The sequence below is a fragment of the Trachypithecus francoisi genome, unplaced genomic scaffold (genome assembly GCF_009764315.1).
Source record: "Trachypithecus francoisi isolate TF-2019V2 unplaced genomic scaffold, Tfra_2.0 Lachesis_group17, whole genome shotgun sequence".
Lineage (NCBI taxonomy): Eukaryota > Metazoa > Chordata > Mammalia > Primates > Cercopithecidae > Trachypithecus > Trachypithecus francoisi.
In genome coordinates this window covers 103,437,614-103,581,792 of record NW_022681462.1, presented here as the reverse complement: position 1 = coordinate 103,581,792, position 144,179 = coordinate 103,437,614, and the positions used below count along the sequence as shown (strand labels likewise).

The 144,179-nt window shown below is 37.9% G+C and overlaps 1 long non-coding RNA gene across 2 annotated transcripts; it reads right to left on the bottom strand.

The window, feature by feature from the left end:
• Positions 1-81,192: 81,192 nt before the first annotated feature.
• On the bottom strand, positions 81,193-135,104 carry LOC117063046. 2 transcript variants are annotated; one of them, XR_004428694.1, is made up of 6 exons: positions 134,986-135,104; positions 104,095-104,183; positions 95,991-96,059; positions 90,598-90,661; positions 85,745-85,982; positions 81,193-81,611 (listed from the first exon to the last, which is right to left on the bottom strand). It is a non-coding gene; the product is annotated as an uncharacterized LOC117063046 (long non-coding RNA). The 2 variants fall into 2 exon arrangements; XR_004428693.1 differs by lacking the exon at positions 90,598-90,661.
• Positions 135,105-144,179: the final 9,075 nt, after the last annotated feature.

Here is a 144,179-nt window from a genome sequence, read left to right as displayed (position 1 = left end):
ATACCTGTTACTTATAATTGCATTGTAGTTTCATCTTCTACTTCCTTGTTGATCTCTATCTAGTTATTTAATCTACAAGTGAAAGTGAAGTATGGAAATCTCCAATATTATTGTTGACTCATCTATTTCAACTTTTTATTCTGTCAGTTTTAAATACATGTTTAGATTTTTTTTGTTGAAGTACATAATATAATTTTTAATTGTTATACATATTATATATGTTTATAATTGTTTTGTCTTTCTAATAAATTAACTACTTTATTCGTTGTCACTGTAAGATGGTCTATTTTATTCAGGAAAATTTTTTTACTTAAAAGTCTATTTCGTCTGGTATCAGTACAGCCACTCCATCTTTCTTGTGGTTTACTGATTGATTGCATACCATATATTTCTCCAACCCACTTTCAATCTATTTGTGTTTTTGAATCTAAAGAACATTTCCTTTAGACAGCATATAATTGGATAATTTTTAATTCAGTCTGACGATCTCTATCTTGTGATTATTTATTCCACTCACATTTAATATTATTCTGAATATAGTTTGCTTTATGTTTGTCGTTTTATATCTTCTGTCCATGTGTTTATTTGTTCCTCTATTACTCCATTATACCTTTGTTTTGTATTAAGTGAATCTTTTCTAATAAAACATTTACATTTGTTAACAAACATTGTTGCTGTATTTATTTAAACATTGGTTGTAGTTATTCTATGGCTTACAACACACATCATATCTTATCCAAAAAGCTTCATTTATACTAGCTTAATCCAAATAAAATACTACTGCTGTATAGCTCTGTTATATTTCCCTTTCTTGTGGTATTATTGTTATGCATATTGCATCTATTAATGTTATAAACCCAGAAATGCATTATTAGAATTATTGCATTGCTATCTTAAGATTTTCTCCTACCATGCTTTGTAAAGTTATTGGCAAATATATTACACAAATATTTCATTTCTATATGTTATATGCCCATCAACATATTGTATATGTGTTATTTTATACAGTTGCTTTTTAAAATATCTTAAGAAGGGAAAATATGAATACATATTGTCTCTTATAATTTCATAATTACCTTTACTAGTAATTTTGGTTTGTGTGGATTCAGATTACTGTATGGGTCACTTGTCTGAAGAACTTTTTTTTTTTTTTTGGGGACGGAGTCTCGCTCTGTCACCTGGGCTGGAGTGCAGTGGCCGGATCTTAGCTCACTGCAAGCTCTGCCTCCTGGGTTTACGCCATTCTCCTGCCTCAGCCTCCCAAGTAGCTGGGACTACAGGTGCCCGCCACCTCGCCCAGCTAGTTTTTTTTTTTTTGTATTTTTTAGTAGAGACGGGGTTTCACTGTGTTAGCCAGGATGGTCTTGATCTCCTGACCTCGTGTCCTGCCCGTCTCGGCCTCCCAAAGTGCTGGGATTACAGGCTTGAGCCACCGCGCCCGGCCTGAAGAACTTTCTTTAGCATTTCTTGTAAGGTGGGTTACCAGAAACAAACTCTCTCAGTTTTTGTTTATCTGGGAGTGTTTTTATTTCACACGCATTTAGAAAAATAGCTCTGCTGGATCTTTGTTTAAAACCTTTTTGTTTGTTTTATTTTTAAATTTTCCTTTGAGGCCTTTGAATTCCATGTATTATCTCACTGCCTGTTGGCCTCCATTATTTCTGCTGAGAAGTCAGCTGTTAATCTTATATTGGGATTGCCTTGAAAATCACTGTTTATTTTCCTGATGCCTTGTTTTGTTGTGATACTTAGTTCTATTGTATAATCTCTATTGCTTTATTTTCAAGTTCACTAATTCCTTCATCTGACAGTTTAAACCTACTGTTCAGGCCCTCTGGAGAATGTTTTTGGTTTGTTGTTACACGTTTCAACTCCAAAATTTCCAGTTTCTTTTTTTCTTAATGTAACTTTTATCTCTTTATTGATTTTCTCTATTTGGTGTGATATTGTATTTATACCTTAAATTATTTCATTTATCATGCATGCCTTTGGATTTTGAACATAATTCTTATGGCTCTTTTGAAATTATTTTCTATTAAACCTGACATCTGGTCACTCTCACAGAAATTTGTGGTTGCCTACATTGTTACCAGTGTATAGGATATACTTTACTGTTTCTTTGCATGCCTTGTACTTTGTTGTTATTGTTGGAAACCACACATTTTAAACACCATATTGTAGCAGCTCCAGGTATTTGTCTCACCATCAAATATATATCCAAGACTTGCTGTTGTTATTTACTTGTTTTTCCTTTTTCCTTTTGAATAGTGACTAGCTGAATTATTTTAGTGAAGTGTATTTCCTTCCTCACAGTTATTATCCTTTGTTGTTGCTCCTCCAAAATGATGATATTTGGGATATCTCCACCCTTACCCTTTGATGACAATAGCTTTGATGAGGATATCTTCCAGTCTTTACCTGACCAAATCCAGCTGACAGACTTCACTAATGCCAACTTATTGCTTATTGTCTTCTACATTGTTCTGGGCATGAATTTTGCTACAAACTACTTCAATCAAGTTATGACTCTTTTGATGGATTCCCTTCTGTGGTCAGTGTTTAATGTTTGTTCTGACACCAGAAAGACTCCATCTAGCTGTGTTATTTTCCAGTACCTAGGCAAATGAACTGTCCTGAAGTCTAGCTGTATCTCTAGTAGATCCATGAGTCTCTTCACAATTGACTTTTCACTACAACCTCTCTTTTTCTTAAGGGAACCCTTAAGCTTGAACTTCTCAATGCTCTGTTTCAAGAGAAGACAGTTACTTTGGGAAGAGATTAGGAGCTATCTACTCTTTAGCTTGCTTCCCCACCTCCTCCCAACCTCCAAGTAAGAACTCAGAAGGTGGAATTAGGGACAACAGCGAGCTTATGTCTAGTGATTCCAGTTCTAGCGCATGAGAGTTTAATGGAAGGAGCAGAGGCAGTAGCATGGACCTTTTAGTTTGCCTCTTCCATCATAGACCTACAGGTAAGGGAATGTCTATTAAGGAACCAGTATTATACCCATGGTAAAGTCATTGTTTCATGACTAGAAACTGGATGAGAGAATGAAGCTCTTATCTCTTGACTGCCCTTGCCCAAGGCTAAGACACAACAAAGCATAGCTATAAGTCTAATGAAAACTGCCATGTCCTACTCCTAAATAGAAGAAAGCCTTCCATCTAAGAGCGGGAGTAGGGGAGAGAGGAGGGAGCCCTGCATTCTTGGCTGCAATAGGCTAGAGTTGACTCTGCCTTGCAAAGCTAGAAAGTAGAGGGAGAGGGATGTCTTGGTTCAAATACCATAGACTCTTGCTGTCTTACCAAGTTTTTTGTAGGTTTTCTTGAATAGATATTTCTTCATTGGATGTTTTTCTTAAGACTATTTCCAGAACCTTTGAATGGTGGTATTAAAAAAAAATGTGGCAAGACTCAGGGGCTCATGTCTGTAATCCCAGCACTTTTGGATGCTGAGGAAGGAGGATTAATTGAACCCAGGAGATTGAGACCAGCCCTGGGCAGTACAGTAAGACCTCGTCTCTACAGAAAATTTAAAAATTAGCCAAGCATAGTGGCACAGTGCCTGTAGTCCCAGCTACTCCAGAGGCTGAGGTGAGAGGATTGCTTGAGTCTAAAAGTTGGTAGCTGCAGTGTGTCAAGATTGCACCACTGCAGTCCAGCCTGAGCAACAGAGAAAGACCCTGTCTGAAAATAATAACAATAGTAATGATAATAATTTTTTGTAGTTTTTCAGGGGAGATGGTCAAGGGAGATCATCCTGTTGCTGCACTAGAAGTTGATGTCCTGGCAATTATTTCCTGGAGGGCCCAAGTGACACATCCCTCCACCATTGCTTTTTTTCATGTGGGCTTTGAGAAACAACACTGAACACATATTTGCATGCAAGGGAAAAATATTTCCATAGCAGTTGCTGTCAGTTCACCTGACTATGTAAGAATCTTCCTTAAGCAGCAGTCTGCCTTTACAGAGAAACAGCATTAACTGAGTGGCTCATTCTTCAGAGCTCTTGACAGCCCCAGGGCTGAGCCACTCTATTTTAATACTGCTCTGTAGATAATGATCTTCATTTTGGCAGAACCTCAAAATGACCTTGATGTTTATAATAGCAGGGCAAAGCAGTGAATTGGCTGACAGCATTAAAACAGACAATTAATAGCAAGAGAGAAGGGAACTCCCTGTTCTTCTAATGTACACATATTTTCTAGTAACAGTAAAAATCCATAATCTCTTGCTTAAATAAATGGTATACTATTTTCAACTTTTCATCTCAATTTTATAAAACTGGAGAGAGTATTGTCAGGTTGTTTTAAACTCGTAAATCATACTCTTCTTTCTGAAAACTTATGTTAAAAAATAAGGGGTTATAAAATGTGATCTAAAAATGAAGTGCTATATGCAAAGTGTAGAATTAGAGTATTCATTTCATGACTTCAAAGCAATACTTTTTAACCCCCTTTAAAGCCTAATTTAAAGATGAAAAAGTACTTTTGATTATTTCTTTAAAGTTTCTATTTAGCACTCTAATTTTATTTTTTATCTAATAAAAGAGATTCTTAAAACTACCCATAAATTATCCTATGAAAGCAAAATAACCATTAACCATATAAATCAAGTGAGGACTAAATCATATTCTGCTATTTATAACAAGCTTTTGCTGTGCATTATCCCAAATTGAACTAACATACACTTTGACTTTTTTCCTGACATAATTTATAGAAATTTGGCCTTTTTATGACTTTCATAGCCATTATTCTTTATTTACTATTGATTATAAGTCAGCTTAGTTTGCTTTGGGACATCTAGTTAGTGGTGATTCCGATTAAAGTCTGTTACAACTATATTTAGCTAATGTAAAGAAAATTAAACAGATGACTATTCAGAACTATTGAGAAGGCAACAGCTAACCTTAACTAATTATGCTTACTTATGATATTCTATGGCATTTATAGTAAAAACCATTAGCTAATGCCAACTCAGTTGTGATCTCTGCATAGATTACTACATCTCAGAAAAGTGTGTATTCTCTCTATGCAGGTAATGGTCCAGAAATTAGTACAGCTAAAAAACAAAAAAATTCTTTTTGTATAAACACAGCTATATTGGTCATGTTTACCTATTTATAAAAATGCAAACTGTATAAATTAGATATACAGAATATGTTATAAAATTTTTATTCCTCTAGTTTTGCCATGTAAAAAAGAGCTTGGATAATTAAGATTAACAATGGCTAGAAAATATTAAGATAATAAAAATTCAGAAAGAATCTGTAACTCTACTGATATTTATGACAAAAGTTTGGGTATTAACTGCTCTAGGTTTCACTATTGTGAGCAAATAGGAAGAAGGGTGATATGATTTGGATCTGTGTCCCCACCCAAATGTCATGTTAAATGTAATCCCCAATGATGAAGATGGGTCTGGTATGATGTGATTGGATCACGTAACAGGGCTTCCCCCTTTGAAACTGTTCTTGTGACCAAGTTCTCATGAGATCTGAATTTCTAAAAGTGTGGCATTTCCCCCCGTGTCTCTCCTGATTTGGCCATGTAAGACACGCTTGCTTCTCCTTTGCCCTCCATCAGGATTGTAAGTTTCCTGAAGCCTCCTCAGAAGCTGCTCTGCTTTCTGTACAGACTTCAGAACTGTAAGTCAATTAAACCTCTTTTATTTAGAAATTACTCAGACTCAGGGATTTTTATAGTAGAATGATAATGACTAATACAGAAAATTAATACTGAGGAGAGAGGCATTGCTCTAAAGATATCTGAAAATTTGAAAGCAGCCTTGGAACTAGGTAATGGGCAGAAGTCAAAACAGTTTGGAGGGCTCAGAAGAAGACAGAAAGATGAGGAAAAGTTTGCAGCTCCCTAGAGATTGGTTGAGTGATTGTGACACAATTGCTGAAAGAGAAGGTCAAGCTGAGGGAGGTCACAGATGGAAATAACGAACTTATTGGGAACTGGAGTAAAGGTCGCTTTTTTATGTGTTAGCAAAAAGGTGGGAGGCATTGAACCCCTGTTCTAAAGATTTGTGGAACTTTGGACTTGAGAGTGATGATTTAGTGCATCTGACAAAAGAAATTTCTAAGCAGCAAAGCATTTAAGAGGTGGCCTGGATGCTTCTAGAAGCCTATGCTCATATGCATGAGCAAATAAATGATCTGAAACTGAAACTTATATTTAAAAGGGAAGCAGACAGTAAAAATTTGGAGAATTTGCATTGTGGTCATGCAGTAGAAAAGAAAAGCTCATTTTTTGGAGAGCAATTCAAGCTTGCTGCAGAAATTTGCATGATTAAAAGGAAAGTAAATGCTGATAGCAAAGGCAATAGGGAAAAAGGCCTTGAAGGCATTTTAGAGATTTTTGCAGTAGCTTTTCCCATCACATGCCTAGAGACCTAGGAAGGAAGAGTGGTTTCCCGGGCCAGGCCCAGACTCCTACTTTCCTTCACAGGTTCAGGGCACTGCTCCTGGCATCCTAGCAGCTCCAGCACAAGTCGTGGCTAAAAGAGGCCTAGGTAGAGCTTTGGCTGCTGTTTCAGAGGGTGTAAGCCGTAATCCTTGGTGGTTTTCACCTAATGTAAAGCCTGTAGGTACACAGAATGCAAGAATTGAGGGTTGGGAATCTCTGCCTGTATTTCAGACTATATATGGAAAAGCCTGGCTGTCCAAGCAGAAGCCTGCTGCAGGGGTAGGGCCCTTATAGAGAACCTCTACTACAGCAGTGCAGAGGATAAATGTGGGGTTGAAACCACCACAGAGATACCCCACTGGGAACCACCTAGGGGATCTGTGAGAAGAGGCCACCATCTTCCAGGCCCCAGAATGGCAGATCCACCAACAGCTTGCACCCTGTGCCTGGAAAAGCTACAGGCACTTTATGCCAGCTCATGAAAGCAGCTGAGGTAGTAGAAGGGGCTGTACTTTGCAAAGCCTCAGGGAGGGGGCTGCCCAAGGCTGTGGGAGCTCACCCCTTGCACCAGTGTGTCCTGGATGCGAGAGATGGAGTCAAAGGGGATTATTTTAAATATTTAAGGTTTAATGACTGCCTTCCTGGGTTTCAAACTTGCAAAGGACCTGTAGCCCCTTTCTTTTGGACAGTTTTTCTCTTTTGTGATTGTAGTATTTATCCAATGACTGTAACTCCATTTTATCTCAGAAGTAACAAATTTTTTTGTTGTTATTATACAGGCTTATTGGTGGAAGGGACTAAATTTGTCTCCAATGATACTTTGGACTGTGTACATTTGAGTAAGGCTGAAAAGAGTTAAAACTTTGGGGGATGTTGGAAAGACATAATTGTGTTTTGCAATGTGAGAAGGACATGAGATTTGGGAGGAGCTGGGGATGGAATGATATGATTTGGATCTGTGTCCCCACTCAGATCTCATGTTGAATTATAATCCCCAGTGTTGGAGGTGGGTCCTGGTGGAAGGTGATTGTATCCTGGAGGCAGGTTTCCCCCTTTGATGCTGTTCTAATGATAGAGTTTTCAGGGGATCTGTTTGCTTAAAAGTGTATAGCATATTCCCCATCTCTTTCTTTATCCTGCTCCAGTCACGTAAAATGTGCCTGCTTCTCCTTCTCTCTCTGTCATGACTGTAAGTTTCCTGATATCTTCCCAGAAGCTGCTATGTTTCCTGTACAGTCTGCAGAACTATGAGCCAATTAAACCTTTTTTCTTTATACATCACCCAGTCTAGGTATTTCTTTATAACAGTGTGAGAACTGACTAATACACAGGGCAATTATAGTAAATCTCTTTGATCATTTCTCTTGTGTGAATAAACTAAGAGAACTAATTATTTCATTCATATAAATACACATAAAACAACTCATCGTCTTGAAAAAGGAACATGGTATCTGTAATATATGACCACAGCTATGTGAGTGTCAGTTTGTTCAGGCTGCTATAACAAAATAACATAGACTGGGTGGCTTATAAACAGCAGAAGTGTATTGCTCACAATTCCAGAGGAAAGACGGTTCAAAGTCAAAGTGCTGACAGATTTGGCATCTGACGAGGGCCCGCTTTCTGGCTCCCAGACAGTGGCCCCTACGTGTGTCCTCAAATTGTGGAAGGGGAGAACAAGCTCCTTTGTAACTGTTTCATAGGGATACTAAGCCCATAAAATTGGCCCACTAAGACCAGAACATTTGTCTGAATTTTTGAAATTTAGACCTCATTTGAAAAGTTATTTTTTAAATGGGTGATACGTAAAGAAATCTAAAATAATTTATATCTCTTATGTTGATAATTATAAGAGACTATCTTAAGGAAAGAATAAAAATGCAGGAAAAATTATTTCTTTAAAAAATACATATCTTGTGTGATGTTTATATAATTGGAAATAGCCTGTGGTCCCAACTGCTTTGAAATTACTAACTATATTTTGATTTTGATGTTTATATTTAACAGAATAAAGTACAACAGTTTAAAAGTAATATTTATGAAGAGTTTATATAGCATGTGCATGAAAAAACTGCAGATAATACAATTCTTTAGCTAGAACAGTAACAACTAGATAAGCATTAAAAAGAACATAAATCAATGATAGATGAATACTAGAAATAAATGGTTGTCTTTGGGTGGTAGGCTTATGAGTAATTATTATTTATATTTTTGTGTTATGTTTATGTTTTGCAAACATTTACAATCAGTATATAACCTTTGTAATGGAAGTTTTAGAAGATTTTCATCATTTTGATTGGGATATAACAAAGAATGTATTCTAATTTAGAGGTCTACTTAAAGTAAGAGAAATCATAGTGCAACAGAGTTAAATTCACTTGAGTTCATTGACTGTTACTGTTGCAGGTGCAGACCACAGCGGAGCAATGCATGAACATTACAAGTCAAGGAGAATAAAGGACGGTATGAAGGAGGGAGAGTGTATGGGAGGGGAGTTGCCATGTTATAGCACTGCAGAGAGAGGTTCTCTTATAAAGTGGTATTTGGGCAAAAGTTGACCTCTGCAAATAGCTTGTGGAAGAGAATTCCAAGCAAGGAAGCCACAAGTTTAAATGCTCTGATGTCAGAGGAAACTGAATGTAAGAACAAAGGGACTCTAGCAGAGGAAAGGTTAAATTTAGGTTGGGGGTGGAGGTGAGAGGAGAATAGCCTTCTATAGAAGAGCAGATTTCTGAGTTAAATCCTTTAAAATGAGTAGTTTTGCAAAGAACCAAAAAAAAAAAAAAAAAAAAAAAAGAATGAGGAAAGGAGCCCAGTGGATAAACTGTCATATGCAAAACATGGAGGTGTAAAGCAGGAGGCCCGGGGATCAGCAGCCTTTGTGTGTGGCTGAATCATAGGGTCCAGTTAAAAGTGGAAAGAGGAAAAACAGGGAGGGTTTGGTTTTAACCAGGAAACTTAGACTTTACCCCATATGTGACGAGAAAGCACTGAAGACCCATAAGCTGACCAGACATGTGTTCTAGAAAGTCCACCAGAAACAACATGTAAGGTGTTAGAGAGCCACTTCTGGAGGCTTAAAGAGGTGGGCTCTTAGATTATTTTTACAATGACATAGACAGAGGCAACGAGGTACGTCACTTAGGCACAGGTAGTGATCTGAGAGCGGTTCGGGAAATACAACCTACAGCAGTGGGTGATGAACTGAATACTCTAATACACTGAATGAAGGCATGGACTTAGTCCATAATAGAGTTTAGATTTCTATTTTCACTGTGAGATTTTTATACTTGAGCAGGGGGTCGGGGGATTATGTCATCGTTTACGTGTGAAGAAATGCCCATTTTCAGTAAACCTGGTGACTTTCCATTTGGGTGTCTCTTATGAGATGTTGTAGCCATTAGTGTAAATAGCCAGTTTACACTGAGATATATGAGTCTAAGCTTATAAAAGGTGGTTAAGAATAATAAGTATGTATCTTCAACATAAGGCACTAAGAGTAGACAAAAGAAATAAGTTGAAGGAGATGCATGATATTGCAGTATTTTGCTCAATTAAAGTCACAGTATAAAATGACAGTAGATATTTTACAAAATCATAGTCAAATAGTAATGATAGGCACAACTGAACACGATGAGGTGGTTTTCTACAGTGGGGAAAGAAATGAGCATGTAGAACAGGAATATGAAAAAAGGATAAATAAACAAGCAAATAGATAGAATAGTAAATGAGTTCATAAACTAAGAAAGAATTTTGCATATACCCATAATGATTTTATGCTCTCAGCAGAAGCACCCATTTATTTTTTGTACTTGATGTCCAAAAAATAAAAATAAAAAAGGAGAGTGAGAAATACTAGAAAATACAAAGATAAAGTTATAAAGCATGTTTGGGAATGAAGATTTGGTAATTACAATAAATGCTAATGAATTAAATCCACCAACCAAAATATAAACTCTTGGGATTGTTTAAAATGAAATAAAAAACAATACAATACAATTCTCTGCCCTTGTTTTTTATAAGAGAAGTACTTAAAAACAGAAAGATAAGATACATAAAGTTTGAAAATTTAAAAAGATAGCTAAGAAGTATAGAGCAAAGAAAGGAAGAGTACCTATTTGACTATCAAAAAAATAGATTTAATTTTAAGACAAAAAAATGACAATGAATAGAAAGTGACGTTTCATATCAGCAAGAGAAAAAAATGCATCAAGAAGAAATAATATTGATGAACATGTGAATTTTTAACATAACCAACACCAAATAATAAAACAACAGATAAAATTACCATGTAAAATATGTCAACTAACAAATATAGTTGGGAATTTTTTTAACATAACTTTCCTAAATAGGTAGATCAAGAAAGTCAAAAATAAGCAAAGACATAGAAGATATGAATAACAATAAGGTTTAATATAGATATGTGTGCATGAACTTTACACAAAACAGAGACTTTGTTTTTAAAATAATATATGAATTATTCATGAAATTTTACTGGGCATTAGCGTACACACACACACATTAATTTCCAAGGATCAACTTTATACCCACTTTATTGAATGCAATAAAATGAGAAAATGTTAACAAAATGAAAGCAAAAAGAAATTTCTGGTATCTGAAAATTATATAGCATTATAAAATAATTTGAGTTGAGGAAAAACAACATTGAGGAAATTGGAAAATAATTATAAATCAACAATGTAAATGCTATGTGTCAGAATTTGGAGCACATACTAATATCAGATCATGAAAATAATTTTATACCTTTACATTCATCAGAATACATGAATGAGCTAGGGTTTCAAAAGAAATTGTTGGAAGATGAACAAATTAAAATGCTGACAAAAGTAGAAAAGACAGATATAATAAATGCAAGGCAGAAATCAGTTTAACAGAAAGTAATGCCTGAAAAAAAGTAATAAAGGAGTTTTACAAGCCCGGGTCATCAAATAATGTCAAAAACAAAGCAATTAAGAAGTTTAACAACCCCAGTTGTTGGATGTAACAAGCTCATGCACCACACATTGCAAAAAAAAAGAAAAGAAAAACAGAAGAAAATACAACACTAAATTAAGAAATTGGGAAACAGCCAAGCAGATAACAGAGATTACAGACAAAATAAATAAAATAAGTATATATGAATAACTTTGGTGGTCCAAGTGTAATAGATGAGTTGCTAGAAAATACAGAATGTTAACAATGGGTTGAAAATAAAGAAAATTCCTGAGTAGACTAACAACCTTAAATGGATTTGAAACAGTCATCAAAGATCTTATAAACACTTTTTCCTCTCCCCACCCTTGCTTTTTAATACAATAAACATTTTATTATGTTAATACAAGTTTGATTATGAAAATGAAGGAGGAAAATGAAAAACTTCAGAACTAATTTCATTTATGATTATAAATGCAAAACTTTAAATATGTATTAGATAAACAAATAAATGTATTAAAACGTATACCTTAATTAACTTGTATTTATTTCAGTAATGCAAGAAACATGTTCAACATCAGAAATACCACTGAAATTTACTACAATGAGCAAAATTATAAATAAATGGAACGGAATGGATAGTGTAGAAATAAATCCTAGAAAGTAGCAAGACAAAAAAGACATGTATCTGCAAAAGAGCCAGAGTTACGTTGATGAGTTTTTTTTGTTGAGGAGCAGGGGCGGTAGGTAGAGACAGGGTCTTGCTATGTCGCCCAGACTTATCTTGGACTCCTGAGCTCAAGTGATCCGTCTACCTTGGCCACTCAAAGAGCAAGAATTATAGGTGTGAGCCATCATGTCTGGCCAATAAGATTTTTATTATCATGAATGGAAACAAGATTTCAGTGAGGTACCTTCAATGTGCTGAGAAAAGACATTTCTTAACCTGTAATTATATGACCTAATTTAAGAATGAGGACAGGGAAAAAAAATTCAGACAAACAAAAAATAAGAGAATGAACCACCAGAAGATCTGCTTTAAAAGAAATATTAAAGGTTGTATTTCAGGTCGAAAGAAAGTAATCCAGGATGAAAGTTTTGAAGGAGGAATAAAGAGGGAAGAATGATAAGTATGCAATTAATATAAACAAGCTTGACTTAGAATAATACCAGCATTTCATCAGGTTAAAATACAACGTAGCTAAAACACTCAAAACTATTACATATAACCAAGACAGGAAGAGAGGAATTAAAATATTTTAGGGCCTTTCTGCTTCTGGACGGAGGGTAACTATATTCACGATTTCCAGACTCCAGCCAACTGAGAACCAAGTGTGGTAGTCCAGGCCTTGGAGAGGTGGGAGGTTGGGGGACTGGTGCCCCAGGAGCAGGCACTCCTGAGTGAGGACTCACTGAGTCTCCGGGGACCCAGGCACTGTGCTGTCAGCCTACACCTGACTTTCAGAAGGCAACGAAATGTCCACGGCCTTCCTCAGTGCCTTTATGTCCATCACCTTCACCCCCTAAATCTTCCAGATGTGAACGGGGTTCTGAGTCCTTTCTCTCGTCTGTGGAGTTTTTCACTTCCTTAGAGGACTCGGACAGGTTATAATTCTGTAACTATATTAACGTTTTCTTGTCAGTTGTGTGAAAGTGAGACTTTCTGACCACTTTCTGCCTCCTCAGTGGATGGAATTCTTCTTCCGTGTTTTTTGAATGAAACTTTTCAAGCATGATGTCCCTCATTCCTCATTCATAAATTCATTTTATTAAACAAATCTATATATCAAGATTTGTGCTGAAATGAGCTGATTCTTGAGAAAGTTATCAACTTTCCTCAGATGTTCTATGCCCCTTAGAAGGGAGGAGGATGCCTGGATCCCCGGGGACATGGAGCATCCTGTCTCCCTCCAGGGAACCACCTTTGCTCCTCTGCTGACCAGTGCATCTGGGTGGCACAGCGTCTTTTGACTCAAGAGACAGGGTGGGTGTGCAATCTGCTAGGGTTTATGCTGGGTCAAAAGTCACTTCATTTATAACGAGTAATCATCAACAGTTCACCTCTGTGTGTTAGGCAATTGGCTAACATTTTCTCAGTTGGGAGAAAGTTGGAACCATGTTTGTCCTCTGTAGCAGGAAAGTCGGGATCTGGATGCAGGGCGTCTCACGAAGTCCTGAGCTCTGGTCATGCCACTCTCATTCTACTGCCTGTCTCTGTGGGGCAGGAGCCCAGGCTCAGTGCTGCACATGCCAGGGGCCGGGCTGATGTCCAGCAAGGGGTCCATCCACTGTAGTGAAAGCTCACACCGCAGTAAAGACACTGCTGCTTAAAAGACACTGCCTTTCATGAAATTGTCATGAAAGAAAATGAAGCAAGTTGTAGTTTTTAAAAGATATATAAAAATAAATAAATGGCCACAGATAAAAGGCTTCAAGCTCTGCACTTATCTTAAGAGCTAAGGGGAGAGAAAGGTTATATTTTTTCACACTCGGGTGTCCCCATGGTAACATGAAAAATCCTTTCTACTCTGCAAGCCACACTTGTGCTATCAACGCTCCCAGGAAATGTTTGCCTGTTTGTAATCTAAGACGAAAGAAAAATAGACACAGATGTATAATGCTTTGGAATGTTGACTTTTGAGAGCTTTTACCCTAGGAAAATCTACTCTATTATCTCACTCCCTGCAATCTTTCTCTCAAGGGTAGATAGAGGAGCTGCTACAAACCAGCTCTCTCCCAGATGATTACCATCTGGGAGGTCCCAGGTTGTGGTAGAGCCCAGTGGCCACAGAGCTGGTGGTGTCAGCTGTACGTGCTCCTGGTGGCAAAGGTCCTAAGCCCTGCAACATCCCCAGCATGGAAAATGGAAGCACAAGTTTCCATGATACACAGAAAATGACATTGCAATAGCATATGGTCAGAATAATGGGAAATATCACTTAAAAAGTACATTTGACAGAGATCTTATTTTATGTATTCAGTAAGTGTCAGCAATTTTGGGCAGCCCAGACTCATTATTTAAAAGTCTTAACAATCAGATTGTCTACAAATAGCTACTATCAATTAATATAGTTAACAAGGAATGGCAAAATACATTTACTTTTTACTTATTTAACACAGTAGATCCAGATATTTTTATACGCTTTATAAACCTATAAACCAACAATATATTTTAAAAAAGCAAGATTCAGAGGAGGGTCTTTTGATGGATTGCATTGCCCCTGATAACTATATCTTATCAATATCTATTAGGGCTACGTGCTAAGTAACTAACAGCATAAGGCAATAAAATGGAGAAGAAAAGGTGTTAACATCAGGACCACACTCTTTCCCTAGGACTTGCATGTATAATTGCTTATTTATTCTTTGTGACCTCCCAGACCTTATCTCACATGGCTATTGTGGAGCTTAACACACAGAGCTGTTTCTGTGTACTTTGCACTCCACTTAGGAAGACCCCTGGAGTCAGAGTCTATTCCCCATTTATATTAATACTCCTGTAGCTAGAATCCAGAAGGTAGTCATGGGTCTTCAATGATCCTAAACACCAGCATGATTGAAACAACAATAAACACAGAAATAAGCACAATCCCTTGAGCAAATTTTCATAACAAGGAGGCACAAAATGGAGACGAAATTAAATTTCTTGCACCGAGCAATCTACAGACATGATTACATTTAACCTTCAGAAGGACCCTATGCAATGCGAATTATTACTCTACTCCTTTTATTTTTTATTTTTTTAATGAGTAAACTGGGACTCAGCTTGTTTAGGTGACAGAGGACCCAAGAAAGGTTAGTGTGATAAAAGCAAAGGGTAAGAGATGAAGGAGTTGAAGACATGCAGTTGTGCTTCTGGCTAGTGTAGACAGGCAACATCCTCCTTCCACCCCCAAACACAAGTATACACATAAGGCGGAAGCATCTGGGCTTTGACAGCAGCAGTGTTTGAATCATGGCTTTTTCACTTACTAACTGGTATTTCTAAACATGTTCTCAATAAACAGTAAGGACTAGACCGGGCACCATGGCTCACACCTGTAATTTGGGAGGTTAAGGCAGGCAGGTGGATCGCTTGCGCTCAGGAGTTCAAGACCAGTATGGGCAACACTGCAAAATCTTGATGCTACAAAAAATACAAAAATTGGCTGGGAGTGGTGGTGCATGCCTGTAGTCCCAGGTAATTCAAGGCTGAGAAGTGGGGAGATCGTTTGAGCCTGGGAGAAGGTGGTTGCTGTGAGCTGAGATTGCCACAGCTCTCCAACTTGGGCGACAGAGCAAGACCCTGTCTAAAAAAAAAAAAAGTAAAAATAAAGGATTAGTATATTTCTGCAAGTCATTATTATCATAGGAAGATGTCATTTAACCCACCAGTTAACCAATCTATGGTACATCTTGGTATAGTAACTGGCTTTAGTGCGTTCTTCCTGAGAAAGACATTCTCTGTTGTATAATCCTTTTAACGAGCATTATAAAATATCTCCCGAAATTCTAAATGTAATAAAACCTCTGCAAATCTACTACAGGAAAGAACACATAGGTAATGAACCAAATGAAGTGAGACGATGTTCCTTGTTTCATGCTATGAGTGCACGCTCATCAGGAAACTACACGTTTCTGCAAGGACATTTTATTGCCAATGACACCAGGCAGCAATTCAAGTGACACTGTACAGCATAATGCCTACCAAAGGATCTCAAAGGCTGTTTCCAGTAATCAGGGCTTGCTGATTCCTGTCTCTTCAGTGTGGCCTGCATGCATTTATTTTCTCACCAACCTGGCCAGTGTTACAAACCAATAATTCAACATTGATGTTCAGATAAAATCTTGCAGGTCTGGATACTCAGGTGTGAAGTTCATTTCCTTAACGATAATTACAGTAAAGGTGTTCGTTCCTGGAACAAATCCGTTTAATACAATTACAGAAAATATCAGGACAGGGCTAGGAGAGAAGAGAACAGCAGGCACTTTATCACTGAAAATAAGATAACACCGTTTGCTTCAAGGACTGTATCTACACAGAGAACTACTTACGTAGTTCATAGAGGAGTTGGTTTCTTGGAGGGCATCTACACCCAGTATCCAAGGAAACGTTCAGAAAGGTGTCTTGGAATAAGTGTTTGTTGGATGCATGGGATCCTCCTTCAAGCATGTGGTTAAAAAAAAATGTACCTCTTGATCAATTCTAGAAATTGGACCACTGATTCATTCAAAAAACGCAGCAGAGCAGACGCAAGGTGCCACCTTTGAATGGCTCTAAACTTCCTAGTTCCTGAAAGGCCCTCCATTGCCTGCCTTTCAATACTCACACTCACTCTTCAAAACCAGCTTCAATTTTATTTTTAGTTACAAGAATTTCTTGACCCTTTGGAAAAAATAAATGATACTACCTGTATTATTTTAGTACCAAGTAAATACTCTTTTTGTTGCATTTATTACCCAACACTGACAAGTATCTGTTTAGAAGTCCGTGTTGAGTATAGATTAAGTACTCAGTAGAAATTTGTTGAATCAAGTATTACCTTCTATCTCAGATGGTGGTGTGATAAGAAGCCATGAATAAATGAATTCTTAGAAATTGAGACTCAACTCATGAACAGTGAGGGTTTTTTCCTGTATTCATTCATTCAATCATCCAATTCACAGATTTAGTGAGCATCTATTATAGCTACACATTATGCAAATCTCTGGAGAAGAAAGGAATGAATAAGCTTTTTATTTTATTCATAAGCTTAATGAAAAAGACATGTTTCTTATTTTTTGCAAAATTATTATATAAAATTTTATAGATTTTTTATAATTTAGATTAGCATATTGTAAATGTAATTACTCTTCAGAATAATGCTGTACTTTTTCTTTTCTCTGAAAAAGGCACTGTGAGTGTGCGCTTCCTCAAAAATGTGAAAACAAATAGCCTGAAGCCTGAGAAGAGAATTAAATCCTCACCTTTGTGAACTTTAGCTTTGCCATCTATTGTTATCAAGACGCCTGCATTCAGGCTGACTGGCACTCTTTGCTGAGTGTTCCCTGGTTTTGTTGAGTGTCCCCTGGGTGAATAGCATTGTTTTCCAGCACTAATAGAATAGAAAACAGAATTTCCTTGCTGGTTGTCTGAGGCACTCCAAAGAGTTAGTAAAATCCAGTTGAGCAAGAGGGGTCTCTCTGAGCCTTGGTTTTCTCTTCACTAAAATAAATGGGTTGGGAAAGCTTGCCTACCTTTACCTAAGAGATTCTTTAATCTTCATATTCATCTCACATGTGCTGACAAAACAACCATCAGCTTGGAGGGGTGTGAGGAGAATGAAGCACTATGGGAGACTGGAGAGAGAGAAGAGAAGGAAGCGAACAACCTTCGTTCCAATTCTGCTCCATAGCAATCCAAGTCTATTTCCATTCTGTCTTGGGTTCTCTTCTCTGTGATTAATCACTAACTTGGGGCTGAAATACAGGTCTACACTTCTCTGTATCCACTGTCTATATCTACATCTGTGTCTGTCTGGTTAGCTAGCTATTTATATTAAAATTCAAAAATAAGGCACAAATAGTAAACAAGGATATTCATAGAGCAACTCAGGTAGCGTCCTGGGCTAGCAGCACCCTCCAGTCCTGAGGTTGTGTGGTGTAAATGTGAGGATGGTCACTCATATTTTAATGTGTCAAGTGTATATATCAGTGGTTCTCAAACTTGAATGTATATCAGAACCATCCAGAGGGACCATTCAAATGCAGATTGATGGGCCTGACCTTAAGATTTTCAGCTCTAGTCAGTTTTAGATGGGTCCAAGAATTTGGATTTCTCACAAATTCCCAGGGGAGACTGATGCAAATAGTCCAGAGATCACCCTTTGAGAGAGAACGGTGGGGCCAAGTGATGTGAGAAATGCCAATCCCTCTTCCTAATGGGAAAAATGTACCATAGCAAGGACATGTCTTCATTTGCATATTTCATGTTATCTTTTGCAAATACTGTTTTCTCTTTTGGAGTTCAGGCATTTGGAGGACACCTGTTCATTAGCCTCTGTCTATTGTTGGGTAAAGGAGGCAAATGCAAAAAATTTCTTACAACAAAGAAATTGTAAAAACTCAGATATGCTCAATATTACTTTATAAACGACCCTTGCTGCCCTTACAGTGTATAAACTGTGTATTTGCTCTACCTGAGCACCTTTTAGGTCCTAAGATTTTTCCTGGTTCTTTGGCTATTTATCTCCGTATTTCAGCTCATGAACCACTTGACAGGCTTTGCTTTTAAAAAATGAAGAAATTGATAAGGGTTTTACCATAACATTTTACAACAATAATATAGGAAGCAGTAAATCTTAAGAAAACATATTAAGAAAAGAAAATGTGTATCACTTGTCTGCTTTTCTTTTGTATCTTTCCCTAGCAATTACTGTGGGGCTATCCCCCTCAATGATTTATTTATTTATTCCTTTTTATAAAAACTGTATTCACTCTTGGAAGCTCTTGGATTGTTGTCTTGGGCTAACTTTTCAATGTTTTAAAATGGCATGTTTTTCTTAATGAAATAAGCTTGGTAATAGTTTGATTCTTGCTCAATTATAATTAGGGGAATAGTTCAAAATCAACATTCATTACCTCATATGAGGCTGACAACTATTCTGATAGTTGATATGCTTACACCCATTTTACAGAGGAGGAAACTGAGGCATAGACAGGAGAAGTAACTTCATCAGTTATCTGGGCACAGATAATAGCTCAGAGATTCAATCTGAGTGTGTCGTGTTCCAATGATTCCACTATGCATTATTATGTACAGAGTTACATATACTATAAGATAAATTGTATTCAAGATACTTAGTTATATTTTTTATTTTGATCCAGAAAAATTATCACCCTGCCCACAAATGCACTTTACAATCTCTTCTGTTGCATTTGAAGATACTCTATCAGTAAAGCAAAAAGACGAATGACAAAGAGCCATCTACATCCCCTAAATGTTACACAGGAGTTCTGGATAAAAATATGACTCCTGGCCCAGGGTTTTTCTCTGCACTGAAAACCACAATTGTCCTCTTGTTTCCTTGTCTTAGTCATGTCATGCTCCATGGAGTCTCAAGGTCGCCTATCCTATCTTGTCCTGTACACATTGGAAGGTTGAGATGAGGTAGAATATTTACTCATTCTTTTATTGGCATTTATAAAGAACCCTCATGGCATACAGTTCACAGGTGCTAGGATGATGCGAACATGAATAGGAGAAGATTTCTGATCTTCAGTGGCCACCAGATCATTGGAAGATATGAAGCGAACACCTGTTGATTAGCAAGTATTACATATTAGCTGTTATTTCCTGAAATTAAAGTGGTTGTCACAAACCAGAGCCAGTAAAAGACCATGAGGTATTAGAAGAAGTCAGGATTTCAGGATGGCAAGATTAGGAACATCTTAGTGGAAGAAAGTGGCATTTGGCTGTACTTTAATGTTCTGTTTTTAAACATATGTGCACATGCTTCTGAGATGTGCAAGGTGACCAACTGTGTTATAAGAAGAAACCATGAAATTTGGAAATATAATAATTTTTATCTAAATTATTTCTAAAACTATATTAATACTTGATTTACTACTGAGACTGGTACTTTCACCCATAACCAAGTGTCATGTCTGACACATGAGTTGTGTCCAGGGAAGGGTGGAGCTCCATGATAGATGGAGGAGCTGATACTTTGCCTCTACTGACTCCTTTTACTTGCTAACATAAAAAAAAAAAAAAAAAAGATCCACCTCTGAGGGCAGGGAAGAACAAGTGCCCCTGAAGACAGCAGCTTACTACCAAGAGTTTTGAAGGGAGGCGGCCTGGGCAGTGCAGCCCCTTTTTCTTCTTCCCAGCTCACCAATTAGATAAGCTCCTCCTGTGACAGAAAAGGATTGAGTGTATAGGATTTACAGAGTCTATTATTTGGCTTTAATTAAGTTACACAGAGAAATGTACAAGTGGTTTGAAAATGTCTACCTAGAAGACATGGATTAAAGATGATCTTACAAAGTCATCAATAAGAACATGGCAGAACTTTCTTTCAAATGCTTCGTACAAGTTCACTTTCAATCACATTGTAGACACTTAGAACCCCCAAACCAAAATAATCAGTAAGACTATTTTAATTGTGGATTTACAGCCACAATTATTCATTATCTACCTCATCCAACATGTATATTTTACCCTTATATACTGAATTTATTAAGAAATGTGCAAGTGTTATATTGGTGGACAGATGAATGAATACCTAAAATCTAGAAATTATGCTTTTCTTTAGAATGTAAGTAAAACCAAGCATTAAATGACTCAGATCCATAGATGAAAATATGTTAGCGATAAAGACATGGGTCTTGATGTTTTTCTATGCATTCATCAACTTGCAAATTTGGGAATGTCAAAGCCTAATCTCACACAAAAATTGACTTTAACATTTCTGCTTATAGTAATAAAACATGCATTTATTATAGGAAGACATGTACATGTATTATAGAGTATGTATCAATGATTTTTTGTACCAGATAAAGTCATATGATCTAAAGTTTACACATTATTGCCTACTAGATGGGCAAGATTCTATACTCCAGTGATCCGAGTAATACCCTGATAAATTTGCAAATTGTGTGGATCACTCCAAGCCCTGGTCAACTTGGCATCCCCAGCACCTGGCATCACACTTGGTAATAATAGTCACTTAAAAATTCACCGTCGAATAAAGGTTAAAATAAAATACACACAAGTTACATGATAGATGGATTGAAATAATTTATATTTTCTTTTTAAAAGAGGCTAGAGAAGAGCAAAAATTACAATTCTAGATTGTACATTTCAGTGAGATGAAAACTGATGACTCGTCCAAAAGGAAATAGGTATTACAGCCTTCCAAAGCATATGTCTACATTTACATAAACAACATGAAATATTGTTATTTGGTTCAACATTTGAAATTATATCAAGCATATTTTTATGTCATCTCCTTCCCTTTTCTCTCATAGCTATTATTTAACATCAGAATTACAATGTTTAAATAATTACTTATTCTAATTACTTTAGGCAATGAGAGATATTTATACCTTTTTAACAGCAAATGTTTAATTAGCATATTAATCAAAAAATGAATAATTTACAAGTTGACTAACAGATATGAATTATTCTAAAAGAGGCTTTGCCCATGAGGAGCTCAGAGAGTCTATCAGTTTTTTGAGATGTTCGCAGGCATGTAACCAAAAGTGTCACTACCTATTTAATCAACTATTCAGAAAAGTAAGATTAAGAATCTCAATGAATTAATGACATTGAAATTATCTCTCAGGTTCGTCCTCTGCCTTAAAGTCCTGATCTCTCATTTGGTCCTGTCTGAACCACAAAGCAAGAATGAGAAGCAATTAACTGCAGATTGCCCTTGACGCCATGGCCTCAACAGCACCCAGACATGGTGAGAGAGTCAGGCTTCTTGCTTAACCTCGTGGAAACTGGGTTTGAGGCCTGAGTTGCACTCAAAATAAAGTTAGTTTGCTTAGTGCCTATGAAGACACACTCACACCCACAGGGTCTTGAGGACAGAGGTAACTGAGCATTAAATAGAATGCTTTCCTTCTGGATCAATGCCAAAAACTACAGGCTCTTTTCAGACCAACAGGACTGCTTGTCATCTCAAGACCTGTTTTTCTATCCTTAACACAATAGCTTATACCAAACAATTTACAAATAGATAACCAAGGTGAATAGGTCACTGTCTTGGGGCTAGGGAAGACTCTATCTCTTCTGTTCTCTGATTTATTTATTTAAATACCTCATTTGTCCTTTCAACTCTGCCTTTGATACCAATACTTTTTAACAGTTACTGTAACTGCAGCTATATTACACCAAGGCACTGGTTATAGAGTGAAACTCAACCGAATGGTCATTTTGTGATTTGCAGTGCATTATGTTTAATAATACAAAGTGACTCCATGTCAGGTAGCTCTGGGGAGAGTGTTGCTCTAACCCTAGAATAACAGGGCTCTCCCAAGCACTCCCTCTATATGCTGACAGTCATGGTGAGGCCACTGGGTGTGGTCTCAGGAGGATGGTGGAGCAATGCCTGCTAACCGATTTTTCTGCCAATGTCGAACAGGCTCCAGAGCTGTGAATGGCACCCCCAGGGAATCCAGGCAGGATGACAGAAGAAAGAAGAGATAAGAAATGTAACACGGGGTAGTTGTGAATACTCTTTCACTGGACATTTCCTTACTTTGTCATACATTTTGATCCCCTAATTTAATTAGAAACAGGAATGAATGAATTCCCAGTACAATTTTCCCCTTTTTTATCCAGTGAGATTTTTTTAGCCCATATTTCTATTTTCAACTAAAGTGTTTTAGAGTATGAAAACTGGCAATGAAAATCCCTTTGGGGTTTCCGCAGAACAACCCACCAGCATTTCTTCCTGATAAGAGACCACGGCCACCGAGACCACTGACAAGTCTGGGTGGGCGCACGGTCAGGTCTTCATGCTCTCTGCTGTACCTTTGGACATCACCCTCTGATCATGATAAGTAAGGCCACCATTTGTTGAGCTTGGGTCCCCTGAGGAGTCATGAAACTGAAAGGGGCAGACACCAACACACATCTAAATTGTCTTTGCCTGTACTTAATATAAGTGCAATATATTGATAGGACTTTGAAATAAGTGATAATTTTTATTAGTCAGTGGGTTCTTATCCAGGTACTAAAAAGAACTTGAATATCTATGAGACGGTTTACTATGATGCCTATTAATCAATGTGTCAACAGATACCCAGTAGAAGATGTTTAATAGCAGTACATGTTTGAGAAGGAAATAGTGGATGAGGTAAATAAATATTGAATAAAATCACAGACTTAAATTACAAATAAATGAATGGCTATAAATGTTAGAGACAGGAGAGCTGCGAGACAGGATAGCTGCGAATCTTGTTTTTCTTCGGCTCCCTTAACTTTGTGGATACTGGGAAGCTGAAGACGCCTTATCTCAGGGGTAGGCCTCTGGGTAACACTTCCTGCAGGTTTGTATCTGTTGTAATCAAAACACAATTACTATGGAGCTGAAAACAAGGCTTTCAAAGCTGAGAGGGGAAACAAAGTGTGTTCATGTATTCATGCTTTCATTCTACAAATCTATGAGGAGAATGTAAACATGATAAAATGTTGAGGACCACCACAAATGGGGTCACCAATGACCGTAGGAGTGTGAGAAGGTCAATGGGGCCTGTGCTGGGTGCAGTGGCTGGATGTGGAGAGATGACAGCAAGGGAGTCAGGAGGACTTGCCCCAGGAATTTGTTAAGTGGTTCAACCTGTCAGTCTTGTCTTTGACCTTCAGACCTCATGATACCTTGAAAAATAGTTCTAAATTATAACACGGGGTTAATCAAGTAGGCTGTGTGGGACTTCATTTTAAACATATGAAAACATGAGTGAGTGCGTGTGGATGTGCTTCAAGGAGTGACTTTCTACAAAATTACGATTATATTTAGAAATATTTAACAAAGCTTTCTCAAGGCATGCAAGTAATTAGCATAGGCTAATTTTGAATTAAAGTAAGGGTCTACCCTTATTTTCACCTAGTGTGCCCAAGAGATGATGTTAAAATCAAGGCTCCATATAAGTTGAGATAAACCATGCCTTTGCCTCACAGAAGTGCATGGCAGCATCTAGTGTTCACCTTCCTCCTGGTTCTAGTCCCAGCACAGGCGCTCAGAATGGACACCTAGCTAACTCCAGGTGCCTGGTCCTAGAACCAATGCCATTAAGACCTGTAAGCTAACAATAATATCCTAAGACCAAACTCTTTGAATGGAGCCCCTCTTGGCCAAGGGGACTCAAGAGTAATCTTGGAGACTGAATTTCTGGCTGTGATGGGATGAGAGGTCAGACACGCCTGGTTCTACCCTCTCCCTTGCTAACCATGACTAGGCTTTCTCCCTAACACCAAATAGAAACCAGCCCTTTCAAAAGACTCCACCACTGACATCAACCAACCACCTGATGCTGACCCTCCCTTTTGAGGTATGTGCAGAACAACCCACCAGCATTTCTTCCTGATAAGAGCCCATGGCCACTGAGTGGCTCTGACATGTCTGGGTGGATGCACAGTAAGGGTCTTCGTGTCCTCTGCTGCACCTTTTGACATCAGAGGGCCAAGAACTCCACCCTCTGATCTTGCTAAGGCCACCATTTGTTGAACATGGGTCCCCCGAAGAGGCCTGAAGCTCAGGGGCACAAACCTGTGGTTTTCCTCATAAATAGTCATGACTTTATCCATAGCCTATTGAATATGTATATTTGACCTTCTGGCTCAGCATGAATTCCTGTGCCCTTTGCTCCTCCCTCCAAGTGCCCCTTCCTGGCCTCTGACTGGAGGCTATGCTTCCCAGGCAGTCAAAATGGCCACCCCATAGCCTGTAGCCCTTTATGAGAATAAGGCTCCCTTTTCCAAATTTAGGAACCTCATCATACCTCAGTTGACAGAACCAACAAAGTCCCACTGAATGGGAAGTTCTGTGCTGAAACGGCAAGAACTCCTGAGTCACATCTGTGCTTAGGGCAAAGGCACCGCTATGGACTGAATGTGTGTGTCCTCGAAAATAAATCCTCACTCCCAAGGTGATGGTGTCAGGAGGTGATGAGGTCAGAGGGTGGAGTCCCGGTGAATGGGATTGGTACCCTTGTAAAAGGGACCCAGAGAGCTGCCTTGCCATTCCCACACGTGAGGACACAGCCATAAGGTGCCGTCCCTCAACCAGAACAGAACCTCACCAGACACCGATCTGCTGGTGCTGTGCCGTGATCTTCCATTCTCCAGCCTCCAGGGCTGTGAGAAATAAGACAGATTTGTTCATAAGCTTCGTTGTCCACGATACTTTGTGAAGGCAGCCTGCACTCATGAGGTGCTTAGGCGATTCCTCCAGCCATCACCTGCTGCCTTCTGCCACAGACACCCCAGCCTTCTCATGAGGACGTGATCCTGCCTGGCTCAGTGGGTGTCCAGCCAGTCCCAGTTTCCACAGAGCCAATAGTCCCAGTACTGTGAGGTCTGGCCCTGTCCTCTGTAGGACACCTGAGGCTGGCAGCCGGTCTTGACATTGCTTCGCTCAAAGGCCCAGGTTTGCTTAGTCCTGGCCTGGACTGCTTCTCTCTCCTTACCTTGTGAGTTAATTTTGCTGCTTTCTTTTCCGGTGGACTCCGGAAGGACAGGCTTCCTCCCACTGTGCTTTAAACCCTGTGGCTGATGGTGGCCGGTCTTCAGTGTTTCTGGCCCTGAGGGTGCAGAGCTATGCTTGTCTCCCAGGCCGCACTCCTGAGAATAGGGGAGGCAGGTCCCCGTGCACTGTGCTTCACGACGGGAGGGACACGGAGTCCCAGAGGAAGGGAAGAAGGGAGGCTCCACAATCCTGCCAAGAGTGGGCCCTGGGGTAAAATAACGTGATGCTTATACTCAGACCTGAGACACAAAGACACACACAAACACACCACCGTACCACACACACCACCACACCACACACACACCACACCATACACACCACTACACCACACACACACTACACACACACTACACACACACACCATACCCACACACACCACACCACCATACCACACACACTGCACACACCTTACCACACACACCACACCACCATACCACACACATCACACACCACACACACCACACCACCATACCACACACATCACACACCACACACACCACACCATGATACCACACACCACCATACCAGACACACCACACCAGCATACCACACCACCATACCAAACACACCACACCACCATACCACACACCACACACACCACACACACCTTACACACCACACACACACACCAAACACATCACATCACCATACCACACCACCATGCCACACACACACACCACACAACCATACCACACACACCACACCAACATACCACACACATCACACACACCACACACACCACACCATGATACCACACACCACCATACCACACACACCACACCACCATACCACATAAATCACCCATACCACACACACAGACACACACACCACCACCATACCATACACATCACACACACCATACCACACATACCACACACACCACACAAACTGCACACACCACACGCACACCACCATACCACACACACCACACACACCACACTACCATATCACATAAATCACCCACACCATACACCACTCACCACATATCACACCAAACACCCACCATACTACACAGACACCATACCACACAGACACTCTACTACACCACACACACACCACAAACACACACATTACATACCACATATACCTCAAATCACACCACAGAGACCACACACATTACACACCACACACCACACTGTACGTGCTGCACACAAATTACCATTCACACCACATACAACACATACCACACTGTACATACTACACACAACACTACCACACACATATACCACACACAACATACCACACCACTATACCACATGCACCACCCACATCACACACACACCTCACTCCACACACACACCACCATCCACAGCACACCATTATACTACATACATCACCCATATCACACCACTCACCACATACTACACCACACTATACCACACAGATCACACGCACCATCCTACACCACACCACACACACTTCACAAACACACACACTACATACCACACACAGCTCACATCACACTCACCACAGAGACCACACACACCACACCACACCGCCACCCACACTACACCACACCACACACCACACCACCATTCATACCACAAACACACCACACCATACATGCCACACACCATACCACACACAATATATATACCACACATATCTCACATCACACTCACCACAGAGACCACACACTACACTCACCACACACCACTCACCACACACCACAGCGCCACCCCCACATGTATACCACACACACACACACAAAATACCACCCACTACACATGTGCACTAACTTGAATACTAGAGATATTTAGCCTTATGCTAAATTTTTCATGCAACTAATGTAAAATATTTATTCAGTAAGCTGTATTTGCCATGCATTGAGCCAGCCTGGGAACGCACAGTGGAAACAGCAGAGCTGCTGTCCTTAGAAGCTCACAGGGCTCTGCACAGCACACACAGGCCAACTGCTGGTTACGGTGCATGATGAGAACGCTCAGCACACGGGGAACCTGGAGCCATATTCACTTGGGTTCCCATTATCCCTTGGAAATTGATTTCACAGGGGAAGTTCTTACCTTGTCCATGAATGAAAACTCTGACAGGCTCAATAGTTTTCTAATTATTCTCAGATAATTTGAAAGGTTAGAGTCATTTTAAGGGACGAAACACCATCTTGAGTCAGAAATTAGAAAGCACATTTCCATATATTCATCAATAAATGCACCCTGTTCTTTCCATGGTGAGGCATCTCCAGAAGCCCGGGGAGCAGCCAGGGCCCGCAGCAGGAGGAGTTGGGGCTCCTGCCTCCTCTCACCTCCTTTCCTGCTCCACTCCTCCACTGCCTTTTCTGACTTTGTTGCAGGGAAGAGTAGCTGTGAGGAGAGAGAGGTTTTAACCAACTGGTATTGCTATAAAATGACTTCACACCCTTCTGTCTGGCCCGCATTAAAATCTGGATCTTGTGAATCCTCAGTGGGTTCTTCAGAAGCCCCATGTACCTTGACATGGAAGAGCCCGTTTATTCCGGGGCTACCTACCAGCTCAGTTCCTCCTTTGCTGAGGGCTCTTCTACACTCTGGGCAGTCCGCCCATAGGCAAGGACCTGAGAGGACTCCACACCAGATGGCTGGTACGTGGCTTACGTGGGGTCCATTAGGAACACTCACTCATTCCTTGAAGAGACTCTTGACACAAGAGCTAATCTAGCCTGCCAGTTTCTCTCCCCATCTGAAGGCTTAGCTAGCACAATTCAGGGACAGCTCACTGTGTCCCACAAAGCCCAGAGGGCACACTTTCATCTCCGCAGGTGGTCCTGTGAAAGAAAGCCCATCTCATTAGGTGCAAGGCGAGAATTAAGAACCTCCGACCCTTGTCCTTGGAGGTGAGATTCACAGGATTCCAGCAGCTCTTATTGAAGAATCTTCAACAACTCCTCTCCTCAGCTTTTCCTATGCCCTTTGGGTGTTTTAGGGAGCATCCTATTTTAAATGTTTGAAAGTACTATCAATGGTCTATTTCGAAATTCATTTTGATGGTTTTACCTAACTGTTATTGGTGCCTCAATTTTTTTATTTGGTTCCTCGGTAAAAATTGCTAATATAATATCCTGCTATAAATAGAATGTGAGTGAATATACAAGATGTAATGGAAGGCCAGAGGAAGGGTTAGTGCTGGAGAGTTCATTTCCTGCCTCCAAAACTCTTTCCAGGTGCTAAAAAAAAAAAACATCCTCAGGACATTTCTTCCTAGATATGCAACGTAACAGGAATAAATTCACCCACATTTCTATCACGTGAAACTTTTGTTTTCAAGGAATGTTTATTAACTGCACATTGTCGAGTCAAAAGTAAAGATGATCCTCATATTTTGGAATTTTGATAAAATATAGGAGTAGGCAAAGGGAAACTCAATTAGTTCAGTACGATTTTAATATAAATTAGATTTCATTATTTTTGAATTATCAGCAAATACACGGACAGTGTAAGTCAGTTAAACTAAATCTCTTTAGTTACAAAAAGAGATTCAAGCTATTTTAGTATAAAATAAATAAATAAGTAAATCATTTAGTGGCCCAAGGCAAAAAGTTTTGTGTATCTTCTCTATAGGAAAGGAATAATTTATAACATGAAGAAAGCCTGATTTTGGCACTCTGCTACAGAATTACATCTGTTTGACATGCATTATGTTTTTGGACAGAATAGACAAAGTATAATATATGGCAATTTAACCAAACTTGTAAAGCAGAATAAATCATTCTCTTTTACTAGCAAAACTCAAGCCAGAATGGAATACCGCCAGATTTGCCTGCCACTTTTTTTAACCAACGCATTTGGGAGAACATGACTTTCATTGTAAGATGTCTTTAATTTCTATTCTGTAATTTGGATCACATAATATTATCCTCCATCATTGATTACTTAACAACACGCTATCTCTACAATTAATTTTAGGCAAAAAGTAAAGTTAAAAGCTATATTCTAAAATCCAGCGGGTGGAGGGGATGAATCAAATATGTATATATTTAATTCTGAGGAATTCAAAAATATTGTGTCATTTAGAATATATTTAAATGTCTTTGCAATATGACCAGGTTGTCTATAACTGTAATAACAAACGTTGTAAATCCTGCCCCTTCTGATCTTCAATTCTTGTTTGTTTTAAGAGAAATAATTATTCAGGCTAGGTGTGGTGGTGCACATATGCAATCTCAGGTATTGGAGAGTCTGAGGTGGGAGGATTGCTTGAGCCCAGGAGCTGGAGGCTGCAGTGAGCACCACTATACTCTATTCTAGATGACAGTGAGACCTGTTTCTAAAAGAGAGAGAGAGAAATAGTGTGCTTGCTACCTTGCAAATGGTATCTTGTCATCTTGGACATACGTGGATCTCTCTGGCTCATTCTGCTCTTCTGCCTCCTTGCTGATCCCTCATGGAGGACAGGACTCCGAGAAGATCTGATGGCTTCCCCTGACCAGAGAAAGTTGCTCCTCTCAGGATCAACTTGTCTTTAAAGCACCTTTTCCTCCTGGGCTCTGCTCACACTTCCTTCTCTCTGCCCTTTGGCTGCAGGGTACTCTACTATCCCTTCTGGGTTTCGTTGTTGTTGTTGCTGTTTATCCTACCAAGACATATACACATGGTCTCTTTATTAAATGCTCCTCAGATTATCTCAATTTGAAAGTTCCATTTGTCTGTTGCTGGGAGTCCATTTGAAACCACAAATTTCTAAATCTCTGTGTATTTATGTAGATATACATGTGCCCATACACCCTGGAATGGTTTAAACTGTGTTCTCCCCAAAGATATGCCCTTGTCCCAACCCTGGGGACCTGTGAACATGGTATGATGCAGCCACAAGCCATGGAGCCCCTGAAGCCACTAGAAGCTGCAAGAGGCATGGAAGGGCCCTCTCCTACAACTTCTATGGGGAGCACAGCTTTGTTGAAGCCCTAACCTTAGACTTTTGGCTTTGAGAACAATGAGAGAATACATTTCTGGTCTCTTAAGCCACCTAGTTTAATGCTCACCTGTTTATATAAACCACAGGAAGTAAATACATGTCTATATCTGCATCAACATCTATACATTTGTTTACACAAGCATAGAAAATTTCTATAAATACATAGTAAAATCTTGTATAGTTATTTCTGAGAATGGGACAGGTGCACTTCATGTATTATTTCTGCAAATGTACGTGTGTGTTTAGAATGTATTTACGTTGATAATTTAGGAAAAGAAATTATGAAAAAAGGAATTAGAGCATAAAATTTCCTTTAAAGAGTATTTCAGTTGGACAATGATCACAGAACTCAACAAACTGAGTTTTCTCATGGCAATAAGAATGACCCCAGGCTGGGCATGGTGGTTCACGCTTATAATTCCACCATTTTGGGGAGCCAAGGCAGGAGGATCACTTGAGATCAGGAGTTTAAGACAAGCTTGGGCCATGTAGCAAGACCTCATTTCTTTTTTTTTTTTGAGACGGAGTCTCACTCTGTCACCCAGGCTGGAGTGCAGTGGCCAGATCTCAGCTCACTGCAAGCTCCGCCTCCCGGGTTCACGCCATTCTCCTGCCTCAGCCTCCCGAGTAGCTGGGACTACAGGCGCCCGCCACCTCGCCCGGCTAGTTTTTTGTATTTTCTTTTTTAGTAGAGACGAGGTTTCACAGTGTTAGCCAGGATGGTCTCGATCTCCTGACCTCGTGATCCGCCCGTCTCGGCCTCCCAAAGTGCTGGGATTACAGGCTTGAGCCACCGCGCCCGGCCAAGACCTCATTTCTAAGAACATAATAATAAATTAGCCAAGCGTGGTGACACACGCCTGTAGTCCCAGCTACTCAGGGGACTGAGGCTGGAGGATCACTTGAGCCCAGGAATTCAAGACTATAGTGAGCTGTGATCCCACCACTGCACTCCAACCTGGGTGACGGAGTGAGACTCTGTCTCTAAAAAAGAAAAGAATGCCCCCTTTTGTAGTCCACAGTGAGTGGAGTACATGCACAAGTCATTTTATTGCACTATGCTTTATTGTGCTTTACAGATACCATATATTTTTCATAAAATGAAGATTTGTGGCAACCCTGCATCAAACAGTTATTGGCACCATTTTTCCAAGCACTACCTGTGCTTACATCTTATCTGTTTCACATTTTGGTAATTTTCAAAATATTGCCAGCGTTTTCATTATTATTATATCTGATATAGTCATCTCTGAGCAGTGACATTTGATGGAACTATTGTAATTGTTGTGGGACTCCATGACAACAGCCATAAAGATGGCAAACCTAATCAATACATGTGTGCGTTCTGACTGCTCCACTGACCAGCCTTTCCCCATCGCCCTCTCTCTCTCTCCTGTTCCACCTATTTCTTAAGACACAACAACATTAAAATTACACCAGTTAACAAATGAGCAATGGCCTCTATCTATTCAAGTGAAAGTAAGAATCTTACATCTCTCATTTTAAATTAAAAGGCAGAAAAGGTTGGTGAAGCTTAGTAAGGAAAGCAGTAAAAAAGCTGAGATGGCCCAGAAGCTAGGCCCTTTGTGTCATGCAGTTAGGCAAGTTGAGAATGCAAAGGGGAAGTTATTGAAAGAAACTAGATGTGCTGCTCCAGTGAACAAAAGATGAGAGGAAAAACAGTCTTACTTTTGACTGGAGAAAGTTTTCAGGGTCTGCATAGATCAAACAGCTACAACATTTGCTCAAGCCAAAGACCAGACCAGAGCAAGTCTCTAACTCTCTTCAATTCTAGCAGAGGTTGGTTCACAAGGTTTAGGAAAAGAGCCATCTTCATAAAATAAACGTGCAAGTTGATGCAGCAAGTGCTGATACAGAAGCTGCAACAAATTATTCAGAAGATCTAGCTAAGATCATTGATGAAGGTGACTATGCTAAATGACAGATTTTCAACTTAGATAAAACAGCCTTCTGTTAAAGAAAACGTCATCCAGAACTTTCATAGCTAGAGATAAGTCAATGTCTATCTTCGAAGCGTCAAAGGACAGGGTGACTCTCTTGTGAGGGGCTAATGCAGCTGGTGACTTCAAGTTGAAGCCAAGGTCATTTACCACTCTTAAAATCCTAAAACCCTTTAGAATTATGCTAAATCGACTCTCCCTATACACTAAACATGAACAACAAAGTTTGGATGACAGCACATCTGTTTACAGCATGGTTTACTGAATATTTCAAGCCCACTGTTGAAATATACAGCTCAGGAAAAAAAAATTCCTTTCAAAATATCACTGTTCATTGACAATGCATCCAGTCACCCAAGAGCTCTGATGGAAATGTACAAGGAGATTAATGTTTTCATGCCTACTCATGCAGCATTCATCCTGCAGACATGGATCAAGGAGTAACTTTTAACTTTGCTATTGAAAAATACATTTTGTAAAGCAATACCTGCTGTAGATGGTGATTGCAATTAAGATCATTGGTGATTCATGGGAAGAAGTCAAAATGTCGACATTAAGAGAGACTGGAAAAAGTTAATTTTAATCCCCACAGATGACTTTGAGGAGTTCAGGACTTTGGTGGAGGAATTAACTTCAGATGTGTGGGAGAGAGCAAAAACAAAACAAAACAAAGTTAAAGAAAAAACTAGAATTAGAAGGAAGCCTGAAGATGGGACTGAATTGCTGCAATTTCAAGACAAAACTTGAAGGGATGAGGAGTCGCTTCTTATGGATGATAAAGGAAAGTGATTTCTTAAGCAAACACCGCATGTTCTTACAAGTGGGAGCTGAATGATGAAAATGCATGGGCACATGATGGGGGAACAGCACACACTGGGGCCTGTTGGAAGGGGAGTTGGGGAGGGAGAACATCAGGAAGAATACCTAAGGGATGCTGGGCTTAATACATAGGCATTGGGATGATCTGGGCAGCAAAGCACCGTGACATACGTTTACCTATGGAACAAATCTGCACACGTACCCTTGAACTTAAAATAAAAGTTGAAGATTTCCTGTTCCCTCTGTTGTTGTCTTGGAGTCTGGAATGATGAAGACCTTGTGCTCTTAGGCAGGTCCTTCCTCTATACTGTTTTAGAATTCTTCTGGACTCAACTATTGTTGAAACTCAACAATAGTTTCCATGTGTTCTGATGATTGGTTGTTATAATGAAAATAAGGCCCTTTGATAACAACACGGAAATTAGAATTGGTGACATAGACCTGGAAGATAACTGTCCTTTAACATGATTGCTCTCATTTAACTACGAGTTTTATTTTCCTGTCAATTCTTGTGGGATCAAGAGAATGATGTTCCAAATAAATGACATTGTCACATTATTGGAGATCAGTTACAGACCAATGTTGGATACTACCAGTGAATTTTCAGTGGTTTGCTTTGTAAAGAAGCTCAAATTCCCATCTGTGATACATTTTGGAATGAGTGGGTTTGATGCCAACACATTGAAAGATATCCCCCAAAAAACAAAAGGATAAGAGTCATCAGCTCCCACACAAAGTAACAAATGTGAACCTAATTTTAGCAGTGTTAATAAGGAGCAACTATCCATGAGTCTTTGCATCAGCAATGCCTGTGTTAGAACATCCTCTCTTACCTAAGGCACAGGGTCGAGTGGTACACGATACCTCCTTGTCTGGGACCAGTTTAATTAATACTGTTGTTAGTTGTAGGTGTCCATAGATGAGTAGCAGCATCTGTTACCAGTTTCACTACCCTTTGGAGTTTTGGATAACATATCTATGCTGTGATATTTACACGTTATAATGAATTATTTTTAAGTAAAATTGCTATTCTAACTTTGTATGTGAAATAAAGTTCATACATCATAAAGCTTGCCTATAAAAAATAAAAATAAGATACAAGTTTTTAAAAAAAGAAAGTGGTTTCTTGAGATGGAGTCTATGGAATCTACACCTGGTGAAGCTGCCATGAGCATTGTTGAAATGACAATAAATGATTTAGAATAGTCCATAAACTTAGTTGATAAGCAGTTATCAGTGTTTGAGAGGACTGACTCCAATTTTGAAAGAAATTCTACTGTGGGTAAAAATGCTACCAAACAGCATGACATGCTACAGAGAAATATTTTGTGAAAAGAAGAGTCAATGGATGCAGCAAACTTCATTGTTTCATTTCAGAAACTGCCACAGCCACCCCAGCCTTCAGTAAGCACCACCCTGGCCAGCTAGCAGCCATCAACATCGAGGCAAGATCCTCGACCAGCAAAAATAGTAGATTAGAATGTATTATAGGCTCAGGTGATCATTAACAGTTTTTAGCAATAACGTATTTTAAATTAAGGTATGTACTGTTTTTAGACGTGTCATTGCACACTTAAAGTACAACATAGCATAAGCATAAATTGTATATACACTCAGAAGCCAAAATACATCCAGTGATGTGACGCTTTTCACTGTAATATCCACTTTATGGCAGTAGTCTGGAACAGACCTGTAATAGCTTCGAAGGATGCCTGTAGATGGGAATTGAACAGGAAATGTATATTGTTTTTCTTTTCTTTCTCATATGTATTATTTTTAGGACCGCCCTTCTCTGACCTTCACAAATATGGTTCAGGTCCTGAAGTAAGAAGTCCTACAAAGTTACATTCTTAGAAACATCTGCATTTCAAACAAAACAAACCAATAAACAGAAAGATATTTTAGTATCATGGCATACCAAAGAAATTCATGTAAATTATTATCCATTAGCCATATTAAACACAATGATGTGGTTGTACTTCTCTATTATTCTTCCCAATTTTTATTCTAAATCAGTGCAAGCATCTGAATTATTGAAGAGTCAGTATTCTTTGCCTTGTGGTTTTACATGTATTATGGGCCTTCCTCACAAAAATTGTCTTGTTCAATTTTGCAGCAGACTATAATTTAGGGAGCATTAGAAGCAAGTCCAACATTTATATAAAAAATGAACACCATTTTGTTCAGTAGGAAATAGCCCAGCATATTGTAGACACTTCTGTTTACTTATATGTAACGGCCAATTCTAAGCAGAAAGTAAATTGTTGTACAGAAAGAGAATTGCACAACAAGAGTGTTTTTCTGTCCACTTACCTGAAAACCATGCTAACATTTCAAGACACTTAATCTTCCCCATGCATCCTCTTTCTTCCAAACAATATGTTTTACATTTTTGTTTTACATTATTTTAAATGGAAAGACTCTGATTTCAGTCTGTGTTGAGAGAAAATTTACTTTGTGCTAATGGTGCAAGGTGGAGAATATTGGTGGTATAAGTTTAAATGCATTTGTTATTGGAGATTTTTTTTACAAGATTGTTAACACGTTAGGAAAACATAGTTCTTATCAGTAAGCAGCTAAATGTGGGGCTGAGGGGAAAATCAATTTTCTGGGTGTGTTTCCCAACATTACATTAAACACTATCTTTTTAAAAAATTGGGTTGCTTTTCTTTTGGTAGTTATTTCATATTGTTTTAATTTTTTAGCTGGATTTACATTATTTTAACTTATTCACTCTTTCCTCTTTTGTTGTTATGGGTTTTTTTTTTTTTTTCTTTTTTTTTTGAGATGGAGCCTTACCCTGTCATCCAGGTTGGAGTGCAATGGCGTGATCTAGGCTCACTGCAACCTCCACCTCCCAGGTTCAAGTGATTCTCCTGCCTCAGCCTCCTGAGTAGCTGGGATTACAGGCCTGCCACCATGCCTGGCTGATTTTTTGTATCTTTAGTAGAGACGGGGTTTTGCCATGTTGGTCAGGCTGGTCTCAAACTCCTGACCTTGTGATCCTCCCCCCTCCGCCTCCCAAAGTGCTGGGATTACAGGCGTGAGCCACCGCGCCCAGCCCTCATTCATCGTTTTTTAAATGATGGCTGATGTGCAGTGTCTCTGTCGGATACTGAGGGGAACATAGTGAGAATGAGATGACACAGGGCGTTGTCATCACCAAATGCATTTCTGAGTCTTTGGTGCCCAGCACACAGGCCGAGAAGCTGCGTTAGCCCTGGCACCTCACGAGCCATCATGTGGATCTTTTGCTATCAGCGAGCACTCTACCTGGTTTCAGGCCCAAGGATTTTAATGTTTCCAGCAAATTAAACATTACTTTTTTTTTTCTCCACATAAGATTGTAGATTCCACAGCCAAACTAAAACTCCAGGCAGTGATAGATAGGATCTGTTCCTACTATAAGCCTGCTTTTTAAAATAAACTTTTCATTTTGACACAATCTTAGATTCGTAGAAAAATAATGGGAACAGAACAGAGTTCCCCTATGCTCTGTACCCAGTGGTTCCTAATTTCCGTGAATATGGTGCATGTGACAAAATAAATAAGCCAATATTGGTCCATTGTCATTAGTTAAAATCCATGGTTTACTTGTATTTCTTGTTTGTTTGTTTTGTGTTTTACTTGCTTTTCTTTTTTCTATTCCAGGTCCCATCCAGGACGCCATCCTGTATTTTGTTGTCATGTCTCCTTTGGCTCCTCAAGGCGATGGCAATTTCTCAGGCATTCTTGCTTTTGAAGAACCTGACAGTTTTATGTGCTACTGGCTGAGTATTTTGTAGGATGTTTCGTAGTTGAGATTTGTCTGATGTTTTTGTCATAGATTGGACTGTGGGTTTTGGGGAGGAAGCCTACAGACGCAAGGGGCCATGCTCACTGTAGGTACTCGCGGTCTTCACCTGGTGGAGGAGGAAGGTCCTCTTTCTTCTCTGTAAACTCACTCTTTTGTTCCCCTTTCCACGTTGTAGTCTTTGGAAAGAAGTCACTATGAGAGTCAACCTGGGCTTTAATCTCAGTTCCGGAATCTGTCAGCTGTCAAATATTTTAAACTCTTGGAGCCCATACTTTCCACCTGTAAAACGGGGATGAAATGCCTGCCTCAAAGAGTGGTTGTGATGATGAGAAATTACTTATTCTGAATAGTTTCATAAACAGTAATTCTCCCTGTTGATCTTCTATGTAATAATGTGTGCTAAGGAAATAAGTCCCTTTCTCATTTCCTACAAACAAGTCGTAACATCCAATATTAAATGTTGTACTAAGTAATAGATATTTCTTGATAGTTGCCTATTCCTTAATACAATGTTATGTATCTTTTTAAAGATGATTCATTAGGACCTGATTACATGCTTTGGTTTTCACTTCACTAAGTCTGTCATATTTTACATGGGGATAACAACTCACCGGTTTTTCTTCCTACTTACTGCCCTCCTTAGATAATCTTATTAAGTTCCAATTATATTACAGGTGCTAAATATCGTCTTTGTTCCTCAAAACAAACTGTGTTATAAGGAGTTACTTTCATGTATTCATACTGAACTTAGATTCAGAGAGCAAAACACTTGTTCAAAATTCTAGAAATAGCAAGTAAGAGACATTTCAGAGTTGGATTTAATGCTTGAACTCATTCTTGTTGGATTGAATGTTTGAACTCATTCTTGCTGGATTTAATGTTTGAACTCATTCTTGCTGGATTTAATGTTTGAACTCATTCTTGCTGGATTTAATGTTTGAATTCATTTCGCAGAGCATCACACCACATCAGCAGCCTGTGATCTGGTGTTAGTTCAGGTTATCACCTTTATACCTCCTTCATCCTGTACGTCTGTGGTGTCTTTCCCTATGTGAGATGTGCAGTATTTATTGTGAAGACAGCCACCTTCCACCAGAGAAGGTGATGATTTTTTTTTTTTTTTTTTTTTTTGAGGCGGAGTTTCACTCTTGTTGCCCAGGCTGGAGTGCAATGGCATGATATTGGCTCACCGCAACCTCTGCCTCCTCGGTTCAAGTGATTCTCCTGCCTCAGCTTCCCAAGTAGCTGGGATTACGGGCATGCGCCACCATGCCCTGACTACTTTTGTGTTTTTATTGGAGACAGGGTTTCTTCACGTTGGTCTGGCTGGTCTCGAACTCTGGACCTCAAAGAACACTGGCCTCGGCCTCCCAAAGTCCTGGGATTACAGGTGTGAGCCGCTGCGCCCATCCTGGTGATTATTTTTCTGCAGAGAAAAAAATTATTTTACTATTCTTTTGTTCACTTTGGCTGCCGTGAAAAAATACTCCCTGAAGGCTCTCTTAAACTTTATATTTGAATATCCCCTGAAATATTATATTGAGAATAAACAAAAAGAAAAAAAAACAACCCTAGTTTAATCTGCTTTTCTTTCAGATCAGTAACAGCACAAAAGGAAACCTACAGAGGTTACAGAAATGTTCGCTTAGATAACATTTAGGCTTATTATGGAAAGTTGGTCTTTCAATGTACACTGTTTTACACTTACTATAAATTTTATATCAAGAGAAAATTAGTTTTACACATTAAAATAGTATATAATGAAAGATTTATATAAGTAGAATCTGAAAAAATAATACAATACATTTTGGCCAAAGTGTATTTAATTTATTTGGTTAACATAGAAATTAATTTGACCAAACACCTACTTCTATAAATAAGAGCAAGAAGTAGGAAACCTCATCGCTGAATTAAGTTGCTGTCACGTTGCATGCAGCCATAATCACATTGGGATGTAGTGTGCTCTGTAGCAAATACATATCACAAATAAGTTTTGGTTGCATACCAAACTTTATATATATATATAGTATCATCTATTTAAGTGAACTTTCTTTTTTTAATGGTTTACTCTGCTTTGAAAAGTACATTATAATGTTTGTATTATGCTTTTCCATACTTATTGGTAATGGGACTATTGTAATAAAGTATCTTGAAGAAAAATATATCTCAGAAATGTAAGCTACTCAGAGATATACAAGAGAAAGTCACTGTATCAATTAAATCATTCCATTAAGATTAAGAGTGGCAAAGGTGAATATTTAAAACTAGGTTACTAATTTACTTAGACCCACATTTGACACTGAGACAGGAGTTTGAAGCACCATTGTATCACTCGTTAGGGATTGCTACTAGCCCTATTCACCAGATCTAAGATTCCCCTCTATTCTCCACAAACATACTCAGAAATTGGGTGTCAGTGTGTCCCACAGGCAGATTGAGAAGGCCGAACCAGGGAGCTAGCAGGACCCTCACAGGAGCAAGAACATGTCCACGGAGATAGGTGAGGCCAGGGCAGGGCAGAAGAGCCCATTGTTAAAGCGAATCTGGGAGTCTGGAATTAGGGCATCAATTTATGCTGACAGCATATTCAGGAACAGAAGGTTATGAGTCAGAGTCACGCTATCGAAAAGGTATCCAGGCATACATAAAGAGCAAAAGCACGGAAAAAGGTCAAAGATTACTCAGAAAACCAGAAACCAGAGGGGTATAAATCCCAAAAGCCACAACGCAAGCATTTGATATAATATTCTCATTCCTGCAATGGCCTCATTCAGCATCATCTGTGTGATGCCAGTATCCATTCCTCTGATGCCACCCTCATCCCCAGGCTTCTCGGGACCAAAATCTCTGGAGTCTAACTCCACAGAGACACCATTATTCCCTGGGCCTCATCAGAGCTTTTCACTAGTAAAATTATGAACTCAACCCTTGCTCTCTGGCCTCCACTTCCTGTCCTTGTCCTCGTCTTTGGGAGTTGCTACATCACTCTTCTCTAACCCATCAAGGCAATGACAATTCCAGTTTCTGTCTATAGGTGCCTTCCTGACTTCACATCTTGCTATATATCACTTAGATTTTAAAAGTTGAGTGCTTCATGGCTGGGCCCAGTGGCTCACACCTGTAATCCCAGCACACTGGGAGACCGAAGTGGGTGGATCACCTGAGGTCAGGAGTTCGAGACCATCCTGGCCAACATGGTGAAACCCCATCTCTACTAAAAATAGTAATAAAATAGGCCAGGTGCGGTGGATCACGCCTGTAATCCCAGCACTTCGGGAGGCCGAGACTGGTGGATCACGAGGTCAGGAGATCTAGAGTATCCTGACTAACATGGTGAAACCCTGTCTCTACTAAAAATACAAAAAATTAGGTGGGTGTGGTGGTGGGTGCCTGTAATCTCAGCTACTTGGGAGGCTGAGGCAGGAGAATCTAATTGCTTGAACCCAGGAGACGGAGCTTGCAGTGAGCCAAGATCACGCCATTGCACTCCAGCCTGGGTGAAAAGAGTGACACTCCACCTCAAAAATAAAAAATAAAAATAAAAATAAAAAAGTCTATTGCCTCAAACACTCTCTTGCTAATATTCTGAACTCCCTGCATTTATCTGTTTTCAATCTTCCTTCTCTGGGCATTTCATATCTAGGAAACCATACAATAAATGGTCTCCTGCTACTTGCTTGTTTCACCTAGTGTCATGTTCCTGGGATTCATTCATGATTTAGTATGGGTCAGCATTTCATTCATTTTTACTGCTGGAAAGTATTCCATGGTATGGATATACCATATTTTGTTTATCCCTTCACCAGTTGAGGCATATTTGGGTGGTTTCCACTCTTTAGCTATCATGAATAATGTTGCTACAAATATTTGTGCAGAAGTCTTTTGTGGACACATATTTTCATTGAGTAGTTTTTTAAAGTACACTTGCTGTGACATGTTTATGTTTAACTTAATAAACTGTTTCCAAAGAGGCTACACCATTTTACATTCCACCCAAGACAAATCTTTGAGGCTTTCATTTCCTCCCTGCAGCACTTGGCATTGTTTGTCTTTTTATTATAGCTATTCTAGTAGGTGTGCAGTGGTACATATGGTGGTTTAGTGTATCTTTCCCTAATGGCTAATAATGTGGAGCATCTTTTTATTATTTTTCTTTTAGTTTCTTAAGATGGAAGCATAGATTATTATCATTTGTAGCGATCTTTCTTCTTTCCCGGTATATGCATTAAAGTTATACATTTTCTTCTAAGCATAATTTTACCTGTATATCATCCATTTGTATATATTGTGCTGTTGCTTTCACTCAGGTCAAAAATGTCTTAAAATTTTCTTTGTTATATATTTTTTGACTCATGGGTTATTTGGTATTGTGATTTTTAGTATACACATATTTTGAGTTTTTCATTTTTTCTGTTCAATTGTGGATCACTAAATTAAGTTCGTTGTGATCAAGGTACCTATTTTATAGAATTTCAATCTTTTTAAATAGATGTATCCTTTAAAAGAATGTATATTATGCAAATATTTGGTGAGATGTTCTGTAAATGTTAATTAGATCAAGTTGGTTGAAAGCGTTGTTCAAGCCTTCCATCTTTGATGATTTGCCATCTAGTTGTTCTATCAATTACTAAAAGTTTTCTATTGACATCTTCAACTTTTATCATCATTGAATTGTGTTTTCTTTTCCATTCCTACTAGGATTTTCTTTATGTGTTTTGGTACTCCATTGTTAAGTGTACATACATTTTTGTTATATCTTTTTGATATATTGACCATGTGATTATCATGTTACCTCTGTTGTTCTATATTAATATTTATTATATAAATTTTATTTTGTCTGATATTAATATGGTCACTCCAGCTTTATTATGACTATTCTTTTCATGGTATATCTTTTTTCTACAATTTGTCCTTAAACCTATTTGCATCACTAAATCCAAAGTATGTCTCTTATATACATTTCTCTTTATTCAATCTGATAATTTCTGCCTTTTTCATGGTGTATTTAGTCCATTAAAGTTTTAATATTATTATTTGTGTGGTAGAATTTGTAGCAGATACTTCGCTAATTTTTGGTTTGCCCTGTGTCTTCATGTTCCCCTGTTTTCTTTCACTGCCTTATGCTTATGTTAAATAAACAATTTTGGTGTATCTTTTTAATTCCTCTTTTCATTGGCTATAGGTTCAGTTATTTTCCTAGTGGTTGTCCTAGGGATAAAAATATGCAACTAAACATAGTACAATATACTTCGGCATTATGCACACTTAACTCTGATAAAATATAGCAAGTTTTTTCCCAGTACTTTTCCTTCCTCCTGTTCTGGGCTATAATTACTATATATATAATCTTCATATATATTTATGTTGTAAGCCCAGCAATACAGTGTTTTAATTATTACCTTATGCAATCTTAAGTCATATGAAGATTAAAAACAGAAATGAGAAAAACTGATATGTATAACTGATATATAGATAGATACATAAACATGTACATATATTTTTAATAAAAACTCATGTATATATATCCACACACACATACATATGTTTGTGTGTGTGTGTGTGCGTGCATGTGTGAGAGAGAGAGGAGGGGAGAATTTTATATTAGCCCCACACACTTACAAAGTGAAATTTTATATTAACTCACATACTTTTGTATTACCTTTGTTTATTCCTGTGTATGCAGTGCATAGTAGTTTGGTGTCATTTTGTTTTAACCTGAATAACTTTCTTTAATATTTTTTGAAAGTGTAGTAGCATTAATATATCTCAGATTTTGTTAATCTATGAATATCTTTATGTCACCTTCATTTTGAAGAATAGCTTTGTTGGATATTGATTTGCTTTTTTGAGACAGGGTATTGCTTTGTCACCCAGGCTAGAGTGCAGTGGTGAGATCATGACTTATGGCAGCCTCAATCTACTGGGCTCAAGTGATCCTCCCACCTCAGCCTCTCTTGTAATTGGGACAACAGGCAGGCATTACCATGCTTGGCTAATTTAAAAAAAATATTTAGTAGAGACAGGGTCTCACTTTGTTGCCCAGGCTGGTCTTGAATTCCTGGGGTTAAGCAATCCTCCTGCCTTGGCCTCGTAAAGTGCTGGGATTACAGGCATGAGCCATTGCACCTGGCCTGGATATTGAATTTTTGAACCATCACTTTGTGTCTTTCTGTTACTTTCTGACCTACTTCATTTCTGATGAGGTCAGCTATTAGCCATATTGTTGTTCCTCTACACATGATAACTAGTAGTTCTCTTGTTGCTTTCAACATTTTCTCTACGTCCTTAACTATCAAAATCTTGACCAAGATATATTTACGTGTAATTCTCTTTGAATTTTTTCCTGCTTGAGTTTTGTTGGGTTTATTGGATCTGTAAATTAGTATTTTTATCAAATTGGGGACCTTTTGCCATTATTGCTCAAATATTATTCTTCCACTCTGTTTTCTCCTTCTGGTGCTACCATTGCTCATGTATCCCACAACTCTATGCTGCTCTCTTTATTTTTCTTCACCATTTTTAATCTCTGTTCATAAGATTGGATAATTTCTATCAATGCATCCCCAAGTTCACTGATTCTTTTTTCTATCACTTCAAATACATTTCTGAGCCTGTCTAGTGCATTTTTCCCATTTCAATTACTATAGTTTTAAATTTTAGAATTTCCATTTGTTTGTGTTTTATATTTTCTATATTGTCACTGAGTCATTGTCATACTTTTGTATAAGCCTTCCGGCATGACTTCTATTCGTTTTTTTAGGCAACTATAGTTTCTACTATGAAGACTTTGCCTACTAAATTCAACATCTGGGCACATTCTGCAATGCTTTCTATTGGCTAACTTTTTCTCCAGACTATTTCTTTATTATTTATTTGAATATCTTGATTTTTAAAAAATTACTGAATATTTTAACACAACAGTCCTCAACATTTTTGGCACCAGGGACGAGATTTGTGGAAGACAATTTTTGCACAGATAGGGAGGTGGAAAGCGGTATTGGATGATTTCAGGTTGAAACCATTCCACCTCATTAAGGAGCTTGTAACCCAGATCCCTCGTGTGGGCAGTTCGCCTCTAGTGTTTGTGCTCCTGTGAGAATCAGATGCTGCTGCTGGCCTGACAGGAGCGGGAGCTCAGGCGGTTCTGCTTACAGGTCTGCTGCTGACCACCTGCTGTGTGGCCCAGGGCCTAACAGGCCATGGGCCTGCATCAGACCATGGCCAGGGAGCTGGAGATTCTGGTTTTAAAGAACATGTTTTATTCACTTTTTGTGTGTGTGTTAACTTTAGCCTGCTGTGGGTTTTTGTTGTTGTTATTGTTGCAATTTGTAACTTGCCTGGACTCAGCCTTCAAAGTCTATCTCCCACACATTGTAGGCAGCTTTGCATTTGTCATTTTTTTTCTTTTTAAGTTTGGTTTAATGTTGGGGCTACACTTATGTCTGCATAGCTTAGTGTTCAACTAAAGATTGGCCAGAAGTTGTGTTCAAAAACCTCAAGTCAGTGTGGTTTGCACCGTCTGCTGATAGATAGGTGTGTGAACCAGGGAGTACATTGAAACTAGACTTAGTTTCCAGATCTGCCTCAGTTTTATTTTCTGCTGGTCTCTGCCACGTGCCCTCTGTGCATGGGCACAGGCTCTGTTAGCCAGAAGGTGCGGTGGCCTGGGCCTCTGTGATCATGCTGGAATGGTGAGCTTATCAATCCATGTATAGTCATCTCATTTCCCAAAGCTCTCTGCTAACTTACCAGCTAGTGGGCCAGTCTGTTGCTTGACGCAAGACCTGAACCTCAAGCTCCCAGAACTGCTGCCTCCCGTACCCCACCCCCAGCCGGCTTGCACCTAGCTCACCACTTTAACTCATGGGGCTCTCCTTGGAGAGAGCTCACGCTGGCAGCAGCAGGGAAGCTACGGGTTTTCAGGGCTGCACCTCTCCTCTGCCCCCAGTTACATCCCCACACTGACCAAGCTCAGGGAGGAGCGATGGGAGTAGCCCCAGGCAGGAAAACCCTGGGTTCACACGGTCCTTACTCAACTTTCAGTAGTTCTTATGAATAAATGGTTTGTTTTTGTTGTGTGCCGTTGGTCCATTACCAGAGGACCAAACAATTTTTTGTCAGTTTCAGTAGTTTGCTGTGTGAGAGTAGGATTTCTCAGCCTCTTCAATCTGTAATGCCAAAAGTTAGAAGTTCTCACACATTGTTTTTCTGATTCTATATCTACTGCAAACTCTAGGTTTTTGTCTTCCCTTTCTCTTCACACCCAGGCTTCTTATTACCTCTACTTCATGTTTCCATTTTCATACTTCCCATTCACTTTTCGGATTTTAAAATCCGACTTCTAGGTGAATCATGACATACAAGCATCTCTTGTGAATATCTCTGATGACAGTCCTATTGATACTTTCAATAGAACATTTTGATACGTAGTTTTTCTTGACCTCCCACTTTCTAATAGGGCCCAATCCTAGAAACACTCTGTTGTCTGCCACACACCTGGTTTTGCTCCGATTCCTAAAGCTGCCTGTTTCAGACTCTGGTATGGGCCTGAGGAGTCCTCACCTGCTAGTGCTCCCCCAACTGTGCTCCAGCCATGTCATTCCAGTTGCATTACCCCTGCCTCCTCCTGTGGGGCTCCAAAGACCATTTTTACCTCTGATCTAGATCCTTTACCTGAGCCTCAGAATTTATCTTCAGTCGCTTTCTGGATCTCTCCATTTGGTTCCTCATCCCACAGACATGCAAAATTCCTAACGTCCAAAACTGAACCTATGATTTTCCATAACAAATCCATATCTCCCATTGTATCCCCATTTTAGTGAATAACACTTCTGTCAACCAAGTGCTGCTCTGGATCCATGGATGTCATTCTTCACTTCACTTCACTTCACTTCACTTCCCTTCACTTCACTTCACTTCCCTCCATTAAAGTACATTTAAAATTTAATGACCATGAATCGTTTCATTTCCCTACTCCCCAGACACTTCCTCCAGTCCCCACTGCCACATCTCTGGGTGGATCACAGTCAGCACTAGCATGGAAAATCTGCAGAACTCCTACCTGGTCCCTTCACTACTTTCTTCTTTCCTTCCCACCTACCTATCTCTATCCTACTCGTCTTCTACCCTAAGTTAGACGTTTCTAACTTCAGGGTTTCCTCAACCCCAAAGTTCATGTTATGGGCCTCGTAAGACTTTCTAATGTTGTTTTGTAACCTCCTCTTTAGATGTCCTGTTCTAATAATCCTAAATTCCAAGACACAGCAGGGTTCATGTCTGTCATAACTTACAGGCTCATTCTCAGCATCTAATTAAGGGACTGACATGTAGTTCCTTGGATAAGAATGTACAAACCAATCATGCCCATTTATACATAAGTTGGTGGAGTCTCCGAGAGTTGTTTTTTTTTTTTTTTTTTTTTGAGATGGAGTCTCACTCTATCACCCAGGCTGGAGTGCAATGGCATGATCTTGGCTCACTGCAACCTCTACCTCCTGGGTTCAAGCAATTCTTTGCCTCAGCCTCCAGAGTAGCTGATTACAGGCGCTCACAACCAGGACCAGCTAATTTTTGTATTTTCAGTAGACACAGGGTTTCACCATTTTGGTTAGGCTGGTCTCGAACTCCTGACCTCAGGTAATCCACCCTTCTCGACCTCCCAAAGTGCTGGGATTACAGGCATGAGCCACCGCACCTGGCCAAGCCTCTGAGAGATTTTTAAAAGTTAAAAAGGCACGTAGCCACTAACTAATAGAACCTCCATTAAATCTATATTTCTTATATTTCTGGGGTTAGAGGTTATGAAGAGATGAACACACATACATCAACTCCTTCTCACTTAGCTCCCATTAGCCTTCTCCGTGGCACAGAAAAAGTAAATGTCAAATTTGGTCTTGAATGGCGATTAAAAACAAACACTTTGCAATGCTGGGCAAATAGTGATTTCTAAAGGAAAAATAAATGTGGTTTTTGAGACTGGCAATACTGTGAAAGTAAATCAAGCTAGGTAAATACTTTTCTATTAGAGTTGCCAAATTCTTATGTATATGCAGGCACATATGTATATTATATGTAATACATATGCATATGTGTAAATTATATGCATTTGTATCCTCAAGTAATTTATATTCTGCTTAATCCCAAAATAAAAATGCTTTTACATGTTAAAAAATCTACGTTGAAAACATTATAAATTATTTTAAAAGCCTACATTAAAACATGCAGGTATATTTAATACTTCTCCTTTCAGAGTCTAAATAAGAAAACTTTATTTTTCACCCAAATTAACTTTAGATGCTAAACTGTAAAACTGGAATTAAAATAAAAAATTGGAAATATTAATTGTTGGTGTATTCTCATACATGAAGAGTTGATCATAAAAGTAGGCATGTAAATCTCAGTTGTTGCCAAATGGTCTGAAGGTAATGATGTGTGTATATATATGAGAGAGAGAAATGTTCCAGTAATCAAGAATTAAAAAACTCAAGATCTGTAAGTTAACTTCCCAGTTATAAATGGTACTCAGAAGGTAACAAGCAGGACAAGATACTGAGTTTGTAGGTCTGGTACAACATGCTCCGAAATGCAGAGGATTTTAATCCGGCCTGGGATATATTTTCTATTAAAAGTATGCCTTCAGTAAAGCTTGCTTATTCGGTGTTTCTTCTTTTACTTACTGATATTTAGTACATAGGATTAGATATAATTTCATTTTGACACATATCTCTGCCCTAGAAGTAGACTATTTTGCATTTATCCTGTTCTTTAAAAAATCTAATTGCTTAAGAAGATCACAATGGAAAAAAAAAAGGTATATAAAATTAGTCATTTGGAAATACATCTAATAGAGAGAAAAAAATTTTTAAAGAAGAAAATACATGTGTTGCTGATCACATTTATAATAGCAAATGTACACATTCAAATTCTCTTGCATTTTGAAAGTTTTAAAGCCTATTATTTCAACAATTTGAAAGATTCACGAACTTTTTAATTTTAGGTATTGAAAAAAATAAGTGCACTGAAATAAAAGAAAGCAGATTATGCATTTACACTGATACTAAACCTAATTCTTATAAATATAAAACCATTAGTAACTTGCTTATTTCTTCATCTATTTTTGAATACACTAAATGATTTCTGTATACTAATTGTATAATGCTGCAACATATTAATGTTTCATACACTATTTTATTTGCCAACAGAATGCTTGAAGTGCGGAGAACAATCTCTGGAATTAGCATTCTGGGGCCGTGGCCTCCACTGTGGTATGAATGAGTGTTTGTCCACATCATACCAAGTCTATGGAAGATGACCCCTCTTATTCCTTGATTGTTGGAGGATCATTTTCACCTTCAAAAGTCTCCAGCACAAATGCACTTCCTTCTAAGAGCTGCTTACATGTATGACTTGACTGTTTAGTAATCAGTTAATATGTCAAGTGCAAGAAAGAAGTATCTTTGTGAAGATACTGGAAAGACAGAGACAGTGAAGAAGCAAAGTAGGTAAAGCATCTGAATGGCACTGGGGTGTGTTCAGCAAGAGACTGACTGGTCTACAGGGGAGTGAGTATCTCCATCGTGATTATTAATTAAACTTCGGCAAGAGACTGACTGGTCTACAGGGGAGTGAGTATCTCCATCGTGATTATTAATTAAACTTCGCATTCCGATTCTTCTTCTTAGCAATATTTTAGAAATTTGTCTTGGACTGAATTTTAGTCTGCTCATATGTAAAGTAAAACTCCACTAGGCTGGCAAGGACTAACTACTGAGCTGAGGTGGGGAGGGTATGTTATGGTTTTTAAGAGCCAGACCCAGAGACTGTCAAAATCCCAAAGTCATTCAATAGATCCCAGGAGAGCCATGCCTTGAGAATAAAACTAAACTGGCCCTCAAAAAGAGGGTACCTTCTCTAACAGACCTAAAATACAAGATTCAAAGGATTAATCTGATCTGCAAATAACTTCAAAACAAACTTCAAAACCCTTTAAGAGAAGACAATAAAATTTAAACATACAACCATGCAATATTTAAAATCTCAAGAAGACAAAATAATTCAAAAACTTTGGGGAAAAAAGTAAAAATTGACCCAGAAACTGAAGAAAAATCCAAATGTATAACCAAAAGAAAAATCCAAATGCATAAATAAAAGAAATGATGAAATTAACAGTCAATGACTTTAAAATAGGTGCTATAAGTGACATCATGGTTCTTTTTTAATGAATATAATGAGGGAAAAAGAAAGATAATAGAAATTAATGGTACCTATAGGGCTGAAAAATGTAATAGAGATGCAAAATACACCAAATTAAATAAATTGCAAAATAGACATTGCAGAAGAAAGAATCTGTGGACTTGAAAACATAAACATAGCAATGGAAATTAGCTAACCAGAAGAAAAAGATTAAAAAAAGACTGAAATTAATAATAATAAAAAAAAAGAACAAAACCTCAGTGACCGGTGGAATAATATCAAGATGTCTAAAATACATTTAATTGGCAAGGAAAATGAAGAAAAGCAAGAGAGGAAGGGGCAAAAAGTTTGAAACAAACGGCCACCAGCTTTCTAAATTTCACGAAAGTTCTAAACATACAGATCTAAGAAGCACAACAAACTCCAGCAAGATAGAAACAATTAAAACCTTAAGAAGTATATCATGAATACCAGCATTTTGGGAGGTCAAGACGGGCGGATCACGAGGTCAGGAGATCGAGACCATCCTGGCTAACACAGTGAAACACCGTCTCTACTAAAAAATACAAAAAAACTAGCTGGGCATGGTGGCGGGCGCCTGTAATCCCAGCTACTCGGGAGGCTGAGGCAGGAGAACGGCGTAAACCCAGGAGGCGGAGCTTGCAGTGAGCTGAGATAGTGCCACTGCACTCCAATCTGGACAACAGAGTGAGACTCCATCTCCAAAAAAAAAAAAAAAAAAAAAGAGGTATATCATGATCAGATTGTTAACATACACTCATGAAGAGACAATACTTAAAATGTATATACATTATAAAAAGAAAAGCATGGTATTGATTTTCTGTGAGGAGAGAAGTATAAGGATGACATATTTATCATTAGGAGCAAGGAAAGGTATACGAAATTTAAACACCAACTTTTAAAGTGTTAAAACAAGGACTGTCAATTTAGAATTCTTTATCAAGTGATATCTTTCAAAAATTAAAGGTAAAATATATTTTTTCAGGGCTGCCAAAGTTGAGGTAATCTTTTACCAGCAAATTTACATTTCAGAAAATATTAAATAAAGTTTTTTTAGGCTAAAAAAACAAACACTTGGGGGAATTGCAGATCAACATTACAAGAATGAAAGCCACATAAACAAGAAAATATGGGTATAAATATGAATGCAAAAATTTAAAATATGTATACAATTTTCTTTTAGTTTTTAATTAAAAATTACCTGTAAATGCAAAAACTAACCACTTGAATTTTTGAGTTGATGACCTATATACAATTAAAATATTTGAATACAACAGCACAAATTTTGAGAGGAGGGTAATGGAAATTATTGTTAAAAGCTCCTTGACTTTTACATGAAGTGGTATAATAAAATTTTAAAGTAGATTATAATAAGTTCATTGTACATTTGTAAATTTTAAGTCAATGACTAAACACACACACACACACACACACACAGAATTTTATCTATTAACCAACCAATCAGGTAAAATGGAAAGTAAACAACCAAACATCCGAAGTAAAGTTTTTAAAAATAATGCACCAGAGTAAGAGAAAAGAAACAATGAACAAAGAGGATAAATAGATAGTACGTATAATTTAAGCCTGGGACTTAAATCCAAATATGTCAAATTATATTAATTATAAATATTGAAACATTCTAAATCTAAGGCAGAGTTTGTCAGACTGGATAAAAAAGAATGACTCAACTATGTGAAGTCTACAAGAAAAACTCTCTTTAAATAAAAATATTTAGGTAAGTTGAAAGTTAGATGATTAAATTTTAAAAAATGGACCTTACAGAAAGATGATTATACCAAGATTGAACAAATAAATTTCAGAACAAGAAAGATCTCCAAGGATAATAATGGGTAATTCATAATGTAAAATGATCAACAGATGAGAAGCTCACTGAAATTCAAACTGTATGCAACTAATAACAGGGATACAAAATGCATAAAATAAAATCTTACAGAATTAAAAGAGCAAAGAGAAAAAATTCACAATTATAGTTAAAGATTCAATACAGTTTTATCAGTAATTTATAAAAGAAGGAAATCATTAAGGATACAAATATAAAACACTATCTATGTCTATCAAACACTATCAACCAGCTTGACTTAATATTTACAGCACACTAAAAGCAAAAAAGAAAGAATGCATTTTTTTTAATTATACGTTAAGTTCTAGGGTACATGTGTGTAATGTGCAGGTTTGTTACATATGTATCCTTGTACCATGTTGGTGTGCTGCACCCATCAATTCATCAGCACCCATCAATTCGTCATTTACATCAGGTATAACTCCCAATGCAATCCCTCCCCCCTCCCCCCTCCCCACGATAGGCCCCGGTGTGTGATGTTCCCCTTCCCGAGTCCAAGTGATCTCATTGTTCAGTTCCCACCTATGAGTGAGAATATGCGGTGTTTGGTTTTCTCTTCTTGTGATAGTTTGCTAAGAATGATGGTTTCCAGCTGCATCCATGTCCCTACAAAGGACGCAAACTCATCCTTTTTTATGGCTGCATAGTATTCCATGGTGTATATGTGCCACATTTTCTTAATCCAGTCTGTCACAGATGGACATTTGGGTTGATTCCAAGTCTTTGCTATTGTGAATAGTGCCACAATAAACATACGTGTGCATGTGTCTTTATAGCAGCATGATTTATAATCCTTTGGGTATATACACAGTAATGGGATGGATGGGTCATATGGTACATCTAGTTCTAGATCCTTGAGGAATTGCCATACTGTTTTCCATAATGGTTGAACTAGTTTACAATCCCACCAACAGTGTAAAAGTATTCCTATTTCTCCACATCCTCTCCAGCACCTGTTGTTTCCTGACTTTTTAATGATTGCCATTCTAACTGGTGTGAGATGGTATCTCTTTGTGGTTTTGATTTGCATTTCTCTGATGGCGAGTGATGAAGAGCATTTTTTCATGTGTCTGTTGGCTGTATGAATGTCTTCTTTTGAGAAATGTCTGTTCATAGCCTTTGCCCACTTTTTGATGGGGTTGTTTATTTTTTTCTTGTAAATTTGTTTGAGTTCTTTGTAGGTTCTGGATATCAGCCCTTTGTCAGAAGAGTAGATTGCAAAAATTTTCTCCCATTCTGTAGGTTGCCTGTTTACTCTGATGGTAGTTTCTTTTGCTGTGCACAAGCTCTTTAGTTTAATCATATCCCATTTGTCAATTTTGGCTTTTGATGCCGTTGCTTTTGGTGTTTTAGACATGAAGTCCTTGCCCATGCCTATGTCCTGAATGGTACTACCTAGGTTTTCTTCTAGGGTTTTTATGGTATTAGGTCTAACATTTAAGTCTCTAATCCATCTTGAATTAATTTTCGTATAAGGAGTAAGGAAAGGATCCAGTTTCAGCTTTCTACTTATGGCTAGCCAATTTTCCAGGGAATCCTTTCCCCATTTCTTGTTTCTCTCAGGTTTGTCAAAGATCAGATGGCTGTAGATGTGTGGTATTATTTCTGAGGACTCTGTTCTGTTCCATTGGTCTATATCTCTGTTTTGGTACCAGTACCATGCTGTTTTGGTTACTGTAGCCTTGTAGTAGAGCTTGAAGTCAGGTAGTGTGATGCCTCCAGCTTTGTTCTTTTGACTTAGGATTGTCTTGGCAATGTGGGCTCTTTTTTGGTTCCATATGAACTTTAAAGCAGTTTTTTCCAGTTCTGTGAAGAAATTCATTGGTAGCTTGATGGGGATGGCATTGAATCTATAAATAACTTTGGGCAGTATGGCCATTTTCACGATATTGATTCTTCCGATCCATGAGCATGGTATGTTCTTCCATTTGTTTGTGTCCTCTTTGATTTCACTGAGCAGTGGTTTGTAGTTCTCCTTGAAGAGGTCCTTTACATCCCTTCTAAGTTGGATTCCTAGGTATTTTATTCTCTTTGAAGCAATTGTGAATGGAAGTTCATTCATGATTTGGCTCTCTGTATGTCTGTTACTGGTGTATAAGAATGCTTGTGATTTTTGCACATTAATTTTGTATCCTGAGACTTTGCTGAAGTTGCTTATCACTTAAGGAGATTTTGGGCTGAGATAATGGGGTTTTCTAAATATACAATCATGTCATCTGCAAACAGGGACAATTTGACTTCTTCTTTTCCTAACCGAATACCCTTGATTTCTTTCTCTTGCCTGATTGCCCTAGCCAGAACTTCCAACACTATGTTGAATAGGAGCGGTGAGAGAGGGCATCCCTCTCTTGTGCCAGTTTTCAAAGGGAATTTTTCCAGTTTTTGCCCATTCAGTATGATATTGGCTGTGGGTTTGTCATAAATAGCTCTTATTATTTTGAGGTACGTTCCATCAATACCAAATTTATTGAGCGTTTTTAGCATGAAGGGCTGTTGAATTTTGTCAAAAGCCTTTTCTGCATCTATTGAGATAATCATGTGGTTCTTGTCTTCGGTTCTATTTATATGCTGGATTACGTTTATTGATTTGCGAATGTAGAACCAGCCTTGCATCCCAGGGATGAAGCCCACTTGATCATGGTGGATAAGCTTTTTGATGTGCTGCTGAATCTGGTTTGCCAGTATTTTATTGAGGATTTTTGCATCGATGTTCATCAGGGATATTGGTCTAAAATTCTCTTTTTTTGTTGTGTCTATGCCAGGCTTTGGTATCAGGATGATGTTGGCCTCATAAAATGAGTTAGGGAGGATTCCCTCTTTTTCTATTGATTGGAATAGTTTCAGAAGGAATGGTACCAGCTCCTCCTTGTACCTCTGGTAGAATTCAGCTGTGAATCCATCTGGTCCTGGACTTTTTTTGGTGGGTAGGCTATTAATTGTTGCCTCAATTTCAGAGCCTGCTATTGGTCTATTCAGGGATTCAACTTCTTCCTGGTTTAGTCTTGGGAGAGTGTAAGTGTCCAGGAAATTATCCATTTCTTCTAGATTTTCTAGTTGATTTGTGTAGAGGCATTTATAGTATTCTCTGATGGTTGTTTGTATTTCTGTGGGGTCAGTGGTGATATCCCCTTTATCATTTTTTATTGCGACTATTTGATTCCTCTCTCTTTTCTTTTTATTAGTCTTGCTAGCGGTCTGTCAATTTTGTTGATCTTTTCAAAAAACCAACTCCTGGATTCATTGATTTTTTGGAGGGTTTTTTGTGTCTCTATCTCCTTCAGTTCTGCTCTGATCTTAGTTATTTCTTGCCTTCTGCTAGCTTTGGAATGTGTTTGCTCTTGCCTCTCTAGTTCTTTTAATTGTGATGTTAGAGTGTCAATTTTAGATCTCTCCTGCTTTCTCTTGTGGGCATTTAGTGCTATAAATTTCCCTCTACACACTGCTTTAAATGTGTCCCAGAGATTCTGGTATGTTGTATCTTTGTTCTCATTGGTTTCAAAGAACATCTTTATTTCTGCTTTCATTTCGTTATGTACCCAGTAGTCATTCAGGAGCAGGTTGTTCAGTTTCCATGTAGTTGAGCGGTTTTGATTGAGTTTCTTAGTCCTGAGTTCTAGTTTGATTGCACTGTGGTCTGAGAGACAGTTTGTTATAATTTCTGTTCTTGTACATTTGCTGAGGAGTGCTTTACTTCCAATTATGTGGTCAATTTTGGAATAAGTGTGATGTGGTGCTGAGAAGAATGTATATTCTGTTGATTTGGGGTGGAGAGTTCTATAGATGTCTATTAGGTCCGCTTGGTGCAGAGATGAGTTCAATTCCTGGATATCCTTGTTAACTTTCTGTCTCGTTGATCTGTCTAATGTTGACAGTGGAGTGTTGAAGTCTCCCATTATTATTGTATGGGAGTCTAAGTCTCTTTGTAGGTCTCTAAGGACTTGCTTTATGAATCTGGGTGCTCCTGTATTGGGTGCATAGATATTTAGGAGAGTTAGCTCTTCCTGTTGAATTGATCCCTTTACCATTATGTAATGGCCTTCTTTGTCTCTTTTGATCTTTGATGGTTTAAAGTCTGTTTTATCAGAGACTAGGATTGCAACCCCTGCTTTTTTTTGTTCTCCATTTGCTTGGTAGATCTTCCTCCATCCCTTTATTTTGAGCCTATGTATGTCTCTGCATGTGAGATGGGTCTCCTGAATACAGCAGACTGATGGTCTTGACTCTTTATCCAGTTTGCCAGTCTGTGTCTTTTAATTGGAGCATTTAGTCCATTGACATTTAAGGTTAATATTGTTATGTGTGAACTTGATCCTGTCATTATGATATTAACTGGTTATTTTGCTCGTTAGTTGATGCAGTTTCTTCCTAGCCTCGATGGTCTTTACATTTTGGCATGTTTTTGCAATAGCTGGTACCGGTTGTTCCTTTCCATGTTTAGGGCTTCCTTCAGGGTCTCTTGTAAGGCAGGCCTGGTGGTGACAAAATCTCTAAGCATTTGCTTATCTGTAAAGGATTTTATTTCTCCTTCACTTATGAGACTTAGTTTGGCTGGATATGAAATTCTGGGTTGAAAATTCTTTTCTTTAAGAACGTTGAATATTGGCCCCCACTCTCTTCTGGCTTGTAGAGTTTCTGCCGAGAGATCTGCTGTTAGTCTGATGGGCTTCCCTTTGTGGGTAACCCAACTTTTCTCTCTGGCTGCCCTTAAGATTTTTTCCTGCATTTCAACTTTGGTGAATCTGGCAATTATGGGTCTTGGAGTTGCTCTTCTCGAGGAGTATCTTTGTGGTGTTCTCTGTATTTCCTGAATCTGAATGTTGGCCTGCCCTACTAGGTTGGGGAAGTTCTCCTGGATGATATCCTGAAGAGTGTTTTCCAACTTGGTTCCATTTTCCCCCTCACTTTCAGGCACCCCAATCAGACGTAGATTTGGTCTTTTTACATAATCCCATACTTCTTCCAGGCTTTGTTCATTTCTTTTTCTTCTTTTTTCTTTTGGTTTCTCTTCTCGCTTCGTTTCATTCATTTGATCCTCAATCGCTGATACTCTTTCTTCCAGTTGATTGAGTCGGTTACTGAAGCTTGTGCATTTGTCACATATTTCTCGTGTCATGGTTTTCATCTCTGTCATTTCGTTTATGACCTTCTCTGCATTAATTATTCTAGCTGTCAATTCTTCCACTCTTTTTTCAAGATCTTTAGTTTCTTTGCGCTGGGTACATAATTCCTCCTTTAGCTCTGAGAAGTTTGATGGACTGAAGCCTTCTTCTCTCATCTCGTCAAAGTCATTCTCTGACCAGCTTCGGGATCCATTGCTGGCGATGAGCTGCGTTCCTTTGCAGGGGAAGATGCGCTCTTATTTTTTGAATTTCCAGCTTTTCTGCCCTGCTTTTTCCCCATCTTTGTGGTTTTATCTGCCTCTGGTCTTTGATGATGGTGACGTACTGATGGGGTTTTGGTATAGGTGTTCTTCCTGTTTGATAGTTTTCCTTCTAACAGTCAGGACCCTCAGCTGCAGGTCTGTTGGAGATTGCTTGAGGTCCACTCCACACCGTTTGCCTGGGTATCAGCAGCAGAGGTTGCAGAAGATAGAATATTGCTGAACAGCGAGTGTACCTGTCTGATTCTTCCTTTGGAAGCTTCCTCTCAGGGGTGTACTCCACCCTGTGAGGTGTGGGGTGTCAGACTGCCCCTAGTGGGGCATGTCTCCCAGTTAGGCTACTCAGGGGTCAGGGACCCACTTGAGCAGGCAGTCTGTCCCTTCTCAGATCTCAGCCTCTGTGTGGGGAGATCCACTGCTCTCTTCAAAGCTGTCAGACAGAGTCGTTTGCGTCTGCAGAGGTTTCTGTTGCTTTTGTTGTTGTCGTTGTTTAGCTGTGCCCTGTCCCCAGAGGTGGAGTCTACAGAGACAGGCAGGTTTCCTTGAGCTGCTGTGAGCTCCACCCAGTTCGAGCTTCCCAGGGGCTTTGTTTACCTACTTAAGCCTCAGCAATGGCGGGCGCCCCTTCCCCAGCCTTGCTGCTGCCTTGCGGTTAGATTGCAGACTGCTGTGCTAGCAATGAGGGAGGCTCCATGGCCGTGGGACCTTCCCGGCCAGGTGTGGGATATAATCTCCTAGTGTGCCCGTTTGCTTAAAGCACAGTATTGGGGTGGGAGTTACCTGATTTTCCAGGTGTTGTGTGTCTCAGTTCCCCTGGCTAGGAAAAGGGATTCCCTTCCCCCTTGTGCTTCCCAGGTGAGGCGATGCCTCGCCCTGCTTCAGCTCTCGCTGGTCGGGCTGCAGCAGCTGACCAGCACCGATTGTCCGGCATTCCCTAGTGAGATGACCCCAGTACCTCAGTTGAAAATGCAGAAATCACCGGTCTTCTGTGTCACTCGCGCTGGGAGTTGGAGACTGGAGCTGTTCCTATTCGGCCATCTTGCTCTGCCCGGCATCCAAGACAGCCGAGAATGCATTTTTTATGATATACATGGAAGACTTACTAAGACAGACTTTATACTAGGTCTGAAAATATTTCTTCCTAAACATAGTAAACATAGAATCATAAAGAGTGTAAATACACTGATGATAATAGCAAATATATTAAAAATCAATAACAAAAACATCTGGAAAAAAATTTCCAAATATTTAAAAATTAAGTATACACTTCTAAACTATCCATGGAACAAAAAGATATATTTTAAAAATTAGAAAATATTTTTAATTAAATTTGTTAAAAATAATACATAACACTTTGGGGTGCAGCAAATTCTGTTCCTAAAGAAAAAATATAAATACTCATAATAGAAGAGGCTCGAATCAGTGGTATAACATTCCACTTTAAGAAGCTGGAAGAGTGTATTTATTACAAATTAAGTAAAAGAAACAAAATAATAGTGATAAAAGCAGAAATCAATGAAATGGCAAAGGGATAACAAATTGAAAAACATATAAAATCAATAGTTGTCTCATGGAAATATTAATAAAATAATAAAACTCTAGCTATGTTAGCAAAAAAAAAGTAGAGAAAATACAAATTATTAATAGCAGAAGTGAAAGAGGGGTTATTACTATGTAAGCATAAAAACATAAAAGGATATAAAATAAAAATTATAAACATTATGCCAAGTTTCTTGAAAGCTGTATATTAACAAAACAGAAGACATATAAAATTACAGTGTTTGTATATCTATTAAAGAAACAATTTGTAATTAAAGCCTCCCCATAAAGAAAACTTTAGACCGAAATGATTTTACTGACGAGTTGTGTCAAAAATTTGAGGGAAAAGTTACACCAAACCTACACAATTCTCTTTCAGAAGACTACTTTACAACTTACTTAATGATGTCATGATTGCACTAATATTATTATATTACAAGAAAATGAAAGAAACTTCAGATCAATATTCCTCATAAACATACTTGCAAAAATCCACAACAAAATATTAACGAATTAAACCCAACAATATATAAAAATTATAATACACTACGACCAAGTAGAGTTTTCTCTCAGCAATGCAAAGTTGATTTAACATGAAACTAACATCTTTACAGGCTGAAAAACCATTTGGCAAAAATTGCACACTTAGCACAAATTATTGGGTTGTCAATTCAGACTCATATTGATCAGAAATCTATCCACTATCAAGCTTAATAAATAACTTCAAGCATATGAACAATCAAAGCGGGAATAATACTGAAACATGGAGAATAGTTCCACAGATCCTATTTTCTCTTTTCTGACATGTGATGTCAGGACTGAGTTGATGGAGTCACTCTGGAGCATTTATTTTTACTTAGGGGGGAAATATTTCATAGGTAAAACAAGGAAAACATGAATCAAGAAAGAAAAAAATAAATAAATTGGACTTTATAAAAACTGTTTAAATTCTTATTGTTCAAAAGATTATTTCCTCACTGGGTAGAGACAGTTTTTCTTAGGAAACTTTGGTTTTTTTTTTTTTTTTTGTACATTTCTATTTTGTACCGCAGACTTCTGCATAGATTGCAGAGCATCCTTCAGGGACAGGTGCCTCATAACATGCCATTGATTTTGGGTGTGTCTACCATAAGCAGTTCTAAGCCAGGATCATTCTGTGAAGAGTGTTCCACAGCTGTGGATTCTCCTCCAAGCTGATATCATTAATCAATTTATGCAAAGGTCCAGTTATCACAGGGCAGATGTTGGGTTGAGTCTCTTGTCTTCTGTGATTTCTTCAAGTTGGTCCTACAGGGAATCAGGGAAAAAAATAGATCACAGCACAGCTGATAGTTACCTTTGCTCTCTCTAAACTACCATCCGTGATTTAAAAACAAACAAACAAACAAACAAAAAAACTCTCAGGAAACCCTGAGTAGAAGAAAATGTCTTCAGGCTGTGGAGGGATATCCATGAAAAACTTTCAGATGCCAACCTACGTGATGATGAAAGGCTGAATCCTTTACTCTTAAGGTCAGGAACAAAGTACTGGCCTTTCTCACCACTCCTGGTCGACATGTCACTGGGGGTCCTCACCAGGGAAATTGGTCAAGTGAAAGAAATAAAAGGCACATTGATTGGAGAGAAAAAGTAAAACTTTCTGTTTCACAGTCAATATGATAATTACTTTTTTTTTCAACTCTTAGCTAATCCCTACAAAATCTCCCGGAACTAATAAATGAGTTTAACAAGGTTTCAGAATGTTAATATCAATATAAAAGATCAATTATATTTTTATGTACTAACAGTAAACAGAACTTGAAATAAAATATAATACTTGGCATAGTGTCAGAAAAAAATGAACATTTAGAGGATATTTACAAAAATTCATACAAAAGCTTGAAAGGAAAATTAGAAATTATTGCTACAAATTTAAGACAACCACAAAAATTAACTTTGGCCCTTTTCTCACACGTAAAAGTAAATCATAGTGGATCTTAAACCTAAATGTAAAAGTGAAAATCTAAATAACTTCTAGAAGAAAACAGAAGAGCTTTCTATTTTTACTCAGAGGGAACAAATATTTCACAGGTAAAATATGAAAAACATGAATCACGAAAGAAAAAAATAGACAGATTGGACTTTATCAGAAATGTCTGAATACTTCATATTCAAAAAAATCATGTAAAAATAAAAATGCAAGCCACAGAATCAGAAAAAGTATTCCCAATACATATACTTGACAAAGAACTTACAGCCAGAATATAAAGAACCCTTACAACACAATAAGAAGACAAGCAATCCAACTTAAAAATCGGCAAAAAAGGCCAGTCCCGGTGGCTCACACCGGTAATTCCAGCACTTTGGGAGGCCAGGGCGAGCGGATTAGTTGAGGTCAGGAGCTTGAGACCAGCCTGGTCAGCATGGTGATTCACTTTCTCTACTAAAAATACAAAAATTAGCCAGGCAAGGTGGAGTATGCCTGTAATCCCAGCTACTCGGGAGACTGAGGCAGGAGAATCCCTGAACCTGGGAGGCAGACGTTGCAGTGAGCTGAGATCACACCACTGCACCCCAGCCTGGGTGATAGAGTGACACTCTATTTCAAATAATAATAATAATAAATGGACAAAAGACTTGAACAGATGTTCATTAAAGAAGAAAGATTCTCAACCTAATTAGTTAGCAAAGTAATGAAAGAAATCACCAGATTTAGATTCCACTCACTACCTACCATAAAAGGGCTGAAACTATCATTCATTGCTGGTGACAGTGTTAAATGGTGTAACTACTTTGGAAAACACTGTGCCAGTGTCTTCTAAAGAAAACTGTACACTTTCTATAAGATGCTGCAATTTCACTTCTAGATATTTACCCAGAAAAACTGAAAATGCTCCTTTCACAAAGACTTGCACATGAAAGTTCCCAATAACTTTATTCATAATAACAAAAGTAGAAATAATCCAAATGCCCATCACCAGGTGAATGAATACATGAATTGTGTTCTGTCTACAAAATGCACAATTAAGCAATAAGAAGAAACACACATCTGTAACCCCAGCACTTTGGGAGGCCGAGGTGGGTGGATCACTTGAGGTCAGGAGTTCAAGACCAGCCTGGCCAACATGATGAAACCCCATCTCTACTAAAAATGAAAAAATTATCAGGGTGTAGTGGCGCATGCCTTAATCCAAGCTACTGGGGAGGCTGAGGAGGGAGAATCACCTGAACGTGGGAGGCAGAGGTTACAGTGAGGTGAGGTTGAGCCATTGCACTCCATGCACTCCAGCCTGGGTAACAGAGTGAGACTCCATCGCAAAAAAAAAAAAAAAAAAAAAGAAAAGAAAAGAAAAAGGAAAAGAAATGCACCACTGGTACAGGCAACACCATGCATGAGTCTCAAAAGCAGTATTCTGTGCAAAAGGAGTCAGACACAAAAGATTAATGAAGTAATGTTACTCATAGGAAATGTCCAATTTCGCATGGTAATCTACAATGGCAGAGAGCATTTCTCCGGGGTCTTGAATAATTAGGACTTCAGTGGAATCGGAGACTTGCTAGGGTAGAAAAATTAACATGAGCACAGTTAAAGATTCCAGATTCACTTGTTTGAGAATTTTTTTTGTAACTTTGGCTGTGTGCAATACTGCAGTTCGTAAAAACAAAGCTGGAAAGATAATTCTGGATGAGTTGAAAGAGGATCTTGAATTTAACAATGGCACATGTATTTATTCTTGAAGTGATTGGCATTATCAGTTTTAGAAGAAGGGAAACACTGTGGACCTTTGGAACCAATTTTTTTTATATTCACAGGGACTTTTTTTAATTATAACTCATATGAGCAATCCACTTCCATCCTAATGTTTTTTGTATTTAACCAATAACAAATATGTCCATTAATGTCTTTTAGAGCACCCAAATTGTGCTGGTAAAATATCACAGAATAAAACTATAGGAGCGTTTTCAGGAGTGTGGGTAACACAAACATTCTTTGATGCTAGATATAAAGTAAAAGATGTGTTCCACACCTGATCCAGGCTGGTAAGCTAAAATGAAATCAATTGCTTGAGTGAATTTGTGTTAATAATCATATCCCATTTATATTAAAGGGTGTTTGATTAAATGACTGTCATGATATTCTTTCCCATGAATTAATTTAAACACTAACTCAGCACATTCTATCTGCCAAATACTATACTTGGACCTGTTTTAGAAGACTTGACTTTAACTACTTCTTGGAAATAAAGTTTAAACTTCTCAGGATATATTACTATTCTTTTCTGAGATAAAATGTACTCTTTGGGACATGTTCAGTATATGAAAAATACTTAAATGAATATTCCTTTAATTTCCTTGTGTCTACCATGTCATAGAAGACGACTTAAACCTCAGGATGATTATGTTGAAAATTTTTTCAGACTAGGAATGTGCATTATCAAAAGGATAAAATAAATAGAGTAGGCAACATAATCTATTTTTGGAAGTGTAGCAATGGAAAACTCAATTCTTCCCACAACTTTCCACTAAAGATTATAAATATGATTCTCTTTCCTCTTTAAATCAGCAAGGAAGCACTCTGTCACCATGGCTATTCTCTCTCTATTCCATTTAGATGTCATTCAGTTATAAATAGTGAAGGTAAAAATACACAAAAAGAATTGTTCAATGGGGATTTTAACTCTACATTTATGGGTAAGTATAATCACTTGCACATGTAAATGTAAATTTAGAAACATCTCTGCCAATGTAACTTAAATACATATTAAAGCATCTCATTTCTACATTGTCAACATAGTAATACAACTTATGAAAAGGTTTTAAACCTTACTTTGAAACAAATATGAAGCAAACATTATATTCTTAAACTCATTAATTCCAAAAATCATCCTGTCTGTATGGACTGCTGCCATGGTGAAATTCTCCAGCTATTGCCCCTAGGAAGCATATTTGCATAACAAGGTGACACGTAGGGACCCATCACGTAGTGGTAGCAGTATCAGTGCAACCAGAAACATAGCAGCCATTATCTCAGGGTTGGTACATTTTCTGTTGTTGTTCATTCCGTGTAATTTCTCCCTACAGTATAATAGAAAAACTCAGTATTTCAATGAACCTGATCTTCTTGCCAAATTAACTCCTTTCTTTCTCAAACAGTGCTTACTCAGTAGTTAAATTATAGGGAATTCAGTCTCTAACTAGCAGAAAAATAAATCCTGAGAGGATAATTCAAGTTTGACGTTCTCATTGGCCTCACTGCAATTTCTGAGAAGACCTACTCACCCATTGAGGCACTGCATAAAAATGAGTGCCCAGTGAGGGCAGTAAGAACCCCACATGCAGAATAATGGCAGGAGGACCCTCTTATTCCTTATGTGGGATACCCCCTTCTTTCTCATGGAGTTCATCAAAATGCTGCCTTCTCCAAATTGTGGCTCATACTTGACCCATCTCTCCTGGTCAAGGCTCACCATCTGGTGTAGCTCATCTATCTTCCTGTATTGCCTTTAACTCCTTCTTCCTTTACTCTATTTTCCTCTCTGTGGTTATTTTCTACTTAAAACATCATTTTCATTTCTCACTTTGCTGTTGAAATAACTAACTTCAAGTACCAAATTGTCTATAATGTTAGATCTGGCCAATGTAAACCACCCAAAACCCCAGGCTTACTAAATCAGTTCTTAGAAACCACTCCAATTCATCTTCTTCTGGGCCAAAGTGCTTCCTCAAACCATTTAAATCTATTTTCAGTTCCACAGTAAGCTTTCACATGTAGTTTATGTTACTAAATCATATTTGATACTTTAAGAATGTATTAACGTTTTGTGTCACACAGTTCAAATTTCTACTAAATAATAGTCATTCAATGTCAAGAAATATAGCTTCAATAAGTGATCGGATCCTCTGGTTTTTGAGTCTAAGTTTTACTGGCTATCAAAGAGATTGACTTGCTTTTAAGTAAGTCAGGCAGTCACCTGAATGGGCTTCGTGTTTAGACATGTAAAAGTGATGACTCAGTGGATGCCCCATTGTATCTGGTAATTTAGGAAACTGCTAAAATATAAGGCACCCTCTGGTAAAGTCACACACAGTACTCATTTGTACTCCATTATCAGTCATCTAAAGAAGTATCTGTGATCTCCAAAATAAAGAATATAGAAAATATTGTTCATGGCTGCTTGTTTGTGGATAATTTTTGTTGTTCTCCATGCCAAACATAGTGAGATAAAATATATATATACACAATCTTCTGATATATGTGTATTGGCTCTGAATCTGCCAACCTTTGTAAATAACTTTATCAAACAGAGTTCAATGCAGGAATCAGACATACACTGGGTATTCTTAGAAGAAAAAAAAGTGTTTTTAAACATAATTGGGCAGACTTGAGCAACTGAAATTAAAAAGACATCAGTTGAATGATTGTTTTGCAAGGGTGTCCAATCTTTTGGCTTCCCTAGGCCACATTGGAAAAAGAATTGTCTTAGGCCCCACAAGAGTTGATCTAAGGACAATTATCTTCATTTTAAAGATTTAGGGACTTAGAAGAATGATAAAATTTTGAGTTGTAAAGTGTCTGGGCAAACTAAAAAGCATTCTAACTTCAGTGTTGTTTTCACATTAACAAACTTCTAATAGTGTTGTCATTGCTATTGCATATCCACTACTCCATTTGTGTAAATACAGGAATTTATGCCAGAACAAACAAGAACTACTGGAAGTAAGAATGGCATGATCATCAGATTCCATTAAAAGAGCACAGTTATGGTTGTTCCAGTTCACTCAGTATCCTCCTCATGTTCCTCACTCTGGTAACAATCTTCAGCTTCTGGGCCACAGGGCTGGCTAAGTACACACAGAAAACTGAGAATGAACCCCTTCCTTCCACCTGATACAAAAATGACCTCAAGATGGATTAAAGACTTAAATGTAAAACCCAAAACCAAAAATCCCTAGAAGAAAACCTGGGCAATACCATTCAGGACATAAGCATGGGCAAAGACTTTATGACAAAAACGCCAAAAACAATTGTAACAAAAATGAAAATTGACGAATGGCATCTAATTAAACTAAAGAGCTTCTGCACAGCAAAAGAAACTATCATCAGAATGAACAGGCAACTGACAGAATGGGAGAAAATTTTTGCAATCTCCCCATCTGACAAAGGTCTAATATCCAGAATCAACAAGGAAATTAAACAAATTTACAAGAAAAAATAAATAAAAATAACCCCATCACAAAGTGAGCTAAGGATATGAACAGACACTTATCAAAAGAAAACATTTTTGCGGTCAACAAACATGAAAAAAAGCTCAACATTACTGATCATTAGAGAAATGCAAATCAAAACCACCCTGAGACACCAACTTCACACCAGTCAGAATGACGATTATTAAAAAACCAAGAAACAATAGATGCTGGCAGGGATGTGGAGAAACAGGAATGCTTTTACACTGTTGGTGGAAATGCAAATTAGTTCAACCATTGTGGAAGACAGAGTGGTGATTCCTCAAGGATCTAGAACCAGAAATACCATTTGACCCAGCAATCTTATTAATGGGTCAAATTTATATACCCAAGAGGATATAAATCATTCTACTATAAATACCCATGCACACATATATTTACTGTAGCACTATTTACAATAGCAAAGACATGGGATCAACCCAAATGCCCATCAATGATCGACTGGATAAAGAAAATGTGCTACATCCACCATGGAATACAATGCAGCCATAAAAAGGAATGAGATTATGTCATTTGCAGGGACATGGATGAAACTGGAAGCCATCATCCTTAGTAAACTAACACAGGAACAAAAAACCAACCACCACATGTTCTCACTCATAAGTGGGAGTTGAACAATGAGAACACATGGACACAGGATGAGGAACAGCACAAACTGGGGCCAGTTGTGGGGTGGGGAGTGAGAAGAGGGAGAGCATTAGGACAAATAGCTAATGCATGCAGGGCTTAAAACCTAGATGGGTTGGTAGGTATAGCAAACCACCATGGCACACACGTACCTATGTAACAAACCTATGCGTTCTATACTTGTATTCTGGAACTTAAAGTAAAATTAAAAAAAACAAAAAACTACCAGAGATTGGGTAATTTATAAAGAAAAGATATTTAATTGACTTACAGTTCCACAGGCTGTACAAGAGGCATGGCTGGGGAGCCCATGTAAGTCAGGAAACTTAACAATCATGGCAAGAGGATGAAGGAGAAGAAAGCACGTCTTCACATGGTGGCAGAAGAGACAGAGCAAAGGGAGAAGTGCCACACACTTTCAAACAACCGGATTTTCTGAGAACTCACTCACTATCAGGAGAACAGCAAGGGAAAAATCTGCTCCAATGATCCAATCACTTCCAACCAGGTCCCTCTCACAACATTGGGGATTACAATTTCACATGAGATTTGGGTGGGGACAGTGTCAAACAGTATCAGGTCTATAGAGTCTATATTGCTATGTTGTTTCACAAGTGTCAGCATACTGTACCAAACTATTAGAAAATGAGGCTTATGCGAGGCTTTCCTTCTTTTAAGGCTGAATAGTAAGTATCCCATTGTGTCTACATGCCACACTTTCTTTTTATTCATCCATTGATGGGCACTTAGGCCGATTTCATATCTTGGCTGTTGCAATGGCACAATGAACATGGGAGTATAGATATTTCTTTGGCATATTGATTTTGTTTCCTTTGAATATATACCGAAAAGTGGGAATGCTGGATCATATGGTAGTTTTATGCTTTTAATTTCTTGAGGGAGCCCCATACTGTTTCCCATAGTGGCTGTGCTAATTTACATTCCAACCAATAGTGTACAAAGGTTCTCTTTCCTCCACATTCTTGCTAACACTTGTCATCTTCCATCTTTTTGGTAGTAGTCATTCTAACAGCCATGAGTCATTTGCAGCAATATGATAATCCCGAAGGACATTACGTTAAATGAAATAAGTCAGGCACAGAAGACAAATACTGCATAATGTCACTTTCATGTGGTATCTAAGACAGTCAAATTCACACCAGCAGAGTGCATGGTGGATACCTGAGGCTGGGGGCAGTGAAGAGTTGCAGTAGGGGGATATTGATCAGAGAGTATAAAATCTTAGTAAGACAGGAGGAATAAGTTCGGAAGATCTATTGTACCACATGGTGACTAGAGTTAATAACATTGTGTGATATACTTGAAAAATGCTAAGAGAGTGGATTTTATGTGTTTTCATCACAAAATAAGGGTATATAAGAAAATAATGCACACAAGTTCCCTTGATGTAAACATTCCATAAGGTGTGCTAAAGCATCATGTCACATATCACAATACTCAATTTTTATTTGCTGATTAAAATTTTTAAAAAATATTTTTAAAAAGCAAGCTCAATATTTTCTTCTTGACAAACTGGTTGCAAAAGTCTTTCCATGAAGCCATAGTATGGATTGAGGGAGAGGTCCCAGTGTAGCAGAAGCAGGGAAGTAAGTCTGGAAATCAAGAGAAACCAGGATGACTCAAGTCTACTCATCTATTTCAGTTCTAAAAGGTTGCATAAATATCCACACCAAAATCAAACAATTATTCCTTTAGCCTTCTCTCCTTCATAATATCAGTTGGATTTAGTTTAAGGCGGCTGAGGACTTGTTCTCTGAGACTTGTAGGTAACATTGTCCTCTTTGGAATTAGGGAGGCTATTTCAATAGCAATACTGTGAGCGTCTTCTAGGACCTACAGAGGACAAATACTACAGTGCTTCCTAGAGCACTGCTTTTCTACTCATGGATGTGATTCTCACTACCTCTATAGTAAGAAAGAAATGCTGCCTGTATCCTCTCAAGGCCATAGTTACTGGGTGCATGCGGAATCTCGCCTATTTCCTGAAGGCTTTGTGTTTACTACTCCACAATAAAGCAAGGATATCTGACATCTCAACCTCACAAAAATGTGTCACCTTAGAGTCTAGATTTCAACCAAAAAGTGAGAACATGTTTGAACTTGCATACTGAATCTCTAATAAAAACATACTTGTTTATAAATTGACCTAATCTGAAATCATGTTTCTTGTTCACTGGTATAGAACACTTTGAGCCCACTGGTATACATATTCCTCAAGTTCCTGTGTGTGTGTGTGTGTCTGTGTGTGTGTGTCTGTGTGTGTGTCTGTGTGTGTGTATCTGTGTGTGTGTGTCTGCATCTGTGTGTGTATCTGTGTGTGTGTGTGTCTGTGTGTGTCTGCGTGTGTGTGTCTGTGTGTCTGTGTGTGAGTGTCTGTGTCTGTGTGTGTCTGCGTGTGTGTGTCTGTGTGTCTGTGTGTGTGTGTCTGTGTCTGTGTGTGTGTCTGCATGTGTGTGTCTGCGTGTGTGTGTCTGTGTGTCTGCGTGTGTGTATCTGTGTGTGTGTGTCTGTGTTTGTGTGTCTGTGTCTGTGTGTGTCTGCGTGTGTGTGTCTGTGTGTCTGCGTGTGTCTCTGTGTGTGTCTGTGTCTGTGTGTGTGTGTCTGCGTGTGTATCTGTGTCTGTGCGTCTGTGTGTGTCTGCGTGTGCGTGTCTGTGTGTGTATGTGTCTGCGTGTGTGTGTGTCTGTGTCTGCGTGTGTGTGTCTGTGTGTGTGTCTGTGTGTTTGTGTGTCTGTATGTCTGTGTCTGTGTGTGTGTCTGTGTCTGTGTGTGTGTGTCTGTGTGTCTATTTTACATACAAGGAAATGTTGGTATTGGTACCTTATATTTTATGACAGAGGGAGAGAGAGAGAGGAAGAGTTTTGGTGTTAGCTTTCTTCCTTTCTGGGTCAGCAGTTGTATATATGTTCTAGGGTCATGCTGAAATCTGACAGTATTTACAAATGTGGGAGCAAAAGGGAGAAGAAAAATATATTGCAAAAAGAGAATTGTTACTCTTTTTATGAGAATTACCCCGGGTGAGGTATATGTGGCCTCATTATAGGGCCTCTGAGTAATACGTGAGGCTTCATTAGTCAGAGAAAGAGAACTGTCTTCCACTAGCAAGGGATAATCGTTGAGAGTGGATGTTAAGGGTACTCTGAATTATCTAAATTGATTGAATTGAGTCTGTCTAATTCTCAGTCTCCCATTTCTTTTTATTCAATGCCTAGAGTTGCACATGGCATAATGTTGTTTTGAAATCAACTTCTCTTGTCATGCAGCACCCAACTCACTCACCACATTTGTGGAATGAGTGTTGGACAAGTTGATCTCTAAACTCCACAAACACACTATTATATATGCACAAACTAAACCATAAAGGCTCAAAATCATATGACATTTAAACAAAAATCTACTCCTTGGAAGTCTTTGCTGAGGTAAGAGCGTTTCATTTATGTTTTGAAAGTATTTATTTACCACTTATTGCTTATAATGAACTCTATGTAACATGCTATTTTATCCATTATTTTCAGAGGTCTGTAGAACTATACTGTATCTCAGAACACTAGAAAAACATAGAGCAGCAAAATAATTTTAGCAAAAATAATTCAATTTGAAGCAGATGAATAAAACATGAAAGTGTCACACTAGATGCAAATCACCAAGTGTGGCTGATACAGCCTTCAACTGATCATATCCATCAAGAGTGCTCAGAGAAGGTAAAGTAGGATCTAAAATTAATATTTGCTAGATGGCTTTGCTTTATCTTTTTGCAAGTTCCTTTATGTCAAAATGCTATGTTAAGGAAATTCATTTTCTATTACATTTCGGAAATCACCATATAAATGTTTGCCTTTTATTGAAATGCGAAGTGTTATAATATGCTTCTGAAGCTTAGATAAAAATTGCTTTAAGGTATTGGAAAATACAATTTTAAAATTGTTGCACAATAGTTAAAAGTAAAATCTCCTATCACCCTCTTTACCTACCCTCCTTCCTCACTCCACGGCCTTAAGAGACATTCTACTCCACGTGATGAGGTAATTTTCTGTAGGGGAAATATCATTTATCTACAGGAGAATCTCTTGCTTATTTCAAATGTAGCATTAAGAAGCTCAGTATTAAATAATGAGTTGCAAGCTTAGGATCCGAAGACAAACTGGAATTTAGATTTATAAAGAATGATCACTATATTTAGAAAGTCTAATTTCAGCAAAATCAAGGAATATTGTTTAGTTAAAAGATACAGTGCTCCCAGAGACAGGATATAAACAATAAATCTTTCTGAATAAAGACCCCACATGCTATGTAATAGTCACACAATTAATCTTTGAGACCCCTAAAAAACTTTTAGAGATATTTTGAGGATTTAAAAGATATATTTAACTAAGAGTATTATTGTAATTATAGCTTGGCACTTTATGTAATCAGAATATTCTAGGTTAAAATAGATTCCAGGATTAAAAATTTAAAAAGTGAAGTTCCCCACCTTTCTCCTATTGTGTTCCGACATGATTAACAAACCAGCACTTCCTTTCATAGCATCACATGGAGACTATTTGACTTAGAAAAGATTTTCCTCATTATTCCTCATATATTCATTATTTTGAAAATACCATGTTTATATTTTTTAAGAGATCTTCCATTCAATAATGTCTGATGGTTTGGTGACATAAAATATTCCACAATTATATTTTACTCTTTTTTGGTAATGAAAATATAGAAGAAAATCAAGAATAGCATTGCAGTGTTAGAAGGGGTTTCATGTTTGCTAAATCAGTATTATTTTTCTTTTGGAGAAAATGTAGTGCTCTCTGTATTTGGCTAAAAATTAAAATATCAAAACTATAAAATAGGACATCACCAACACCTTAAACAATTATTAGTAAATTTCAGGTGACAACAGTAAATATTTATGATAAAAATTACAAAGAAAGTTAGAGGTAAGAAGGTCTAACAGTAAATGTTTAACCAGATGCACTTCAGGAAGCTGTATGGAATTAATTGGATGGGTCTATTGTATTTATAATTTTAAAAATGACAGTTTTGAAAAGAGAAGGCCAGCATTCTAACAAATACAGCATAATGTTTCCTAAAGTGTTCTGACTTCCTTCTGTGAAGGAATCTGCATGTATGGTATGCCTGCATGTGTGGTACAGCTGCATGTCTGGTATACCTGGATGTGTGCAGTTAAGCTGCATGCGTGATATGGCTGCATGTGTGGTACAGCTGCATGTCTGGTATACCTGGAAGTGTGCAGTTAAGCTGCATGCGTGATATGGCTGCATGTGTGGTACAGCTGCATGTCTGGTATACCTGCATATGTTCAGTTAAGGTGCATGTATGATATGGCTGCATGTGTAGTATAGATGTTGCCACCTCAGGCATTTGTGTCTGCTCATGCTACAAAGCTGAGGAAGCAAAAAGTAAATAGACAAAGCATCATGTTAAAAATAGAAATCAGCACATTTGAGAAATAAATATAATAAAATAAGCTCAAAATGCTCTTATTGTTAAATGAACAAATTCCAATGTCACCGACTTTTCTTCTTGACTTAGTTTTTGTTAAATAAGTCATCTGCAACATAGAAGTTCTGTCATGCCCATTTACAGATATTGCTATGATTTTCTGACAAAAATATACAGAATATATTGAGTACTTAATATGTGTGAAATGCTATTTTAAGCATTTTATAGTGTACTGTCTAATTTAATCCTCTCTCTCTCTCTCTCTCAGAGTTAGATAACAGCATCTTCATGTTACAGAATAGGAAATACTGTTTGGAGATACTATGTTTTTTTTCTCAATTCACAGAGTAAGTAGTAAGCCTGGAAGTCAAAATTTAGGGTCTCTGACTTCAGGTCTTCAGATACCTTATTTTTAGCATTACACTATGATCTCCTTTTCCTAAATGACTCCATTAATCAACAATTCTGCACGAATAAAATTTCTAATGCATTCTTTCAGTTTGTTTTGTGGTATTACAGCAACATACCTGAGACTGGGTAATTTATAATGAACAGAAATCTATTGGCTCACAATTCTGGAGCCTGGAAAGTCCAAAACCAAGTTGCCAGCATCTGGCAAAGGGTAAGAGATGGTAAGAAGGTTCAAGGTCACGCTTTTACAGCTGCACCAATCCCATCCACAGGGCCCACATGGTTTAGCACCTCTGAAAGTTCCCGCCTCTTAATACCGTCACAACGGCAATCAGATTTCATCCTGAGTTTTGGAGGGAACAAACATTCAAACAATAGTACATACATTTTTATTTTTTTAACTGCAGTAAGATACACATAACATGACAGTCCCCCAGTCCAAGCCCTAGCAATTGGGAGTGAGGAAGCTTTCAAGATGACAGCATCCTTGCACCACAGGGTCTGCCTGTATCCTCATGGGAGATCTGAAGCCAGAAATGCATGGCCACGCCCCATCAAATTCCTGGCCTATAGAACATGTCAAAGACAATACATTATTTCTGTCCCATGTGTGGTATAGCTGCATGTGTGGTATAGCTGCATGTCTGCTGCACCTGCATGTGTGCACTTAGCTGCATGTGTGGCACAGCTGCATGGGTGGCACAACTGCATATGTGGCACAGCTGTATGTCAGGTATGGCTGCATGTCTGCTATACCTGAATGTGTGCACTTAAGCTGCTTGTGTGGTATAGCTGCGTATATGGTACAGCTTTCCACCTTCATGGAACGTGACTAACAGACAAGGAGCAGCAAACTCGAAATAAATAATTTCATCCCCGGCTTCCGAGTCCTCAGAAATTCCCTCAATACTTCCTTTCTGTGGTTTGGTAGCATGAACCATAGTCATATCATTTGAAGTCACATAATATTAAAACGATTTGTTATATAGCACCAGATACCTTTAAAAATCCATCATATTGGTTTTTCTATCTTTGTAATAATCATGTGATGTGGTCTAAGGACAATTATCCTCATTTTAAAGATTTAGGGACTTAGAGGAATGAGAAAATTCTGAGTGGGGAAGTAGCTGAGCAAACTAAAAACCATCCTAAGTTCAGCATTGTTTTCACATGAAGGAACTTCTGATAGTGTTATCATTGCTAATGCATATCCTCTTCTCCAATTGTGTAACCCCAGAAGTTTCTGACAGAACAAAGGAGATATTGGAAGAAGAATGGCGTGATCACCAGGTTTCATTGAAAGAGCACAGTGATGATTGCTTGAGTTTACCCGGTATCCTCCTCGTGCTCCTCACTCCGGTACCAGTCTCCAGCTTCTTGGCCACAGGGCTGGAGGTATGATCTGGACCGTTAAATCTTTCAGTGACCAAACATGGTCTAAGACTAAGCATCGTTGGAGGTCTTCTAGAGAGTTTTTCAAACGAGAACTGGTGGAGTAGATCCATTTTTGTCTTCACCCATGAAGCTAGAAGGTGAGAAACCACAGTATCTGTGGCTGTGCTCACAGTCATGGAAGACTGTGAACAAAAACTTTCCCCTTTGACACAGCTTAATCATTGCTTTCACTTTTAATCAAGATTCTGGAATCAAACAAATAGCTTCTGTATGTGGAAATATTCCCACAAATCAGTCATGGTGAGAAGTGCTTCCATAAATGAAATTTTAACCCTAATGACAACTATGCAAAGAAAGTTTCATTGTTATCTATTAATAGTAACAACAATGCAAAAATAAATATTGTTATATTGGCAGGTGCACGTGACTGGCAAGGATTAAGAAACTTTCCACACAGTTGGTAATCAGCTGAGCCAGGTTGTAAACACATATCTCTGACCTCAATACCCATGACTTGAATGTAATAATAGCAATCCTAGTTGAATCTGAAACAGATCTACATGCTTAACATGTTGGAAGTAAAAAAGATGAACTAAATACTAAGCTTTAAAGAATGCTTTGTAAGCAGCGTCCACATGCTTTTTAAAGTAAGTTTTTAAAGAAGATCTGTTCGAGACATTGGTCATGCTTTGTGTTCACCAAACACATAAAACTCTACAGGATACCCAAAGAGATTGCTCCTGCAACTTACCAACCCCAGCATGCAAAGCCATAATAACACCTAGCAAACCGCCTGGTGCTCCGGAAGCCCTCCATGACCCAAGGCAAAAAGAAAACAATGAAAATGAAATTGCTGGAGTTCACATGGATTAACAAAATTCGGTATTTTTACAACGTTCCTCTGCCTTTCAGAATATTTTTATTTTTGTTGTATTTTATTACCATTTATACTTTCTTTTTAAAAATTTTTTAAATTTTATTATTATTATACTTTAAGTTCTAGGGTACATGCGCATAACGTGCAGGTTTGTTACATATGTATACTTGTGCCATGTTGGTGTGCTGCACCCATCAACTCATCAGCACCCATTAACTCGTCATTTACATCAGGTATAACTCCCAATGCAATCCTTCCCCCCTCTCCCCTCCCCATAATAGGCCCTGATGTGCGATGTTCCCCTTCCCGAGTCCAAGTGATCTCATTGTTCAGTTCCCACCTATGAGTGAGAACATGTGGTGTTTGGTTTTCTGTTCTTGTGATAGTTTGCTGAGAATGATGGTTTCCAGCTGCATCCATGTCCCTACAAGGGACACAAACTCATCCTTGTTTATGGCTGCATAATATTCCATGGTGTATATGTGCCACATTTTCTTCATCCAGTTTGTCACTGATGGACATTTGAGTTGATTCCAAGTCTTTGCTATTGTGAATAGTGCCACAATAAACATACGTGTGCATGTGTCTTTATAGCAGCATGATTTATAATCCTTTGGGTATATACCCAGTAATGGGATGGCTGGGTCATATGGTACTTCTAGTTCTAGGTCCTTGAGGAATTGCCATACTGTTTTCCACAATGGTTGAACTAGTTTATAATCCCACCAACAGTGTAAAAGTGTTCCTATTTCTCCACATCTTCTCCAGCACCTGTTGTTTCCTGACTTTTTAATGATTGCCATTCTAACTGGTGTGAGATGGTATCTCATTGTGGTTTTGATTTGCATTTCTCAGATGGCCAGTGATGATGAGCATTTTTTCATGTGTCTGTTGGCTGTATGAATGTCTTCTTTTGAGAAATGTCTGTTCATAGCCTTTGCTCACTTTTTGATGGGGTTGTTTGTTTTTTTCTTGTAAATTTGTTTGAGTTCTTTGTAGGTTCTGGATATTAGCCCTTTGTCAGATGAGTAGATTGCAAAAATTTTCTCCCATTCTTTAGGTTGCCTGTTCACTCTGATGGTAGTTTCTTTTGCTGTGCAGAAGCTCTTTTGTTTAATTAGATCCCATGTGTCAGTTTTGGCTTTTGTTGTCGTTGCTTTTGGTGTTTTAGACATGAAGTCCTTGCCCATGCCTATGTCCTGAATGGTATTCCCTAGGTTTTCTTCTAGGGTTTTTATGGTATTAAGTCTAACATTTAAGTCTCTAATCCATCTTGAATTAATTTTCATTTAAGGAGTAAGGAAAGGATCCAGTTTCAGCTTTCTACTTATGGCTAGCCAATTTTCCCAGCACCATTTATTAAATAGGGAATCCTTTCCCCGTTTCTTGTTTCTCTCAGGTTTGTCAAAGATCAGATGGCTGTAGATGTGTGGTATTATTTCTGAGGACTCTGTTCTGTTCCATTGGTCTATATCTCTGTTTTGGTACCAGTACCATGCTGTTTTGGTTACTGTAGCCTTGTACTTTCTTGAAAGGTTTTATGACCACAGCTCTGTATTCAAAGACATGAAATTGCCATATTTTCCCTTCTTTTACTTCTTTTCTTTTTTCAAATATCTACAATGCTGGTGTATTACTAAACCTTCATTTCAGAAAATGTTGGTCAAAAGCCAGAATATTGATTGCCATAACTACTAGTTAGACCACATTAAATCAGGCAATGGTAGTCAGTTTGGGAAATAAAGCAACATGACGTGGGAGTAGTCGTTAAGAAAATGATGTAGATTCGTCACGGTTCTTTCAGTGAACGAGCTCTTCCTACCCTTCTTTTTAGAGAAATGAAATAAACTCAATCACTACATTTTACCAAATGGGACCAAGCTCTCTGTGAGGTTGGAATTGCCTTCTCCTTTACTCTCTCCCAGCCTGTAGGTTTTCTTTTCCTTTTCATCCTTTTCTTTCTTAACAAATCAGATATGCCAAAATTTTGTTATAATTTATTATTACTGAATTTGAAAAAATTAACTATTTAGCAAGTGCTGAAAATGGCTTTCAAAGGATGTCAAGCATTTTGCAAAACTTCTGCTTCCGTAATTCAGAAATCTGTATTTTAAGGAACATTTTATGTTTCTGTTTGATTTACATTTAAAATATTAACCAAAATTTTTGTGAGGCCTGCTTGATATATTGAGTTGTATATTTATTTTCTTTGCAAGATTGTTTCATCTTTAAGCATTATTTGCTGAATCAAAAGAACAGGAAAGAATACTACGCCTTTTGTCAGAAAGACCAAGCCTGAACATTTTGAATTAGTTATAGACTAGTCCAACTCTGCTTTAAACCTTAATAGACTGATAAACAGCAAGGGAAAGCAGGAGATCTAGCATAAAAACTTTAGAAAACTGGCAAGTATTTTAATAACAAGAAGTTTCTACTGTTTAAAACTTTACGTTAGCAGGAATCTGTCTATATGAGTCACCATCTTTATTTAGCCAAGGTTACAACTGAGAGTAATTCGAAAAGCGACTTTTGAAGTCACTTACGGAGCATGAAGTAATCTGCATCTCCACACCTACTCAGCATGCACGATTGTCCTGCTAGTCTGATAAAATATTCTTATGCTACCAAGCAGCGAAGCTTATACAAATGTTTTCTCGTTCCTCATCTCCAGCCAGTCATTCATCTTTTAAAATTTGAAGAACATTTTCTGTTATTGTTTCCTAGGATAAGCAGAAAATATTCCATCTCAGGTAGGAGTGTAAGTGGAGGTCTCTAAATCTCAAACAAACAAACAAACAAAACAAAACCACACAAAAAAACAAAAAATTCCAACCAGGCAAACAACAACAATGAAAATACTTTTCTATCTCTGAGCAATTCTCTCTTTTTTTTTTTCCTCGTTTATTTGCTTGATATATATTTCTTTTTTTATATGTATAGATACTTTAAGTTCTAGGGTACATGTGCACAACGTGCAGGTTTGTTACATATGTATACAGGTGCCATGTTGATGTGCTGCACCCATTAACTCGTCATTTACATTAGGTATATCTCCTAATACTACCCCTCCCCCCTCCCCCCACCCCACCACAGGCCTCGGTGTGTGATGTGATCTCCTGGGCAATTCTCATTCACCTGTGCACCCAGCAGATGTCGATCCATGAGTGGATTCCAATATTGATCCTGATTCTAAGCATCTGTGTATTAATTTTAAGAAAATTAAATTAATACACATAAAAACTACTCTGAAACCTAAATATTCTAAATCTATTATTTATAATATTGTTATTCTAAATAATAGTGAAGAAAAACAAATTACAAGAGGATTCCATGGACCCTCTGAAAGCTAAGGCAGGAGGTGAGGGGTAAATGCCTACCTGCGCAGGCCGGGGGAAGTAAAGAGAGTGGCTGGGAGGTGGCACCACGCACAATGCTCAACATGAGTCCCCCACAGCCACCCCTCACTCCTGGTCCTGGCCCATCTAATACTAGTGCACATGACTAGTTAAGGACTAGTGTAACCTGGTAGTTAACAGTCAGGTTTTGCCAGAACCCCATTTTTCTGATTCTAAGTCTGGTTAATTGTCCACTACCTACTTCATTCCAAGTTTTCAAATGGAATGTCACCATGTTGAAATTTATTTTAAGCTTGTCAGATAGAAAGCCTCCCATTAATGGTTAAACAAAGTTATCTTAGACTCTATTATGATGTTTTGCAGAGTTCAGAAGCATGTGAAGACGTTTAAAAAAATTAAAAAGCTTCTTTCAAAAAGAATTGATTAAACAGTAATTTCTAAGTTTCATGCAAATCATCTGAACTGCCTAAACCAATAACACTGGTTATTATACTGCTTTTAGAACACAAATGAAACATAATGACCTCAAAATATTGCAGATAAGAAGATGTAAAGGTTATATGAGACACTAATTATTAAAAGGAGATATAATTAACGTAATAGATGAGTAGACTTTAAGGCAAGAGGCAATTCATAATGGTGAAAATATATTCTATAAGAAATATATAATAAATCTAAATTTATAGGCAACTAATAATATAGCTCCAAAATATATAAAGCAAAATTTAAATAAGTAAAATTGATGTAAACATATTCACAAGTCAAAGAGTATATCATACTGTCTTAGGGGCTAATTTAATAAGTATTCAAAGTAATCATTAAGAATATAGAAAATGTAAATGATATGATTCATGAAGTTGATCCAACTGACATGTAAAGAACACTGCAAACAGGAGCCTTATCAGTAATTACATCATTAATTATTATTAATAATTTAATAATTATTGAGGTATCAAACTATTAGAAAACATAGAGATTAGTCTTCATATTCTCAGATTCAGCAATTAAGTATTATATTTGACACCAAAAGTACTAACAACAAAAGAAAAAAATTGATAAATTGGAATTTATATAAATTAAAGATGTTTATATTTAAAGGACACTATCAAGAAATTCAAGACTCCCCCACAGAATGGATAAAAATATTTACAAATCTTATATCTGATAATTGAATTGCATCCAGGACATACAAAGACCGTATACAACTCAGTAATCAACCCAATTTAACAGTGAGCAAGACTTTTGATAGGCATTTCACCAAAAACATGAATCAGCTAATAAGCATATGAAAAGATGCTCAACATCTTCAGTCATCAGAGCAATGCAAATCAAGAGAACCATGACATTCCACCTCATATGATCTAGCAAGCCTGTAATAAAAAAAACACAGACCAAAACCAAGTGTTGGTCAGGGCGTAAGGAAACTGAAACCCTCATGCACTGCTAAATGGTGCACTTAGAAAAACACCATGGTAGTTCCTCAAAATCCTTAACACAGTTACTGTATTACCCAGTAGTTCCACTGCTAGATCAAGAGATATGTAAATATTTGTCCACACAAAAACTTGCACACAACTAGTGTTAGCATCATTATTCATAAAGTCCAGAAGTGAAAACAATCCAAATATCTACTCATAAGTGAATAAGCAAAATACGGTAAATCTTTACAATAGAGCATTATTTGACAATGAAAAGGAATTAAGCGCTGATGCATGCAGCAGCCTACAGGAACCTTGAAAACATTCTGTTAAGTGAAAGAAGCCAGACATAAAACCCTACATTTCATACGATTCCATTTATATGAAGTATCAAAAATAGACAAATATTTAGGGATACATACTTGATTAATGGCTAACTAGTTTTGCTGGGGGAACAAATGGAAAGTGATTGCCCAAAGTTTTAGAGCTGATGAAATTGTTTTAAATGATATTATTGTAATGGTTACATAATTGTCTATGTTAAACTATTGTATTGTAAACTGTAAATAGGCTAATCTCATAATATGAAAATTACATCTCAACATAATTGTTTTTTAAAAGAAAAGTAAAAACCCATATAATAATGAGCCTTCAAAATATGTGAGATAAAACATGACAGGTAAAAAGGAGAAATTAGAAAATCCATCAAATTAGAGGTTTTTATTCATTCTCTCAATTGATAGAATGGATGGAGAGAAAAACATTCAGATACAGTAAGATTGAAACAACACAATTAACTTCTTGGTACAATAAATATATACTACACATCTAAAGATTGGAAGGTGATATTCTTCAGAAGCACACAAAGGACATTTAGAAAAAGGGGCTACTTATCAAGATATAAAACGACTTTTTAGAGTCACTATTATTCAGTGCGTACTCTCTGCTTTCAAGTATCTATCTTTAAAACAATCTGATTCTTTACTGTACATCAAACTCCAATGAATGGCTTTTTGAAACACATTTTTTGGACCCAACCAAATTTCTGCCTTAGGAAGTGTAAGGTGAGGCCCATATGCATTTCTAGCAAGTTCTCAGGTGATGCTTATGTTGCTAATCAAGGGAGCACGTTTTAAGAACCATAGCTCTTAAATACACATTCACAAATTTAAAAATATGCTTCCAAATATCATATATTATATGTGAAGCACTTGAAATAAAAAATACTTTAAAATACATAATAATAAAAGTTCTACACACCAAAAAAGTGGGGATACAACCAAAGAGTGTCTTAAGCGTATATTTAAAGCAAACATAGCTATACGGGTAAATAGGAATGACTGAAAATTAGTGAGTCAGGCATCCGGTACAGGAAGTAAGCAAAGGAGCTGCAGAATGCACTCAAAGATGCAGGAAAAAGGAAGTAATAAGTATGAAAGCAGAGATTCATGAAATAGAAAACAAAGATACAATTGAGATCATTCACGGTGCCAGATTCTTTGTTTTGAAAGTGTAATAAGATGGACAAACCTCTGGCAATGACGGTCAAAGTAAAAATAAAGAGAAAATGTGCAAATAACCAATACTAGAAATGAAAATGGGAATTATCACTGCATGTAATAAAGACTAAAACGATAACAGACTATTATGAAAAAATGTGCCAGCGCATTTTAAAACCTAGGAAACACAGAACATTTTCTTGAAAAGTATGAATCTCCAAAACTGATTCAAGTATTAGAAGACAACCCATAATAAAAATACTTTTAGAAAACTCCAAGCACAGCACTTCAATAATGTGTAGAAGGAATTACCGAAAGGGTATGAAATAATAAAACAAAACAAAATTATTAATATAGTCAGAAACAATACCAGTTTCCAAGTTTCACCACACCTGTTAAAAACATATAAGGGCCTTCTGGTAAGGAAAGGAAAAAAAATACACAAAATGTGTCAGAATCAAAAAGGGAAAATACACAATGGTCATTATTCACATGTAATATGATTGTTTAGGTAGCAGTCACAAAAACTTCTGCAGACAAATCTCTAGAATATTGGAAATTATGCTAGGTTACACACTATAAGATTAATACTTAAAGTAATAGGATTTTTATACTGAAATAGAAAACGTATCACAAGTTTGTCATTTGTAATAGAAAAACCTATTTGTAACTAACAATGTATTTTAAAAATGCATGTGTAAATATACTATGGAGAAGAATGAAACTTTATATTGTGCACGTTAAAGGAAGTCCATATAAATTAAAAGACAAAACATGCTTATGCATAAAGAGACATAATGTGAGAAAGATACCAGCTTTTCCCAAATTGACCTGTGTATTCAACGGCATTCCACAAGTACTCTGACTGTTTTTCGTTTGTTTTTCGGAGGGGGTTTTGTTTGTTTTTGATGGTATCAAGTAAGCTGACTCTAAAACAAAGCAACAGAAGTTAACAACAGGCAAGATACTTCTCTGGATTTTAAACTCCTTATCCTGGGGTTCAGGAGTTCATGCCTTACAAACCCAAATTGTCTTCTTCAGAGGTTTTGCTCGGGGGATGGTGCGTAGCTTTCTACTTACTCTGTGTTCTCTCTCAATGACTTCACAACATCCACTATGCAATCTCTTGTATGATGGTTGTTTTTGTATCTTTCTTGCCATTTCTACTTGATTATAAATGTTTCATGAAAAAAGACCAAATGTAATTATCTCTGAGTCTTTTATAGAAAACTCACACTCACTCATCCTCTGTTCCGGAAATGCTTCCTGCATGCTTGGCCTCGTTCTGAGTCCTAGGGACACAAAAGTCAACAAGACATGCAAAACTGCTCTCTCGCGAACTTATATTCTAGAGGGGCTACTTATGTAAACATTTAATGAACGAAGGGATACAGATTTAAATGCCAAAGAGTAAAAATTATTTTGCTCTAGAATATATCAGACAAGTAAATGTAACAAAACATATAAACACTATGCTTCCTAAAACTATTAGTATTACATATAATTAGAATAATAGAATGTTAAAGCTAGAAATTAGCTCAGATATTATTTAATCAGGTAACTTCCATTTTCAGATGAGGGAAAAAAGGGCTCAGAGAGTGTAAGAGGATTTGTTTTGTTTTAGGGCATTTGACTCTGGATATTTTTTCATTTGGACTAAAATGTATTTTTTGGAGGAAAGAACTTAAATGATGAATACAATTAGATAATGAAATCTTGCATGAAGGGTTGAATTTCATTATCGGTGTGCGTAGGATGGTTGATCTGATTCCCACATGAGGCCGCAGTGTCTCTCGCGTGCCTGACTGAAAGAAGACCGTCAAATGTGCTTATCAAGAGGTGCTAACAAAAGGCTCTTCCTTTATGTTGGAGCAATTATATCAGAAAAACAAGACTGCTACAATCTCTTTGAAATAAGTCAAGAAACAGCAAAAGTTAAGTTTTTCGATAAGCTATATCTAGCCAGGCATGGCGATGTGCACCTGTGGTCCCAGCTACTCAGGAGGCTGAGGCAGGAAGATCAGTTGAGCACAGAAATTGGAGGCTCTATGAACGTGCCTGTGAACAGCCACTGCACTCCAGTCTGGACTGCATAGGGAGATCTATCTCTTAAAAATCACTTTTTAAAAGGATTTGTGGTTGGAGAGAAGGTGTGAGAACCAAGTTACATAAAAATGACCCAATTCAAAGGCAATCTACATGACCTTCTCAGGTCCCAGCAGGACAGGGACAGCCTTCATTGTGTTACTCACTAGAACAGAACCTGAGGCCTTCACAGATGCATAGTTACCACTTAGTCACCACTTAGAGAACTGCATAATTCACTAAGAGGGTGAAACCCGTTCTCACTGGTTTGTGAAATTTATCCTATATGCATTTATTTTCCTAAAAAATCCTGGAATATTTGCTCAGGTTCTTAAAGCAGATGAAAAAACCAAGCCAAATCATTATTTGTGCAAAAAAAATCATATTTACTATTAAATTTTATTTATTATGGCAGGCACTTTTAAGTACAGACATATTTTCTGAATTGTTGAAACGCCTTATGGTATCCTAAATATGAAGTTCTTTGCTTTGTAATATTATATGAGAACAGTTAAAGTGTTATTCAAGCGGTTTAGAAGTATAGAGCTATAACTAGAATTTCTCATCATTTCTAAAATCAGGTATAATAGTCCTTAGTCCTTATTTAAATTGTTACTACAATGCCTATCTAAAAGTTTTTCATAATGAGCTCAATCCTATTCAAGATTATAATTTATCTCTGAGCATCATATATTAAAACAAGATCCTCAATACCAAATGTGACTAAGCTTAATTTTAAAATATCTCAGTTTGCAGTAATGAGATGTAATGAATATTTATGGAAGGTTTTATCTGTACCTATTAATTTGCCATGATGTGTCACTGATAAACTAGTCCTCTAAGCTGAAGCCAAGGGATGTCGAAATGAAAAGTATATAAAATAATGTTCAATAACTACCACTTGAGATTCCAATATTTGGTGTTAAAGGTAGTATGTTTTCTGCAAATGAAAGTTTACTATATAATACACTGAATACACCACAGGGAGCGAAGTTATTTTCTCTGCACACACAGTTTATTACTTTTAAATATCATTGCTCTCTTTCTCTCCCACTTCACCAACAAGGCAGAACAACAGTGTTTATCCTTCAGCAGAAACCAGTTGTCTTCACTTCTTATTAGATCAAAGGTCATTTGGATGCCAACGAAAGGAAGTGGCGTATCTGCAAACCACCAGCATGTTTTGTTCAAGGGTTTGAAGATGTGTTAGGCCTGGCTCCACACTGGTCCGATGTTTTGGCTGAGTGCATTCTGTGGGACCTGGGCTGTGCTGTCCTGGTTGTCATTGTACCACTAACAGTCACTGAGAACATATCCTTGCAGCTACCAACGGTATCTTCATGTGCCTCAAAGCAGCAAACTATAATGAATTATTTAGTGTTTTTCTACAAAAAGACCAATTTAAACATATGGTCATCCGTAAATTTTCCTGATTGATGAATCTTGAAGAAACTTCTTCCTAAATACTGAGGTCTTAATTCTGGTTATTACCAGTTTAAAACAGACTGGCCTTCAGCTTAAGTCAAGTTAATCACAACCCAAATGCAATTTTTATGCCCTAACCAATAATTGTGTCCAGAATCAGAACACTCAAAAATTTGTAACAAGAAGCTATAAAACTATGGTCTTCTTGACATAAACCTTTTGTGATAATGAGGGACATTTTCACATAAGTCATAAAGACCTGAATTACTGACTGTGAAGCAGGGTTATTTGAAATCATCAATTTTGCAAATTAAGAGATCTATATAGAAATATATTTTTACTTTGGCTCAAGAATAATCTATTAGAAGGAACTTGGTATTAATTTTGAAATTATAATATAGTAGAGTAAAAGCTTTTTAATTTTGTAGTACAAATGACCAAAAGCTCCTTTTATTTTCAAATAAAAAGACAAAACTATTGATTTAATTTAGATTTTGACAAGTTAAGTAGAAATGTGTAAGATTAGTTTAATAGCCAACAGAAAGACAAAATTAGGGCACAGAGCACAGAAACCAATAAAGAAAATGGAATGAAGGGAACAAAAGTCATTCTAAGAGAAGGTGAGACATAAAACAGGAAGATAAACAGGATAAAAAGAAAGTTAAAGAATGAGATAAGAGAAACTCATTAAGTAATTATGATGGATACGAATAGACTAAATCATCCTATTAAAGGAAAATTTTGAGGCAGGGCATGGTGGCTCAGGTCTGTAATTCCAGCACTTTGGGAGGCCGAGGCAGTCAGCTAACCTGAGGTCAGGAGTGCAAGACCAGCCTGGCCAACATAGTGAAAACCTGTCTCTACTAAAATTACAAAAATTAGCTGGGAATTGTGGCATGTGCCTGTAATCCCAGCTACTCGGGAGGCTGAGGAAGGAGAATTGCTTGAACCTGGGAGGCAGAGGTTGCACTGAGTCAAGACCACACCACTGCACTCCAGCCTGGGAGACAAGACAAGACTCTGTCTCAAAAAAATAAATAAAAGATAAATAAATGATAAATAAATATAGGAAAATTTTGGTAGACATACTGAAATCTAAAGAAAGAAGCAATTAAATTTATGATGGGCAAATGCCAACCATAACAAACAGACAAACAATCAAAATAAAGCAGGTGTTTTATACCAGGCAGCAGAAAATATCAATGGGGTTAAACAGGAATATTTTCTAACGATAATAGTTTCAACAACACAAGAAGATGTAATACTAAGCTTGTCTGCACTCTTAAAATAACACAAGGTAGAAACTATAAGAAAATAGATCATTTATAGTAACAATGAAACAAAATTTGAAATAAGAATAAACATAGATTTGTAAAATTGCTATGATGGAAACATTGGAATATTCCTGAAAAAAAAAGACAAAATTATGTTAAAACAAATGATAAGGTTTCTCATATAACATATAAGAATATATGTTAAAGTTATATAAGAAACTGAGATTTCCAGTGTCAGAAAGAAAAACAGATACAGATATATAACAGCACATAAGAAGTTAAGAAAATACCCTGAAATGTTAAATTTAAATTGGAAATGTGACTATGAGGTAAGGATCTTTTATTAAAAATAACTCCTAGCTCTCTTTGCTGAAAGAACCTAAAAGAAATACACATTAAAAGTAATCAGAACCACTAGTATCTAAATCATTGTTTCTAAATACCATTTTCCAGTAAATGAACTAAAAAACACTTGGAGAAATTCTAAGACAGAGGACAGAGTTATCCTGGAATGTCTTGTTCCAGAAAACAGCAAGATACAAAAAACCAAGGAGGGTATGTTTAAAGGACAAAAGAGTTAGATTAAAGTTGCCTCTATTGGCCAAATGTGGGATAAATCAACATCAAAAGTGAATACTCACTGTATTTTATCATGCCACATTGAATCAATAAAAAGCCACGTGTTTGTGGCGATGTGAGGTTGGGGTAGGGTGGAGAATGCACAGCATTTGACATCGTTACTGGTGACAACTAGATGTTTTTCTTGCATTTCAGGTAGAACTATCGTAGTTCATCCCAGTTCATGAAGAAAAAAATTTCTCTTTGCAGAAAAAGACTAGTCCATAAACGTGGAAGAAGCTAGAAAACATCCTCTTTCAACTTGAAAAAAAAAAAAAAACAATTGATTCAGTCAAGAATTATCAATTACTAACGGACACTAAAGTCATTTTCTGAACACTTGTTGGGAAGGCTATTTCCACAGTTCCAAAGGTTAGTTCTACTTGTTAATTGGAAAGGAAAACAAAACAAAACATAGCATTATAATTAAGCTTCTCAATCTTCACCAAGTTATCAGACTTAGCACCATAAATAATGAGGCATGTGGCGCCATGCGCCTCCAACGCAGTTTAGCGCCACGTACACAGCATTGCCTACCTTCCTGGTGATGAAAGAAAAACTTCAACTGAATTCAATTTACAGGAGTTTAATTGAGCAGTGACTGAATCGCGAATCAGGCTGACCCCAGAATCACAGCAGATTCACAGAGACTCCAGGGATGCCCCATGGTCAGAACAAATTTATAGACAAAAAAGGCAAAGTGTTGTACAGGAATCAGAAGTGGGGCACAGAAACAGTGGGATTGGTTACAAGCTGGTCTTTGCCCTATTTGAATGCATTTTGAACATTCAGCAGTCTACGAGTGGTTGAAGTATGGCCGCTGGATTGGCCAACACTCAGCTATTGTGACAGGTGCACACTACTAAGTTAGGTTTTCAGTTTTGTCTGACAATTAAGAGAGGTTACAGTCCATCTGCAAGGCCTCAAATACAGAAGTACGCAGTCCTTCTCAGGTCATGTTTAGTTTGCTTCGACACTAGTTTTCTAGGCTGCCTTAACCAAGGGCAGTCACAGACTGCGTTGCTTCAAGCACGTCAGGAATCAAGACATCAGCCAGCACCATGCTTCCACCGAAACCTGTAGGGCAGGTCTTCCTTGTCTCCCCAGGTTTTGGAGGGGTGCTGGCAATCCTTGTCAGCCCCTGATTTGCAGCTGCTTACCCCTCATCTCTGCCTTTGTCATCAGGTTGTTCTCCCTGAGCAGATTCGTCTTCACATTTTCTTACAGGGGCCATCGTACTCCCATATGACCTTATTGTCACTAATTACATCTACAGTGACCCTATTTCCAAATAAGATCATAATCTAAGAAGGTGAGTGCATCTTTTTTGAAGAGGCACAATTCAATCAATAACACGGTTTCTCACCGAACTGGTTCAACCTGATTCTAACCAAATAAACTAACGTCTAGTTTACAGGACATTCTTGAGTTACAGAATTATCTGCCAGAACGACTTAGACCCACTCAGCCTTTAGATGTTCTTCAGGACAATACTCCTGTGTTCTTCAAATTTCAATGTTTTGCCAAACAATAGTAAGTATAAATTAAAAATGTAGGGAATTTTCTAGATTAAAAGAGGCAAAAGAGAAATGAAATCCAAATGAATTGAATAAAATTTGATCAGATTCTTATCCAATACAAAAGCCATCAAAAACAATATTTTTGGATAATTGGAAAATTTAAATATGGGCTTGGTATTATAAATTATGAAGGAATTACTGTTATTATTCAAAGCATAAAAATGGTATTGGGTTGCTCTAGGGGACTATTTTATTTTTATGCATGGATTGTCATCGTGTATATAATTTGCTTTCAATAAATGAGTAGAAAAAAACATACATATAAAAATAGATCAATGGATAAATATAGCAAAGAGCTAAAAGATACTGAGCCTGAGAAACAGGCTACTTTGTGTTCATTGTAGTCTTTCCCCAGCTTTCTCTTTGTTTAAACATTTCAAAATAAAATGTTGGGGAAAAAAGAATCACTAAAAATTTTAATGCCTGTGAAAATGATTTATGCTACAAGTAGGGTAACTGTTATCATAACCCCAAATAGCATGTGAGGGAAACATTTCTTTTCTTTAATTAGCTTTTCTGAGTGTTATTCTTCCAGGAAGACAGTCTGCAGGTATCCAGAGCTTCTCTCCTGTGCTGCTCTGAGTAGTGAGCTGACCTGGTGGCTCCCAAGAATTTTTGACCCCAGAATCAGAGATTATAATTGCAAATGTAGAAATACATTGCTGGAGGGTTTCTTTCTCTCTTTAAGGAATACAAAATATATTTATTTTTTAAAAAATCATTTAAAATGTGTTTATATACCAAAAGTTAAGGAAAGTAGATGTATTTTAACCTCCTGCTAGGTGAGAGATCCTGTCTTGAGTCTATTGTCTATTGAATTCTAACAATTTTAAACAAGATTGATGTAAATTTTTATGTAAGAAAAGCCTGAAACAGAATTTAAGAAACGTGCCAACGTTCACCTGTCTGGACATGGCAGATGTGGCTTTGAAACCCTGTCCAAATCTCTCTCTCTGTCCAAATCCTGTGATTTTTCCAGTGTTCTTCTCTACTGGGAGCTGTTCTCCCAGCCTTTATCTTTACTGTCACCACTTGCTATTTCTATCCTTCTTTCTACCTCTTTTGTCACTCAGATAATAGGACACTGTCCCCAAGTCTTTCCTCATTAGTTTTCAAGATGAGGGTCATTTGTATATACTTTCATCTACTGATACCTCCACAGACATATATGTAACTTCCCCTAAGCACTGCAAAGGCAAACATTAAGGATTATACGTGCAGGAGACACTATCTATTTCTCAAATAATTAGATTTTTAATTTATTATATACAAATTATTTTGATGGGAATAAATAATGCCTTAAACATATGGATGTAGGGTGGCTTTTACAACTCAATCACTCTGGTTTATTCTATAGACACTTTCCTAACCAAGACTGTCAACTCATAAGAATGTGGTCAAGGTATATGTAACCAGCCTTAGATAGAAAGTGGGGGCTGATCTCTGACATCCCAAAGATTAGAGAAATTATGTGTTGATGATAGTCCAAGGAAAGATGAAAACTTGTGCCATAATTCGGTACTTCTAACTCTGAGAAGCAGAAACTGTGGCCATGAATAAGTGGGTTTTGCTTCTCTTAGCACATGACATTCAAATTTGTTATATCAACAGATGCTTTGCAATTTTGTCTCTCTATGTGGCATGTTAATAAGTATTGTGGAGGATAATGGAAGGACCCTCCTCTTAAAAAGTGTTAATTGCTATTACTGGGGTTCTGTGACAATCTGCTCAGAGTTCTAGAGTCAGCCAGACTACAGGTATGAATCGCAGCATAAACCTTAGCATGTTTCTAATCTCCGAAAGCCTTTGCATGCTGCACAGGAATATGTAGTATCACTGATGTCATAGGGATTACATGGAGATTACATAACACAATACATACAAAGCAAATATAGCACTGATGAATGACAAATAAGAAGATAGTGAAGAAGACTGACAATGAAGGTGTACATGATGAGTAGGAGGTGAAGGCTAAGATGATAGTAAAGCCTACACTCTCGGCCAGTTTCAGCATCCCTTTCTGTGCTGTGTTCACAATGCAATGACCATGATGATAGCCTGGTGATGAAAAATTAATGAGATGAAAGAAGAGAAGGCTATGAAACCAAGTGTAAAAAGGGTGTCCAAATCAAATGTGGAGTCAGCAAAGGCTTTCTGAATGAAGTGATGCTGGAGCTCAACTTCAAGGATGGGTATGATATATGTTCAGAGAAGGTGTGCCAGGACAGTGGAGGAAGGAACTCATTCATATGCCTGGAGGAGAGACATTGGAAAACACAGTCTACAAGTGACCTAAGGAGACACTATGTGGTCGATACCCTTGAGATCTGGAGCAGTGCCCTCTTGTTAAGCTACGTAGCCCAACTCTTCTGAGCTCTATGAGACAGTAAAAGAAAGACACATATCAAGAATTAGAATTACAGAATGGTTTACTTTTATTTTGACTTATTTTTATAGTCTAAGGAAATTTGTGTCAAGCATCGTGGTTCTATCGTATTTGAACATCACTCTAACATTGTTGATATTGATGCATATTTTTCGTGCCTCATATTAGTTGATTATCCGGATAAATAGATACAGAGTAGTAGGCTACCATGAATATTGTTTCAAAACATACAGCAAAACTGGCCTTGAAAATAATGACCTCGTTGTCCCCTAGCAGCAGCCATAAAGGCAGCAGCCTGTCTTGCAGATGGCATTGCGACACAGGAATGGTTTAGAGTGAGTGATAAGGTGAGGAACTGCAGGCTGTGGGACTTCTCAAATAGGCATCACCCTTTGCTTCGGCAGAAAATAGCTAAAGTAAAGCATCAGAAAGAGAATGTTTACAGTTGAGCAGTTCTGTAACAAGAACACGGTGACTTTTCAATTCATTTTATAATCAAGGGTCCTAAGTGCAGTAGCCTCTTTTGTTTTCAACATATGAAGCTCTCCTTCAGCTGACAAACTACCTAGAGCATCATAATCAAATAAGAAACCCTTTCAGGCTAGAGAGAGGCTCAAAAAGAGAAGTGAGGTGGGCATTTTAATAAGTTATCCTTTTACAACAGCTGGAGAAGCATGTCATCTCCAGACAAGTCTCAACCACATGCGGCTAGGAATTCTATTGAGATCTTATGTAAAAATAGCTACACTCCTCAAAGTAAAACTGACAGCAACTTCTTTGTAAAAGTATCATATGTTTAAACAGCAGGTTTACTTTTAAAGTTTCCACACCACAAATAGCCTTGGTAGGTATTGGGTACCATGGTTCTTAAAGATGTAAACATTTGATTTAGTGACATTTCAATCCTTACATTTTGTGCATTTCAATGTTCAATTTGAAGCCAACGTTTTATATCACACACCTTTTTTGCTTGCCTAAAAAAAGGAATATAAGAAATTACATGGGTGAATGGATGGATTATTATTTTATTGCTAAGATAAAAACATTCAAAAAGCAGATGTTTTGAGATTAGCTCCATTTTACCTGTGAACACCTGGCTGTCTGAGGATTTGGCTCACATTCTATATAGGATGAGTTTATTTGCCCAGAAACTCTCTTAATCTTTGCAAGGCTCATCGTGGACAGGTAAAGATGGTGTATCCCTGCTTTGTGACAGCAAAAACATGGCTCAAAAGACCTGTTGTGCTCAATGGATCTGGGACTTTAAAAAATGATGAAAGTCTTCACTTAAATGTAGGCTAAGCCACATGTGATGGTTACTTTTCTGTGTCAACTTAACTGGGCCATGATACCCAGATATTTGGTCAAACATTATTCTAAATGTTTCTGGAGGGTGTTTTCAGATGGAATTACCATTTAAACCAGTGGAATTTTAGTAAGCAGACTGCCCTCCACAGTGTGGGTGGGCCTCCTTCAATCAATTGAAGGTCTTATTAGAACTAGGAGTGATTTTCTGCCAAGGAGGAAATTCGACCAAGCAGACGGCTTTTGGGCTCAAACTGCAACTTCTCCTTCCTGGAACTCCAGCTTGTGTTCTTACCCTGACTTGCCAGCCCCCGCCATCCTGTGAGCCATTTCCTTAAAATCTCTCTCAATAGGCAGATGATAGACAGATGAGCTACACATCCTACTGGAGAGTACTCAGGCACCACACACCATAGTTAGCTAAAGGAATAGAAAGAGAAGTATTTTTTTACAAATGTATTTAGAAGGCACTCTCTCCTGCTGAATATTAGTGGCTGCTCTTCCATTGACACAGACAACATTACTGTTTTGCTCCCTCATCTCTGCTGTCCTCAGAGGCTAAAGCATTTGGTGCCTGAGCATCAGAGAAAACACAAACCATGCAGGAGCGGCAGCTGCAGCTGGAGACACACCGGCATTTCTCTGGGAAACCCTTTGAAGTAGGTGCTGCTTGCTCGAACCAAGCTCCCACAGCCTGCAGTTACCAAGAGTTTCTTTTAAAAGTAAATTCTCTTAATTCTCCTGCACACAGCCCAGTGAATCAGGCCCTGAGGATAATACAAAGTATTTTGTTTTCAAAACACCCAGCCTCCCTTCCTTCAGCCACATCCCCTCATACATGAAAGGCGCCAGGCTCAAGGCAGCAGGAATGCCCCAGGACATAGCTAATTCCAGAAATTCCAGCAAAATTCTACAATCCTGTATTTCCCCAACCTCTTCGCCTGGGAGACTGTCTTATTCATTTCAAATAAATAAAAAGGAAAGCCAATTTTTAAAAGTTCATTTTGAAAATAAACTTAAAAGCTCAGTCTTCTTATTCTAAGCCCTTATTAAAGACTACATGGCCCTATGTTAGAGAGATGGCTCCTGAGAGCCCTGGACTGTGAGAGAAAAGAACGGAACAATCAATGTTTGAACGGACCACACTGTCTCTGCCTCTTCAGGTTTGACTCATTTGGCCCATACAGTCCTATCTAATAAACAGCGCATATGGAGGAGAGAGCATCTGCTTGGGTTCCAGTGGCCACGGGTGCAAATCCTTTCCCACAACTCATAAGCTATAGGTTGGGGTCAATTAGATCAAGGACTTTAGAGTCTTTGGGTCACAGACTTCTAATTTGTTAAGTGGGAATAATAACTCCTTCCTCCGGGGTTGTGTGTAAGAATTCAATGAGAGAGTGTGTGTAACACTTGCGAATTAAATAGATAGTCACAGAAGATTAGAATCCTCCCACTTTATTAGCTGGGACTGATGGCCTTTGATAATAGACAAAGCAATCAATAGTGTAATTTCCTGTTTATCAGGGAAAATTTATGTGCACAGTGACCTAGAGAAGGATATAAGGCAGATGTATTATCATCAATAAAAAGAAACACTGATTTCCTAAGTGATGGAAGTCAGAAAGCCGATTAGTTACAAAGGCAGACCTTGAAAATACCTAAGAATGGGTTATGTGCCTGCAATTCTTCCTGCATAATGCACTGTCTCTTAAACCAACCCTAAAAGCACTTAGTGCTATATAAGGTAGACTGTAGGTGCTCCAAAAGGGCTGATTATTAATAATTAATGTTTGCCTAGGGTTCACATGCATTACCCTCTCAACAACTCTCGAAGAAGGCATGATTGCTGTAATTCCCTTGCTTTCCTACCCCGTGGCCATGATCTTCCACTCCCCGCCACTTTCGGTTAGTATCAGAAGCCGTGTTCTTCCAAGAGGGCTGGAAGTAACGCCAGCCACCAAGGTGAATCTTAATTAGCATCAATCTCTGTTGGTAATTCCACTCTCTTGCCTGTGGTTGTTTAAGAAATGAGCATATGGTACAATTCTGGTCAAAAGCAAACAAGAGAATATTTTTCTGACAGTGGAGGAGGAAGTGAGGGTCTGGAAACATTTTGCTGCTGCTGAAGGAAGCACACAAGAAGGAAACAGTCCTCTCTTCATGTCCTTTGTGTGTGGCTGTGGGAGAATTTATTACCAATTACAGCCATTTTGTAGCAATGACGGGACAAACTGGAGGGGAAAAAGCCCAAACATTGAGGATGGCAGAGTAGCAAGACAGGGAGAACTCTGAAAATGTTGTTATTCAGCCACTGAACTCACCCACCCCAGAATCAAATTGAGAATTTTAGTTATATAACGCAATATGTCACAACATTCTTACACTTTTAAGCCACTTCTAGTTTCTGCCTTGGTTAAAGCATTTCGCTTCTATCACCTATACTATTCAGCATTTATTCCACAAACATTAATTAAGACCAACTGTGTATCAGATATTGGAGCAGACATCATCTGATATGAAGTAGAAAAATAAATATGAAGTAGAATGTGATCCATATCCTAAAAAAATGCCTGTCGGCTTTTTGTTTCTTTGTTTGTTTATTTTATGGTGTAACTACTGTGTATCAGAGGACATTGCAATAGATTTTTGATGGGTTCCCTATCTCTAACTACCATCTCCAATTAGACTCCCAGGCCCCACTGCCCTTGATGAATTATCTTTCAACAATTTAGATTCGATCACATCACTCACCTGATTTAAAATTCAGTCTCAACGGTAGTGATTCTTAAATCACATGGAAACCTTGTTAACACACACCTTAGCGGACCCACCTCCCGACTCTGAGGTTCAGTAGATCTAGGGTCGAGTCTGAGAATGTGCATTTTGAGTATATTCACAAGTGCTGCTGCTGGTGTGGGAATCACGTTTGCAGACCACTGATCTATAGGATCCAGTCCATATCATTTGGAAAATATACTTGTCCCTGTGCTATTGGTCAAGGTTTTGCATCTTTTCAAATATTTATCCTTCTGACTAGAATATGTTTTCCCATCTTAGTCAAAATCTGAACTCTTTCTCTATCTAGGATATATTATTTAGTGTTGATATTCCCCCATATACATATATGCGTATTTGGCATTGATAGACACTTCTCTATATTTTCTCTGTATTTTCTTGTGACTTTTTACATGCTTTCCATTTTACGTACTTTCACATTAATGATATATTGCTGTTGGGAGTCCACAGCCTGAGTTTCTGGTAACAAAGAATCTGGCTTACTTACTAGGTTAAAATATGGACGTTTCTTTAGGATATGTAGCATATAGAATCTACTTTTTCAGGTTGGTATGTAGGCACAATATATGACACTCACTCCAGTTCTGTGTAAAAAGATTGGTGAATGTAACGTACGTGAGACAGCAGAGTGCCTTCACTTTAAATTCCATCTGAAGTTGTAAGTGAAATGATGAAACAAAATTTAATGATATATTTTTACATTCAAAATGGGCCACCAAATTGTTGACTCTAGAGTAAATCAAATCATTGACCAAAAACCAAAAGGATTTATACTAAGTGGTATTGCTTTTACTTAATCCATAATATGTTTCCTAGCAAAGAGTTTTTAGTTTTAAAGGTCACCTGAAAGAATTTCATTTTCTCATTTTGAATCAGTCATTTCACTTTATTATGCTGGCACTGTTTAATAAGAATGTAGAATTTCTTAACAAATAACATCATTTTTATTCACAGTTCTTTTTTTCTTCAAGATATTAAGAGTCTCTGAAAGCTAATGAAGTTGATGAATCCTATTAACATAAATTTCACGAGGTGTGGTGACTCATGCCTGTAATCCCAGCACTTTCGGAGGCCGAGGCGGGCGGATAATGAGGTTAGGAGTTCAAAACCAGCCTGGCCAATATGGTGAAACCCTGTCTCTACTAAAAATACCAAAATTAGCTGGGCATGGTGGTGCACACTTGTAATCCCAGCTACTTGGGACGCTGTGGCAGGAGAATCGCTTGAACCCGGGAGGTGGAGGTTGCAGTGAGCTGAGACTGCAACACTGCACTCCAGCCTGGATGACATAGTAAGACTCTGTCTCAAAAATAAATACATAAATAAAATCAAAATTTAAAAAATTAAAATTAAAATTAGAAAAATAAATGCATATGTTCATCTAAAATGTTATAATTAAATTACTTATTGATTTTAACTTCTGGGATAATATCATTATATAAACTTTTCTAATGTACAAAAGCTCCTATAATAAAGAATTAACACTGTGGCCCTTCCCTCCAAACAAAGAAAACAAAAGGAAAAGCAAACATAAAACAGCCAGTACAATTCCATTCCTAGTCCACTTTCTCTTCCTTGTGTTTCTCTTATTATTTGCTTCATTCTAGGGCTTCCCTCACCCATGTATTATAAAAAAGTTTAAACTCTCTGTGCCACAATTTTCTTATACAGTAAAAAAAGAAACAAACATATTTTATGTGATTATTCTGAAGATTAAATGATGCAATCAACTAAAGTCATGAACTTACGTTAGGCCACATTCAAAGCCGTTCTGGGTTGCATTCACCTGGTGGGCAATGGGTTTGGATAAGCTTGTCTTACAGTTTAAAGAAACACGGAATTAAAACCCATAGCAACAATAACATGAAAGGTGAGAGAAAGTGAAATAGGATTAAAGGCTCTGAGGTCCTAGCATTACTGGGCATGAAGCGTAAGAAGTAATATGTGTTAAATTGTAATAAGATAATGATTAATATTGTAATCTGTTAAGCAGCAACTAAACAGTAAAATAATTTATTTAAGGTCTGATCCTGCATATGAAGTCATTAGATTATATTAAGTTTGAAATCATGTTCTCAACATTGTTTATTATTATTATTTCAATAGGTACTTATACAGTCAAAGTACCTTGCTTGTTATTTTGATACGTACTTACACAAAGTATAGGCAGTCTTTCACATTGCTTGTTATTTTGATACATACCTGCACAAAGTATAGGCAGTCTTCACTTTCCATGATATTGAAATAACTTTACAATCTCTGGAAAACAATCTTAACAACAGATGATAATAATGAGAATTGTCCTTTGACCTTTAAAATTTTGTCTTACTATAAATTATAAACAAATAGGAGTATAAAAACATAGCAAACCTAATATTTGGTTTGTACACTATACTATAAAGAATGAGAACCATTAAAGGGTTTTATTTCTTTTTAAAAATGTATTAAGTAGTTTGAAAAATGCTGACTCTTCATCGTTGCATAGCATTTTAACTTTTATACTTTTAATATTGTGAAATATCTCCAAGAAGTCCTCTTTGAAAAATATACTGATTTAATTAACACATAAAAATTGTATGTGGGCATACTTCGCTGTATTGCAACTTGCTTTATTGCTCCTCACAGATAGTGTGCTTTTTACAAATTGAAAGTCTGTGACAATCCTGCATCTAGCAAGTTTATTGACACCATTTTTCCAACAGCATGTGCTCCCTTTGTGTCTCCGTGTCTTGTAATATTTCGAATTTTTTTATGATTGTTAAGTCTGTTGTAGTGATCTGTGATCAGTGGTCTTTGATATTACTACTATAATTGTTTAGGGTCATCATGAACCATGCCCACATAAAACAGAAAACTTAATTCATAGATGTTGTGTGTGTTCTGACTGCTGTATTCACTGACTGTTCTCCAGCTGATACGATTTGGCTTTGTGTCCCCACCCAAATCTCATGTTGAGTTGTAATCCCCAGCGTTGGAGGAGGGACCTGGTGGGAGGTGATTGGATCATGGGGGCGGATTTTCCCCTTGATATTCTTTTTTTTTTTTTTTTTTTTTTGAGACGGAGTCTCACGCTGTCTCCCAGGCTGGAGTGCAGTGGCCGGATCTTGGCTCTCACTGCAAGCTCCGCCTCCCGGGTTCCCGCCATTCTCCTGCCTCAGTCTCCCGAGTAGCTGGGACTACAGGCGCCGCCACCTCGCCTGGCTAGTTTTTTGTATATTTTTAGTAGAGACGGGGTTTCACCGTGTTAGCCAGGATGGCCTCGATCTTCTGACCTCGTGATCCGCCCGCCTCGGCCTCCCAAAGTGCTGGGATTACAGGCTTGAGCCACCGCGCCCTGCCGTTCCCCTTGATATTCTTATAATAATGAGTGAGTTCTCAGGAGATCTGAATGTTTAAAAGTATGTAGCACTTCTGTCTTCACATTCTCTTCTGCTCTGCCATGTGAAGACATGCCTGCTTCCCGTTTGTCTTCCACCATGATTGTAAGTTGCCTGAGGCCTCCCTAGCCATGCTTCCTGTACAGCCTGCAGAACAGTGAGCCATTTAAAACCCTTTTCTTTATAAATTACCCAGTCTCAGGTATTTTTTTACAGCAGTGTGAGAACAGAAAAATACATCATCTCTCTCCCTTTCCTCAGGCCTCCCTATCCCTGAAGCACAACAATATTGAAAGCAGGCCAATTAATAACCCTAAAATGGACTCTGAGTGTAGAAATGAAAGGAAGAGTTGCATGCCTCTTGCTTTAAATCAAAAGCTAGAAGTGGGTAAGTTTGTTGAGGAAGGCATGTAGAAAGCTGAGATGTGATGAAAGCTAGGTTTCTTGTGCCAAATAGCCCAGTTGCAAATGCAAAGGAAAAGTTTTTGAAGGAAATTTAAAGTGGTATTTCAGTGAACACACAAAAAACACAAAAGCAAAGCAGTCTTATTGCTGACCTGGAGAAGTGTAATAGTCTGGACAGAAAATCAAAGCAGCCACCTCATTCCCTTGAGCACGGCCCTAACTCTCTCCAATTCTATGAAGACTGAGAGGCGTAAAGCTGCAGAAAAAAGTTTGAAGCTAGCAGAGATTTGTTCATGAGATTTAAGAAGTCATCTCTATAAAAGAAACATGCAAGGTGAAGCAGTAAGTGCTGATGGAGAAGCTGTAGGAAATTATCCAGAAGATCTGCCTAAGACCAACAATGAATGTGGCTATGGTATACGACAGATTTTCAATGTAGATGAAACAGCTTTCTATTGAAATAAGACGCAACATCAGAATTCATAGCTAGAGAGGAGAAGCAAATGTCTGGCTTCAAAGCTTCAAGTAGCAGGCTTACTCTCTTATTATTAGCTAATGCAGGCTAGTGACTTCAAGTTGAAGCCAATGCTCATTTATCATTCTGAAATTGCTAGAACCCTTAAGAATTATGATACTTCTAGTCTTCCTGTTCTCTAAAGTGGAGAAACAAAGACTAGATAATAACACATGTGTTTACAGCATGCTTTACTGAATGTTTTAAGCCCACTTTTGGGACCTACTGCTCAGAAAAAAAAATCTTTTTGAAATATTACTGCTCATTGGCAATGCACCTGGTCACCCAAGAGTTCTGATGGAGATGTGTGAGGAGATCTTGTTTTCACACCTGCTAACACAACTTCCATTATGCAGCTCATCAATCAAGGAGGAATTTCAACTTTCAAGTCTTATTATAAAAGAAATCCCTTTTGTAAGACTGTAACTGCCATAGATTAGTGATCCCTCTGATGGATCTTGGCAAAGACAATTGAAAACCTTCTTGAATGGATTCAATATTCTAGAGGTCATTAAACAGATTTGTCATTCATATGGGAGGAAGTCAAGATATTAACTTCCATTAACTCCACTAACAGGAGTTTGGAAGAAGTTGATTCCAACCATTATGGATGACTTTGAGGAGTTCAAGACTTCACTGGAGGAGGGAGCTTCATATTTGATAGCTAGAGAATTAGAATCAGAAGTAGAGTCTAAAGATGTGACTGAATTGCTGCAATCTCGTGATAAAATGTGAATGGATAAGGATGTATTTCTTATGGATGAGCAAAGAGTTTCTTGAAACCTACTTCTGGTGAAGATGCTGTGAATATCATTGAAATGACAATGAAGGATTTAAAATATGACATAGACTTTGCTGATAAAGCAGGGTTTAAGAGGTCCAACTCCAACTTTGAAAGAAGTTCTATTGTGGTAAAAGGTTGTCAAACAGCATTGTGTGCTACAGAGAAGTCCTTCATAAAAGGAAGAGCCAACCGATGCAGCAAACTTCATTGTTGTCTTATTTTTAGAAATTCTCACAGCCATTTCAAACTTTAGCCACCACCACCATCAATCAGTCAGCAACCATCAACATCAAAGCAAGACTCTCTACCAGCAACTTGATTATGATTCACTGAAGGCTCAGAAGACCATAGAATATTTTTAACAGTAAATTATTTTCTAATTAAGATATGTACCTTGTTTTTAACAACATAATGCTATCTCATGCTTAATAGAGGACATATTAATATAGTATACTTAATAGAGTATAATGTAAACATAACTTTTATATGTATTGGGAAATAAAAAAAAATGTGTGACTTTCTATATTGAGATATCTGCTTTATTGCTGTGGTCTGGAATTGAACCTACAATATCTCAACATAGAATGGCTAAAATTAGCTAATTAACATATGCATTACCTCATATACTTACTATTTTTTGTGAGAATACTTAAAATTTACATTTATTTTCAAGAATATGATATATTGTTATTGATTCTAGTCTTTATGTTGTATAATATTTATCTCTTGAACTTATTCCTTCTGACAAACTGAGATTTTATATCCTTTGCCAGTCGGTCCCCATGGGAGCCTCTCTGTGGACAGAGTGGAGGTATCAGGGGATGGAGCATCCTCGCAGGGGATGGAGCACCCTCACAGGGGATGGAGCACCCTCACAGGGGACGGAGCACCCTCGCAGGGGATGGAGCACCCTCACAGGGGATGGAGCACCCTCACAGGGGATGGAGCATCTGCATAGGAGATGGAGCACCCTTGCAGGGGATGGAGCACCCTCACAGGGGATGGAGCACCCTCGCAGGGGATGGAGCACCCTCACAGGGGACAAAGCACCCTCGCAGGGGATGGAGCACCCTCGCAGGGGATGGAGCACCCTCACAGGGGACAGAGCACCCTCACACGGGATGGAGCACCCTCGCAGGGGACGGAGCACCCTCGCAGGGGATGGAGCATCTGCACAGGAGATGGAGCACCCTCACAGGGGATGGAGCACCCTCACAGGGGATGGAGCATCCTCACAGGAGATGGAGCACCCTCGCAGGGGATGGAGAACCCTCGCAGGGGATAGAGCATCCTCACAGGGAATGGAGGACCCTTGCAGGGGTTGGAGCACCCTTGCAGGGGATGGAGCACCCTCGCAGGGCATAGAGCACACAGGCGGGGATGGAGCACCCTTGCAAGGGTTGGAGCACCCTCACAGGAGATGGAGGACCCTCACAGGGCATGGAACACCCTCGCAGGGGATGGAGCACGCTCACAGGGAAGAACCCAGAGTCAAGGTGTGAGGAAGCCAAAGACCAGATGATAAGTAGGGGAGGAGGATCCAGGGATAAGCAGAGACAACCTGAGAAGGGAGGCAGGTGGATTCCCCAGATCCTCCAGTGTGTTCATGAAGAACAAGAGACAACCCCCTCGTAGCAAAATCAAAGGCCAGGGTTGCCTGAGCAACATGCCCACATCTGCCCGCCGGGCCCGGCCACTCCGCTCACAGACAGCATCCTGTTACTTGCTTCTCTTCATACACCAAGCCCCATTATTTGTGAAAACTTGAGTATGTCTTTGTATTTCTAAGCTAAGCCAGACAATGTAATCCAGATTTATCAGTCAAAATCATCACAAAAAATAAAGTCTATGAATGGGGAAATTATGAGTCTTCTGTTTCATCCAGTATCTAGAATGGTCTTAAAAGAAAACAGCCATTATAATGTAACTAAAATAAATGCACCTGTGTAGTACCTTGCTTCTGGACAGGAGACATGATCAAAAATAACAAATTTCTACAGGGAAGTGCATGGCTAATTTTGAGGAATGGCAACAGAGCTAGTAATGGTGAAATGAGGCGGATGTCAGACAGGTGGTAAAAATGACAGCATGTGGGATTTGGAACTGACCCTGGTTAGACACTGGTATATATTTTAAAGAAATAGTCCAGAAATTAATAGGAAGATGTATGCACAATAATGCATATTCTAATGTTATAAATACCGTCTCCATGCTGGAAATGAAGAGCTAAAATAGCTGTAATAATAATAACTCACACCCGTGAGCTATGAGGTCAGTTAGATATTTTCTAAGCACATTAAAGGCATGATGCATCTTGTTCTCGTATCAACTCCGTGAGGTAAATAGATTCATTATTTCTATTTTATAGATTAACAAATTAGGCAAAAAATGTTTAACTAGTTACTTGAAGTCCACAGCTGTATTAACCAGGTTTCTCCAGTAAAAAAGAATAGATGATAGATGGGTAGATAGGTAGATAGACAGATAGATGATAGATAGATAGATAATGCTTCCGTGGGTTTGTGTGTATAGAGAGAAAAGAAAGTGACAGACAAAGAGAAAGGCAGAGACAGACAGACAGTGAGACACAGACATAAAGATTTATTTTAAGAAGTTGGCTCACATGATTGTGGGTGCTGGCAACCCCAAAGTGGGCAGAGCAGACCCGCAGGATGGAGCCCCCAAGGCAGTATCCCCTCTTACCTGGGCAGACAGTCTATTTCTCGCAAGGCCTTTAGCTCATTGGCTGAGGCTCACTGACATTAAGGAGGGTCGTCTGCTTTACTCGTAGTCTACTCGTTGAAAATATTAACTGCATCTAAGACATACCTTCACAACAACATTTAGTCTGGAATTTTACCAAAAAACTGGACACCATAATCCAGCCAAGGTGACACATATTAAATTTAACCATCGCAATAGCCAGGAAGTGTTGTCTTCAGAATACAGGTCAGCAGACTCAGAGGCTGTGAGCTGTCACCACGTGGTCCTGCCTCCCAGAACATGCGTCAGCAGGGCAGCTCGCTGAATGTAGCTGATCCCAAGTAAGCAATACTTTGCCTCCTCACAGAATTATGCATAATATTTAACTACATGGAAAAAAAACTTTAAGAAAAATGTTAAATAAAAATACCAGGAATGAAATTAATTTTTAAAATCTCAAAATTATTAAGCCATCTATAATTTATAAAAATTCTAGTCCAAGTGTGGTGACTCGGGTCTGCAATCCCAGCACTTTGGAAGGCCAAGGTAGGCAGAGCACTTGAGGCCAGGAGTTCAGGACAGCCTAGGCAATGTAGTGAAAATCCGTTTCTACAGAAAATACAAAAATTAACTGGGCATGGTGACATGCACCTATAGTTTCACCTACTCGTGAGGCTGAGGTGGAAAGATAGCTTGAGTCTGAGACATCAAGGCTGCAGTGATCCAAGATCATGCCACTGCATTCCAGCCTGGGCACCAGAGCAAGATTTCATCTCAAAAACAAAGCATCTATCTATCTATCTACCTATCTATCTATCTATCTATCTATCTATCTAATTTCTAGAAGAAACCACCTAATGTACAGGTTGGAACCTGTACATAATCCAAAATGCTTGGGACCAGTTGTGCAGTTCAGATTTTTTAAGATTTGTGAATATTTGCATCATACCAGTTAAGCATCCCAAATCTGAACATCTAAAATCTGAAAGACTTCAGTGAGCAGCATCTCCTTTAAAGGGTCGTATTTAGGCTCAAAAAGTGTTGAGTTTTAGAGCATTTCAGATTTTGGCTTTTCGACTCTGGGATGCTCAATTTGTGCTAACAGTGACTAGATAGAATAAAATGTTGAGAGTATAGATTTTGCTTTTATTTTCCCAATTTTATGTGCAAGTATATATGACTTGTATTATCAAATTAGACACACACATGAGTTATGCATGCACAGACACACACAGATGTACATTCACACACAAAGACTACTTCTTCTTGTTATTTGGGGTTTTAAACTTTTATTTTGAGGCCGGACATGGTGGCTCAGACCTGTAATCCCAGCACATTGGGAGGTTGAGGCAGGTGGATCACTGGAGGTCAGGAGTTCAAGACAAGCCCGACCAACATGGTGAAACCTTGTCTCTACTAAAAATATAAAAATTAGCCAAGTGTGGCAGTGCATGCGTTTAATTCCAGCTACTTGGGAGGCTGAAGCAAGAGAATCACTTGAACCTGGGAGAAAGAGGTTGCAGTAAGCCAAGATTTCATTACTGCGTTCCAGCCTGGGCGACAAGAGCAAAAGCCATCTCAAAACAAACAAACAAACAAACAAAAAACTTTTGTTTTGATATAATTTCAAACTTACAGAAAAGGTACAAGAATAGAACAAGGAACTCCTAAACATGTTTTATGCATATTCACCAATGTTCGATATTTGTTTTCATTAGTTTCCATCTCCTCTCTATCTCATTATATATATCTATATATCTATGCACATAAACACATATGCACACATACAGATGCATGTATATACACACACACAGAGCTACACGTTATGTACATTGTATTTCTGAACTGTTCGAGGCTAACTTTAAGCCACTCTCACCCTGCGTCTCTAATTCCCTCTTATAACACAGTGTGTATTTTCTAACAAGGGTTTTCCTCCTCATTCATAACCACAACTTTATCACAAAAACCAGGAATTTAATATTAATGCAATAATAGGATACAATCTGTAGTCTGTCTTTAAATGTCATCAATTTTCCCAGCACTGTCCTTTTAACATCTTTTTCCTGGTCCAGGGTTCACCGGCTCTTCCTTCTTATTTCCTCCTTAATCTAAAGCCGCTCCTGCAGAGACGTTTTCAGGTAAACACAGCAGCATGTGTGCATCACGAGAACCCCTTCCAAGAGACCACCCGCAGAAATCATAGCTGTGTCCTGATGACGCTGCTTTGTATTTTTAAGTTTCTGGAATTTTTCCTTGAAATGTCAGTTGCAGTCATCTTATTAGCTACATATGATGATCCTTTATCATGGCTTTGAAAATCCACCCCATGTTCTTCAGCTGGCTGTCATCAGAAACCTTCTCAGCAGAATTTGTTTGATGACTGTCACTATTTTCAGAAATTACGACCACACTCAATGGTGAAAATAATTTTAATATGTGACCTCCTTAAAAAGCAAAAATCATGCATTCTAATTAGACATACAGAAGAGGAGAAAACTATTCCCCAAATCAGACCAGACGTACCTTCCTAGGAGACAATTCCGGAGGTGATTCCTTCCCGTACTGAGCTATGACAGCCTGCAACTCTGTTTTTAACAGTCTCACGTGAATCTCTGTAGAAGAGATTACAGAAAATGTAACAACCAAACTATAGAAACTTAAGAATTATCAGAAAAATAATCTAAGACTAATTCTTATAATTTCAAATAATATTCAAAGTGCTACTAACTTTATCTAAAACTTTTCCAGTAATCCATAAATTACACTTATTTTTTTTTAACTTTTAGAGATTATTTTCCTGTCTTTATTTTCTTTTGCTTTATCTTCTTATTTATTGTCAACTAATGTTCTCTTGTGTGAAGTGTTATGATGCTTTGTAAGATAACAAAATGATTTTGCACCAAAATATCCTATAGATAAATTATTAAATTAATTACATTACAAGAGACAACTCTGATTTTGCAGTTGGCTCATTGAATGCATTCAATATTTCTTGAGTGTTCACATCTGCACTGGGTACTCTTGGCTGGTTGCAGACATTGTTCTGAACGACTCTCCCGGCATACACTATCTAGTTGTCCCATGACATGAGGCTTTTCTAAATACCTGAACATATCTACAGCATGTTATACAAATAAATATGATGTTGGAGTAACAGTTTCCTGTGACTTTACCAGGAAATACTTGTGCCTATATTCTTTGTGTATCGTGTAGGTTAGAATCCTCCTAATTTTCCAGACACAGAAAAAATAATTTAAGCCATATGTTCGACAAATGTTTTCTGGACTCCTAATCCATGACCCTAGTCTACATTTTGTTGCTTCTGCAAACTGTCCAGGGGATATGACAGGTGATGGCAAAACATGTGAAAAATAGGACGAGTGCTTGGCAAATCCAAGAACAAATCCGAGGAGGTAAAGAAATGCAAACTCCGGGCATGGTACAGCTGCCATTTGTTTTCCCTCTGTCAAGTTAGTGGTTCCAGAAGTCATTTCAAACCAATAAACTTTTTGGCATGTTGCAAATAAATTTGCTTTTATCTACCACAGTGGTCATTCATGGTCTATTATTCCTTTCAGTAACAGTACATCATCTTTTCTAGATTGAATCAATCCAGCATGACCTAAAAGGTGTTCTTTCTTCTTCATGCTTATCTGTTATTCTGATGAGGACAACAAAAGACCCAGTGTTTCCGCCAGCAGAGAGCAATGCTTACAGTGTGGAGGAAGAAAAGACTTGCCCCTCTTCTTCTTTCTCCTCCTCTTTTTTTTTTATCCTTTGTTTCTTCCTTATTTTAGCTCTCACTTCCTCTCTCCCTTTTTGTCTTTTTCCTCTTCTTGTAGAAAGATCTGGCACATGCCAAGTGCTTATTTGATATTTTTGATTATAAATTTCAAGCAAGGTCAATTGAAATGATTTTGAGAGCTTTTTTTTCAACAATGTTCAGCTGTTTGTTGTAAGAAGATAATTAAGTGGACTCTGCATTGGAAGGTGAATACAATAATCAAATGAGTAAGGACGTTAAAAATGCTTTCACAGGAGTGGTTTATGTCCAAACCATGAGCTCTCAACTTGGGGCAAGAAGACAATGCAAATGTAAAGACGGCAAAAAGTGAGAGAATGAGTGGTTTGGAGACTGATGAATAGCTGGAGAAACCCAGCTGGAAGAGCAGGAAATGAGACTGAGAAGGCAGGATTCTTCTCTTATTTAATTTTTTTTAAGTTCAGGAGTACATGGGCAGGTTTGTTCCATAGGTAAACGTATGCCATGATGGCTTGCTGCACAGGTCATCTCGTCACCAAGGTATTAAGCCCAGTGTCCATTAGCGGTTCTTCCTGCTGTTCCGCCTCCTCCCCTCTCCAACAGGCCCCAGTGTGTATTTTTCCCCATCATGTGTCTATGTGTTCTCATTGACAATGCAGGATTCTTCAAGTGAACATTTAGAAATGGCCCAGCTACTGGTCACTCTCAACACTACTGAAAGTGGGTGGCTGAGGTTGAATAGAGGTTGACTATGAGAACACCAAGAACCACAGAAGCTTTGGTGTTGAGTGATTCATGATATAAATACAGAAGTCACCAAGTGAATTTGATTTAGTCTGCGTCCCATATGGTTGCAGTTTGTCCATTACATAAAGCTGCCAGGACTTTCCAGCTTATCAAGTGCTACACTTGCTTCCTACCCACAGGAAGAAGCTCCATCTTCTAAACCTCCTGACCATAGAGGTGTTCTTATTTGCACACAGTTGATGTATGGGTGAGTGATTTTTGTTTGCCTGGTCATGTTTAAGTTTTATACACTTGTCCTTTGCACAAATGTTCAAAAGAACATTATGTGCAAAATCAGAAACATGGCTAAATTCATGCATGCCCTTCCAGTCATAAAGTTGTGTATTTCACATTAGCAAATCAAATTCATGATTGCAATGCTGTTTTTAGTCTGTTGTATTTAGATACACCTTGCCATTTTTTAAATCATTTTTTGAAAGATTTTATTTTTAGAGCAGTTTCTGGCTCATAAGAAAATTGGGTAGGTAGTACAGAGTTTCCATATGCTCTGATATACTTTGTCTGTGTCCCTACCCAAATCTCATCTTGAGCTGTGGCTCTCACAATTCCCACATCCCTTGGGAGGGACCTGTTTGGGAGGTGATTGAATCATGCGGGTGGATCTTTCCCATGCTGTTCTCGTGATAGTGAGTATGTCTCATGAGATCTGATGGTTTTATAAAGGGGAGTTTCCCTGCACACGCTCTCCCTTGCTTGATGATAAGATGCCCCTTGCACTTCTGCCATGATTGTGAGGCCTCCTCAGCCATGTGAAACTGTGAGTTAATTAAACCTTTTTTCCTTAATGAATAACCCAGTCTCAAGTATGTCTTTATCGACAGAGTGAGAACAGACTAATAAATGCTCCCTGAATACTCAAAACCTAAACAAACTCTCCCCCACTATCAACATCCTGCGGTACATCTGTTACAATGGCTAAGCCAATATTGATATCTTATTGTTCACTACAGTCCATAGTTTACATTAGAGTTCATTCTTGGTGTTGTACATCCTATGGATTTTGGAAAATATATAATGTCATGTATCCATCGTTATAATACTATGCAGAATAGTTTCACTGCCCTAAAAATCCTCTATGTTCTACCTACTCATTACTGCTTCACTAATTATATTATGACATAAAGAAAATAGCAAATGTTTATTGAGAGAGCAAAAAAAGTCTTACATTCAAAGTGCCGAGTACTTTCACAATAGGACCTCACTTTCTTTGTGGCAGACATGGAGCTGTTCCACCATTCCTCTCAGATCCCCCATCAAAGATGCACCTTCCCAGCTGTCTGCTCCATCAGGCTTGGCCTCAGCTGACAAGAGCATCCTCACACAATAACATGCAGTTCTCAGGGGCCACTCGCATCCAATGACTGGTTGCAGAATTCCATAATGGTCAAAACTGTTCGGGACAACTGTGGCAAATAATTTCCACTCCAGAAACTCCATGGGAGGTTAGCTAATGTTTTGTCTTGTTCGAAGGGACATTTAACTTATCTCTCTGCTCAGTCTTGCCTTCTCTGCCCAGTGATAACTCCAATAAAAATCCAAAACACCAATATCCCCCTCAAAGTCGGCTTCTAGAGGGTCCAACCTGTGATATATCTCAAGGCAGAAAAAATTTTGTCTTACTTTTCAGAACTAGTACAAGAAAAAAACAGGTTTCAGAAAATTCAAATCAAAGATCGAGATACCCGCATTAGTGGAAGCAGGAATCTGAGCTTCTTAAAACATTTTCTAAGGAAGCCTACCTAGAGATCTCAGAGGTGAAGAGTCATCACCAACAGGTGATCTTACAACTCTCTTGCTTCTGCAGGAATTAATAGAGCTTGGGAATGCTACAGAAGGTGAAAGAGAAAAGAAAAGGAGCAATGAAGGAGGGTGAAGATTATGCTCATGGCCACACTGAGCCCCAAACACTGAAAAGCTGATCTGCGCTCGTCTTCTTGTGTGTCCCATAACTTTTACATTCTTGAGTTTTCAAAATATTCCATGAGAAGAAACGGCAGCACATTCAATATCTGAATTCTTGCTGTTTATTATTTATTTCTCTTTCAGCGGTAGGGTCTCACTCGGTCTATTATTTATTTCTCTTTCAGCGGTAGGGTCTCACTCGGTCACCCAGACTGAAGTGCAATGGCATGATCATAGCTCATTGCAGCCTGGAACTCCTGGATTTCAATGATATTCTAGCCTTAGCCTTCCAAGCAGCTGGGATTATGAGCATGTGTCACCATGCATCAGGAACTGAATTATTGCTATTTCTAAGACTGATAACTAATCCAAGAAAGAAAAAAAAGGTTGTTTTCTAGATTAAAAGTATTGTGTCCAAGGACTTGGAATACAATGATTTATAACTGACTGGTACTTACCAGAAAGAGACATTGAATATACAGTTAGTGAGGAAAAGCAAATCAGCCAGCATGGTACATCCTGTGGTTTTCTGCCATGTGACTTACCAAAGGTGACCATGCCAGGGCCATAAATTCAAGCAGGCTTTCTGTGCAGGTACCACAGGCAACGGTGAGTTTTAGGGAGTATTTCAGGATCCAGGTAATTCACAGCAACACCTGCTTTAATTATCATGGTTAAAAACCTACTGCTGAGATTTAAGGATGTGTAGATTCCAGAAGAGCATCATTAGGCTAGCACTGTTTCATTGAAATAAGTAATACAGATCCATGAATTGTCACATGAGTGGTAAATATGCAAAGTCAAGAGCCATTTGTATGTTCACAAGACTTTATAGTCTGCAAAACAGTTGCAATGATAATAGTTTAAGCCCAGGTGAGAACAAAAGCCTATAAAAATAGACCACATAGACTGGCCTGTTAGATGGGCACGTGCCCAAATAAATGACTTACATCACACCAAGCTATTCAACCTGAAAATCCAAATTCCAGAATTACCGGGCTTTGAAAAGTTAAAGCATTTTCAATATTCCAGGATTCCCTATTGAAAAATGCAAGTATTCCTCAATGAATCAAGACCCTAAGTCACTATATTCACTTGTATGGATAGCGTATCACTGTGGAATATACTGAAGCCATGCACATGTGTGTGTACACAAACATAGAGCAATTCAGTAAATAAGACAGAAAGAAAATGCTCCAGAATTGGGAAAAATTCAACACCCATTGAACAATGTTGCCGGAAATGTAGGTCACGAAGACTCGGTATCAGGAACTTGGAATTTACATCAGGAACATGATCAGATAAAGGTTGGTACTTGAGATGCAAAACGATGCAAGTGGATAGAAGCAGAAGAGCAAGGGGAAATCCAGGCAGAGGCACAAACAACACGTGGAATGGCTCATGGTCACAATAAGGATTTTTACTTCCTTAGATGTTGCAAATATGTTGGTAAATCTATAAAGAATGATTAGCAAAAGTTGCAAATTATTCCCATGGGCTCATCTCAACCACGGGACGTGCAGTGAATACTAATAGTGTGCTAGTCCAGCCAGCCTGCTCTTAGTGCCCCTCTTACAAAAAGGAACACAGCAAAGATGAATGTAATTCTGGTCCATGGTTAATTGGCAAGAAGCTCTGATCATTTTCCTAGTATGAGGTGTTTATCATTTTTGTGTTTCAGTAAATGTCAAAGAAAAAGAGCTCAACTTCATGTATGTACAAACTATATTTATACCATATACACACTACGTATATATATACAGAGCTAGTGTATATACATACATGTGTGTATATATTATATATATACATATAATAGATGTATAATTATATATGTGTACATTCTGGCCTTACCAGTTATGCACTTCCAGCCCAATCCCCACCCTACCCCAAGGAGTTCTTTGTCAATCTGTTCTAAGGAGCAGTGCCTGTATGCTTATTTTTCTTCGAATGTATATGTGAGAGGGGGATCAGATGAAAGAGTGACTTTGGTTAACCCAAGATGGCCAAGGTGTGGTCTGTTTTCCACATACCCATACACTATTCATTTGTGGTTTTCTCTCAATGTCTAATACTAGTTGGAAGCATCCTAAGGATGAAGATGATGATGAGCGTAGAAGATGAGACATTCCTTCTGGTCATTCTTTTGCAGGTTTTATCATGTCATTTGCCCTCCCCTTTGCAGTGGGGGTATATTATGTGAGGGATCTATAGTGACATGTTTCATAAGAGATGAGCCTGCAACCTTCTCACATGTGAACTGTTTTCATAACCTCTTCTTTTACGTTGGTCACATTATTCTTAAGGGGATGCTTGTTAGAAAGAGGGAAATGTGAAAGACACTTGATGCATACATTAAAGGCACGCTTTTCTCTGGATGATTGCAATTGTGTCTGCAGGAAGCACAATCTCATATGTACAATAGAAAATGACATTGAATTCAGAGGTAGGCAGAGAGAGGTCAGAGCCCTTTGTATTTACAAGAACTGACAGTTTTAATGTGCACTGATTTCAGACCAGACAAGAAAAGTGGACATCATGATTCACACACCAGTTTTCCTGATCTGTGCTTGTGGTGTTGGCTGTGGGGGCTGCAGTCAAGGCTCCTGAGTCCACAAAGATCCAGGTCGTTCTCTTTTCACTGTTGCTTTAAATAGCATGACCTACCATGGCTGCATGAGTGACTTTTAACCTCTTTGAGGTAGGAGAAATGATAAGCACATTCAGGAAGCTCTAGATAAGCAGGTTACAGAAAGTATTGTTTTCTCTCTTAGAAGGAATGACTTGCTCACCAATCCAGAAGCAAAGTTCCAATAACAGCTGTTTACATGAATAGTTTGTGGTGCAGAAGTGACACCTGTGCCCAGGTGCAAGTCACAGGAAAGCAGAAATGCTCTCTGTGGCTCACAGGTAACTGATGGCTGTATATTCAGGAGAAAACTCCCTCTTCGCTCCTTCTGGTTGTTTCTGTTTTCACAGTAGGAAAAAAAATCGCCGGAATGTAGGGATTTTGAAAGCAGGGAATTAAAATCAGAAAGAATGAGAAACCTTGGCATTGTGATACAGAAGAGGATGAACTAGGTTACATCTTAACATTTTTTGTAAGAAAAAAATTATATGTTTTCAGATCAAAGTAAGCCTTTGGCAATGAGACAAACATGAAAGAGTAATAGACGTATTGACACATTCAGTGTGAGATTGTGTGTTTACAGCTTCTCCAGGAGACCCGAGCAAGCCCACTGGTATGATCAGGTTGGCTGACCTTCAGGGCAGGGGAGGCACATTCTCCTCAGTTAATACGTGAGGCCATTCTGAGTTCTGCACACCACTGTCTTTTTTTTTTTTTTTTTTTTTTGAGACAGAGTTTCACTCTGTCACCCAGGCTGGAGTGCAGTGCAGTGACTGGATCTCAGCTCACTGCAAGCTCCACCTCCTGGGTTCACACCGTTCTCCTGCCTCAGCCTCCTGAAGAGCTGGGCCTATAGGCGCCCATCACCACGCCTGGCTAATTTTTTGTATTTTGAGTAGAAATGGGGTTTCACCATGTTAGCCAGGATGGTCTCGATCCCCTGACCTTGTGATCCGCCCTCCTCGGCCTCCCAAAGTGCTGGGATTACAGGCGTGAGCCACTGCGCTGGGCCTGCACACCATTGTCTTAAAAACAAATGGTTAAATATGCTGTGGTTACCCAGGTTTCAGAACAGCATGTTCACATTTCTCAGGATTAGAAAACTCGTGCAAAATGTTAAACTAGTGGTAGTTTCTTTTCATCTTTGGAAGTTCATCTTCAGTGGAAGCTGCTTCCTCATCATTTCACATTAAGCTACTGAGGAAGATTTATTGGAGGTCGAGGTGAAATAGCATCTGATGATCTTGTTCTTTAAACGATCCATTACTCCTTATGGAACAAGTAATAAGAAACCTTTAAGGATGGACTATGCCTTCAGATAGCTCAGCTCCACAGGACTCTTAATATAGCTTTGGAAACCAAGGTTTGAAAAAGTTAAGCAGCTTTCCCAGGGTTGTGCAGTGAGCAGCAGGGACAGTCTCCTGAGACCTCACCCAACGCACTGCTTCTTCCCAGTGTGCCTGCAGAATGCCATATGGGGGCCATTCCCAACACCAGAACATAAATGCTGTCGCTGCCACTGGCAGGTAACTGCTTATTCATGATAAGAAAGTGTTATGGATAATCTAATAAATTAACTGATGATTAATGTTTAATATAAATTTAATGTACTTTTTAATTTGAAAAAGTTGACATATTAATGAATAAATGAATGTAAGCTTTCTTAATTAAAGTGTCAGTTTAAGATCCTAGATATATTTTTAATCTGGTTAAGAAAACTGAGCTATCAAGCCGGACACAGTGGCTTACGTATGTAACCCCACCACTCTGGGAGGCTGAGATGGGAATATCACTCAAGCCTAGGAGCTGCAGCTCAACCTGGGCAACATGGCAAAAACCCATCTCTACCAAAAAAATAATAATAATAATACAAAAATTAGCCAGGCATGGTGGCAGGCACCTGTGGTCCCAGCTACTTGAGAGGCTGAGATGGGAAGATCACTCTTGCCTGGGTAGAGGTTATGGTGAGCTGTGATCGTGTCACTGGACTCCACCTGGGAGACAGAGTGAGACACTGTCTAGGAAAAGGAAAGAAAGAAAGAAAGAAAGAAAGAAAGAAAGAAAGAAAGAGAGAAAGGAAGGAAAGAAAAGAAGGAAAGAAGGAAAGAAAGGAAGAAAGGAAGAAAGAAAGGAAGGAAGGAAGGAAGACAAAACTAAGCTATCATGACTTTTAGTAAGTAGACTCATATAAGGAAGAAATTAGAAATTGAAACACATGATTACCCGCTCAGTGTTTACCTGTTACTGAATGAAATAGCACTGTCATGGAGTGATTGATAGGAATAAAAAAGAATGGCAAGAAGAGCAGGTACACATTCAATGTTTGCGTTGGATATTGCAGTATTAGGAAAAAATATAAGAAAATAGAGAAAAGATCAAATATTACAGCCTTTCAAAGAACAAATATGTGAAAAAGTAAAACAAGAAATAAAAATAATGCATTTAATAATAGATATCAGCATTATGGAAAATTTAAAACATAATTTTAAATGTGTACCAATATATTAACTTAGGATAATGTATTAGTCCATTCTCATGCTGCTGTAAGGACATACTTGAGACTGGGTAACTTAGAAATGAGAGAGGTATAATTGACTCATAGTACCACATGGCTGGGGAGGCCTCACAATCATGGGTCAAGCCAAATGAGGAGCAAAGTCAAGTCTTACATGGTGGCAGGCAAGAGAGCTTGTGCACAGTAGGGGAACTTCCATTTATAAAACTATCAGATCTCATGAGACTTATTCACTCTCAGGAGAACAGTATGGTGGAAACCACTCTCATGATTCAATTATCTCCACCTGGCCCCACCCTGGACACTTGGAGATTATTATAATTCAAGGTGAGATTTTGGTGGGGACACAGCCAAACCATACCAGATAACTATTACTTAGGTAAAAGGTTAAAGTGTTCATAAAATATGATGCATTTATTCCCAGCTCCCTATCCAACCCAATGCCCTTGTAATTTTTTCTAAAATCAAAATCTGTTAGTTTGGGGTGCATAATGAATTTAGTTACTTAATAAAATAAATCTTAAAGTTTTCACTTTTAGGCACTATTTGCACTTCAAATAATGTCAACACCTAAAGTCTAGGGGCTGAATTTATAGTAATGCATTTCTAAGTCTCCTTGCACTAGGCAATGGAGAAAACTGGGGGTAGGGGAAGATTTCAAGCAGAAGTAACACACATGGCTACCACAGACAATGTTCTATTCGTTCCTAAGGCCGTGCTCTGGTTCTAAGATAATATGCTAATATTTTCATAAATGGGGAAGAAAGAATATTTTCAAATATTTGCGTTTTTCATCACTGATCTCCAGAACACCAGATCACCACATCCTAGACCTAACAAGGTGCCCACCGTCCCATCATTCTCAAAATAGTTTTTCTATGGAGCTGTCCACACTGATACTGAGGATACACCAACTATCGTTTATCATTGCTTGTTACGTTTGTCTCTAAGTATTCTGGCTGTGATATCCTAGATGTGGTTTTCTGCATATTTGCTTTGTTTCAGGTATTCTGAGCTTCATGGATATCTGTATTAGGGCCTCTCATCACAGAAAAATAAAATTCTCATTATTTACAGTTGGCAAAATGTGTATTTAGAAAGTTGAAGGGAATCTACAAAAAACATCACTACGTAATTGTTTAATCTTTAATCTTTTCCTTTTTTTTATTTTCTTTTTTTTGGAAACGGAGTCTTGCTCTGTCACCTAGGCTGGAGTACAGTGGCGCGATCTGGGCTCACTGCAACTTCTGCCTCCCAGGATCAAGTGATTCTCCTGCCTTAGCCTCCTGAGTAGCTGGGATTATAGGTGGGTGCCAACACTCAGCACTCCTGGATAATTTTTGTATTTTTTTAGTAGAGATAAGGTTTCACCATATTGGTCAGCCTGGTCTTAAATCTTTCAGTCAGCAAAGTAATGTGAGTAAATGTGAGCTGAAACACTCTGATGAGTAATGCTAGAACATGGCAGAGACAATTGAAAAATGGAAAATGGCTGTGGACAAGGCAAGCTGGCTGAAATTTCATTCTAATTTCATGCTTTAGTTTTCTTGCTTTTCAGAATTTATTATGGAAATTTAAGACTTCTTACATCATTTTTTAAGATATTTCAGGGAAAAATCATTCTTTCTGAGATATAGAGCTTTCTATAACTAACTTTAATTGGTTCATTCTGATTTTTCCATGTCTGATACATGTATCACTAGTATCATCTAAGATGAATTTAAGTAGTATACAAATAGATACTCTATTTCATTTTAGTACATAAGGAACGGTAAATGGTAGAAAAAACGTTTATCACCTCAAACTTAACTATTTTTCTGATGACATAAAATTTCAATTCAGAGTAAAAACTTTAAAGTGAAAAATATTAGGCCGGGCGCGGTGGCTCAAGCCTGTAATCCCAGCACTTTGGGAGGCCGAGACGGGCGGATCACGAGGTCAGGAGATCGAGACCATCCTGGCTAACACGGTGAAACCCCGTCTCTACTAAAATATACAAAAAATTAGCCGGGCGAGATGGCGGGCGCCTGTAGTCCCAGCTACTCGGGAGGCTGAGGCAGGAGAATGGCGTAAACCCGGGAGGCGGAGCTTGCAGTGAGCTGAGAACTGGCCACTGCACTCCAGCCTGGGCGACAGAGCGAGACTCCGTCTCAAAAAAAAAAAAAAAAAAAAAAAAGAAAAATATTAGGTTTAATTAAAGTAAGTATTCTGTGCTTCTAGCATGTTTCCCTGAGCCACATGTGCTCAGTGAATACTTGCAGTGTGGCCAAAGACATGGTGAAATAATAGTATTTTCAGTACACCGGATTAAATCAACATCCTAAAAAATGTAATCATTTATCTGTTTGACTTTTGAATGGAGCTACTAGGAAGCTTAAAATTACATTACTGGCTTCTATTACATTTCCATTGGCAGGCACTACTCTATACAATTTCAATAGAGTATGCATCACGAAGATGGCACCTGAAAATCCGATGTTCAGGAACCACTGGTCTAAGTTCAATAATGTTGCAACACAAGTCATAAAAGCTCTGTCACCAGACGCCAAGCTGTGCAATGGAAAATGGATTCCTGGGGCTGTCCCAGTCATTCACTAACCCGGGATCACACAGGAAGCAGCCAGCAGTCCGGAAATCAGGTGTAATTGATCACTATTGATTGATTTGGATGACTGTCAGAGAGCCATTTACTTGATTCCGCTCCCAGCCCTGCTGAGATCTGTTCCAGTGACCAAGGCTTGCCCAGCCTGCCTCCAGCCCATTATTTTCAGGAGCTAATTTTCCCACCACCAGAAAGTACCAAGACAGTCCATACGGTCTGAGTCCTGACTCAGGAACTCTTCAGCCGAATGCTTTCAGTTTCCCTTGGATATTTTTTCTTATTGGCTCCCTCTAGCCCTTGACTAGGATGACTTCAGATCTTTAGCCCCACCTACTTGGGTTTTGAGCTGTGGTTTATGGTTTTCTAACCCAGCTGGCTCATTCTGATTCTTAGTTCTCTGAGACGCAGAAATGAGTAGGAGTAGATGACAGCGCCAGTGTCATTAAACTTCAATAAATAAATAAATAAATAAATAAATAAATAGGGCCAGCGACAGTGGCTCATGTCTGTAGTTCCAGGTACTGGAGAGGCTGAGGTGGGAGGATGGTTTGAAGCTGGGAGTAAGCCAGGAGATTGCACCACTGCACTCCACCCTGGGAAACAGAGTGAGAGTGAGACACTTTCTCAAATAAAGAAAAAAAGGATTTGGAAATGTCCGAGTGAGCAGTTCCATAGTGGGACGGCGATAGAGAAGAACATGTTTAAAGAGATCAAGCAAACTTCTGTAAAGAATCAGATTGAGAAGGTTTTCTTCAGTGCACTCAATGGATGATCACGCTTTGCCTTTTTTTTTTCAAATTATTGACATCTAGAAAATAATTTCATAGACTCCTTCACTGAAATAATGACCTAATAACATTTGTACTCTAAATTGGTGGTGATATAGCTTGATTGATTTGAAAGGAATTTGAAGAGTTAGAGAGAAGGATAATTGTGAACGTCATGTTTTTTCTGCTGTACAAAATCCAACATGGCAAGTCACATTTCTATCAGTTAGAGTTCATCAACTCCTTAATAGACATATTCCACTTTCCATCCCCACACAGGAAAGGTCACCTTCAGAACCAAACACCAGGTTCGGAATCTCCAGCAAAATGCTGAGGATGATCTCATCCAAGTAACTCATTTCTCTCATGCCTTACAGAGAAGACTCTATAAATTATTAAAAAGAGCACTTTCCATTAAATAATAGTAAAATAAGCAGCTTGGCAGAAAAATTAGTGTAGATAAACAAATTAGTGCTTTTAATGAAAGAATTACAAGCTAGGCATAAAAGAAAATGGAAATACCTGTTTTCACTTTCCTCATTTATAGGAAAAGCACCATTTACACTAGGAATAGCATTCTTAATTTTATGTCAAATTAACCAACTTGCAATACAGGTCTTAATCACTGTCAAATGCAAGTTCTAAAAATTAAATGATTTTATCCTCAACTATACTGTTGTTTTTAGACACAACAGTATTGATTGTGTCTGAACTTAGGCAAAGAGAGTTGAGAAATGTTATTATTTGCCTTTACTGCTGTACAATTGCAAATCCTAGCTGTCTTTAATTTTGCAAAAACAAAAAAAATGATTTTTCTTTAAACCTATCCTAATCTTATCAAACAAATGTTAGCGAATACATCATACAATGTTACTATGGGAGGAAATACGGCCATTACCGAAAATTAATAAATAAAAACTGCTTAGTGCTGTGTTTAGTACTATTAAAAATACACTTCAAATTTGACCGAACGTCTTACATGATCTCTTAAAATGTTATTTTATTATGAATAACAATAATCTTAGTTACTTTTCTCGCTGAAAATAGTTACTTTTCTGACTGGAAATGTGTTTCTCCCCTTTTCTCAGGCATATGAAAAGAACTATTAACATTTCCTTTCAGTTTAGAAGCATTTGATATTTTTCCCAAATAAAATACTTTAACATTTTTTTCAATAATTCTGGGCAAATGTTTATAATATTTAGTTCCCAATTTTCATTGATTTTTGGATTCTTATAGTACAAGCTCCTATTTTGTATCATAAATGTGTGAATGGATCCTTCAGCCCTGTTTCTGGGGTTTGAACCACCTTATTCATTAGAGTAAGCCAGAATGATTTAATGATGTTTTATGGTTTTTGCAGTTTCAGCAGCCTTATCTGCTGACCCTTCTGTAAACAGAAAGCCAACTTCAGCATGTACACACAATAGCATTAAGTCACTCAGCTTTTATTTTTTTCTTCCTGTAGCTCTTATTCTGTGCATTTTAACCAGCTTCACATGAATAATTGCAATTAAAACACACACACAGTAAACACCACATTACAATGATTGCCCATACCCTGAAAGCTGAAGAGAAAGTCTTTTGATGAAATTCAGAAGTAAGGGTCACAGACCTTGCATCTTCCCATTGTTTGGATTGATCAACTCCATTCTTTACGCTGTCTTTCAGTTTGCATGGCCAGAGAAGACATATGCCTCTCCCCAGGATGTACCTGTCCCTGAAACCAGAGAACTTGCCTGGAGCCATACCCACATATCTGATCCAAGCACAAAGAGGCATGACGATGCCAATATGGAAGCCTGCCTGTGTCAGGGACTGATAGGCATTTCACCTGTTAACGCCCAGGGGCCGTCCTGCATCTCTGGATTCATGTAGTATTTATTGTTAGTATTTGTTGTAGGTGCTCGCATTTCTCTTCTGCGATCTTCACACCATATGTACAATGAGAAACATACTCCCTGCAAGAAAAAGCTCCCCATGCAGTTTTAAATATAAGTCAGAAGTGAACTAGGAGGGGAAGGGATAGGAGGAGCTCCGGGAAGTGTTTTCCTGGGAGTCCAGAGACTAGAAGACACCAGCAGAGCAGAGGCTCTAACCCCTCCTTCAAATGAGAGCTGTCAAAACGAATGCAGTCTTGTCTTTGCCCCACAGAGCCCTGGGTTTTGCTTAATATGGTTCTCCTCCATCTGCCTGCTCAGGGTTAGCATAAAGGTGGTTGCATGTGACACTCCCAGGATCATCTTGGTATATGTGCTCAGGAGATTTCTCTGGGGTCTAGACTGGGGAAGTCAAATTGCATAAAAGTAATATCTCAAGGGTGTTTGGTCTTTAAATTGGTGAAGGGGATGTATCAACAATAAGCTCTAGAAATTTTCAAAATTTGTCTTGTGATACCAGAACAATGTACATTTACTCACATCCCAGCTACCTTTAAGGGCAGAACCTGTGTATGATTTTTGCTGCTATTAGATGTTCAATATATCACCTGTAACATTTTTCCCTCTCTAGTATCTTAACTATTGCAAATGCACAACAGTAGCATCTTTCCTGTCAGGGGTGACAAGGGAATTGGCTCATTAGCCGGGAATACAGGTTCGTCTTCAATAAAGGATCCCTTTCTCTCAACATCTTTATCAATTAAAGGGGAGCAGGGGAAATAAAGCAATGCTTCAGTTAGACTTCAGGTGTTTCTAATAACTGTGGCACTGAAGCATAAATATGAAATTGTAGAAGGAACTGATTCTAAAATACTCCCAGAAAAATCATAGAACGCCAAGTGGAATTGTACAGCATAGTGAAAGCAGGTGTTTGGCTGTCCCATCCCTGTTGCGTACACACTATTCACACAGGCATGTGTAGGTATTTATAAACACAGACACACAGTGTCTTAAGGCATTTGGATGTCACATTTTATAAATTTCAGCATTGAGCATTCAATGCTGGGACTGGCTGGAAGGGAATGAAGTCAGGGCCAATGTCATCTTTGAATTCAGATGCCAGGTGCATCACAGCTGCCTGCGATGCAGTTCCTTGCTGCCCTCAGGCCCCTGTGCAAAGGGAAGACCACCTGAAGATTGGGACGGGCCAGCCTTTTACTCTCGGCCTCATGTGAATACTGATTTCCCCTGCTGCCTCTTGAACTTTCTGCATCAGGAATTACAACTGAGCAGCTCACTCAAAACCCAACTTTGAAATTCAGCGCCCTAACCAGGAAAAACTATCTTCCATTATCTTTGGTTTTCCTCAAAATTAAAATCAGTGCCAAAGCTTTACTTGAGCTCAAGTTCACCCCTACATTCAAAATAACAGCTTTCCTTTTCCCCTCGTGTGAATCACTGCAACAGAAGCGCAGGCTCTTGTATGAATATTTCAGCAGCTAAAGTGTCGCTGGCAGCAAAACATGCAATTCACTAGCAGGAGACTGTGAGTCCCTCTTGCACCAGAGAAGGAAGGATGCATTTCATCTCAGTCCAAAAATAAAGGAAATACAATCTCTTACTCTAGAAAGTTGACTCGAATATTGAATATCATAGGATGTTGTGACTGTAAGTGGATGTTATTTCAAAACGCGGGTTCTCTGTGATATGAGTCATTCTCCAACATAAATGAAAAAAAAATTTCTTTAGAATAAAAATAATTTAAGCAAATTTTCAATTATCGCTTAGTCTAAAAGAACCCTGCCATGTATCTAAAGCAATAATAGTATGACATAGTCCCCCAAATGCATGCTTGGAATTTCTGTTATAGAAAATGTATGTACGGTCTAGGCAGAAGGCCCTAATTTTCTTAGTAATTAGAAGCAGAGACATCTAATTATTTGTCAGCCAGTGGATATAATTCCGTTAGTCAGGGACAATATGGAGATAACAAGAAAAATATAGGTCTTTAAGACTTATCTTGTGAATTTAATTAATTTTTCCCTCCTAATTTGGTTTATGATGGATTTGTCTACTGAAAAAGTAAAAAAACAGGTTAGATATTTTTAAGTTCCCACACTTTCTATTGAAAGTGATGTGTTTCCAGAGTTAAATAATTTTTAAGAATTTAAGTGTAAGGATAATAAGATAAAACTTTTATTTATTTATTTATTTATTTATTTGAGACGGAGTTTCGCTGTGTCGCCCAGGCTGGAGTGCAGTGGCGCGATCTCGGCTCACTGCAAGCTCCGCCTCCGGGTTCCCGCCATTCTCCCGCCTCAGCCTCCCGAGTAGCTGGGACTACAGGCGCCCGCCACCTCGCCCGGCTAGTTTTTTGTATTTTTAGTAGAGAGGGGTTTCACCGTGTTAGCCAGGAGGGTCTCGATCTCCTGACCTCGTGATCCACCCGCCTCGGCCTCCCAAAGTGCTGGGATTACAGGCTTGAGCCACCGCGCCCGGCCGATAAAACTTTTAAATATCAGATTCCTGCTATGTACTAGATCCTGAATAATGCTTTCTCACATGTATTACTTCCTGAACCATTGACAACAGCAGAGATTTTATAGAGGTCTGTCTCCAACTGCAGGTTTATTAGGAAAATTACTTCTTATTCTTTCTGCAAATACATTATTGTGTCTCTCCTAGATACTACTTGGTAATATTGGGAACAACATTGAATAAGATGAATAGTTTCTTATTCTTGAACAAAAATTTCAGGAACTTCAGACAGTCTGTTAAAAATGCCTAATCTTTATCAATTTATAGCCATAAAATACCAGAACTAGAAGGAACTTTGTGATCAATACAAAAGTATATCGTGTATGATGGTGTGGTTCGGCACATGCCTCACCAGATATGTAAAAAAAAATACTCTTCAAGTAATAATTTAGTACTAGTATATGGAAAGAAAAACAGAGCAATGGACCGGCAGAAAGTTTGGACACAATCCCACATAAGTATTAGGATTTAGTAAGCATTTCAATCAGAAGGCAAAAATATTAGTTAAGAATTGATATTAGGGCCGGGCGCGGTGGCTCAAGCCTGTAATCCCAGCACTTTGGGAGGCCGAGACGGGCGGATCACGAGGTCAGGAGATCGAGACCATCCTGGCTAACACGGTGAAACCCCGTCTCTACTAAAAAAATACAAAAAACTAGCCGGGCGACGTGGCGGCGCCTGTAGTCCCAGCTACTCGGGAGGCTGAGGCAGGAGAATGGCGGGAACCCCGGGAGGCGGAGCTTGCAGTGAGCTGAGATCCGGCCACTGCACTCCAGCCTGGGTGACAGAGCGAGACTCCTTCTCAAAAAAAAAAAAAAAAAAAAAAAAAGAATTGATATTAGAAGAACATCTAAGCAACCTAAGAGAAAAGCTGATTTTTTTTTTTTTTTTTTTTTTTATAAGACAGTTTCACTCTGTCACCCAGGCTGGAGTGCAGTGGTGAGATCTCAGCTCCCTGCAACCTCCACCTCCCAGGTTCAAGCAATTCTCCTGCCTCAGCCTCCTAAGTAGCTGGGATTACAGGCGCATGCCACCATGCCTGGCTAATTTTTGTGCTTTTACTAGAGACGGGATTGCACCGTGTTGGCCGGACTGATCTTGAACTCCTGACCTAAAGGTCTGAGACACCACAACCAGCCCAAGAAGAGGTTATAAATCTTAATTGCTATCTCACTGCTTATATAAAAACAAAAGGTAGCTAGATCAATTATTTTCACAGTAAAACATTAAAACTCTAAAAGCACTTCAGAAAAATAATGGATTTGTATATACTCTTATTGAAGAAAGTTCAAGTAAGACCAAAACAACCCATAAAAATAATGATAAATTTGGCATATAAAAATTGTACCAACTAAAAACATTATGAAGGGAAAGCTTAATTTTCATAATGTGGAGAGAAAATGCGGAAGTAAGAGAAAAGATCTAAAGGTTCACAACTCAAAAAAAAAAAAAAGGTAAAGCACTGAAGTATGTATTTCATACAAATAAGGAAAAATAAATGTCTTATAAATACCTGGAAAGTTGTAAAACATCACTCATGCTTATGAAAATGTAAATAAAAGTAATAATTTTTCCACAGAAAATCAGAATTGGTAAGACATCACTTTCATATATTGTAGGTGGGTTTGTATTTGGTGTAGAGGCTTTGAAAAAAAAACAGTGTTATCTATTAAAAATAAAGTGCATATGATTTTTAAAGTTTGTCTTTTATTTTTAAGGGTTTTTAAAATCAATTTTAGAGTAGGAAGTAAATGCAAACCCTGCAAAATTCAGAAGAGATTAAAGTGACCTTCATCTTGTAGTTTTTGTTTTCTTCCAGCCTTATAGGTAATCTCTGCTCATATAAGCACATACACTTGAATTAGATCTTCTACACAAGTGAGAATATTCTTTTTGTAACTTGTCATGAAGATATTTCCATATCTGTTTCTTTTAATCTGTGTATTTTCTTGTTTGTTTATTTTAAAGGCTACATTAGTTTTAAATCTGTAGATAAATTAACCTCATCTAATTTAATGCATGGTTAAGTTGTTTCTAGTCTTTCTTATTACAAACTAACTCTACAGCATTTTGTAATGTGTTAGTATATTTGTAGGGTCAATTATTAGTCATAGAACTGGTGATCCAAAAATATGTATATTTTACTTTTGATAAATGTTGCTGAATCTATTTTGACTGCCATATGTGCACATAAAATATTTGTACCAAAATGTCCACTGCAGCATTATTGTGTTAAATCAAATGAATGCTATGAATAATTAACCAATAAATTTTATAACATAAAAAATTATTGACAAAAACACAACTCACTTGAACTGACTCAAGAAGAAATAAAAATTCTAAGTAACCATTTCTTAAAAAAATAATTTGGATTTGTAATTTTTTTAAGTTTCCAAAAATAAAACTCCAGGTGCAATTTCCTTAATGTTTAGTGCTAACATAAATTTAAGAAAACATAATCTTTCTACTACAAATATTTATTCAGAAAGCAGAGGAAGAACAGATGCTTCCATTTTTTAGGACAACATAAAGATAACACCAAACCTGAGAAATCTACTATAAAAAATGAACAGTTATCATAAACATAGAAACAAAAATCATAATCTGAACTGTGTAATACAACATGACCAAGGAGATTAAATTTGCATTAATAGTTAAAAATCATTGAGGTCAGGTGCTCTGACTCACGCCTGTAATCCCAGCACTTTGGGAGGCCGAGGCGGGCAGACCACGAGGTCAGGAGTATGAGACCAGCCTGATGAATGTGGTGAAACCCCGTCTCTACTAAAAATACAAAAATTAGCCTGGTGTGGTGGCATGTACCTGTAATCTCAACTACTCAAGAGGCTGAGGCAGGAGATTCACTTAAATCCAGGAGGTAGAGGTTGCAGTGAGCCAAGATTGTCGCACTGCACTGCACCCAGGCCTGGGTGACAGAGCAAGACTCCGTCTCAAAAGATTAAATAAATAAATAAACATTATTGCAATAATTAACTATGCTATCAAAGTCAATAAAATGATGATTTCAACAGATGCAAAACAGCAATAACATTTGAAAACACTTAATACTTCTCAAAGATTAAAAACTTTCCAAAGGCTGGGGATAGAAAGATACTACTTTTACTCTGATGAAGCGTATCTAGGGAAAGAACACATTTATTTGCAATGTACTAAATACTTTCCCATTAAGATGAAGAATAAGCCTTCACTCTTTCTATTCAACTTGTCCTGTCTATTCCTGCCAGTATAGTAAGGCATGAGAAGAAACAAAAGGCATAAAGTTTGGAAAAGAGAAAGAAAAATTAGAGTTTTTCACAGACCACATGATATACAGGAAAACCTACTGCATTCATGAAGTGACTACTTGAAAAGCTATAGAATACAAAATCAATATAAAAATATATTATACAGAATAGAAAAATAAGATAACTTATATAAGCACTGAGGATACAAAAATAGTTTATAAGAATAACTTTAATAAAAAATTGTAATATCTTTATAAACTATAAAGCATTACTGAAAGATATTATAGAAGACCCATAAAATGATTCCACATTAATGGATTAGAACACTCAATTTTGTTAAAATGTCTACTTAAATTGAATACATAGATGTAATGCAATTCCCATAAAAATATAGTAGTCTTTTTCTGAAGAAAATAAATTAAATTGAGTTTAAAATGTACACGGAAATGCAGAGAATAAAGAGGATTTATAATACTTGAAATGATCTTGAAAAATAACAAATTTGCAGGACAATCTTATTTCAGGAATTATTACATTGTAATTAAGTTTAGGAATTAAGACAGAGTAGACAACAATATAATAAACAAATATATAAAAATAAGTAATACCACCTAATAGAAAACATTTTTTAAAGTTTTCTTATTGTGGTAAAACACACCTAACATAAAATCTACCATCATAACTGCTTTTAAGTATACAGTTTAGTGATATTAAGTACATTCGTATCACTCTGCAACCACCACCACCATCCATCCCCATGACTCTTTCCATCTCACAAAACTGAAACTCTGTTCCTATGAAGCAATAATTCCCAAATTTCCCTTTCTCCAGCTCCTGTTCCTTCCACCATTCTGCATTCACTATCCTCTCTAAACTTGATTATTCTAAGTACCTCATGTAAGGGAAATAATAAAGTATGTTTCTTTATTTGATTGGTTTATTTCACTTAGCATAAAGTCTTCAAGTTGCATTCATGTTGTAGAGTATGTTGCCATGTCCTTATTTTTAGGCTGGAATAATATTCCATTGCCTGCATATACCACATTGTGCTTCTCCATTCAGCTGTCAAGGGGCATTTGGGTTGCTCCCACCTCTTGGTTATGGTGAGTACTACTGCTGTGAACATGGGTATGCAAATATCTCTTTGAGATCCCGCTTTCTATTCTCTTGGATATAAACCCAGAAGGGGAATTGCTGCATCATGTGGTAATTCTATTTATAATTTTTTGAGGAACCAACATACTATTTTCCATAGTGGCTGCACCATTTTATATTCTCATCCACAGGGCCTAAGCGTTCCAATTTCTTCACTTCTTCAACAACATTTGTCATTTTCTGGGGGTTTGTTGTTGTTGTTGTTAATAGTAGCCATGCTAATGAGTGTGAGATGGTATCTGGTAGTTTTGATTTTTATTTCCTAATATTTAGTGATGTTGGGCATATTTTCATGTGCCATTTATGTAACTTCTTTGGAGAAATATCCGAGTCCTTTGCCCAATTTTACTTGGATTGTTTTGTTGTTAATTTCAGGAATGCTCTGTATATTCTGGATATTAGTCCCTTATCAGATATACAATTTGTAAATGTTTTCTCCAATTTTTGTTCACTTGCCTTTTTACTTTGTGAATAGGGTTTTGATAACGGCTCTTTAAATTATTTTTCATTAAGTCCTATTTGTTTCCTTGTTGTCACTGCTGTCTCTGCATTTGCTGTCATATCAAAAAATGTCAGATCTAATGTCATGAAGCTTTTTCTGTATGTATTCTTCTGAGAGTTTTATAGTTTTGGTCTTTATTGTTTGTAATTTATGTCTTTGATCCATTTTGAGTTAATTGTTATATATGGCTTTTGAATGTGGATACACAGCACAGGTTTTGGAAGAGACTGTCCTTTCTGCATTGAATAGTCTTTTCCCCTTGTCAAGAATCATTTGACCATGAATGCAAGTGTGTATTTCTGTGCTCTCTATTCTATTCCATTGGTCTATGTGTCTGTCTTTTTTTTGTTTGTTTTTGAGATGGAGTCTTGCTCTGCCACCCAGGCTGGAGTGCAGTGGCTGGATCTCAGCTCACTGCAAGCTCCGCCTCCCGGGTTTACGCCATTCTCCTGCCTCAGCCTCCTGAGTAGCTGGGACTACAGGCGCCCGCCTCATTGCCGGGCTAGTTTTTTTTTGTATTTTTTAGTAGAGATGGGGTTTCACCGTATTAGCCAGGATGGTCTCGATCTCCTGACCTCGTGATCCGCCCGTCTCGGCCTCCCAAAGTGCTGGGATTACAGGCTTGAGCCACCGCGCCCGGCTATGTGTTTGTCTTTATGCCAGCACCATACTGTTTTGATTACTGTTGCTTTGTAGAAATTTTGAAATCAGAAAATGAGTCCTCTAGCATTGCTTTTCTTTTTCAAGATTTAGGATCCCTTGAGAGTCCCTATAAATTTTAGAAATTTTTTTTATATTTCTTCAAGAAATATTACTGGGATTTTGGTAAGGGTTGCACTGGGTAGTATTGACATCTTAACCTGAAGTCTTCCAAACATGAACAGGGGATATCTTTCTATTTATTTGTGTCTTCTTTAATATTTTTGGCAGTGTTTTGTAGTTTTTATTGTGCAGGTCTTTCATCTTCTTGGCTAAGTTAGTTACTAAGTATTTTATTTAATTGGTATTATCACAAATACCATGGTTTTCTTAATTTCCTTTCTGTATTGTTTATTGTTAGTGTATTAAAATGGCATTGATTTTTGTGTGTTGAATTTCTATCTTACTACTTTGCTGAATTCACTTATTGGCTGCAGGATTTCTTTTTGTTTGCACAACCTTTAGCATATTTTACAAAAGATTATACTATTTAAAAACAGATAATTTTACCTCCTTTTTTGAATCTGTATGACCTGTATTTCTTCTTACTTAATTGCTCTGGCTAAGACTTCCAGTTCTATGTTAAATAGAAATGATGAGAATGGGCTTTTTTGCCTTGTCTTTCAACATTGGGTATGATGCTCAATGTGGGCTTTTAATGTATGACTTTTACTATGTTGAGGTAGTTTTGTTCTATTCCTGCTTCACTGAATGTTCTTATCATAAGAGTATGTTGAATTTTGTTATATGCTTTTTCTGCATCTATAGAGATGATAATGTTTGTCTTTTCCTTGTTATTCCATTAATGTGATGCATTACATAGATTGGTTTTTGCATTTCTGGCTTTCCAGGAATAGATTCCACTTGGTTATGGTATATAATCATTTTAATATTCTGCTGAATGTGGCATACTAGTATTTTGATGAGAATTCTGGGATTAGCGTTCATAAGCAATATTTGTTTCTAATTTGTTTTTTTTTTCTTTTGGTTTTGGCTTTTTAAATGTCATTTTCTGGCTTTGGTATCAGAGTAATGCTGGTCTCATAGGAGTTACTCATAGTTAGGGAGTGTCCCCCTCCACTTTGATTTCTAGAAAAGTTAGAGAAGGATTGGCAAAATTTCTTCTTTAAATATTTGGTAGAATTAACCAGTCGATCCAACAATTCCAGGGCTATTCTTTATTGGGAGATTTTTGGTTACTTAATTCAATCTCCATATTAGTTATATTTCTATTCAGATTTTATGTTTCTTTGTAATTTAGTCTTGGTAGGTTTTCATGTTCCTAGGAATTTGTCCATTTATCGAGGTTAACCAAATTGTTAGTGTATAATTGTTTATAGTGCTCTCTTACACTACTTTTTCTTTCTGAAGAATTAGTAGTAATGCCCCCACTTTCATTTCTGATTTTAACAATGTGAGCCTTTTTTTTTCTTTTTTTCTTAATAAGTCTAGCAAAATATTTGTCAATTTTATTGATCTTTTTGGAAACCAGTGTTTGGTTTCATTTATTTTCCCTATTGTCTTTTTTATTCTTTCATTTATTTATTTCTACTATAATGTTTATTATTTCCATCCTTCTGCTAGCATTGAGTATAGTTAGTTCTTAGTTTCTGAGTTCCTTAATTTGTGAAGTTATGTTGTAGATTTGAGAGCTTCCTCCTTTTTTTAATGTAAGCATTTTGAGCTATGAATTTTCTCCTTTACTACTGCTTTTGCTGTGTGTCATAAGCTTTGGTATGTTGTGTAAAATTATTTTCACCTATTTCTAAGTATTTTCTAATTTCTTTGCAATTTTTTTGATCCATTGGTTACTTAGGAATGTGTTAATTTCCAAACATTTATGAAATTTCCAGTCTTCCTTATTACTAATGTCTAACGTCCCCACATTGTACTCACAGTGGATACTTTGTATGATATCTATCTTTTAAAATATATTCAGAGTTAGCTTGTGACCTAACGTATAGTCTATCATTGAAAATGTTCCATGTACACTTGAGAATAATATATATTCTGTTGGTGTTGGGTAGAATGTTCTGTAAATGTCTTGAAGATCTCACTGCTTTATTGTGTTGCTCTAGACCTCTGTTTCCTTACTTATTTCATGTCAGGTTGTTCTCTGTTGAACATTACTATTCATTATTAAAAACCTCCAACTACCGTTGTAGATCCATATACTCTTCCCTTATTCAATATTAAAAGCCTCCAACTACCATTGTAGACCTATATACTCTTCCCCTCAAAGTAATGTTTTGCTTCATGTATTTTGATGGTCTGTTGTTAGTTATTAGTTTTATTAAGTGTGTACATGTATTTAGTTTTTAGTTTTTGTTTGTTTATTTGTTTTGGAGAGAGAGGGGTCTCATTCTGTCACCCAGGCTGAAGTGCAGTGACAGGATTATAGCTCACCACAGCCTTGAACTTCCTGGGCTCAAGCGGTCCTCCTGACTCAGCCTCCCAAGTAGCTGGGACTACAGGCATGCACCACCATGCCTGGCTAATTTAAATGTTTGTAACTGTTACATCTTGCTGTATTGAACTTTTGTTAACATATAATATTCTTCTGTATCTCTTTAATCTTTTCTGATTTTGAGTCTATTTTGTCTGATACTAGAATAATCACTTTGCTCATTTTGGTTAATATTTGTATGACATATCTTTTCCATCCTTACATGTTTTTAACCTGCTCTATCCTTGGGTATAATCCAGGTCTCTTGCAGACAGCATATAATTCGATCACATTTTCGTTTGGCAATTGTCTGAAGGTGCACAGTAGTGCCTGGCATCCCCTGTCCTGGGCAGGCAGTGGCTGCAGCAGCATCAGCTTGAGCTTGGCCCAGGGGCAGAGTGCAGTCCAGCATTAAACTCTCAAAATGATGTCAGATAGGGGTCTGCAACCAGAGAGGGTTGTGTATCTATTCTTCTATATCTGTCTTTAGATTGGAAATTTTAATCTATTTACATTTAAAACAATTACTAATAGGAAAGGCTTTCTTCTGTCATTTTGCTTTATTTTTCTATATGCCTTGTATATTTTTGGTCCCTCATTTTCTACATTACCATCTCCTTTTATGTTAAGTTGATTTTTTTGTACTTAAATATTTTACTTATCGTTTTTTCTCCTTTTTGCATATGCTATAGCTATTTTGATTCATTTTGTATGTGAATTATGCTATACAAATACATATATATATAACTTTATGTATATATAATTTCTGAATGTTGAAATATTAATCTTACTTCAAGTTGTGTTGTTGTTGTTGAAGTATGCTGGGGATATAATTCTTAATTTTTTTAAAGTTGTTTTTACTATAATAGAATTCCACTGTAGATTTTTTGGAAAAATATAGAAACATACAATTAAATAAATAATATTACTAAAACATACTAATTCTTACCATGTCACTTACAATTTTATGCACTTTTTATATAAATATACTTAATTCTCACAACACTCAGTGACATAATAGCTATTTTTTTTGTCTCCACTTACTTAAAGATGAGAAAACTAAAACACAGGATGGCCAATGACTTGTCCATCTAGTCTCTGACCCATCACATTCTTGTGGGTGCCAGGGACAGCCTGAATATGGATTCTGTTTTCTACTCAACCACCACTAAATATCTGTGCTTTAAAGAAATGAATAAAAATAAATCACCTCTAGTTTTCTCATACTAACAAAAATCATTTGTAACTTTCTGCTAGGACAAAAATGAGAACCATTTAAATATTTATCAGTGAATACTTTGTTAAATAATTTTATTAATGAAACCTATAAATCTATATATCAAGATAGTTTTATTAATGAAACCTTCAAATCCATGAAATCATGTGAAGATGAATCACATTGATACGTATTTTATAGAAATACTGTAAAGTTATAGTAAGTGAAAAAAATTGCAGAAGAGCTCAGAGTGAGAGTAAGGAAAAGGCTGCCCACCTGCCAAATTCAACCTGAAGCCCACTTTGCTATGACTCTCAATCTAAGAAGGACTTTTCCACTTTTAAAACCTTGTTTAAAAAAGAATTGAAACGAAAATGTGACAGGGACTTACTATGACCACCAAAGCCTAAAATAATTGCTAACTTTAGAGGAAAAGTTTGTTGACTTGTGGTTTCATGTGTTGAATTAACTTCCACTTGCGTTTAAGCAAAACAGGGCATGTATGTGCATGCACATACACACAGAGAGACACCCATTAATTCAACAATCTGAAATTTAGACAGAGTACAGTGAGGACCGTTTCCCGTTCACCAACTGTAACCACAGCTGGTCAAGTCTTCTTCTTCCTTGGGTAGAGCCTATGGTTTTTCAGTGTTAAAACATCCCATCCTGGGTAGCTCTTTCCATCCTTTGGGTTCACAAATAACTTTTTGGACTAAGGGGTACATATGGGAAGGGGCCATCATCTGCTCATTTTCTTCCACCCTCTTAGTCCAATAATAAAACAAAACAAAAACTCTTTATACATATACTCTTTGATCCTTCCTTTTGTGAGTCTAGTCCTCTGGAGCTGGGATTTGGATATGACTTAAGAGAGATGACAAAAATTATTCCTCATAACCAAGTAATATGACCCAATGAGTGCCCTAATGAACCTCCACATGCTATCTTTGCAGAAACCACACATAGAAGTACTTGGCCTGCCTCTGACTGCCTTTGCTGCAGCTGGCCTCCTTGGAAACACTGATTTTACATAAATGGTACATGTGGTTTGGGGGAGGGGAAGGCGTTCAATTTCAACCCTGCTCTTTTTGTCACCAAGGACCCCTTCCTTGTCACCAAGGACTCCTTGAAGAGGAGTCATACTCTTTTTGATTCCTGCCTAGGAACCCAACCCCCACCCCCAATCCCTGAGGTAGCCCAAGGTTTCTCTCACTTGGTTTTTCCTCCGTGATCCATGCATTTTAGTGAAAAATGGAAACAAGGGTGGGTGCATTGACATTCCAATACAATGTAGGATCAAAGACAAGAGAAAGTAGATACTGAAGGGTGGGGATGGAAATGGTTTGGAAGACTGAAAGGTAACTTCTGCCTAATAAATGCTAGAAGAAATGTTTGTTGGAAAATACGTAAATATGTTGGAAAATGCAAAGAAAATCTCATGATTTTGACTGTAAATGTTGATTAAATATTTTTAAATAACCTTAAACTTATTAGAAATGAATCTTTTTGAAAAAAACATCTTTGCCTCATTTGAAACTGTATTCAGCACTAAGACGTTGGTCACAAGTAGAGCGATTAGGTGTCTTGATATGCCTGGGTTAGTCCCAGTTGAAACACGGTACGCCAGTATCTTCCAGTATCTTATCAACTTTAGAATTTAATATTCAGAAAAATTTTAAAAATTGTTTTCTGGCTACATATATATGGTCACCTAATTCTAGGCAAAATAAAGACATGATATCCCTACAACATTTTGATAAAGTCAGGATGAGAGCTAGGTAGGAAGTTTTGGCAATGAAAAATTCACAAGATGAGTTCTGAAAGTAATCTGAGTTGGAGATAGTGCACAGAAACGGAGATTTTTTTTAGTAGAAAATATTACAAGACTAGAGTCAATGTGGACAGCGGAAGCTCAAGCATGAGAATATACATATCCTGTTGTGATAAATTACTGAGGCATTTTCTTCTAGACGAGTGGAGTTGAAAATAAATCATGAAAGAAATATGGATGCCTATACTTCTGGGGGGATGTTTTCCATTTCAATGTGGTGACTACTTGTATCAAAATCATCTGATGTGTTTGCGTAAAATGAATGAGTCCAAGAGCAGAGTCATTAAATCAGAATCATCTTTAAGTGAATAGACCCAGAAATCTACAGTTTTAACAAGCTACCTAAGTGACTCTTCTGGGCAGTGAATATTGACATCTGCTATGCCATAGGGATGCTTTAAAATTTTAGAGAGGGTAGAAATATCAACTAGCTATTATGATCAGAACTTTCTGAAATTGCTCAAAGTTCTATATTGGGAAAAAAAATATTTGAACAGGGGATCGAGTTTCCAAGGAGGGAGAGGAATAAATTTTAGTAACTCATCTTTTTAGTACCATTATCAAGAACTTCAAAACATGCCAAAAATTAAGTGTTCTGAGTCAATTTATTGATGTTAATATATATTTTGAAAACATAAATCTATTTATATTTGTCAATTAGTTAGTATCTTGCTTCCAATATTAAATAAGAGAACTCTCAAAGTAGTTTTTTTGTCTATAACATGCTTATCTTTTAACATGCCTACAAAGAAGAAAAAACACCAACATTTTTTACTCCCTACCAGCATTGATCACCAGAGATTTTAGGGAAAGATAAAAACTGCTAAATATAGTCTCATATTTTCTGTAATACCTATTTATATTTTCAGAGAAAGAAAACACTGTATATTTTATAACAATACAAATATAGCTTTTCAAATCTCAAATATGATACGATGGGTATCTATTACAAATGTGTGATAGTGTAGTCAAGATAAGCCTCTGGAAAATTTAAGATCTAAGAATACTTATATTTAAAGACATATGTCTAGGTTTCTCAAAGAGTTAAACAGCAATTTCACCTCTGGATATATACCCCAAAGAAATGAAAGCAGGTATTTAAACAGATATTTGCCTCACTGTTTGTAATAACATTATTCATAACAACCAAAACATGGAAACAACCCAAATATCTATGGATGGATAAAAGGATAAAGAAAATGTGGTATACACATGCCATGTAATATTACATAGTCTTAGAAAAGAAGGCCAATCTGATACATGCCTCAATATACATGAACCTTCAAGATACTATGCTAAGTGAAATTAGGTAGAGAGAAAAGGGCAAATACTTTATCATTCCATTTTTAGGAGATACCTGGAGTGTCAGATTCGTGGAGGCAGAAAGTAGAATGGTGGCTGTCAGGATCTAGGAAGAGGTGAGAGTGGGAATCATTTTTTAAAGGGTACAGAGTTTCAGCTGGGAAAAATAAAAAAGCTTGGGGATGGATGGTGAGGGTGACTGCATAACAATGTGAATGTACTTTATTCCAATAAACTGTACACATAAAAATGATTAAAACGGTAAATGTTACGTTATGTATATTTTACCACGATAAAAATAATATTATTCTCCCCAAAATATATCTCAATATCAGTGATATGTTTACAAATCTCTTTCAACATGTTATTGAGACTGTCTTGCTCCTCAGGACTGTGAAAACCTGTCTCAGCCTCCAATTGTCCGCACTGAAGAAGTCCTCATTACTCCCCTCGCCCCAGAGCTCAGCAATCTCCCCTGAAGAGTAGCTGCTGGTGGAGCGTGTGTCTCTAGGACTCATGCTTTCCCTTGTTGATGCAAATGTGTGACCCTATCTCTTCTTCAACATATTTTATCTCACCAAAAAAAAAACAACTTTTATTTTAGGTTCATGGGTACGCCTGTAGGTTTGTTATACAGGTGAACTCTGTCACGTGGGTTTGATATACAGATTATTTTGTCACCCAGGCACTAAGCCTCATACCCAATCCTTCATCCAAAGTCTTTCTAAGTGTGGGAGATCTTTCTTATGATTTTCAGAAGGGAATTGCAGTACACAAAGGTGAAAGAGGACAGGAAGTTACATCAGAGCATTTAAATCAAACACCCAATTGTGTGTTAGGCACTCTGATTCTTTCTGGCCCTTTCTGGCCACATCAATGACATAGATTCCTCTCTTTTAGACCCTGCCCACATGCAGAGGGGCCTCCTTTCTTCCTCTCACATTCTCGCTCTTCTCCTCTTCCCTTTCAGGACAAAACTCAACAAATTGTTCTTCTTGCCTCTGCGTCTAATCTTTTCTGCCAGCATCCCTACCTGTCAGGGCCTCCACACAAAGCAGCTCTAAGTGGACTCACCAAGGTGTGTAATCAACCAGAAAGGTGTTAATGTCATCACATTTTCTATACAAATTTATATATCAGTTATTATTAGTGTCACAGGGGACACAAACTCGCATATAAAAATGATAATGTAAAAATTATTATTATTGGCTTTTGAATATGGAAGAACATATTTAGATGTAGGCACGTTTTTTCTTTAAATATTTTCAATATTTCTATCAGAAAAATTAATCCACACTGCTAAAACTTGACTGTGGAAAATTTTAAAAAAAGTTTTTGATTTCTACCTGTTGCTTTCTTGTATGGAACTTTACCTCACCCTACAATATACTCTAAAGATTTGCAGCCTCGCTTGTCAAATTGTGTGGGGCTTAGAAGTTCCCTGAGGAAAAGTAATGATGTCTGTTCTAAGGTTACCAGAACAAAATTCCACAAACTGAGTGGTTCAAAACAACATCAGTGTATCCTTTCCCAGTTCTGGATGCCAGAAGTCCAACATCAAGGTGTGGCCAGGGCCATGCTCCCTCCAAAGCCCCTGAGGGAAGATTTTTCCTACCTCTTAGGTGCGTGGAGCCCTGGGTGTTTCTTGTCTCTTGGCAGCATCACGCCAATCAATCCCAGTCTCTGTCTTCACACGGCCTCTTCTTCTTTGTGTGTCTCTGTGTATATCTGTGTCTTTTCTCTTCTTACAAAGACATTGGTCACCATAGTTTAAGGACCCACCCTACTCCATTATGATGTCATCTTAACTAGTTATATTTCCAATGGCCTTATGTCTAAAGAAGGTCACATTCTGAGTTACTGGGAGTTAGAACATATCTTTTTTGGGGGACACAATTCAAGCCATAACAGTATCCATAGCTAGGCTTCTGATATAAAGACATGCCCAGAAGACTAGGGTGCCAGACCAGGGAAAAAAGGCAAGGCTGGAAGAAGAGGCCAACCCTGTGAATCATGCTCTAAGACAGTCCCTGTGCTTGAGGAGAGCGTGGGCTATGTCTGCTCATTCGGAGAAATAGGTACCCACATTCATTTTAAGCTGCATATTCTGCGAGGAGTAGAAATCCAGAGATGAGAAAGCAGTGTTTGGGGAAAACTCTTGAATTTAAAATTTCTTCTAGTACTTATTATTTTTTAATATAAAAGAAAGGAAATAATGAATCAGATAAACTAATGAATATAATTTGCCAGCACACATAATTTTCTAGGATGATAATAATAAGTTAAAATTGTGTTTTACAGTTGATAAGTAACTTTAACATATGCTGTCTCACTGATCTTTGGAAATAGAAAGGGCAAAAATTATCACCACATGCATGTATATTGTAATAGGTAGTGTTTGTTGAGTATGAAATAGAAGACACTTCTATAAGCATTTTACATGCATTAATTCATTTAATCCTCACAATACTTTTATGAGGTAGATACTGTGTTTTTCTTAAATCATCATGATCGTTCTTATCAAATATAAGAGAAAACCAAAGCCCAGAGATAGTAAATACTTGCCCAAGATCACACATCTGGTCAGATATTCTTATTCAGAGCAGTATTCTGCCTGGCTGATGAGAACACCTGTTCAGAGAGGAGAACTGACCCATAGCGGCCCCAACTTGCACAGACTTCTCCTCACTCCACTAGAAAGCCTGTGCAATAACTTTGGCAAGACTTTAAAAGCTTGAGCTTATAAAAATTAACATATGTAAGTTCACCAAGTGTGCAAAAACAAAACCATACTAACTTGCAAGCACTTAGGATAGCATGGAATAGATAGTAAGCACTAGTTAATACAGTTACCTGTACATCTAACACAAATGCTGTAATAGATATATGTCTCAGGAGCCATGATCTGATAATAGATATACAACTAATTCATTGTGTTGTAATGACTGAACCATAATTAACTCAATAACTGTCACTAATAAATAGGCATGTTGTTTTGGGCCAGTAGAAACAGTGTTGTAGGTTACATCACTTGACTTCATGCAGACGTGTCAGCATTTTGTTTTTTTAACTCTGTGGGATTGCTGAGACAAAGATAAGGTTTCTTTTTAATAGCTTCTAGCAGATTTAATTCCAAAAAACAAAAAAAAATAGCAGTTTACTACCTCACACCAGCCATGCATAAACGAGTGCCCTTTTCCAGACCATGCCCAGCACTGAATGTTATTGATATTTTTAATTGTTGCATCTATTACATAATAAAAAGGTATCTCATTATTTTAACTATTGTTTTCCTGACATGAGATACTTTGAACACATTTTAAATATGCATTGGCAATTCTTATTTCTCATGTGAATTGAATTTTATAACCTAAGCTTATATGTGTGTGTGTGTAATATATATATATACACACACACACACATAGGTTTGATTTTATTTTGTTAAGCAATTTGTGGAAAATTGCTTCAAATTTAAGATTATAAGAATGATGTTTTAATACTTCTTAGATTAGGAAAGATTAAGGTAAATAATTGAATAATGCTAAATCTCTGTGTACAATCTTAATTGTATCTCTATTTTTGTGTTTTTCTTTATTGTTATGTACACATGGTAAGATATATTAACTCACTGCTTCTCAATTAAATGCCCACATCAATTATTTGGGTATTTTGTTAAATTGCAAATGTTAATCTAGTAGTGTTTTAGCCCGTTTTATGTTGCCATAATAGAATCCCTGAAATTGAGTAATTGAGTAAGGAAGAAATATTTCTTACAGGTCTGGAGGTGGGAAAGTCCGAGATCGAGGCCTGGCAGGTGTGATGTTTGGGGAGGGCCTGGGCTCTGCTTCCAAGAAGATGCCTTGTCATCCCTCTTCCCTTGGACTCTCCCAACTCATTAGAATCAAGTATGCTCACAATCTTTGTTTTAAATTACAAACTCTGGAGCACATACATTACCTCTCATTCACCCAAATAAGAGCTCAGAACTGTGGGGAAATCGTACAGTGTGGCCCACAGATCCCTCCTGGTTTTAAGCACCATGGAGGCCAGCCTTCCTTATCCACATCTGCATCAAGTCTTTCCATGCTGCTCCCCAGTGTACCTGCCCTGCGCCACTCAACTTCAGGGATTTGCATGGCATCTGATTGCATAAAATAATTTCAGTTCAAATATAAAGTTGGCAACAAAAGACCAATGTGGCATAGCTTTTTTCATCAGAGTTTCTGTCAAGCCAAATGTGTGACTTAGTTATTACTCTGGCACATTGTTCTAAGGGATAGCGTTTCCCTTTGCATTTACTTTGTGTTTACTAAGAGGTCTTCTGGTGTGGAAAAGAACAGACATGTCTAATGGAATGCAGAAGCCCAATGGTGGTAGTCAGCTGTAGGACATCTGAGAGAGAACTCTGCACAGAGGTGAAAATCCAGGTAAACTGAGCTTGGTTTAGCTGAAGAGCCTATGGGCTGAGGCAGGGATTGTTTCTGGGGTTAGAGTCAGGGATGTTACTGGAGCCATTCTAGTAGAGTTACTCTAAATGTGGAGATCAGATCCTTGTGCATCAGTTAAAAGAGTTGTTTTGCCAATTTGTGCCGTATCAGGAGGTCCAGTTTAACTTGTTGGGAGCTACCCTTACAAAGCACATCGAAAATCCAAGAAAGTCATCCTCCTTTTCTCTTCAATGCAACTGCAGAATTGCCAAGACCTGAGTCGCAGGCAGATGCCTCGGCAGGGGCCTCAGAGCAGATACAGGCTCCAGTGTGGAGGGTGGCGTGTCCATCAAAGCTGAGCTGGCTGAAGCACAGCAAACTGAATGCTATTTTTTATGTGACAAAAATGATCTCTATGGATGGTACAGAGTCAATAAGTGGTAGATGGGGGCGACCAAACCGGTCTGTCATATCCCTTCCAGGTTAGTGTTCTTGCCTTGGAAACAGGGTTGCATCAAGCAGTTTCCGGACCTTTACCTGGAGGGGCTGCCAGGTGAGTGCTGAAGAGATGGTAAGGCACGCAAGCATTGCCCCACCTGGGCACTTTTCATCAACTGCTTCCCTAGCATCACCCTAAGCCACAAAACGACACTGAACAAAATAGTTTCACTTCACAAAGAAAACTCGTTGTCTCTCTGTTTTTCCTTTGGTAACCAAGCTGTTGTTATTGCACACTCTACTAAAGGGAGGTGTCCCATGTCCTTAGCACGGCACACTAGTTTGTTAGCAGTGGACTCTTCACAGAATGTGGAGGAGTCTGTGAGTTTAGGTGTGGGCAGCTCTCCCACCTGCATATCAGCAGTGACCATCATGATTATCACCGAGGGCACAGCTTCCCCCTTCTGGGTCCTGCAGGACAACAAGCACGTCTCTCCTTTCCCAGAGGTGGGGCCCGTGTCCCTCAAGGAAAGTTGCTGTTCCACCTCTGCCGATAAGGTGGTGACCCAGAGTGGAGACTCAATACACCTAAAACAGCTGTCTCGCACACAGCGGTGCAGGCTCCGAGAGGTGCACTTGGCTTCGACCCAGTCCTCCGCGGCCCAGTGTCTGTGTGTCTCTGAAAGCTGTCCCGGCCCACCAGTGGACTCATCCTAAAACAGAGCAGATTTCTGTCTGTTCTTTCCTCTGCTGGGAATGCCCACGGAACATTCTGGGAAATGTCTTAAACAAATGCGCACATCATAGACTTTTAAATTGGAATCTTTTTTGTTCTTCTTCTCCTTTTTTTTTTTTTTACTTTTTGTGGGTTCTATTTTTTTTTCTAGTTTGCAAAAGCACTATATTTGTTTTAAGTAAAAATGTAAAGGGCTGTGGAAGACGCTCCTGGTTGCCTTCCCTGCAGTCTTCCCCTCCCTCCACCCTCGTTTCCCCACTGCCAAGTTCTGCTTCCCACGGCAGACTGCAAAAATCCATCCTCATTTTCTCAGCCTTTCTTGGACGAAGTGGTCTGCAAGCTGAAAGGAATACAGAGGAGGGTTTTTTGGCTTTTGTCAAAGCCTTGAGAGGGAGAAAGAGAAAGACAAGCAGAGAAAGAGAGTGAGAGCGCCCTCTCTGCCTTTGAGCATCATTACATAGGATGATGTATTAGGATTCTCCAAAGAAATAGGACCAACAGGATACATAGATATATAAGAGGAGATTTAGTATGGAAATTGGTTCCTATGATTATGGAAGCTAAGAAATCCCACAATCTGTCATCTGCAACCTAGGGAACCATGAAAGCTGGTGATGTAGTTCCCTCTGCGTCTGAAAATAGGGAGGGAAGGTGTAAGTCTTAGAATCTGAAGGCCAGAGAACCACATGCTCTAATCTCCAAAGGCAGGAAAACATGGATATCGGAGCTCAACCGGAGAGAGCAAATTCACCCTTCCTTTCCTTTTTGTTCGATTTGGCACATCAACAGATTGGATGATGTCCAGCTGCTTTGGTGAGGGTGATTTCATTCAGTCTACTGACGCAGTGCTGACCTCTTTCTGAAGCGTTCGCACAGACACACCCACAAATTATGTTTTACCAAACACTTGGGCATTCCTTAGACCACTCAACCTGACACAGGCTATTAACCATCACAGATGGGACGTCTGGAGAGGGTGGTTACTTTGAAACCACGAGAATAGTGAGGAAACAACATGATGATGAAAGTCAACAGGCAGAAAAGGTCAGAACAAAGTTCTTTGGAGTTAATCATTTTGCTAGAGTTAAGCTTTTTCTATTTAGGTAATCTATTGCATGCAACTGAAAGCATTCTAATTGATGTATGGCTTCGCTGTAACTAATGACGTATTGCAAAGATTTAAAAAAAGAAAAGGTAAAAAAAAGAAAAAACTCTCCCCAAGCCTCCAATCCTATTTCCTTAAGAAGGCTGATCTTACCTCCTACTGCATAGAATTCAATAGTTGTCTCTATTTTATTTCAAACATATATATCCATATATACATGAATATATGGATTCGTCTCACTTGTTCTTACGAAACAGTACTATTCTGTACACATTATTCTGTAATTTGCTTTCTCAGTTTATATGGCCCTACCTCAAGGTCAAGTATTTCCCCACCGACAGACAGTAACGTTGCTGTAGGTTAGACTTCTACAAATATTGCTGTAACAAATATTGTTATGCAGATACCTTATATCCAATAATATCTACAGGAAAGGTTCCCGAGAACGGTATTGCAGAAACAAAAACATGTATTTTCAATTTTAATAGTTACTGACTTTAAGGAGACAATACTCGACAAAATGGAACCTCATCATCGTCCTGGATTATGTAGATATATTTGGGAGTACCAAGGGCAGAATCAATCTCTTCCTTATATTATTTTCACTGTCTCCTTGCAAACACTAGCATATAATAACTATTACAATGACTACACCTATTGCTATTAGTCATCATCATTTATTAGCTTTTTTGAATAACCTTATTAATAGCTCTACATTTTAAAATGTCCAACGTCACACAGCTAATAAGAAGTAAACCCAACACTTCAGACCAATTCTATCCCGTGTCAGCGTTCACTCTTCCTTGATGATCTGCGTGTGCTCATATGCAAATGAAACACTATGGATATGAAGCCATCACTTTCCCGTCCCTTAAGAAAGGCCACCTCCCACACCAAATACTAAAGATAGATCAATGTCTTCAGAGGGATGGACTAAAAACTGAAAGAAATGTAGTTTAGCATAATGAAAGTACATTGGATTCAAAGATAGGAATCAAACTTTAATTCCAGGCTCACAAGCAAGTAGTTATTGAAAACTGCCAATCTTCCCTTTCATATACATGTGTAATTATATACATACAGAAATGTACATAATTATTTCCTTATTTGGAAAATGTAGTGTAATTTGGGAAATGTACATAATTATCCTTTTCTGACAACCTCCTGAGGTTGCTATGAGAAAAATTGAGATAACACATTTAGAAGTACATTGTAAATCATAGTGCCAAATTAAAAGAAGATATATTACTTCTGTTATGCTCTCTTAAATTAATTTAATTTTAAACTTAGTACACAGAAATATCTTCCAAACAAATTATCTGATATATTAATGTGATGCTATTGAGCTATCATGTTATTGTGTTATTATATATGTTGGTTTTCAATCAATCACAACTCTCTTACTCCGAATTTCTCTGAAAATAATTTTTTCATTGAACTTCCTAGAAGTATTTCAGAGGGATATGTTGGACTCCGTCCACAGCAATACTATTTCATAGAATGCAATAGTGAATTCTACCTGGCCATTTATTAAAACAATCTTCTGAAATGAAATTCAGTGAAGGTATTTCTGAAGGACTGGACTAATAACATCAAAGTATACAAAATTTTAGTGAATTGGCCTGATGCAAGAACAATATAAATACTTGGAAGCACAGAATAAGTCATCTCCTGTGCATAGAAGTAATGCAGATTAATATATTTCAGAAAATATATATTTATCTTCTTCAGTGTGACACAGGCAAACAATATTCTATGAGACCAGCTCTCTCAGCAAATACTTGGTGAAAGGATAGATGGAAGGCAATTTTGAAATCATCCCAAACCTCAATGTTCTTATTAGAATTATATGATAAAATGGCTACTTCAATCTGGTAGAAAGGATTAGTAAAAGATGATGTACTTTTATTATTATTATTTCAGCTGCTGTCACAGAACAGGTATTTAGCAAATAGTATCCTTATGCTCTTATTTCCTCTATGTAATGTGCAACTCATAAATCGTTATGTACTACTTGTTATTATCAGCATGATATACTTACAATCTATAATCTAGGAAAGCATTATAAGACTTTGAACACCATGTTTTTTATTTAGATGGAAGTTGTGAACAAATTTTCTCTGTTTAATATTTAATTTTTGACTTCTGAGAAGCCCAACAATAACAGACTTAGGCAATGAAATAAGATGAAAAATCTTACATTTAACTCTAGTGTTCTTGTATTTATTAAATATTACAATATTTGATATAGGAGATTCAACATTAAAAACTATAAACCCTTTGAAAGAGTTAGCTGTTTAGATTGCCAGATGTATTGATTTTTGTTTGTTTGCTTTTTCCAAGAGTTTTCAATGGTTTATTTTTTATTTTATTTTTTTTGAGATGGAGTCTCACTCTGTCTCCCAGGCCGGGGTGCAGTGGCAGAATCTCGGCTCACTGCAACCTCCACTTCCCGAGTTCAAGCGATTCTCCTGCCTCAGCCTCCCAAGTAGCTGGGACTACAGGCACATGCCACCACGTCCAGCTAATTTGTGTATTTTTAGTAGAGATAGGGTTTCACCATATTGGCCAGGATGGTCTCGAACCCCTGACCTCGTGATCCCCCGCCTTGGTTTCTCAAAGTGCTGGGATTACAGGCGTGAGCCACCGCACCCGGCCTTAACGGTTTATTCTTGTTTACCACATTGAGTATTGTGCTTTCCCGTGAACAGCGATCAAAACAGCTTGATTTGCATGCTTTCAAAACTACCTGGACAAAACTAATGTGATTTAAATTTACTAACAGTTTAAATTCTTCTATATGAAATACACTTTTTAAAAAACAAATACAAAGGACAAAGAGTTGAAAGCAGTCAGCTGGCCATGATGACCATGCAAGCCTCACCCTCCAAACTTCTCCAGATGCCAATTTGCCTAAATACCACTTCTTCCCTGTGTTCCTCACCTCTATACTCTTTCTCTCACAGATGCTAAAAACCTTATGAAGTTTATGAAAAGTTGATACTACATCTTTGCAGCCCTGGGTTAGATATGGACAAAATTAAGTTAAATATGTTTTGATTTATAAATGATTATAGATGACTGAAAGAATCAAATTAATTTTTTTAGTTAAATTATTCCTTTTGAAGAAGTTAATGCTAAACCTTGTAAAACAAGGCTTGCAGAACAGACAAAAGAATAAGTATCTCCACAGATTGCCTGAAGTAGAATGACCAGGTCATGTTTCTGTGTGACTTTCTTACAACATCCTGAAAGCTCTTAAGTTTTTATTTCCTGTGATTGAAATGATCAGCACTTGATAAAGGAAACACACTTCGAGTCTAATGGTGCTGATGCTGCTATTCCTGGAGTTAACTATAAAAGCCGACCACTAAGAAGCCACAGACTGAAACTTGCCCTCAATAAAAAAAAAAACAATAAAAGCGACAAAAATTAAACTTTCTTCAAGAGCCCTCGAAACCTTTTTAAAAATACTGAAATGGAGCAACTGGGGCACCAGAGATTATTTTGGAAGTCTCCTGCCCTCTTTTTTATTTATTTTTATTTTTTATGGAACTTTGTATCCTTCCCTGTTCTTCCAGTTATGGAACAATAAATTGAAATGTTCCCCTCGTTAAAAATTTAATCAGATTGTAATTCACTGATATGATTTCTGTTTTTACTGTATTTCACGAATAACAATAAAGATATCCTTGAAGTTAAAAATCGAGAAACTATTTTGCTTATTTAAATTTGTAAGATTACTGATTGAAAAGTTTTTGTTTATTTCTTGAGACAGAGTCTTGCACTGTCTCCCAGCCTGGAGTACAGTGGCATGATCTTGGCTCACTGCAAACTCTGCCTCCTGGGTTCAAGTGATTCTACCAGCTCAGCCTTCCTAGTAGCTGAGATTACAGGCACCCGCCAACACACTCAGCTAATTTTTGTGTTTTTAGGAGAGACAGAGTTTCACCATGTTGACAAGGCTGGTCTCAAACTCCTAGCCTCACATGATCCAACTGCCTTGGCCTCCCAAAGTGCTGGGATTATAGGCATGAGCTACCACACTTGGCAAAAGTTTTGAATCAGAGCTTACTTTCTGTTTAATAGCTGTTTCTAATAAT